The following is a 144,179-nucleotide window of genomic DNA, read 5'->3' as shown; positions in this document are numbered from 1 at the left end:
GGGTTAAGATTATGATTTTATGTGGAAGAAGATGATAGATGATTAGGATTAAAAATGATTAGATGATTCTGCTAATGAGGGTTATGAATATTATGATAATCACGAGATGATTTGGTAATGGTACATAAATGAATGAATTATGATGAGTTGTTGATGTTGATAAGAGCATGATGATAATAATGATTGATAATTCTAGGATGATGATATACGACTGTTCGAATGATGATGGTAAAGTCTAATGGGTCTTGAACTTATAAGAAGAAGATAACAGAGTTAACGGTTTAAATATATATAGGTTTCTAATAATATTAGAAAATCATAGACAGCGTGATGGTTAGAAGGGGTGGTGTTAACTGAGAGGTCTTGGGTTCGAATCCGGGCAACATCGTTTTATTTTTAAAGCTTGTCTTCAAAGGTTGTATTCTATTATTATAAGTATTATTATAATTACTATGATTATGTATTATTATTATTATTATTAAGATTATAGTTAAATTATTATTATTATTATTATTATTATTATTATTATTATTATTATTATTATTATTATTATTATTATTATTATTATTACTATTATAAAAATAATACATTTTATTATTATTATCATTAACATAGTTTACATTATTATCATTAAAATAAGTATTATGAGTATTGTTAAAAACTATTAACTTTATCATCATTTTTACAAAAATTATCATTTTTAATATTATTATTAAAATTATTATTATTATTATCATTTCTATTAAAAGTATCATTATAACTAAAATTATCAAAGTATCATTTTTATTAAACCTATCATTTTATCAAAATTTAACATTATTAGTAAAGTTATTATCTTTGTTCTTATTAAAATTTACATTTTATTATTATTATTATTATTATTATTATTATTACTATTATTACTATCATTAATAAAATTTTTATATATGTTAGTATTATTAGCATTTTTATTATCAATATTAACATTTTTATTAGTATTACCATATTTATTATAAGTATCATTATTATTAATACTAATCCTATTAGTAATATTACAACAAATAAATATAAATTATATTAAAATATATTTAATGCATATAACATAACTATATAATATTTTTAAAAGTATATATAAAATAAATATACTTGGTTAATTAATAAAACCTATAAAATATTAAATATAACAATTATATCACTAATAATACATATACATTCGTTCGAATACAATTATATGTGTTAATATATATATATATATATATATATATATATATATATATATATATATATATATATATATATATATATATATATATATATATATATATATATATATATATATATATATATATATATATATATATATATATATATATATATATATTAATATAGGTTCATGAATCCGAGGCTAACCCTATACTTGTTCAATGTCGTCATATGTATTTTTACTACAAAATACAGTATGGTGAGTTTCATTTGCCTTTTTACCCTTTATATTTTTGGGCTGAGAATACATGCGCAATTTTTATAAATGTTTTACGAAATAGACACAAGTAATTGAAACTACATTATATGGGTGAATGATTGAAGCCGAATATGCCCCTTTTTGCTTGGTAACCTAAGAATTAGTAAACCGATCTACTAATTGACGCGAATCCTAAAGATAGATCTATTGGGCCTAACGAACCCCATCCAAAGTACCGGATGCTTTAGTACTTCAAATTCGTTTTTATCATGTCCGAAGGATTTCCCTGAATGATAGGGGATATTCTTATATGCATCTTGTTAATGTCGGTTACCAGGTGTTCAATCCATACGAATGATATTTTTGTCTCTATGCATGGGACGTATATTTATGAGAACTGAAAATGAAAATCTTGTGGTCTATTAAAATGATGGAAATGATTATTTATGTTAAACTAATGAACTCACCAACCTTTTGGTTGACACTTGAAAGCATGTTTATTCTCAAGTATGAAAGAAATCTTCCGCTGTGCATTTGCTCATATTAGAGATATTACTTGGAGTCATTCATGACATATTTCAAAAGACGTTGCATTCGAGTCATCGAGTTCATCAAGATTATTATTAAGTCAATTATAGTTGGATATATTATGAAATGGTATGCATGCCGTCAACTTTTGATGTAATGAAAGTTTGTCTTTTAAAAATGAATGCAATGTTTGTAAAATGTATCATATAGAGGTCAAGTACCTCGCGATGTAACCAAGTGTAATGTACTCGTCCTGATGGATTAGGATGGGTCCTTTCATGAGTCTTCAGCATGTTCGTATCCGAATAGTGTGTGTTGGAGTTGTCACAAACCAGGGCATCGTGCAGTTAGTTGTCCGTCGAAGAGTGGTAGTTCCGGGGCAGGGTCAGGGGCGCGTTAGGCAGCCGTAGGGTCAACTGCCTCGAGTGGGCAGGAGATGAAGAACCCTCCAACAGCAGAGGCTAGAGCTTTTCAGATGACGGTTGAGAATGTTGTGGCAAGCGACGAAGTGATCACTGGTATGTTTCTAATCAACTCAATACATGCTCGCGTATTGTTTGATTGTGGTACCAATAGGTGTTTTATGTCCCTAGATTTCTGTGCTAAGTTGAATTTACCAGCTACTGTGTTACCCAAGCCGGTTAGTATAGAAGTAGCAGATGGTAAGACCACACCCGTCACAACATATGGGCCTGGGGTTTGTATAGAGATCGAAGGGAAGTCTTTCCCGGTGACTTGTTTAGTGTGACCTTGTAACGACCCGGATTTTTCCGTTAATATATAGAAGATTAATATTTACATAATTAATGTTTCTAACATGTTAAGCAATCAAACTCATTAAGACTTGGTTATTTGAAATGAATTTTATACAAACATTTGGCCACCCCGTCTGTCTGACGATTCACGAACATCATAATTCGTAATAATTATTTAATGATGTATATATGAATATAAATATATAATCATGATTGTTAAATGATATTTAAGTATCTCATTACATTTATTAACAATTGGTTATATACATAAAATGAGATTACTAACTTAAAGACTTCAAGACTATATACATATATATAACGATTAACGTTGTAATAACTTCTAAATTAAAATGTATGTATATGTATTGTATTAATATGTATTAATACACTTTTTAAGGACTTAAACATATATACTAACATACTTATACTCAACAAAGATAGCTATACTCATAATCTCATTTAATTCCATCAAGAATTCTATTCGTATTCATTCGGTATTTACACTCGTATCATACCCAGCTTCCATACTTAAATACTATGAGTATATACCAATATGAAATACCAATTATAGCCTCCTTAGCAACCCTATGACTCACAAGACAAGGATAAACATGATGGAGACTTGTGGGAACCAACATTTAACTTCTAGTTTGCATTATTATGCTATATTCCAAATTTTGATAAAGTCTCTTAACAATATACATGAACCATGACATTTAATACTCTTTTTACTCATTCATATCAGCTATTTAACTTACCTTCACTCTCATAATACTCACACACAAGAACTCCAAGTATTCTCTCCATTTCTTACTCTTTAAACACTCTTTAAACACACATACTTCAAGTACTAGAAAATCTTCATTCACTTTGATCATAAACTAGCTTCAAGAACACTTTGTTAACTCATCCACTCCTCTTTATCATGGTAAGAATCATATATAAGCTTTGGTTCAATTCATATACTTATAACTATCTTAATTCAAGATAGAAATCTTATTCGAACTTTTGTTCATTCTATGATTCTACTCCAAGGATTACAAGCCATCAAGGATATCTTTGATCACAATATTATCATCTTATTTTATCAGAAACTTTGTTCATTTAATTTGAGGTAGTCACCTTATTCATAATCTTTTTCGATTCATATCCATATAGCTATCTTATTATGAGTTTATAACTTACAACAACAAGAACATAGTTTAGATTAATTCTAAACTTGTTCACAAACAAAATTAATCCTTCTAACTTGACTTTTAAAATACTTCAATACATGTATTATGACAGTATGTCAAGCTAACATAAGGATATAAAACTTGTAAACACGAAGAACACCTTAAAACTGAACATACGCCGTCATAGATCATCGGGGGCTGTTTTGGGTTTGATTTTAAAAACCTATCTTAAACTTTGAATTAAAATATTTCCTTTGGTGAAAAATCTTATTTTATATGGATATGAAATATATCCAAAATCCATGGTTAAACTCTAATTGGAAGTATGTTTTTCAAAAGAGTCATCAAGATGTCGTTCTTACGACGGATATGACTATCTTCTTGTATTTGACACCTAAGCTATATTTTCGACAATAAACATATACTTTTTATATTTAGATTAATAAATAACGGTTCGATACAAAACTATGGAAAGTCGAATCACTCAAAACAGATTTGTAACGAAGAAATTATGGGTAAAACAAAATTGGATATTTTTGTTTGTTTTTAGCTACGGTTTTGATTAATAAAAATGGATGCTAACCTTATCTTAGCTAACTTACCTTGTATCCTACATGTATTTATACATGTCTTGTTCCCGAACTTATGGAAATTCAATTTATAATAGTCGTGATTAAGTTCTACGACAATATATTATAGTCTTAATAAAGATCGTAAGGCACCATATATATATATGACATGATCACCGTGGATTCGTATACAAAGTTTTGACATATCATTTTGACTTCTTCTATATATATTATTGGAATGAACTATAAGATACCATTAGCAGTAATCTCGAGTTAGCTGTGGGTCGAAGTGGATTCCAACATAATATATATACTTTGAGTTGTGATCGAGCCTGAGACATGTATACAATGGGTCGCGGATTGCTTCAGACAATATACATATTATGTGTCATATTATATTAAGACAATATATTATAGTGTTAGTAAATTCTAACACAATATACGCATTTATATTTATATATATATTTATACTGTTGGACTATCGGACTATTGGACTACGAACATTGGACTACTAACAATGGACAATTAAAATTATCACAAGTATCATAAGTATAGAATATTAACTATATATATATATATATATATATATATATATATATATATATATATATATATATATATATATATATATATATATATCTTGACACAAGAATATTATTATTAGGTTCGTGAATTTGTCAAAGGCCAAGTCTTATTACCATCTATTCGGAAATCATCACAAGTGAGTTATAGTCCCATTTTTACTATCTAAATTATTTTGGGATGAGAATACATGCAAATTTATAAATGTTTTACAAAATAAGCACAAGTTCATGAAACTACATTCTACGATTGTTTTGTTATACCGGATATCTGTACTTATTATTATTATTATGCTTGGTAACCTAAGAATTAGTGAAAAATACTAATTGACGCGAATCCTAAAGGTAGATGTACGGGCACCAACCACCCCCATTTTCGAATAGTGGAAATGCTGTAGTACTTCGAAGGGTTCTTGTCATACATTTAAATAGTGTAATGTATGATGCCAGATATCTTAAGCGCTCTATGTTAAGGTCGGTTACCAGGCGACTCATCGTATGAATGATTTTTGCAGTTGTAATGATCCTGCGCATTTAATTAAATGAAATCTTGTGGCTTATTAAATGTTATGATTATTATATAGAAACTAAACCTATGACTCACCAACAATTTTGTTAACTTTTTTAGCATGTTTATTCTCAAGTGATTATTAGAAAGCTTCTGCTGTTGCATGTTTACTCAACGTCAAGATTTGGAGTCATCATGCTTTTTTAAATAAATAAACTTGCATTCGGGAATTGTATTTGTAATATATTGTTGACAAGTATGTAATGGTGTGTGTAAAATACATGTATTTTAAGGAGATTGTCTTTGATCGACAATCAAAACTTATGCTTTTAAACCTTTATTCAATAATAAAGGTTATGGTTATTTTAAAATGAATGCAAGCTTTGAAAACGTCTCATATAGAGGTCAAAACCTCGCAAAGAAATCAATTAATATGAAACGTTTATAATTAATATGAACCGGGCATTTCAGTTGGTATCCGAGCGTTGGTCTTAGAGAATCAGAAAATTTTTTATTAGTGTGTCTAACTGATTTTTGATGCATTAGTGAGTCTGGACTTCGACCGTAATTGTTTTAAAAATGATTGCTAAATATAATTGTTGGAAACATAAGATTATTAACATATAAATATTATAAGATATATCATTCTCTTAACGTGCCTGCTATTATGTGATAGATGACTTCATCCGATCATATAAGCATCTCTTGTGATTCAGATTTCATTTACTTATCAAGTAATTCGGATGTTGAGTCAAAGCATACGACTTATGAACCAACGGAAAAGTTAACTTTTGGTACTACCATTAAAGAGGAAAATTGTTGGGAAAATTGGGAAGATTCACAATTGCCAGAAGAGGTTCCGGAAGAGGATCCGGAAGAAGATCCAGAGGAGGAACCCGAAGAAGAGGATCCTGAAGAAGTTGTGGAAATTACCAAACCACAACGTGATTTGGGAAAATCTTTGGCTGTTATACCCAATCCCAAACCCGATGAACCTATTATGACCCAAAATGTTTGTGACCATCCACATGAACCATCTAAGAAAGCAGTTTACAAAATGACCGCTCGTATAACGACGGGTGGTTTTGTTCCTAAGCAATTAGCCGAAAGAACCAATTGGGAGGAATTGGAAAAAGAACTATCCAAACGAAGATCCAAACGTTTGACTGAGAAAGAAACAACGTCAACATCTAAGAAACCTCGTCATTCTTAAACTATCGACGACTACCCTATATTCCATGCATTGTATAATATGTATTATATTGTGTGTTTAAGTTTGTAAGAAAATCCGCAATGTAATTTTCCTTATGATTGTATAATAATAAGAATAAGAATGGAAGGTTTATTATTATTATTACAACTTATTATTACGTAGTAACGTAATAACTTACCATAGTTTTTCATATTAGAATTTTAGTAGTTAATTTGTATGTTAGCTGCTAAGTATGAACATTATTATAGTTATAAAACGCTAATATGAAGAAAAGGCTTTTATAATAATAAGTTCATATTAAGCTACAAAATACTTTTTGGCTACTTCTAAAATTTTATATGATTAACTCAGTCGGCTATTTTTGAAGGAAATGGCTCCTCCAGCTACTAGACAACAACAATTGAACAAAGAAGAACTTCAAGCTTTCGCTGCAAATATGGCTGCAGTGGTGAATGCAATGAACAACAATAACCAATCGGGTTCCAGCAGTGGAGGAAACAATGGCAACCGGGTAGGATGTTCCTACAAAGCTTTTATGGCCTGCAAACCCAATGAGTTTGAAGGAACCGAAGGACCCGTTGGACTAAAGCGGTGGACAGAGAAGGTTGAAGCCGTGTTTGCAATCAGCAACTGCGCAGAAGAGGATAAAGTTAAGTATGCCACACATACTTTCAGGGGTACTGTAACGACCCGGATTTTTCCGATCATTTTATACCTATGAGATTAATATTTACATAAATTAAACCTTACCAACATGATAAGTAATCTAAATTGTTGAGATTTATGTTTTTGAAAAGAGTTTTACACAACGTTTGACCGTCCAATTTGACCGATGATATCACGAACTATATAACATACGATAATTATACGTTTGTGTATATATATGTATTTTTATATATTTAACATGATCTAAGAATGTTTTAACATCTCATTGTGTACTAATAACAATGAGTTATAAGTATATTTTGAGACTACTAACTTAAGTTTTCAAAATGATAACTATATGTAACGTTCTTTGACATATATACTTACAATCTATAATGTGTTGTGATTTATGTCACCAATATGATATAAGTGTAATGGGATTAATTTGTAACCAAAATAATCTTGATAAATATCGAACAAGTTTGGGGAAGTGTGGAGTGCACACTTGTTTGAATTTATCTTGATTGTGACGGGGGTTCGGGGGCAGCGCCCCCGATAAGAGGGGTCCAAGGGGTGGCAACCCCTGGCAGGGTCCAAGGGGCAGAGCCCGATTAAAAATGTCTTAAAATTTTATTTTTGGCCCGGTTGGACCCAAAATAAAAGCCCGATTTTGAGCTTATTTTACCGTATCATACCCATCATCTATACGTATTTACTATTGGTAAATACACATCAAATCAATATCCTTATCAGCCTTAGATCTGCCCTAGATAAGAGGGAATCTTATTTGTAAGCTAGCGTACATTATTACTCAAAAATTCAACACAATAATTTGTCCTTGTTCCCTCAACAACCAGACTGTCCTATAAGTATCACCATCACCTTGGTTTTTCATTTCATTCTTACAACCATCTTTCTCTAACCAAAAACACACTCTTAGGAACTCTAAGTGTTCTTCACAATCTCAGCAAATACTCATGAAGAACTAGCTTCATGAACAACCTATAATCATCATAAGAAAGTTTGATCAAGATTATTTTCTATCTTTTCCAGTAGCTTTATCCAAGTAACTTGAGGTAGTAACCTTATTCATAATCTTATTCGATTCATATTTATATAGCTATCTTATTTTGTGTTATAAAATTTTTAACAACAAGAACATAGTTTGAATGATTTCAAACTTGTTCGCAAACTAAATAGATCCTTCTAATTTGATTTTTAAAACACTTCAAAACCTGTAATATATCATATTATGACAAAATCAGATTAATCATATCTTGGCTAATTAACATAATATTTAATATATATTTACTTATGATTTAATTTTATATATTTCAGGACCACCCGTAAACAACACAAGAAGATTAATCATAAGACCTCATGATTGTACGCAACACGTCATCTGACAACACGGTACTTTATGTACGCAACACGTCATTTGACAACATGGTACCATGGGTCGAGATTAATTCTGATCAATACGAATACGATGGGGTCTTTATTTATTTTATTGAGCAACTAATTGTGGACCATTAACAACAGACTGCTAACTACGGACTAAGAAAATATTAAAAGTATTATAAGTATATATATATGTAACGATTACTTGAAAAGAAAATATGTTGATATATTATATATATGGTTAGGTTCGTGATATCTATCGGAGACCAAGTCGAGTTAAATACCTTCAAGGAAAAGGTGAGTATATAGTCCCACTTTTAAACTCTAAATATTTCGGGATGAGAATACATGCATTTTATGATTTACGTTATAGACACAAGTACTTAAAAATATATTCTACGTTGAGTTGTACCACTGGCATATCTCCCTGTAACTTGGTAACTACTATTTACATGCGGTATTGTAAACGCGAATCCTGTTGATAGATCTATCGGGCCTGACAACCCCAACCGGACTGGACGACCAGTATTCAACGGTTGTACAGTACTTCGTTTCGATGACTACACTTGGTACGGTGTAGTAAGATTTCATAATAAAGGGAATATGCGACGTTGATTAAATGTTAAGTATGGTTATCAAGTGCTCAACAACTTAGAATATTTTTATTAAAACGTTTATATATGAAATCTTGTGGTCTATATTCATAACGCTGCTGGCATTAAACCTATATCTCACCAACTTTATGTTGACGTTTTAAGCATGTTTATTCTCAGGTGATAACTAAAAGCTTCCGCTGCAACATGTTGAATTTAAGCAAGATCTTGAGTATGCATATTTGTGTCAAAAATAAAACTGCATATCGGAGGATTTGTAATGTAAAATATGTTGGAAGTCGTATTGTTATTATCACATGTAAAGTTTGTAAGTCTAAGATTATCGCTAAACGATAATCATTATTATCTTGTTTAAACCTTGTATTTGTAATAAAAGTTATGGTTTGTATTGTAAAAACGAATGCAGTTTTTGAAAAATGTCGCATATAGAGGTCAATACCTCGCGATGAAATCATATGTTATTGTATTCGTCCTTATGGTTAAGGTCGGGTTTTGACAGGTACTGCTTTGACATGGTGGAATACCTACATGGATTACGTAGGACAGAATACCGCCTACGCACTTCCATGGTCCGCCTTCAAGCACATGATGAAGGAAGAGTACCGTCCCAGAACTGAAATCAACAAGCTCAAGGAAGAGCTTAAAGCACTGACAACCCAAGGGTTAGACGTCATTACCTACGAGCGACATTTCAACGAACTGGTTTTAATGTGTCCTGGAGTATTTGAGGATGAAGAGGCAAAAATTGAAGCGTTCATAAAAGGGTTGCCGGAACGAATCCAAGAGCATGTAGGTGCTAACGACCCTGCAACAATGCAGAAAGCAAGTCGTATAGCCCACAAATTGATAGGCCAAATTACAGGAAGGATAAAGAAAGAGGCGGCCGAGGAGGCCATAATGAAACAGGGAAAGAGAAAGTGGGAGGAAAGCAGTGATCAGGGTCACCAGTCCAACAACAACAATCAAAATAACAACTACAACAACAATCGCAACCACCCCAACAACAACAATAATCGCAACCACCCCAACAACAACAATAATCGCAACAACAACCGCAACAATAACCGTAACAACCATTCCAATAACAATTACAACAACAACAACCGCAACTAAAACAACAACAACAAGAACCCCAATCCTAACAATAACAACAACAACTGTCTCAACAACAATAACCCTAACAACAACAACAACAACAACGACAACAAAAAGCAAAGAACTATATGCCCAAGGTGTGATACGTTTCATTCGGAGTGGTTTTATAGAGAGTTATGTACCAGGTGCAACAGGAATGGCCATATTGCGACAAAGTGTGAAGTCTACGGACCAAATAGAAACAAAGGAGCAAATAATGCCGGAACAAATAATAACGGCGTTGTTTGCTATGGATGTGGAAAACCGGGCAATACCATAAACCAGTGCCAGAATGGAAATAGGCAAGGCCGTGGGAGAGCCTTCAACATTAATGGGGAGAAAGCACAGGAAGACCTGGAGCTTGTTACGGGTACGTTTCTTATCAACAATACACCTGCTTATGTTTTATTTGATTCGGGTGCCGATAGAAGATATATGAGTAGAGAATTTTGTGCCAAATTAAATTGCCCATTAACGCCTTTGGATAAAAAGTGTATAGTTGAAGTAGCAAACGGTAAACTAATTAAGGTTGATAAAATTTGCCGAAATTGAAAAATTAGTTTAGTTAGCGAAACATTTGCAATTGATTTAATACCGGTGGAATTGGAAAGTTTCGACGTAATTATTGGAATGGACTGGATGTCCTGGGTAAAATCCGAAGTTGTTTGTCATGAGAAGGCGATTCGCATTCCGAGGGAAGACGGGTTACCCTTAATGGTGTACGGAGAAAAGGGTAATGCCAAATTAAATCTTATCAGTAGTTTGAAGGCGCACAAACTAACAAGAAAAGGTTGTTATGCCGTACTAGCACACGTCGAGATGGTTGAAAAAGAAGAAAAGAAAATCGATGATGTTTCCGTTGCAAGAGAATTTCCTGAGGTGTTTCCGAACGAATTACCGGGACTACCTCCACACTGATCCGTTGAATTCCAAATAGATCTTGTACCGGGAGCCGCACCAATAGCTCGTGCTCCATATAGACTTGCGCCCACCGAAATGAAAGAATTACAAAGTCAGCTACAAGAATTATTAGAACGTGGTTTCATCCGACCGAGTACGTTACCATGGGGAGCTCCAATTTTGTTCGTTAAAAAGAAAGATGGGTTTTTTCGCATGTGTATCGATTACCGTGAGCTGAACAAAGTCCATTAAAAACCGATACCCTTTACCCCGAATCGATGACCTATTCAATCAACTCCAAAGTTCGAGCGTATACTCCAAAATCGACCTAAGGTCGGGTTATCATCAACTAAGGGTTAAAGAAGCCGATATACCGAAAACAGCTTTCAGAACTTGTTATGGCCACTACGAATTCATGGTTATGCCATTCGGTTTAACCAATGCACCCGCAGTTTTCATGGACTTCATGCACCGAGTATGTAGTCCATATTTAGATAATTTTGTTATTGTCTTTATTGATGACATCCTTATCTATTCGAAGAATAACCAAGAACACGAACAACACTTGAGACTTGTGTTAGAGTTGTTAAGAAAAGAACAACTTTATGCTAAGTTCTCTAAATGTGCTTTTTGGTTAAATGAAGTACAATTTCTTGGCCACGTAGTCAGTAGTAATGGAATCAAAGTTGATCCCGCCAAGATTGAAGCCATCAAAAATTGGGAGACCCCGAAAACTCCAATGCAAATACGTCAATTTTTGGGTTTAGCCGGTTACTATAGGAGGTTTATTCAAGATTTCTCCCGAGTAGCCAAACCTTTAACCGCATTGACACATAAGGGGAAGAAGTATGAATGGACTTCCGAACAAGAGAGTGCCTTCCAATTGTTGAAAAAGAAGTTGACTACGGCACCTATTTTATCATTACCTGATAGAATGGAAGATTTTGTTATCTACTGCGACGCATCAAGAATGGGTTTTGGGTGAGTACTTATGCAACGGAAGAAGGTGATTGCATATGCTTCTCGACAACTCAAAATTCATGAACAAAACTACACCACACACTATCTGGAATTGGGCGCCGTTGTTTTTGCATTAAAGATGTAGAGACATTATCTATATGGGGTCAAGTTCATCATATACACTGACCACAAAAGTCTCCAACATATTTTAAATCAAAAGCAACTAAATATGAGGCAGCGTAGGTGGGTTGAGCTGATAAATGATTATGATTGTGAAATTCGTTACCACCCGGGGAAAGCAAATGTGGTAGCCGATGCCTTGAGTCGAAAGGAAAGAGAACATATTCGAGTAAAAGCTATGAACATGATTATTCATACTAATCTTACTACTCGAATAAAAGAGGCACAACAGGAGGTTTTGAAGGAAGGAATTTTTGGAAGGGAAATACTCAAAGGATTCAAAAAACAGCTTAATATTTGGGAAGACGGAACCAGGTATTTAGCTGAAAGAATTTGGGTACCAAGGAATGGGGATTTGAGGAAAGTGGTACTAAATGAAGCACATAAAACCAGATATTCAATACATCCCAGAGTGAGGAAAATGTACCAAGATCTCAAGAGAAACTTTTGGTGGCCAGGAATGAAGGTCGATATAGCCATATATGTAGGAGCATGTTTGAATTGTTCTAAAGTCAAAGCTGAGCATCAGAAACCATCGGGTCTACTCCAACAACCTGAAATTCCAGAATGGAAATGGGAAAACATTACCATGGATTTCATTGCTAAGTTACCGATAACCGTAAGTGGTTATGATATGATTTGGGTAATAGTCGATCGTCTTACTAAGTCAGCACACTTTCTGCCAATAAAAGAAGGGGATGGTATAGAGAAAGTAGCACGATTATATCTGAAAGAAGTTGTTTCTAGACATGGTATACCAATCTCTATTATCTCTGATCGTGATAGCAGATTTACTTCTAGATTCTGGCAGGCATTACACGAAGCGTTGGGAACTCGTCTAGATTTAAGTACTGCCTATCATCCACAAACTGATGGGCAGAGTCAAAGGATGATTCAGACACTCGAAGACATGCTACGAGCGTGTGTTATTGATTTTGGAAGCAGTTGGGGTCGACATCTACCGTTAGCTGAGTTTTCCTACAACAACAGCTATAATTCTAGTGTTGAGACGGCACCATTCGAGGCACTTTATGGGAGGAAGTGCAGGTATCCGATTTGTTGGAGTGATGTGGGGGAAAAATAGATTACAGGTCCGGAAATTATCCAGGAAACTGCCGACAAGGTCATTCAGATTCAGCAACGATTCAAAATAGCCCGGAGTCGGCAAAAGAGCTACGCGGATGTTAGAAGGAAACCTTTAGAGTTTGAGGAGGGTGATATGGTTATGCTTAAGGTATCACCTTGAAAAGGTGTTATTCGTTTTGGAAAGCGAGGGAAATTGAGCCCAAGATACATTGGGCCATTCAAGATCGAAAAACGAATTGGGCCGGTGGCCTATCGACTTGAACTACCTCCACAATTAGAAAAGATTCACAACACCTTTCATGTTTCGAACCTGAAGAAATGCCTAGCTACCAAAGATCTCATTATCCCTTTAGACGAAATTAAGATTGATGAGAAACTAAATTTCGTCGAAGAACCCGTCAAAATTATGGATCGTGAGGTCAAACCACTCAAACAAAGTAAGATACCAATCGTTAAGGTTCGGTGGAATGCTCGTAGAGGACCTGAATTCACTTGGGAATGAGAAGACCAAATGAAGCTGAAGTACCCACATTTGTTTTCTGATATCGCACATTAACTAGGTACTATTCTAAATTTCGGGACGAAATTTAATTTAACGGGTGTGTAATGTAACGACCCGGATTTTTTCGTTAATATATAGAAGATTAATATTTACATAATTAATGTTTATAACATGTTAAGCAATCAAACTCATTAAGACTTGGTTATTTAAAATGAATTTTATACAAACATTTGGCCACCCCGTCTGTCTGACGATTCACTAACGTCATAATTCGTAATAATTATTTAATGACGTATATATGAATATAAATATATACTCATGATTGTTAAATGATATTTAAGTATCTCATTACATATATTAACAATTGGTTATATACATAAAATGAGATTACTAACTTAAAGACTTCAAGACTATATACATATATATAACGATTAACGTTGTAATAACTTCTAAATTAAAATGTATGTATATGTATTGTATTAATATGTATTAATACACTTTTGAAAGACTTAAACATATATACTAACATACTTATACTCAAAAAATATAGCTATACTCATAACCTCATTCAATTCCATCAAGAATTCTATTCGTATTCATTCGGTATTTACACTCGTATCATACCCAGCTTCCATACTTAAATACTATGAGTATATACCAATATGAAATACCAATTATAGCCTCCTTAGCAACCCTATGACTCACAAGACAAGGATAAACATGATGGAGACTTGTGGGAACCAACATTTAACTTCTAGTTTGCATTATTATGCTATATTCCAAATTTTGATAAAGTCTCTTAACAATATACATGAACCATGACATTTAATACTCTTTTTACTCATTCATATCAGCTATTTAACTTACCTTCACTCTCATAATACTCACACACAAGAACTCCAAGTATTCTCTCCATTTCTTACTCTTTAAACACTCTTTAAACACACATACTTCAAGTACTAGAAAATCTTCATTCACTTTGATCATAAACTAGCTTCAAGAACACTTTGTTAACTCATCCACTCCTCTTTATCATGGTAAGAATCATATATAAGCTTTGGTTCAATTCATATACTTATAACTATCTTAATTCAAGATAGAAATCTTATTCGAACTTTTGTTCATTCTATGATTCTACTCCAAGGATTACAAGCCATCAAGGATATCTTTGATCACAATATTATCATCTTATTTTATCAGAAACTTTGTTCATTTAATTTGAGGTAGTCACCTTATTCATAATCTTTTTCAATTCATATCCATATAGCTATCTTATTATGAGTTTATAACTTACAACAACAAGAACATAGTTTAGATTAATTCTAAACTTGTTCACAAACAAACTTAATCCTTCTAACTTGAATTTTAAAATACTTCAACACATGTATTATGACAGTATGTCAAGCTAACATAAGGATATAAAACTTGTAAACACGAAGAACACCTTAAAACTGAACATACGCCGTCATAGATCATCGGGGGCTGTTTTGGGTTTGATTTTAAAAACCTATCTTAAACTTTGAATTAAAAGATTTCTTTTGGTGAAAAATCTTATTTTATATGGATATGAAATATATCCAAAATCCATGGTTAAACTCTAATTGGAAGTATGTTTTTCAAAAGAGTCATCAAGATGTCGTTCTTACGACGGATATGACTATCGTCTTGTATTTGACACCTAAGCTGTATTTTTGACTATAAACATATACTTTCTCTGTTTAGATTAATAAATAACGGTTCGATACAAAACTAAGGCAAGTCGAATCACTCAAAACGGATTTGTAACGAAGAAATTATGGGTAAAACAAAATTGGATATTTTTGTTTGTTTTTAGCTACGGTTTTGATTAATAAAAATGGATGCTAACCTTATCCTAGCTAACTTACCTTGTATCCTACATGTATTTATACATGTCTTGTTCCCGAACTTATGGAAATATAATTTATAATAGTCGTGATTAAGTTCTACGACAATATATTATAGTCTTAATAAAGATCGTAAGGCACCATATATATATATATAAATATATATATATATATATATATATATATATATATATATATATATATATATATATATATATATATATATATATATATATATATGACTTGATCACCGTGGATTCGTATACAAAGTTTTGACATATCCTTTTTGACTTCTTCTATATATATTATTGGAACGAACTATAAGATACCATTGTTAGTAATCTCGAGTTAGCTGTGGGTCGAAGTGGATTCCAACATAATATATATACTTTGAGTTGTGATCGAGCCTGAGACATGTATACAATGGGTCGCGGATTGCTTCAGACAATATACATATTATGTGTCTTATTATATTAAAACAATATATTATAGTGTTAGTAAATTCTAACACAATATACGCATTTATATTTATATATATATTTATACTGTTGGACTATCGGACTATTGGACTACGAACATTGGACTACTAATAATGGACAATTAAAATTATCACAAGTATCATAAGTATGGAATATTAATTATATATATATATATCTTGACACAAGAATATTATTATTAGGTTCGTGAATTTTTCAAAGGCCAAGTCTTATTACCATCTATTCGAAAATCATCACAAGTGAGTTGTAGTCCCATTTTTACTATCTAAATTATTTTGGGATGAGAATACATGCAAATTTATAAATGTTTTACAAAATAAGCACAAGTTCATGAAACTACATTCTACGATTGTTTTGTTATACCGGATATCTGTACTTATTATTATTATTATGCTTGGTAACCTAAGAATTAGTGAAAAACACTAATTAACGCGAATCATAAAGGTAGATCTACGGGCACCAACCACCCCCATTTTCGACTAGTGGAAATGCTTTAGTACTTCGAAGGGTTCTTGTCATACATTTAAATAGTGGAATGTATGATGCCAGATATCTTAAGCGCTCTATGTTAAGGTCGGTTACTAGGCGACTCATCGTATGAATAATTTTTGTAGTTGTAATGATCCTGCGCATTTAATTAAATGAAATCTTGTGGCTTATTAAATGTTATGATCATTATATAGAAACTAAACCTATGACTCACCAACAATTTTGTTGACTTTTTTAGCATGTTTATTCTCAGGTGATTATTAGAAAGCTTCCGCTGTTGCATGTTTACTCAACGTCAAGATTTGGAGTCATCATGCTTTTCTAAATAAATAAACTTGCATTCGGGAATTGTATTTGTAATATATTGTTGACAAGTATGTAATGGTGTGTGTAAAATACATGTATTTTGAGGAGATTGTCTTTGATCGACAATCAAAACTTATGCTTTTAAACCTTTATTCAATAATAAAGGTTATGGTTATTTTAAAATGAATGCAAGCTTTGAAAACGTCTCATATAGAGGTCAAAATCTCGCAAAGAAATCAATTAATATGAAACATTTATAATTAATATGAACGGGGCATTTCATACATATTCCTAGCTTTGATATAGTATTAGGAATGGATTGGCTGAGCTCGCTTAGGGCTAATATTAAATGTGATAGGAAAATGATTACCTTTCGTTCGACCGATGGAACCCGTGTTGTGGCCCGAGGGGAGCGGGGCGGGTATAATTTTCCGTTGATAACCATGATGAAAGCGAAAAAGTCGATGGCAAAGGGTTGTGAATCGTTTCTTGCATATGTGATTGATGTAAATAAAGAAAAGAAAACAGTGGTCGATATTCTGGTAGTATCAGAATTTCCCGAAGTGTTCCCAGATGAGTTACCAGGTCTGCCACCGATAAGGGAAGTCGAATATAAGATTGAGTTGGTTCCTGGAACAACTCCAGTTGCAAAAGCTCCATACCGATTAGCGCCGTCTGAAATCCGTAAAATGATGTCACATATTCAAGAGTTATTAGATCGTGGGTTTATCCGACCGAGTTCTTCACCGTGGGGTGCTCCGGTATTGTTTGTTAAAAAGAAAGATGGGTCAATGCGTATGTGTATTGATTATCTTGAATTGAACAAAAGAACAGTGAAGAATAAGTATCCATTACCTCGAATAGACGATTTGTTCGATCAGTTACAGGGTGCTTCATTCTTTTCTAAGATAGACTTACGATCCGGGTATCATCAGGTTCTTGTTGCTGAATCAGATATACCGAAAACAGCGTTCAGAACAAGGTATTGTCATTATGAATTTCTTGTCATGCCGTTTGGGTTGACGAATGCATTAGCAGTCTTCATGGATCTAATGAATAAAGTGTGTCACCCGTTCTTAGATAAGTTTGTGATTGTGTTCATAGAAGATATACTAGTGTATTCAAAGACAGAAAGTGAACATGCTGAACATCTGAGACAGGTTTTAAACTTGTTGAAACGTGATCAACTATTTGCAAAATTTTCAAAATGTGAATTTTGGTTACGTGAAGTGCAGTTCTTGGGTCATGTGATTTGTGCTGAAGGTATAAAGGTTGATCCGATAAAGATAGAAGCGGTAATGAATTGGAATTCTCCGAAGACTCTGATAGAGATTAAGAGTTTTATGGGATTAGCCTGTTATTATCGCAGATTTATCAAGGATTTCTTGAAAATAGCGGGTCCATTGACTAAGTTGACTCGTAAAGATGTAGCCTTTCGATGGACTGATGAACAGGAAAAGGCTTTTCAGATTTTGAAACAGCTACTGTGTCAGGCACTAGTGTTAGCTTTACGAGAAGGTTCAGACGACTTTGTGGTATACTGTGATGCGTCATATGCTGGGCTAGGTTGTGTATTAATGCAAAGAGATAAAGTAATCGCTTACGCCTCGCGAAAGTTGAAAGTTCATGAGAAGAATTATCCAGTGCATGATCTTGAAATGGCTGCAGTAGTGTTTGCTTTGAAACTGTGGAGACATTATTTGTATGGAACTCATTGTGTTATTTGTACAGATCACAAGAGTTTGCAGTATATCTTCTCACAGAAAGAATTGAATATGCGACAGAGACGGTGGCAAGAGTTGATCAAAGACTATGATTGTCAAATTAAATATCATTCGGGTAAGGCAAATGTGGTTGCAGATGCACTAAGTAGTAAAAAGTCAAGTGAAAATGTGAAATTCCTTCGTTTGAATATAACTTCAAATTTGATTAAGAGTTTAAGAACCATTCAGACCTGTGCTTTAGAGGATGAACATATTAAATCTGAACAAATGACCAAACGAAAAGTGAACTTAATTGATGATTCACATGGACTAAAGACCTTAAACAATCATGTTTGGGTACCTAAGCTTGGAGATTTGAGAGATTTAATCATGACAGAAGCTCACAAATCCAGATTAACAGTACATACTGGTAGTAATAAGATGTATCATGATTTGAAAACAGTGTATTGGTGGCCGACAATGAAAACAGATATCGCTCAGTATATTGAAAAGTGTCATATTTGTGCTCAAGTAAAGGTAGAACATCAGAAACCTTATGGTTCGTTACGTCAGTTACAGATTCCAGAGTGGAAGTGGGAGCATATAACGATGGATTTTGTGACAAAATTACCTCGAACTCAGAAAAGACATGATATGATTTGGGTAATAGTGGATCGTCTAACTAAAGGTGCTCATTTTCTTGCTACTCATGAAACAGCTTCGTTAAGTGAGTTAGCCGAATTGTATGTTAAAGAAATAGTTAGTCGACATGGTGTGTCGTTATTGATCGTTTCAGACAGAGATTCTAGATTTGTGTCGAATATTTGGAATAGTCTACAACAGAATCTGGGTACACGTGTGAATTTAAGTACAGCTTACCATCCTCAGACCGACGGTCAGAGTGAAAGAACGATACAGACTTTGGAGGATATGTTAAGGGCTTGTGTGTTAGAATACGGTGGTCCGTGGGATACACATTTACCATTGGTCGAATTCGCGTATAATAATTCATATCATTCAAGTATAAGGATGTCGCCTTATGAAATGTTGTACGGTCGTCATTGCAGAACTCCGACTTGTTGGTTAGAAGTTGGGGAGAAAAAGTTTGCAGGTCCCAAAATTGTTCAAATGACAGCTGAAAAAGTTGAAAGTCGCTAGAGATAGGCAGAAAATGTATGCTGATCCGCGTAGACGTCCGGTAACCTTTAATGTTAGTAAACGAGTGTATCTGAAAGTTTTACCGTGGAAAGGGGTTATCAGATTCGGTAAACGTGGTAAGTTAGCACCGAAATTTATTGGTCCGTTTCTGATCAGTGAAGTGTTGAATGATCAGACTGTGGTGTTAGATCTTCCGCTAGAGTTAGCTGGCATTCATAATACATTCAACGTGTGTTATCTTCGTAAGTGTAAAGTCGACGATGAAACGCAACTTCTTCCTTTAGAAGATTTAAAGGTCGATTTGAGTAAGAAATTGGTAGAAGAGTCGGTCCGTATAGTTGACCGAAAGGTAACTAAGCTGAAAAAGAAAGAAATTCCGATGGTGTTGATTGAATGGAAACATAGTTTGGGTTCTAACCTTACGTGGGAGACAGAAGAGTTGATGAGAAATCGCTACCCTTGTTTGTTTGATCAAGACCAGATTCCGAGGATGGAATCTTCTTAAGGGGGTGGATTTGTAACAGACTGAAACCCAGGCTAGTTGTAAGTTGTCTATTTTGCCCTTAGGGTTTGTGCTTAGTCTTAAGTGCTTTTATTTTAATTATTTTATTAGTGTTTTATTATAATTATGTTGTGACCAGTTTGTGACAAGGGTCCCAGAACAGGTTTGTTTATTTTAATTAGACCTCGTTTGGGTTACCTAATCTTGTGCAAAAGATATCAGATAACTGGTAAATACCCGTGTGTGATGGGGTATTGTGTTTTAACACAAATAAAAGCTAGTGACCAGCTCTTTTCTTGAGGTTTCCTGAACCTTCCTCTCACTCACACATTCACCTAACTTAAACTTCACCATCTTCATCTCAACCCTAAATCATTTGATCTCGAATTAAAGCTTGATTTTGGTGTCAAAACGTTCCTTGTGTCATTGTGATTCTAACAAGGTAAGGTTTGTAAGATTTCATGATCAAATCTGTGATTAAATGGGTTTTTAAGTTAGTTTTTGTTAAAATGGGGTTTTGTGTCAAATTGGTAGAAATTGATGTTGTTTGTGTTTGAATGTTGTGGGTTTATGTTCCAAAAAGTTTAGTGTACGAGTTGTGTTCTTCTTTGAGGTCAAAAACGTGTCCAAAGTCGAGATTTGGTGATTTTGGGTTGAAACCCGTCACTTTGCTGCTGTTGTAGCTGATGAACTACCTTTGGCCATGTGACGATCGCTCCAAATACATATGGATGTACACGTCATTCATCGATTTCATTGCGAGGTATTTGACCTCTATATGATACGTTTTGTAAACATTGCATTCTTTTGAAAAGGCACACCATAAATGAATATTTAAATCAAAGGTTTTCGACATCTGATGATTTTTCTACATATAGACAATCATCGTAATATAATAATTTACAATAATACTTCCGTTGATAATGCAGTCAAAATAAGATACATGGTGATGATTTGGTGAATGCAACGTTTCCTTGAAAAATATGCCATGTATGACTCCATGCACATAGCTTGTCTAACATATAAGCAAACAGCGGAAGACTTCTAGGGAACCTGAGAATAAACATGCTAACAAGTGTCAACACAAAGGTTGGTGAGTTCATAGTTTTAATGTTGCGCATAATCTGTATATAAAGGTGGATCACAAGATTTCAGTTGTTCAATCCAGAAACGTTTATCAAAATATTCTACGAAATTGAGCACCCTGGTAACTAAACTTAACGTATATATAATTTGTACCCTTTGTATAATCATCTTAATAATACACGCAAACCAATGTGTACGCTTCTCAAATAGCATACGTCCATTAAAAGGCTAGTGCTCTAGCTCGGACAGGGATATCAAGCCTTATGGATCCATATATAACTACTCGCGCCCACCAGTTCTTATAACCGGCAGTTACTAGTTACCAAAGCTAAGGGATTTTCGGTTCAAACTCGGTGTAGAATTTAGTATGTACTTGTATCCATTGCGTTTAAAATAAAGTGCATGTATTCTCAGCCCAAAAATATAGATTTCAAAAGCAATTAAAAAAGGAGCAAATGAAACTCACCTTAGCAGCATATAAAGTCGTTCACCAAAATGTGATCGAAACTCGGATTACCAAATAACCGTAGATCTCAACCTAGAGAACATATGTTGGTCAATAAATGTCTATCAAGCTAGGTCAGGTCATAGTGTATAACAATCCTAATGCTCGAGATCGACATACAAAAGTTATCCAAAGTCGTTTCAAAAAGTCAATTTTGACAATAATTCAACAAAACGAGACGTGCCTTATATATGGATTCATTTACTTGGCTGGTAATATTCTAAAATCCAATTTATCATTCTTACAAACAAGTTTCAAAAGCAATTTCAATCATAATTCAGTTGATCATATCTTTTAATTCGTTCACCGAAATTACGCGATTTCTAAATGAAAAGTTATTGATTTTTCGCCAGCTTTCCAAAAACATGCATATCATATACCTTTTATCAGTAATATATGTATTTACTTCGTGATTCATCATAACTGTTTAACGACAAAATTTAGCATACAAGCATGCATAAATATATATACTCCAGCACTAGACATGGATATACAATTAATGTATAAAAGATAAAATATGAGTGCTTACGTATCAATATTGAGATTTAATATTGTAGGAAAGTACGTAGACGCAACAGAGATGATAAACACTATATTTGATTCACAAATATACCCTCAAACATTACCCATAACCTCCTTGGCGATAACCCATAATTTCCTTAGCTCTATCCCGCTCAAAAACCCATTTTGAAGGTGACACGCTCATAACCTCGTCGTCGTATTTTAGGTATATATACTACTGATAATAATATTATAATAAGATTAATAATAATAATAATAATAATAATAATAATAATAATAATAATAATAATAATAATAATAATAATAATAATAATAATAATAATAATAATAATAAAATAATAATACGGAGGAATGAATCGAGCTTTTATAGTATGTGGCCTGCTATAGTACCTCATGCGATCGCATGAGTTTTCAGTGTTTTTGCCATGCGATCGCATGGCCGCCTTATCCGTTTTTGTTTGCTAGTTCATCGACATCAAATAGTGTTTTACTGTAGCAAATAGTGTTTACTGTAGCAAATAGTGTTTTACTGTAGCAAATAGTGTTTTACTGTGGTAAATAGTGTTTTACTGTAGGAAAGTCGTTTTTACCTGTACATATATATATACATACATATAATTGTTCATGAATCGTCGAGAGCAGTCAAATGTAATGAAACAGTTCTAAAATTTTTAGATTCAACTTCATAGACTTTGCTTATCATGTCGGAAACTTTAAATCATTTAAAGATAAAGTTTAAATTTGGTCAAAAATTTCCGGGTTGTCACAGGCAAAGTGTTAAGTAGACCTTTTTGTGGCGCTTTTTGTGACTAATTTTCTGTACTGTGCTGTTTTCTGTTAACGGACATAAACTAACTTGATTTGCCTTATGTTCAGGTGATAAGGATAAGGAAGCCGCTCAGTGATAGATTATCTGAGCTAGTTGCTGGTATTCGGTGAGTGGGTCTATCTCCGGATAGAGTTTAAGTAGCATATCATGCTACTGTGGTTGACTCTTTTACCATACATAATGTAGAAATTGCCATGATAGAATAATAGCATATGCCTGCTGTTGTATGTGAATTATGTGTACACTGTGTGAATGGCACCAGTCGGGCCTAGGGAGACTGGGGACTCGAGACCGTGCCTAGGAGAGGTTAGAGTCCATATGAGGTCAACCGTGCCTAGGGGAGGTTGGGTCCATAGGCTACTAATTATGGAGTATAGTGTGAACGATGCACCCCCTACATCTGGATAACTATACTGTGAATTGAGTAGCAGGGACTATCGGTAGACTCAGGCCCGATCAGCTGGGAGTCGTGTGCTCGTACAAGCCGTCGATCCTCGTATTGTCTTATTGTATGCTAGTTGGTAGTTAGCAGGTGTTGTTGTTAGTATATAGCTTGTGTGTGGCTTAAGCTATATCTGTTAGATAGATTCCATTCACTTAGCGGTGCGCTAATCCCCCACATATTCTCCCCTTGCAGGTTTAGGTACTGCTAGTCGGGATGGGTGCTGTTGCAGAAGACATGTTTGACAACCCAACTCTGATGTGGACTTTTGTATAAATAATGTTTTGTAATAACGTAACACTGCTGTGTAAGCTTAAACTTAATTATACGATTTAATGTAATGACTTGACTTATATTGTGTTTTTTATTAAAGTCTTCCGCTGTGTATAAAAAAAAATGGTCGGTGTTACAGTAGTGCCTAATTACGTGCTTACGATATGTCTTACTGACATGGAAAAAGTTATTTTTCCTTGTTCAGATGTCAGACATGCTGCCGATGACCTTTGACTTTGAGAGTGACGCAGAGACGACTGTTGCATCGCCTACGATTATTGCTGAATCACATATCCCCTCACCGCTACCCGTCGACAACTCTGGCGATTCACCTTCCAGTGGACTCATGCTTGACCTTATGGATGTCTCAGACGGAGACGAGGATCCAGAGGAGATTCCGGCTTCACCTAGTGTAATGACCCGGACTTTTTCGATCGATCTATACTTATAAGATTAATATTTACATAAATTAAACCTTACCAACATGATAAGCAACCCAAATTGTTGAGATTTATGTTTTTGAAAAGAGTTTTACACAACGTTTGACCGTCTAGTTTGACCGATGATATCACGAACTATATAATATATGATAATTATACGTTTGTGTATATATATGTATATATACATATTTAACATGATCTAAGGATGTTTTAAAATCTCATTTTGTATTAATAACAATAAGTTATAAGTATATTTTGAAACTACTAATTTAAGTTTTCAAAATAATAACCATACGTAACGTTATTTGACATAAAAACTTATGACCTATAATGTTTATACATATATCGTATATGTAATGTATTTAATCACTTTTTAAGGACTTAAATACATAAAACAATATAAGTATATTCACAAAATATAACTATATTTGAATCCTCTTTCCGTTTTCACAAGATTTCTATACGTATATTTAGAGTATATGTACTCGTATCATACCTAGCTTCTATATGTATTTACTATTAGTATATACACATCAAATCACCACCAACCAGCCCTTGTTCATGCCTTATGTATAAGGTAATTACTTTGTATGATTGTATGACTAATTACACAAGATTACAAGCTTGGAAATTTGTCCTTGTTCCCCCCTTGCTCACGTTTTAAATGGCCATCACCAAGCCATGTTTAGCTCACCATTTCTACTCCTAAACTACTCTCTAATTCACCTACTTACAAGTCATAAGAAACCCATAACCATTCAGCTAGTATCCATGAAGATCTAGCCATAAAAACAACACTTAATCACCATAGGAAAACCCTTACAAAAACACTTCAAGAATCCTTCCAAGAACACAAGTTTACTTCCAATCTTTCATCCAACTCCACCACTCTTTTGGTTCTAGGTTTTTACTTCTCTTTTACAGCAATCTTGTCCAAGTAACTTGAGGTAGTAACTTTGTTCATAACCTTATTCGATTCATATATATATAGCTATCTTATTTTATGGTATACAATTTTAACAACAAGAACATAGTTTGAATGATTTCAAACTTGTTTGCAAACTAAATAGATCCTTCTAACTTAACTTTTAAAATACTTCAAGACCTGTAATATATCATAAATATATGCTAATTTAACAAGGTATAACTTGGTTTTTCAAAGAACACCTTAAAAAAAACTGTTTTTACGACGTCGGAGTGCAACCGGGGGCGGTTTTGGGTTGGATAATTAAAAACTATTTTGAACCTTGAATTGGAGGTTTATTTTCTGGAAAAATGATATTTACTATGAATATGATAACACATAAAAATTTCATGATTTAACTCAAAGTATAAGTATTTTTAGAAAAATAATCATTTAATGCTGTTTACATAAGGGAAAATGATTAACTTCATAAGTTTCACCAAAGTTTGACCTATGACCTGTGATTTCGAATACAAACTAAGGTATTTACAGTTCATAGTCTTAAAGAAGAACTCGATCCAAGGAAGTGGCAAGTTGAACCAACGAAAACGGAGTTGTAACGAAGAAACTATGACCAAAACAAGATCGGATATCCAAAACTAGTTTAGCCACGAAAATAATTGGAGAAAAATTAAATGAATCACATCTTTCTAAAATAACATGATATTTTATATATATGTACTCATAATTTAATTTTATATATTTCAGGACCACCCGTAAACAATACGAGAAGATTAATCACAAGATCCCATGATTGTACGCAACACGTCATTTGACAACACCGGAACTTTATGTACGCAACACGTCATTTGACAACACCGGTACCGTGGGTCAAGATTAATCCCGACCAATACAAATACGATGGGGTTTTATTTATTTCGATGGGGGTTTTATTTATTAAACACCTAAATATGAACCATTAAAATTGAATTACTAACATCGGACTGCTAACTACGGACTAAGAAATTATTAAAACTATTAAAAGTATAATAAGTATATATATGTGACGATTGTTTAAAATGGAAATATATTGATAAACTATATATGGATAGGTTCGTGATATCAACCGGAGACCAAGTCAAAATATATATATCTTCAAGGCAAAAGTGAGTATATAGTCCCACTTTTAAACTCTAAACATTTCGGGATGAGAATACATGTATTTTATGTTTTACGATATGGACACAAGTAACTGAAAAATATATTCTACGTTGAGTTGTACCACTGGCATACTTCCCTGTAGCTTGGTAACTACTATTTACAGCGGTATTGTAAACGCGAATCCTGTTGATAGATCTATCGGGCCTGACAACCCCAACCGGACTGGACGACCAGTATTCAACGGTTGCACAGTACTTCGTTTCGTGACTATACTTGGTACGGTGTAGTAAGATTTCATAATAAAGGGAATATGCGACGTGATTAAATGTTAAGTATGGTTACCAAGTGCTCAACCACTTAGAATATTTTTATTAAAATGTTTATATATGAAATCTTGTGGTCTATATATATATATATATATTGCTGCCGGCATTAAACCTATATCTCACCAACTTTATGTTGACGTTTTAAGCATGTTTATTCTCAGGTGATAACTAAAAGCTTCCGCTGCAACATGTTGAATTTAAGCAAGATCTTGAGTATGCATATTTGTGTCAAAAATAAAACTGCATATCCGAGGAATTGTAATGTAAAATATGCTAGAAATCATATTGTTATCATCACATGTAAAGTTTGTAAGTCTAAGATTATCGCTAAACGATAATCATCTTTATATTGTCTAAAGCTTGTATTAAAATAAGAGTTATGGTTTGTAATGTAAAATAAATGCAGTTGTTCTTTTAAAAATGTCGCATATAGAGGTCAATACCTTGCAATGAAATCATACGTTATCTAACTAGTTCTTATGGTTAAGGACGGGTTATGACACCTAGCCCTAGACTCCCAGGACCACAACACCATCCTAGTGGTACTGTGATTCCTGGGGGAAATGGGGACGGTCATTTCCGTAATGAGCGAGGACATTGGGTCAGACGCCTGGCTGATGGACATTTTGTGCCGATCCCGCCTAGCGGATATCGACTTATGACCACCGGCCAGGCACATCCACCTTCAAATGATTCAGACGATTCGTCATCCGACGAATCCAGCGAGGAGGATCCCGAGGAGGATTCTGAGGAGGACCCTGAGGAGGAGCCTGTGCAGCCACCCTCTACCCCGCCGAAGAAGCGGTATCGTTTTGATGGTACTATTATCCCAGGGATTAATGGAGGAAGACCGTTCATGGATGTACATGGACAGTTAGTTAGGGTCACAGCCCGTAAAAGGGTCGTACCGTATCCCGCCGATCCATTCGTGCGTAAGACCACCCGCACTGTGCCATCTACATCTACACCACCTGCACCATCTACACCACCTGCCCCACCAACATCCCCCGTCGTTGAGGAACTGACGAGGGAAGTGCATACCCTCCTTGCTCGGGTAACTGAGCTCGAGGATCAGATGTCCTACCTGATGGACATCATTTACCCTCCATCATCGTAGGATTATTGTATTAGATTTCCTTATGTAACTCTGTTAGTAGTTTCATGTTTTACTTATGTGTTGTACGAACCTTATGCGGATGTATGCAACTTTCTTATTAATGAATAGAACTTAATGTTGTTTAAATTTTGTACGGTGTTCTATTTACGCTACTGTATGATGATTTTATGGTATCTGTATCTGGTTGCTTTACTTAATTGTGTGTTGTGTTCCATTCTGGGTGCCTTATGCTATAATATTATTGAATGCAAAATTTTGACGTAAGTCGAAACTTTTGTTCAGAGGAACAATGGCAAATGGAAGAGTCCCAAGGGAAACGCCCACCGCGGTACAGATTGAGGAAATGATAGCTGCTCGGGTAGCCGCAGCTATGGCGAATGCCAACCCTGCTCCAGCTCCACCGGTCAACCCAGCTGTTCAGAACGGGTGTACCTATAAGGAATTCCAGAGTTGCAAGTCCCATAATTTCAATGGTATAGAAGGGCCAGTTGGACTGACGAGATGGTTTGAGAAGTTGGAAGCTGTGTTCCGTGTGAGCAACTGCTTGGAAGTGAACAAACCTAAGTACACCTCATCTACTCTGTTGGACGGCGCTTTAACCTGGTGGAACCCGCTTGCTCAGGATAAAGGAATTGACGAGGCTTATGCTACCCCGTGGGAGGAATTCAAAGGGGCTATGATCGAGGAGTATTGCCCCCGAACCGAAATTCAGAAAATGGAAGCTGAGTTTTGGGAGCTGAAGGTTGTGGGAATCGACCTTGATGGATATAACCGAAGGTATTTGGAGTTAGCTTTGATGTGCCCCACGATGGTTACCCCTGAATTTAAGTGAATGAAACGATACTTGTGGGGACTTCCTAAGACCATTCAGGGAAATGTTACCTCTTCGAAACCAGCAGATGTCCCGGAAGCTATGCGCATGGCGCACACCCTGATAAACCAGATCGTCCGCAAGGAACCAGAGAAAGCAAAATCATAATCAGGAGCTAGTTATGAGAAGCGTAAGTGGGAGAGCAACAAAGGGAAGGTCTTTGATCAGAACCCAGCTAAGAGGCATGAGGGTTTCAAGGGAAACAACGACTGGAGGAACCCCAACCCGAACCCTAGCTCGAACCCTAACTACAAAAGTAGTCTTCTGCAGTGCAAGAGATGCTACAAGCATCATACAGGGTACTGCAACGTGGTCTGTAAAAAGTGTAAAAGGACTGGACACATTGGCAGGGACTGCAAGATTACCACCCAGCTGTGAAGACAAACCCTACTGGACCAAGAAAGTGTTTTGAGTGCGGTCAATAGGGCCACTTCAAGAATGATTGCCCGAACAAGAAGAAGGATGCCGGACCAGCACGTGGGAGAGTTTTCAACATGAACGCTTGAGATGCCCGTGAGGATCCGAATTTGGTCACATGTATATTCACTATTAACAACCTATTAGCTTCTGTTATGTTTGACACCGGTGCCGATAGGAGTTATGTAGATAGACACTTTTGCTCTAAGATAGATTGGTCGTTAGTACCTTTGGAGGAGAGTATGCTTGTTGAAGTAGCCAATGGAAAACTTGAGAAAGTCGACCAAATTGGCCGAGGAGGTATAATAAACTTAGCTGGTGAAGATTTTGAGATTGAATTGATACCCATCAAGTTGGGAAGTTTTGATATAATTGTCAGTATGGACTGGTTGTCCAAGGTAAGAGCCGAAGTTATCTGTGGTGAGAAGATTCTTCGGATACCTTGTAAAGACCCGTCCTTATCCACCTGGATGAAGTCATCAACATTTGGTCCCATTGCGATGATCGACTCCAAATAATGTCCTTAAAATTAGCAAATGCATAGCGGAAGACTTAATTCATACCTGAGAATAAACATGCTTAAAAGTGTCAACCAAAAGGTTGGTGAGTTCATAGGTTTATCATGATAATCATCTCAATATATTAATAGACCACAAGATTTCCGTTATCATAAACATAATACACTCGCAAGTGTATATAAAAGTGTTCTATAAGTTGTAGGCACCCGGTAACAAGCCTTAACATTCATGTTTTACCCTCTGAAGTACACCAGATCAGGTGTGTTTAAAATAACCTCGAAGTACTAAAGCATCCCATAGTCAGGATGGGGTTTGTCAGGCCTAATAGATCTATCTTTAGGATTCGCGCCTACCGTACATAGACAAGTAGTTTAATGTTACCAAGCTAAGAGTATATTTCTGGTTTAATCCCACATAGAATTAGTTTTAGTACTTGTGCCTATTTCGTAAAACATTTATAAAACAGCGCATGTATTCTCAGCCCAAAATATATATATAAAAAGGGAGTAATGAAACTCACCATACTGTATTTTGTAGTAAAAATACATATGTCATTTATTAAATTTAGGTTTGGCCTCGGATTCACGAACCTATATCATTTATATATATTAACACATATATTTGTAATCTAACAAATTAATTATATCTTAAATTACATGTTATATATAGTTATTCGTTAAAATGATAGTTTTGATAATAATGATTTACTAATAATAATAATAATAACTTTATTGATAATGATAATACTAATAAAAATGATAATGATAATCTTTAATAATAATAAGTTATTTTATTTTTATAATGAAAACAATAATATTGATAGTAATACTTAATAATAATAATAATAATAATAATAATAATAATAATAATAATAATAATAATAATAATAATAATAATAATAATAATAATAATAATAATATTGAGTAATAAGTAAACTACCTCAAAGAAGTAGTCCTTAAAAAAATGCTCAAGTCCGGGTTTGAACTTGCGACCTCCCACTAACCCTATAACAACCTAAACGTTTACGGTTCATCATCATAAATCATAACCCTTATTACCATTATCACATCATTATCTTAAAATCATCATCATCTATCATTATAATCATCTTCATCAATCATTTAACATAATCGTATTTATCACCATTTTGTGCACCTCATCATCATCTTAATAGCATCTAACTAGCCACTCGATTTTCTTATGATACATGTTATTTATTCGTCTCAAGATGATCTCAGCCCAAACTAGGAAACCAAACAACTAACTCGTTTTATTTTCCATTGTGTATTCAAAATTACTCTCTTCACAGTTATCATCTCAATCATTCTAAAATCATTCCATAATCAATACCATCATCGTCATAATTAGTATCTATACATTTATCTTTATCACCACACCGAATCATCATTCGTTCGTAACTATAATTCATTTATCATTATCATAACCTCATAACCTGAAAGGACCCGTTCATATATATTATAAACGATTCATAATAGTTGATTACATCGCGAGGTATTTGACCTCTATATGATACATTTTACAAACATTGCATTCGTTTTTAAAAGACAAACTTTCTTTACAATGAAAGTTGACGGCATGCACACCATTTGATAATACATCCAACTATAATTGACATAATAATAATCTTGATGAACTCAATGACTCGAATGCAACGTCTTTCAAAATATGCCATGAATGACTCCAAGTAATATCCTTAAAATGAGCTAATGCACAGCGGAAGATTTCTTTAATACCTGAGAATAAACATGCTTTAAAGTGTCAACCAAAAGGTTGGTGAGTTCATAGGTTTATCATAACAATCATTTCAATATATTAATAGACCACAAGATTTTCGTTTATAAATATATGTACACTCGCAAGTGTATAAAAATATTCTATAAGTTGTAGGCACCCGGTAACAAGCCTTAACGTTCATGTTTTACCCTCTAAAGTACACCAGATCAGGTGTGTTTAAAATAACCTCGAAGTACTAAAGCATCCCATAGTCAGGATGGGGTTTGTCAGGCCCAATAGATCTATCTTTAGGATTCGCGCCTACCGTACATAGACAAGTAGTTTAATGTTACCAAGCTAAGGGTATATTTCTGATTTAAACCCACGTAGAATTAGTTTTAGTACTTGTGCCTATTTCGTAAAACATTTATAAAACAGCGCATGTATTCTCAGCCCAAAAATATATTGCAAAAGCAAAATAAAAAGAGAGCAAATGAAACTCACAATACTGTATTTCGTAGCAATTATGTATATGACGGCACTGAACAAGTGCAGTGTTTGTCTCGGATTCATGAACCTATATTAAGTATATATATTTATATGTTGGTCAATATCTGTCTAACAATTTAGGTCAAGTCGTAGTGTATCACAATCCTAATGCTCGAGACCGACATGCAAAAGTCAACAAAAGTCAACTTGACCCAAAATGACTTCCAAAATCTATACATGTTTATTATATAACTTATATATAGTAGTTTTATATATTTAAATATATTTATCAGATCTTATTATACTAAATAATACAAGTCATTTATTAATAAATAAAAATTTATATTAAAATTCATATATGATAAAAATATACTTTTATATATCTCAAATAATAAAATTTATAAAATTCACTTAATATCATAAAAATATAGTGGTATGTATTATTAATGTAATTACATTACGTGTGGTAAAAATATCTTTGTACGCATATTTATTTGATAAAATAATATTGATAATAATAATAATGATAAAAATAATAAAATGATAGTTTCAATAAAAATATTAATTTTTAGTAATAAAGATAATTTTAGTAATAACATCAACTGATAACAGTTATAATAATCGTTTTAATAATAATATTAAAATTAATGATAATTCAGTTGACCATATCTTTTAATCCGTTCATCGAAACCACACGATTTCTAAATGAAAAGTTATTAATTTTTTCTTCAGATTTTCAACGACATGCATATCATATAACTTATCTCAGTAGCATATGTATCAAATTCGTGATTTATCTTAAACTATTTAACGACAAAACTAAGCATACAAACATGCATAATCATATATACTCGAGCACTAGTCAGTGATACACTATTAATATATAAAAGATAAGATATGAATGCTCACGTATCAATATTGTGATTCAATATTGTAGGAAAGTACGTAGACGCAACGAAAATGATAAACGTTAGGTTGACCTCACGAGCAATACCCTCGATCAATACCCATAACCTTCATAGCTATAACCCATAATTTCCTTAGCTCTATCCCATTTGAAAACTTATTTTGAAATCGTCTGAATATAACTCCGTCGTAGTATTTTATGTATACTAATAATATCTTGAAATAATACTAAGTAAATATATATATATATATATATATATATATATATATATATATATATATATATATATATATATATATATATATATATATATATATATATATATATATATATATATATATATATATATATATATATATATATATATATATATATATATATAATTCGATTGAGAGAGTTTAGAGAAATATATTTTCAAGTTTCTATGAAATAATGAAACCTATTGAATTCTATTTATAATAGATTTTTGAATTATTAAAGTGAATTATTAAAGTACGAATTATTAAAGTGAATTATTAAAGTATGAATTATTAAAGTGAATTATTAAAGTATGAATTATTAAAGTGAATTATTAAAGTATGAATTATTAAAGTGAATTATTAAAGTATGAATTATTAAAGTGAATTATTAAAGTATGAATTATTAAAGTTAAAGTAAAGTAAAAATAAAGTAAAGGTAAAGTTAAAGTATAGTAAAGTATAAAACTATGTACGTATAATACGCGTATAAAATATATATATAATATTAATTTAAATCGTTATATATATATATATATATATATATATATATATATATATATATATATATATATATATATATATATATATATATATATATATATATATATATATATATATATATATATATATATATATATATATATATATTTAATAAAATAAAATATAAAAATCGTTATCTTTATCATACTGGTTAAGTAATGAGTTGTTAAAAAAATAGATTTCTTAAATCACAGTGGACCTCATAACATAGGCCCGTAATCATATCATAATGTATCTGATAATTCAATCATTTGATATTATCTCTTAATTCTGTCGATAAATATATCGAAACAAATATGTTTATGTAAAGTATCATATATCTAATACTTTGTTAATGTTTTCAGTTAATATTATATATTATATATACATATCTATATACACATAATTGTTCGTGAATCGTCGAACACGGTCAAAGGGTAATTGATTACATGAATGTAGTTCCAAACTTTTTGAGATTCAACATTACAAATTCTGCTTATCGTGTCAGAAACATATAAAGGTTAAGTTTAAATTTGGTCGGAAATTTCTGGGTCGTCACAGTACCTACCCGTTAAAGAAATTTTGTCCCGAAATTTGATCTAGGTCGTCATGGCTAACTATAAAAATGTTTTCATGACGAATATGAGTTGATAAATAGAGTTTTATCATCATTGAGTAATATAGATAAAACAATTTGATTACGCGAAGAGTATAAGTGAAGTTATCGCAAGAGAGTGAAATGAGTAAACGTATGTTCGTTTTAACCGATGACGTAGTTATGATTGATTTCCGGAATTCATGGGATTTAAAGAAAATCTTTGCAATAAGATTTGGTTCTTCGGCGATTAAGGAAATCAGGATCTTCTTTGATTAAATGCGATAATCTGTCTCGATTTCTCTGTCTGATATTTTACTATAATTCCACCCCCTTCGTTTCTTTATTTCCACAGCTCACACCTTCTAGTCTTTCTCCCCAATTCATACTTTAAAGTATTCGTTAATATGCTTCATCCAGTATTGATTCTTGATATACTTTTAACTTTCATATCTGTCATTCTTTTTTTTCATCTACCACCGAAGGAAGTTATTTTCTTCTACCATTACCTTGGGGTTATTGTGTTTTTCATTCTCCCGTGTCTTTATATTGCTATACGCATTTATATACACGGTTTGTAATTTCGGGGTTGTTATCGGGCTTTATATTCTCCATTATATTTCGGAGCTTCATGCTTTCGTTTTCTCTTCCCGATCTTAAGTCAAGCGGATAATAGTCCAGAATTCGTAGATATGAATTTTTGGATGAACATAGTTAATGTTCCAAGAAGAAAATCGTAATTGCACGATCTTGATTTGGCAAATTACCAGAATATCCAAAAATATAGAGCTATCAAGATGATATGTTCTTAATATGTTTGAAAATTGGGTAGAATGTAAGATTCGTGTAAACAGTACATGATGACGGTATGTTCTGTGAATCATCACGTTCCATTAGAAACTCAGCATGACTTACTGTAATATAATCACGTTGATCAAGTGTCATTATATTATACTAACTCATGCTTCAGTTCCCAACACTACTTCAAAAACATTCCTATTTTAAATTCAAATTTGTTTTTTTTAAATTTAGAAACTAACACAGTTTCTTTTTATGTTGTAACGCAGATATTGCGAAGAGATAAAAGATATCGGATAAGAATAGTTGTGAAAATATCTTCAGGAATATCGAAGATATTATAATAAAAGATACGATAATATGGATGATGAAGAAGATTTGTCTGTGAAGGTTTAGAATAAGAAGTAAGGTGTTTGCTAACGATTTCAATAGACACTGAATCATTTGGATCCTTTGAAGGCAGGTTTAGTCTTTGTGATTTGTCCACAGCCTCCTTCATGGTCTGCTCAATCCGTTTTCTAGTTTCAAACCTTCTCTTTTTCTCAGCTTTACCACCATACTATTCTTTATCATTAAACTTTTGACTGTTAAAGTCGTTTACAGTTTTTGCTGCTTCATCAGCATTTTTCCAATTTTGGAGAACTAGTTCATAGTTTGGGATGTTTTTCAGAAAATTCACATTCGAAGTATGTAAGTCTAGGAGATAGACGTTATATGTATAACTTTTGACGTAAAATTGTCGCGAAATTCAAAATACTGATTGCTAATTCCCAGTAGTTGGTGTGACAATTATTGTTACAGGATGTAGGTGAGTACATGATGGAGTTTTAATGAATAAGTATAGTGGCTTTTCGGAGAGGCTTAAGTCGAAGGTTAATGAAGTTGTTGATAAGTTTACTGCTAATGTGGCGAGATATGAAAGGTTCCCCGGTAACAATGATGAAGGGGTAATTGTTATAATAAGGTTTATTCGTATAAACAAATGAAGGTGATTTGCTGGAGCTGTGACAAAACTGTCTATTTTGGAAAGAGATTGAAAAATTATATTTGGTAATAAATATCAAAGGATCTGACACGGATACGTGTTAAACTATAACTTTGGTTTCGAGAGCTTTTCAGATGCATGACAGTGGGTAATATGTGGTTGGATCATCATCTCGCATGTCTTTAGGAATTTCGAAGTGTTTGAACACATATTGTAATTGTTAATATACATATGATGTTCTAAGATTTTGAATGATACAAATATTTTTGTGAGTTCCATGAATAGAAATGAGGTTCTAGGACAGTTTTGAAGTCAAAGTATAGTTTTGAAAGATGTAGAAATCTAAGAGTGATGATTTCGGTTATATCTTGAATCGAATTCTAAGATTTCAAAATCAGAATATGTAATTAGATTTTGAATGAGTATGGTTGTTTTGATTTCTATAAAAGAATGTATATTGTTGTGAAAGTAGGGAGAATAATGGATGATTTGCTGAATCAGATTCGAAGAATGTAACATATTAATTGTGAATTTATATATCTCTCGGGTATTACCTACCCGTTAAAAAAAATTTCACAATTAATATTTTGTACAAAATAATTTTATTACAGTCTTTATGAAAATATATATGTGTATATTTCTTCAGATGTAATATTGATTTAATGAGTTAATATTAAATTAAACTCATTTGATTTATGGTTAAGGCTAGGATAGATAATTTCTAAACTTTAGAAATTACATAATCGCCGTAGAATGTTTCCCCAATGAAGTTATGAATCAATACTTCATCGTTGTGGTATTCCTTGGTATCTACATGGCGTATGACGTCGATGCTCGTGGGACAGATTGTGAAGTTGAGGTTTGCGATGCGGTTGTTGTTGGTGGTGGTAATGGTACTGTTGATGTTGTTGATGGTGGAACTGGTTATGCTGCTGGTGCTACTGCTGGTGTTTGTAACCTTTGCACCATATTCTCCAAAGCCACTACCCGAGCGCGAAGCTCGTTGACTTCTTCTATTACACCGGGGTGATTGTCGGTTCGGACGAGCGGATAAATAAGATCTAGAATTTGGTGTAGTATATAATCATGACGAGATACTCTGGAAATGAGAGAGAAAATGGTGTTTCGGACAGGTTCGCCGGTAAGTGCTTCAGGTTCATTGCCAAGAGGGCAATGTGGTGGATGAAAGGGATCGCCTTCTTCTTGTCTCCAATGGTTAAGTAGATTATGAACCCACCCCTAATTCATCCAGAATAGATGATGGCTAATTGGTTAATCCATTCCGATCACGCTGCTTTCGGAGCTCATGTGGAAATCCATATCGGCATAGCTGTCGGAATTCGAGGAACTCGAACTGGTTGAGGGATCCATCTTGTATGATCAGGGAAAGAATTTTTTTTTGGTATGAAATAGATTGTAGAATTTAGATTTGGTATTCTTCAATATATAATTTACATATGTATATATAATACCAAAATCCCATAAATTACGGAGGAATCTTTGAAAGATGTCAGTCAAAGTTCACAGTAACAGATATGCTAAGATAAGAATTTGTCTATACACTATTATACAATAAATGTAGGAAAACGCGTCTAGACTTAAGAATGATAAGCAGGTAATTTCCTAAGGATGGTAAGTAGATGATTTCCGACTAAAAATGATAAGCAAAACTTTTGACATGCAGACACGGTCGAAGTCCAGACTCACTAATGCATCTTAACAACTATCAGTTAGACACACTAATGCAAGACCTGGTTCGCTAAGACCACCGCTCTGATACCAACTGAAAGGACCCGTTCATATATATTATAAACGATTCATAATAGTTGATTACATCGCGAGGTATTTGACCTCTATATGATACATTTTACAAACATTGCATTCGTTTTTAAAAGACAAACTTTCTTTACAATGAAAGTTGACGGCATGCACACCATTTGATAATACATCCAACTATAATTGACATAATAATAATCTTGATGAACTCAATGACTCAAATGCAACGTCTTTCAAAATATGCCATGAATGACTCCAAGTAATATCCTTAAAATGAGCTAATGCACAGTGGAAGATTTCTTTAATACCTGAGAATAAACATGCTTTAAAGTGTCAACCAAAAGGTTGGTGAGTTCATAGGTTTATCATAACAATCATTTCAATATATTAATAGACCACAAGATTTTCGTTTATAAATATATGTACACTCGCAAGTGTATAAAAATATTCTATAAGTTGTAGGCACCCGGTAACAAGCCTTAACGTTCATGTTTTACCCTCTAAAGTACACCAGATCAGGTGTGTTTAAAATAACCTCGAAGTACTAAAGCATCCCATAGTCAGGATGGGGTTTGTCAGGCCCAATAGATCTATCTTTAGGATTCGCGCCTACCGTACATAGACAAGTAGTTTAATGTTACCAAGCTAAGGGTATATTTCTGGTTTAAACCCACGTAGAATTAGTTTTAGTACTTGTGCCTATTTCGTAAAACATTTATAAAATAGCGCATGTATTCTCAGCCCAAAAATATATTGCAAAAGTAAATAAAAAGGGAGCAAATGAAACTCACAATACTGTATTTCGTAGCAATTATGTATATGACGGCACTGAACAAGTGCAGTGTTTGTCTCGGATTCATGAACCTATATTAAGTATATATATTTATATGTTGGTCAATATCTGTCTAACAATTTAGGTCAAGTCGTAGTGTATCACAATCCTAATGCTCGAGACCGACATGCAAAAGTCAACCAAAGTCAACTTAACCCAAAATGACTTCCAAAATCGATACATGTTTATTATATAACTTATATATAGTAGTTTTATATATTTAAATATATTTATCAGATCTTATTATACTAAATAATACAAGTCATTTATTAATAAATAAAAATTTATATTAAAATTCATATATGATAAAAATATACTTTTATATATCTCAAATAATAAAATTTATAAAATTCACTTAATATCATAAAAATATAGTGGTATGTATTATTAATGTAATTACATTACGTGTGGTAAAAATATCTTTGTACGCATATTTATTTGATAAAATAATATTGATAATAATAATAATGATAAAAATAATAAAATGATAGTTTCAATAAAAATATTAATTTTTAGTAATAAAGATAATTTTAGTAATAACATCAACTGATAACAGTTATAATAATCGTTTTAATAATAATATTAAAATTAATGATAATTCAGTTAACCATATCTTTTAATCCGTTCATCGAAACCACACGATTTCTAAATGAAAAGTTATTAATTTTTTCTTCAGATTTTCAACGACATTCATATCATATAACTTATCTCAGTAGCATATGTATCAAATTCGTGATTTATCTTAAACTATTTAACGACAAAACTAAACATACAAACATGCATAATCATATATACTCGAGCACTAGTCAGGGATACACTATTAATATATAAAAGATAAGATATGAATGCTCACGTATCAATATTGTGATTCAATATTGTAGGAAAGTACGTAGACGCAACGAAAATGATAAACGTTAGGTTGACCTCACGAGCAATACCCTCGATCAATACCCATAACCTTCATAGCTATAACCCATAATTTCCTTAGCTCTATCCCATTTGAAAACTTATTTTGAAATCGTCTGAATATAACTCCGTCGTAGTATTTTATGTATACTAATAATATCTTGAAATAATACTAAGTAAATATATATATATATATATATATATATGTAATTCGATTGAGAGAGTTTAGAGAAATATATTTTCAAGTTTCTATGAAATAATGAAACCTATTGAATTCTATTTATAATAGATTTTTAAATTATTAAAGTGAATTATTAAAGTATGAATTATTAAAGTGAATTATTAAAGTATGAATTATTAAAGTGAATTATTAAAGTATGAATTATTAAAGTGAATTATTAAAGTATGAATTATTAAAGTGAATTATTAAAGTATGAATTATTAAAGTGAATTATTAAAGTATGAATTATTAAAGTAAAAGTAAAGTAAAGGTAAAGTTAAAGTATAGTAAAAGTATAAAACTATGTACGTATAATACGCGTATAAAATATATATATAATATTAATTTAAATCATTATATATATATATATATATATATATATATATATATATATATATATATATATATTTAATAAAATAAAATAAAATATCGTTATCTTTATCATACTGGTTAAGTAATGAGTTGTCAAAAAAATAGATTTCTTAAATCACAGTGGACCTCATAACATAGGCCCGTAATCATATCATAATGTATCTGATAATTCAATCATTTGATATTATCTCTTAATTCTGTCGATAAATATATCGAAACAAATATGTTTATGTAAAGTATCATATATCTAATACTTTGTTAATGTTTTCAGTTAATATTATATATTATATATACATATCTATATACACATAATTGTTCGTGAATCGTCGAACACGGTCAAAGGGTAATTGATTACATGTATGTAGTTCCAAACTTTTTGAGATTCAACATTACAAATTCTGCTTATCGTGTCAGAAACATATAAAGGTTAAGTTTAAATTTGGTCGGAAATTTCCGGGTCGTCACATAACCCCATCATCATTATTAACTCTGTTGGGTCTCGGCCTAGTAACATTAATAAAAACACGACCCAAGTCTAATGAGCAGGCCCAGTTTCTTTAACAGCCCAATATGATCACACATTATAGTTTTTGGCCCATCTATACTAACCACGACCCAAATAGTAATTAATTAAGTCCCCATATTTAATTAGATCTCGGCCCAAGATGTTATGCGGTGGTCTAATAGTTAAAAAAATAAAATCCCGTGACATATATGATTAATAGGGATTGTGGGGTTCACTGGAAGAATAAAATCAATAAACACATCCTTATCTTCTTGTAAAGTTCATCATCCACTATCAACTTTCATTATCATTCAACATATATTTTTTTGTGGATTTGACAGAAACAGAAACGGAACAGCACTACAGTAGCAGCTCTATTAAACCAGAAACAGAAGTATACAGCTACAGTTTTCGAGTGTGTGTATAGGTCTGTTGAACGAAACAGTAACCGGTGAGTATACAGTAACAATTTCAGGTTTGGTGATGGTTTATGGTTTGTTTCAATGGTTGTGAGGTGCACGACAGAAAAGAAGGAAAAATGGATGTTGGTTCAAATAGGAATAGAAAACTAAAGTAATTGCAAGTATGTTTTGTTAGTGTTCATGGTGATCACGAGAAAAAAAATATATACATACAGAGAGAGTAGAGAGAGACTAAACTTAGTTCGATGAGGGTATTGGTAGTGGTTGCAGGTGTGGTGTTGGTTGGGTTCCTGGGTTATAATCGAAAACAATTGCGGCTGCAACCAATAAGTCGAATGATAATGATTTGGTGTGATAATTATGTTCTTGAACCGAAAGTAACCCTAGTTGGACCATGGTTCAATTAGTAGTATTGAACAATAAAAGTTATGGTTTGGTTCCATTATAACCGAACAGAAAACCAAGAATTGTAGCAGTGATACACGAGTAACAGGATATTTGATGACTGTTGTTGGTGGAGAGCAAAAGAAAGATGATGAGGTGTTGGTTTTAGAAGGCTGGAAAACAGAAACCAGGTGGTGTTAAGGTTGAAGATGATGGTAGTTTTGCACGTAGCAGCATCCTGGTTCCATCTTGTAATTTGTAGACTAAAAAGCAGCAGACCCAAACAATAACAATTTGCAAATTATTGGTGTTGTGGTGTTCGTTGATGATGCGTGGCTGTTGAGCAGAAAAGCAGAAGCAATAGCGTGATTGATCGATGAAGATAGTAGTTGGGTTTACGATGAATGTTTGCAGGTGCGTACAGCAGTAGCAGAAAATGGATAAAGCAGGAAGATTATACGATCCCAAGTAGAAGAAACGACATAGGATGAGATGGTGTCGCCTAAGATATCTATCTGTTAGTGAATCTGTGATTTTTGTGAGAGAAAAACTGAATTAAAATGTAATAAAGAGGTGAGTGAGATAGTTTAGATATTAATAATGCATGTGGGGTGATCATCACGTGAATAAGCACTCAAATGGGTTCCATTTGAAAAGTTGTCAATTTAAATTCATATTACACCCGTGAACTTCTTTGTTTTGTTTAGTGACTCAAAAGGCAAAAGAAAGAAGCAAATATAATATAAAAATAATTATAATAATATAATAAACTCAATTGCATTCAAAACGTGCACAGAGACTAGTAGCCGAAACAAGTAGGATATTTATAGGGTGATTGATGGTGATCTTTGTCAAACAAGAAGTGTGGTATTTGCTTAGGTTGGTTCTCAACACACAACAAGTCACGTAGCATCTATAGCACTTATGATAGGTGATCGAACAAAGGTTTGAGTTGCGAAACAGAAATATAATAATAGTATCGAATAGTTGATCGATCATGGTGGTTGTTTTGATGTGTTAATGATCAAGGTGATTAAACCAAATCATAGGTAGTTGTAATGTTGGCGATGATAACTGAAAATGGTAGCGGTTTTAAGGGGTGTTTTAAATGGTGGTTTGATGGACCTAGATGGTGGCCATTAATATAGTAATTGAATAAGTAACAAACTCTAATTTAAGGTGGCGATTGTCAAAAGAGAAATATGGAAGATGTGAGAATGGTAGAGTCAATAAATAAATAAATAAAAATTATAGATTCACTCTTAGTCGAGTTATGCATAAGTATATATATATGTATCTATTTACAAATAGTGGTTCGTGAATCGTCGAGAACAGTCGAAGGTTAAATGAATATCTGAAACAGTTCAAAATTTTCGAGACTCAATCTAACAGACTTTGCTTATCGTGTCGAAATCATATATAGTTTAAGTTTAAATTTGGTCGGAAATTTCTGGGTCGTCACAGTACCTACCCGTTAAAGAAATTTCGTCCCGAAATTTGAATGAGGTCGTCATGGTTAATGATAAGAATGTTTTCATGATGAATATGAGTTGATAAAATAGAGGTTTATCATTATTGACTAATATAGATAAAATATTCGATTATGTAAAGCGTATAAGTGAAGCTATCACAAAAGAGTGAAATGAATAAATGCAGGTTCGATTTAATCGGTAGCATAGTCAGGGTTGATTTTAGAAAATAAGGTGCATCTTGACTTTTGACGTTGTCTTGGTTGAATTCCGGTATTCAAGGGATTTAAAGAAATCATTGAAATCTATAAAAGCTTTGATTCTTCGGTAATTAAGGAAATTAGGATCTTCTTTGATTAAATGCGATAATCTGTGCCGATTGCTCTGTCAAATATTTCACTATAAATCCACTTCCTTCGTTTCTTTACAACTCACACCTTCTATTCTTTTTTCTCGATTCATACTTTTATAGCATTCGTCAATATGCTCCATCTCGTTCTGATCCTTGATATCCTCCTAACTTTTATATCTATCGTTCTCTTTTTTTTTTAATCTGCCATCGGAAGAATCTATTTACTTCTACTATACCTTAGGGTTTATAGTGTTTTTTTTAATTCTTCCAATATCTTTACGTTACTATATGTATCGATATATATACGGTTTGTAATTTCTGGGTTGTTGTTGAATTTTATATCTTCCCTTATATTTCGAATCTCTTTGCCTCTTTATTCTCCTCCCGATCTCTAGTAAAGCGAGTAATGGTCCAGAATTCGTATGTATGAAGTTTTGGATGAACATGGTTAATGTTCTAAGAAGAAAATGGTAATGGCACGATTTTGATTTGGCAAATTACCAGAATATCCCGGAAAAGACCGAATCATCAAGAAAAATTGTTTTCTTGATATGTTTAGAGATTAGATAGAATGTAAGAGTCGTGTAACATGCATATGATGAAAGTACTGTAAATCATCACATTCCATTAGAAACTCAGCATGACTTACTGTAATATAATCACGTTGATCAAGTGTCAATATATTATACTAACTCATGCTTCAGTCCCCAACACTACTTCAAAAACATTCATAGTTTAAACTCGAAAGATTACAGAATATAGAAACTAACAGTTTCTTATATGATGTAACACTGATAGCCCGGAGAGATAATTAATATTGGACGAGGATTTTTATGAAGATATTTTCAGAAATATAGGGGATATTTATCATGAAAGATACGATAATACCTTATAATTCTACAATCAAAATGTGATGAAGGAATTCATTTACAATGATTTAGAGCGATTAAGGAGCAAGGTATTCGCTAAGGGTTTCATCAAAAACAGAATCGTCAGAATTCTTTATGTACAAGTTTAGTCCTTGTGATTTGTTCAGAGACTCCTTCATGGTTTGTGAAATGTCCCGTTCTTATTGATTAAAAACGTTCCATATTAATTGATTTCGTTGCGAGGTTTTGACCTCTATATGAGACGTTTTTCAAAGACTGCATTCATTTTTAAAACAAACCATAACCTTTATTTCATAGATAAAGGTTTTAAAAAGCTTTATGTAGATTATCAAATAATGATAATCTAAAATATCCTGTTTACACACGACCATTACATAATGGTTTACAATACAAATATGTTACAACAAAATAAGTTTCTTGAATGCAGTTTTTACACAATATCATACAAGCATGGACTCCAAATCTCGTACTTATTTAAGTATGCGACAGCGGAAGCTCTTAATAATCACCTAAGAATAAACATGCTTAAAACGTCAACAAAAATGTTGGTGAGTTATAGGTTTAACCTATATATATCAAATTATAATAATAGACCACAAGATTTCATATTTCAATACACACCCCATACATAGAGATAAAAATCATTCATATGGTGAACACCTGGTAACCGACATTAACAAGATGCATATATAAGAATATCCCCATCATTTCGGGACACCCTTCGGATATGATATAAATTTCGAAGTACTAAAGCATCTGGTACTTTGGATGGGGTTTGTTAGGCCCAATAGATCTATCTTTAGGATTCACGTCAATTAGGGTGTCTGTTCCCTAATTCTTAGATTACCAGACTTAATAAAAAGGGGCATATTCGATTTCGATAATTCAACCATAGAATGTAGTTTCACGTACTTGTGTCTATTTTGTAAATCATTTATAAAACCTGCATGTATTCTCATCCCAAAAATATTAGATTTTAAAAGTGGGACTATAACTCACTTTCACAGATTTTTACTTCGTCGGGAAGTAAGACTTGGCCACTGGTTGATTCACGAACCTATAACAATATATACATATATATCAAAGTATGTTCAAAATATATTTACAACACTTTTAATATATTTTGATGTTTTAAGTTTATTAAGTCAGCTGTCCTCGTTAGTAACCTACAACTAGTTGTCCACAGTTAGATGTACAGAAATAAATCGATAAATATTATCTTGAATCAATCCACGACCCAGTGTATACGTATCTCAGTATTGATCACAACTCAAACTATATATATTTTGGAATCAACCTCAACCCTGTATAGCTAACTCCAACATTCACATATAGAGTGTCTATGGTTGTTCTGAAATATATATAGATGTGTCGACATGATAGGTCGAAACATTGTATACGTGTCTATGGTATCTCAAGATTACATAATATACAATACAAGTTGATTAAGTTATGGTTGGAATAGATTTGTTACCACTTTTCACGTAGCTAAAATGAGAAAAATTATCCAATCTTGTTTTACCCATAACTTCTTCATTTTAAATCCGTTTTGAGTGAATCAAATTGCTATGGTTTCATATTGAACTCTATTTTATGAATCTAAACAGAAAAAGTATAGGTTTTTAATCGGAAAAATAAGTTAAAAGTCATTTTTGTAAAGGTAGTCATTTCAGTCGAAAGAACGACGTCTAGATGACCATTTTAGAAAACATACTTCCACTTTGAGTTTAACCATAATTTTTGGATATAGTTTCATGTTCATAATAAAAATAATTTTCTCAGAATAACAACTTTTAAATTAAAGTTTATCATAGTTTTTAATTAACTAATCCAAAACAGCCCGCGGTGTTACTACGACGGCGTAAATCCGGTTTTACGGTGTTTTTCGTGTTTCCAGGTTTTAAATCATTAAGTTAGCATATCATATAGATATAGAACATGTGTTTAGTTGATTTTAAAAGTCAAGTTAGATGGATTAACTTTTGTTTGCGAACAAGTTTAGAATTAACTAAACTATGTTCTAGTGATTACAAGTTTAAACCTTCGAATAAGATAGCTTTATATGTATGAATCGAATGATGTTATGAACATCATTACTACCTTAAGTTCCTTGGATAAATATACTGGAAAAGAGAAAAATGGATCTAGCTTCAACGGATCCTTGGATGGCTCGAAGTTCTTGAAGTAGAATCATGACACGAAAACAAGTTCAAGTAAGATCATCACTTGAAATAAGATTGTTATAGTTATAGAAATTGAACCAAAGTTTGAATATGATTATTACCTTGTATTAGGATGATAACCTACTGTAAGAAACAAAGATTTCTTGACGTTGGATGATCACCTTACAAGATTGGAAGTGAGCTAGCAAACTTGAAAGTATTCTTGATTTTATGTAACTAGAACTTGTAGAATATATGAAGAACACTTAGAACTTGAAGATAGAACTTGAGAGAGATCAATTAGATGAAGAAAATTGAAGAATGAAAGTGTTTGTAGGTGTTTTTGGTCGTTGGTGTATGGATTAGATATAAAGGATATGTAATTTTGTTTTCATGTAAATAAGTCATGAATGATTACTCATATTTTTGTAATTTTATGAGATATTTCATGCTAGTTGCCAAATGATGGTTTCCACATGAGTTAGGTGACTCACATGGGCTGCTAAGAGCTGATCATTGGAGTGTATATACCAATAGTACATACATCTAAAAGCTGTGTATTGTACGAGTACGAATACGGGTGCATACGAGTAGAATTGTTGATGAAACTGAACGAGGATGTAATTGTAAGCATTTTTGTTAAGTAGAAGTATTTTGATAAGTGTCTTGAAGTCTTTCAAAAGTGTATAAATACATATTAAAACACTACATGTATATACATTTTAACTGAGTCGTTAAGTCATCGTTAGTCGTTACATGTAAGTGTTGTTTTGAAACCTTTAGGTTAACGATCTTGTTAAATGTTGTTAACTCAATGTTTATAATATCAAATGAGATTTTAAATTATTATATTATCATGATATTATCATGTATGAATATCTCTTAATATGATATATATACATTAAATGTCTTTACAACGATAATCGTTACATATATGTCTTGTTTAAAAATCATTAAGTTAGTAGTCTTGTTTTTACATATGTAGTTCATTGTTAATATACTTAATGATATGTTTACTTATCATAGTATCATGTTAACTATATATATATATCCATATATATGTCATCATATAGTTTTTACAAGTTTTAACGTTCGTGAATCACCGGTCAACTTGGGTGGTCAATTGTCTATATGAAACATATTTCAATTAATCAAGTCTTAACAAGTTTGATTGCTTAACATGTTGGAAACATTTAATCATGTAAATAACAATTTCATTTAATATATATATAAACATGGAAAAGTTCGGGTCACTACAGTACCTACCCGTTAAATAAATTTCGTCCCGAAATTTTAAGCAGTTGGAGGTGTTGACGTATCTTCTGGAAATAAATGCGGGTATTTCTTCTTCATCTGATCTTCTCATTCCCAGGTGAACTCGGGTCCTCTATGAGCATTCCATCGAACCTTAACAATTGGTATCTTGTTTTGCTTAAGTCTTTTAACCTCACGATCCATTATTTCGACGGGTTCTTCGATGAATTGAAGTTTTTCGTTGATTTGGATTTCATCTAACGGAATAGTGACATCTTCTTTAGCAAAACATTTCTTCAAATTCGAGACGTGGAAAGTGTTATGTACAGCTGCGAGTTGTTGAGGTAACTCAAGTCGGTAAGCTACTGGTCCGACACGATCAATAATCTTGAATGGTCCAATATACCTTGGATTTAATTTCCCTCGTTTACCAAATCGAACAACGCCTTTCCAAGGTGCAACTTTAAGCATGACCATCTCTCCAATTTCAAATTCTATATCTTTTCTTTTAATGTCAGCGTAGCTCTTTTGTTGACTTTGGGCGGTTTTCAACCGTTGTTGAATTTGGATGATCTTCTCGGTAGTTTCTTGTATAATCTCCGGACCCGTAATCTGTCTATCCCCCACTTCACCCCAACAAATCGGAGACCTGCACTTTCTACCATAAAGTGCTTCAAACGGCGCCATCTCAATGCTTGAATGGTAGCTGTTGTTGTAGGAAAATTCTGCTAACGGTAGATGTCGATCCCAACTGTTTCCGAAATCAATAACACATACTCGTAGCATGTCTTCAAGCGTTTGTATCGTCCTTTCGCTCTGCCCATCAGTTTGTGGATGATAGGCAGTACTCATGTCTAGACGAGTTCCTAATGCTTGCTGTAATGTCTGCCAGAATCTTGAAATAAATCTGCCATCCCTATCAGAGATAATAGAGATTGATATTCCATGTCTGGAGACGACTTCCTTCAAATACAGTCGTGCTAACTTCTCCATCTTGTCATCTTCTCTTATTGGTAGGAAGTGTGCTGATTTGGTGAGACGATCAACTATTACCCAAATAGTATCAAAACCACTTGTAGTCCTTGGCAATTTAGTGATAAAATCCATGGAAATGTTTTCCCAATTCCATTCCGGGATTTCAGGTTGTTGTAGTAGACCCGATGGTTTCTGATGTTCAGCTTTGACCTTAGAACACGTCAAACATTCTCCTACATATTTAGCAATATCGGCTTTCATACCTGGCCACCAAAAATGTTTCTTAAGATCCTTGTACATCTTCCCCGTTCCAGGATGTATTGAGTATCTGTTTTTATGAGCTTCTCTAAGTACCATTTCTCTCATATCTCCAAATTTTGGTACCCAAATTCTTTCAGCCCTATACCGGGTTCCGTCTTCCCAAATATTAAGATGCTTCTCCGATCCTTTGGGTATTTCATCCTTTAAATTTCCCTCTTTTAAAACTCCTTGTTGCGCCTCCTTTATTTGAGTAGTAAGGTTAGGGTGAATCATTATATTCATAGATTTTACTCGAATGGGTTCTCTGTCCTTTCTGTTCAAGGCGTCAGCTACCACATTTGCCTTCCCCGGGTGGTAACGAATCTCAAAGTCGTAATCATTCAACAATTCAATCCACCTACGCTGCCTCATATTCAGTTGTTTCTGATTAAATATGTATTGAAGACTTTTATGGTCGGTATATATAATACTTTTGACCCCATATAAGTAGTGCCTCCAAGTCTTTAATGCAAAAACAACCGCGCCTAATTCCAAATCATGCGTCGTATAATTTTGCTCGTGAATCTTCAATTGTCTAGACTCATAAGCAATCACCTTCGTCCGTTGCATTAATACACAACCGAGACCTTGCTTTGATGCGTCACAATAAATCACAAAATCATCATTCCCTTCAGGCAATGACAATATAGGTGTCGTAGTTAGCTTTTTCTTCAATAATTGAAACGCCTTCTCTTGTTCATCCTTACATTCAAATTTCTTCCCTTTATGCGTTAATTCAGTCAAGGGTTTTGCTATTCTGGAAAAGTCTTGGATGAACCTTCTGTAGTAACCAGCTAGTCCTAAAAATTGACGTATATGCTTCGGAGTTTTTGGGGTTTCCCACTTTTCAACGGTTTCGATCTTTACCGGATCCACCTTAATACCTTCTTTGTTCACTATGTGACCGAGGAATTGAACTTCTTCCAACCAAAATGCACACTTTGAAAACTTAGCGTACAATTCTTCCTTCCTCAATACTTCTAACACCTTTCTCAAATGTTCACCGTGTTCTTGGTCATTCTTTGAGTAAATAAGTATGTCATCAATGAAAACAATGACAAACTTGTCAAGGTATGGTCCACACACTTGGTTCATAAGGTCCATGAACACAGCTGGTGCATTAGTTAAACCAAACGGCATGACCATAAACTCGTAATGACCGTAACGTGTTCTGAAAGCAGTCTTTGGAATATCATCTTCTTTTACCCGCATTTGATGATACCCGGAACGTAAGTCAATCTTTGAATAAACAGACGAGCCTTGTAGTTGATCAAATAAGTCGTCGATTCTCAGTACTGGGTAGTAGTTCTTGATGGTAAGTTTGTTCAACTCTCGGTAGTCGATACACAACCTGAATGTACCATCTTTCTTCTTGACAAACAAAATAGGAGCTCCCCACGGTGATGTGCTTGGTCGAATGAAACCACGCTCTAAAAGTTCTTGTAATTGGCTTTGCAGTTCTTTCATCTCGCTGGGTGCGAGTCTGTAAGGAGCACGAGCTATTGGTGCAGCTCCTGGTACAAGATCTATTTGAAATTCAATGGATCGATGTGGGGGTAATCCCGGTAATTCTTTCGGAAATACATCGGGAAATTCTTTTGCGACGGGAACATCATTGATGCTCTTTTCTTCAGTTTGTACTTTCTCGACGTGTGCTAGAACAGTAGAGCAACCTTTTCTTATTAGTTTTTGTGCCTTCAAATTACTAATAAGATGTAGCTTCGTGTTGCCCTTTTCTCCGTACACCATTAAGGGTTCTCCTTCTTCTCGTACAATGCGAATTGCATTTTTATAACATACGATCTCTGCTTTCACCTTCTTCAGCCAGTCCATGCCAACTATTACATCAAAACTCCCTAACTCTACTGGTATCAAATCAATCTTAAATATTTCGCTACCCAGTTTAATTTCTCGATTCCGGCATATATTATCTGCTGAAATTAATTTACCGTTTGCTAATTCGAGTAAAAATTTACTATCCAACGGTGTCAATGGACAACTTAATTTAGCACAAAAATCTCTACTCATATAGCTTCTATCCGCACCCGAATTAAATAAAACGTAAGCAGATTTATTGTCAATAAGAAACGTACCCGTAACAAGCTCCGGGTCTTCCTGTGCCTCTGCCGCATTAATATTGAAAACTCTTCCGCGGCCTTGTCCATTCGTGTTCTCCTGGTTCGGGCAATTTCTAATAATGTGGCCCATTTTTCCAAATTTATAACAAACTACATTGGCATAACTTGCTCCGACACTACTTGCTCCACCATTACTCGTTCCGACACCATTTGTTCCTTTCGTTCTGTTAACCCCTGGTCCGTAGACCTCACATTTCACCGCGCTATGACCATTTCTTTTACACTTGTTGCAAAATTTGGTGCAGAACCCCGAGTGATACTTTTCACACCTTTGGCATAGCTACTTCTGATTGTTGTTGTTGTTGCGGCTGTTATTGTTGTTGGGATGATTGTTGTAGTTGCTGTTGTTGTTGTTATTGTTGTTGTTGTTGTTGTTGTTGTTAGGCCGTTTGTTGTAGTTGTGATTGATGTTGCGATTGTTGGGATAATTGTTGCGATTATTATTGTAATTGCTGTTGTTGTATTGGTGATTCTTATCACCGTTTTCCTCCCACTTTCTTTTGACTTGCTTCACATTGGCCTCTTCAGCCGTCTGTTCTTTAATTCTTTCCTCAATCTAGTTCACTAGTTTGTGAGCCATTCTACATGCCTGTTGTATGGAGGCGGGCTCGTGTGAACTTATATCTTCTTGGATTCTTTCCGATAATCCTTTCACAAACGCGTCGATCTTCTCTTCCTCATCTTCGAATGCTCCCGGACACAATAGGCACAATTCTGTGAATCGTCTTTCGTACATGGTAATATCAAATCCTTGGGTTCGTAACCCTCTAAGTTCTGTCTTGAGCTTATTGACCTCGGTTCTGGGACGGTACTTCTCGTTCATCAAGTGCTTGAATGCTGACCACGGTAGTGCGTACGCATCATCTTGTCCCACTTGCTCTAGATAGGTATTCCACCATGTTAACGCAGAACCTGTGAAGGTATGCGTAGCGTACTTCACTTTGTCCTATTCAGTACACTTACTTATGGCAAACACCGATTCGACCTTCTCGGTCCACCGTTTCAATCCGATCGGTCCTTCGGTTCCATCAAATTCCAAAGGTTTGCAGGCAGTGAATTCTTTGTAGGTGCATCCTACACGATTTCCTGTACTGCTAGATCCAAGGTTATTGTTGGTATGTAGCGTAGCCTGTACTGCGGTTATGTATGAAGCTAGAAAAGTACGGAATTCCTCTTCATTCATATTCACGGTTTGTCGAGTAGTCGGTGCCATTTCCTTCAAAATAGTCAAATGGAACAAGTTAATCATACAGAATATTAAGAGTAGTTAATAGTATTTCGTAGCATAATATGAACTCATTTATAAAAGCTTTTTCTTCATATTAGCGTTTTATAAGTTTAAATTCGGGTAGTACCCACCCGTTAAGTTCATACTTAGTGGCGAATATACAATTCAACTACTACAATTCTATATAAAAAATTGATTATAATAATATTTCGCGTTCAAACTTTTATACAATATTTTACAAACTTACAATACTGCTTATTTTACATAAAGCATGAAATATAGCACACAATAACTTTGATACAAGATAGTTGTGAAGATAATTCTAGCTAGTACACAAGTCGTTCAGCAACGGCAATAAAGACACGTAATTCATACGTCCAGAAACAAGTCATGCATTCTAGTTTTACTAGGACTACTTCCCATCCTTGGTCTTGTGGAACATAACTGTTATGGCCGTTAATAAGACAGCGTGTTGTAACGTCGTCAAAGGGACGAGGGTTACGTAATGACCAACAGTCTCGTAATAACCTAAAAACCTCATTTCTTACCCCAATTACCGACTCCGTCACTTGTGGAAACGTTTTGTTTAATAGTTGTAGCCCGATGTTCTTGTTCTCACTTTGGTGAGAAGCGAACATTATTAATCCGTAAGCATAACATGCTTCTTTATGTTGCATGTTAGCCGCTTTTTCTAAATCACGAAGTCCAATATTCGGATATATTGAGTCAAAATAATTTCTTGACCCATTGCGTAAAATAGCATTTGGGTTCCCCACAATATATGCGTCAAAGTAAACACATCGTAACTTATGGATTTCCCAATGTGATATCCCCCATCTTTCGAACGAAAGCCTTTTATAAACCAAGGCATTCTTGGAACGTTCTTCGAATGTCTTACAAACTGATCTCGCCTTAAATAGTTGTGCCGAAGAATTTTGACCGACTCTAGACAAGATTTCATCAATCATGTCTCCGGGTAGGTCTCTTAAAATATTGGGTTGTCTATCCATTTTATGTTTTTATACTGTAAAATAAACAAGAGTTAGATTCATAAAAAAAAAATACTTATTAATACAAGCAATTTTTACATATATCATAAAGCATAAGCACACTATATTACATATATTACACCACACGAATACAACTATCTTATTCTGACTCGCTTGTTTCTTCTTCTTCGGTTTTGGTTCGTTTGGCCAAGTTTCTAGGGATATATGATGTTCCCCTAATACGAGCCGTCGTTTTCCACATTGGTTTAGAAAAACCTGGTGGTTTAGAGGTTCCCGGGTCATTGTTACAACTTAAGGACTTCAGGGGTTGACGATACATATAAAGTTCATCGGGGTTGGAATTAGATTTCTCTATTTTTATGCCCTTTCCCTTATTATTTTCTTTTGCCTTTTTAAATTTAGTTGGGGTAATTTCTATAACATCATCGGAATTCTCGTCGGAATCCGATTCATCGGAGAATTGGTAATCCTCCCAATATTTTGCTTCCTTGGCGGAAACACCATTGACCATAATTAACTTTGGTCGGTTGGTTGAGGATTTTCTTTTACTTAACCATTTTATTATTTCCCCCACCGGTTCTATTTCTTCATCCGGTTCCAATTCTTCTTCCGGTTCCGATTCTTCTTCCGGTTCGACTCTTCTTCCGGTTCCTCTTCGGGAACTTGTGAATCAGTCCACGAATCATTCCAATTTACATTTGACTCTTCATTATTATTAGGTGAGTCAATGGGACTTGTTCTAGAGGTAGACATCTATCACATAATATCAAACGCGTTAAGAGATTAATATATCACATAATATTCACATGTTAAAAATATATAGTTTCCAACAAAATTTGTTAAGCAATCATTTTTCAAGTAAACACGGTCGAAGTCCAGACTCACTAATGCATCCTAACAAACTCGATAAGACACACTAATGCAAAATTCTGGTTCTCTAAGACCAACGCTCTGATACCAACTGAAATGTCCCGTTCTTATTGATTAAAAACGTTCCATATTAATTGATTTCGTTGCGAGGTTTTGACCTCTATATGAGACGTTTTTCAAAGACTGCATTCATTTTTAATACAAACCATAACCTTTATTTCATAGATAAAGGTTTTAAAAAGCTTTACGTAGATTATCAATTAATGATAATCTAAAATATCCTGTTTACACACGACCATTACATAATGGTTTACAATACAAATATGTTACAACAAAATAAGTTTCTTGAATGCAGTTTTTACACAATATCATACAAGCATGGACTCCAAATCTCGTCCTTATTTAAGTATGCGACAGCGGAAGCTCTTAATAATCACCTGAGAATAAACATGCTTAAAACGTCAACAAAAATGTTGGTGAGTTATAGGTTTAACCTATATATATCAAATCATAATAATAGACCACAAGATTTCATATTTCAATACACATCCCATACATAGAGATAAAAATCATTTATATGGTGAACACCTGGTAACCGACATTAACAAGATGCATATATAAGAATATCCCCATCATTCCGGGACACCCTTCGGATATGATATAAATTTCGAAGTACTAAAGTATCCGGTACTTTGGATGGGGTTTGTTAGGCCCAATAGATCTATCTTTAGGATTCGCGTCAATTAGGGTGTCTGTTCCCTAATTCTTAGATTACCAGACTTAATAAAAAGGGGCATATTCGATTTCGATAATTCAACCATAGAATGTAGTTTCACGTACTTGTGTCTATTTTGTAAATCATTTATAAAACCTGCATGTATTCTCATCCCAAAAATATTAGATTTTAAAAGTGGGACTATAACTCACTTTCACAGATTTTTACTTCGTCGGGAAGTAAGACTTGGCCACTGGTTGATTCACGAACCTATAACAATATATACATATATATAAAAGTATGTTCAAAATATATTTACAACACTTTTAATATATTTTGATGTTTTAAGTTTATTAAGTCAGCTGTCCTCGTTAGTAACCTACAACTAGTTGTCCACAGTTAGATGTACAGAAATAAATCGATAAATATTATCTTGAATCAATCCACGACCCAGTGTATACGTATCTCAGTATTGATCACAACTCAAACTATATATATTTTGGAATCAACCTCAACCCTGTATAGCTAACTCCAACATTCACATATAGAGTGTCTATGGTTGTTCCGAAATATATATAGATGTGTCGACATGATAGGTCGAAACATTGTATACGTGTCTATGGTATCTCAAGATTACATAATATACAATACAAGTTGATTAAGTTATGGTTGGAATATATTTGTTACCAATTTTCACGTAGCTAAAATGAGAAAAATTATCCAATCTTGTTTTACCCATAACTTCTTCATTTTAAATCCGTTTTGAGTGAATCAAATTGCTATGGTTTCATATTGAACTCTATTATAGGTTTATAATCGGAAAAATAAGTTACAAGTCGTTTTTGTAAAGGTAGTCATTTCAGTCGAAAGAACGACGTCTAGATGACCATTTTAGAAAACATACTTCCACTTTGAGTTTAACCATAATTTTTGGATATAGTTTCATGTTCATAATAAAAATCATTTTCTCAGAATAACAACTTTTAAATCAAAGTTTATCATAGTTTTTAATTAACTAACCCAAAACAGCCCGCGGTGTTACTACGACGGCGTAAATCCGGTTTTACGGTGTTTTTCGTGTTTCAGGTTTTAAATCATTAAGTTAGCATATCATATAGATATAGAAAATGTGTTTAGTTGATTTTAAAAGTCAAGTTAGAAGGATTAACTTTTGTTTGCGAACAAGTTTAGAATTAACTAAACTATGTTCTAGTGATTACAAGTTTAAACCTTCGAATAAGATAGCTTTATATGTATGAATCGAATGATGTTATGAAAATCATTACTAACTTAAGTTCCTTGGATAAACCTACTGGAAAAGAGAAAAATGGATCTAGCTTCAACGGATCCTTGGATGGCTCGAAGTTCTTGAAGCAGAATCATGACACGAAAACAAGTTCAAGTAAGATCATCACTTGAAATAAGATTGTTATAGTTATAGAAATTGAACCAAAGTTTGAATATGATTATTACCTTATATTAGGATGATAACCTACTGTAAGAAACAAAGATTTCTTGAGGTTGGATGATCACCTTACAAGATTGGAAGTGAGCTAGCAAACTTGAAAGTATTCTTGATTTTATGTAACTAGAACTTGTAGAATATATGAAGAACACTTAGAACTTGAAGATAGAACTTGAGAGAGATCAATTAGATGAAGAAAATTGAAGAATGAAAGTGTTTGTAGGTGTTTTTGGTCGTTGGTGTATGGATTAGATATAAAGGATATGTAATTTTGTTTTCATGTAAATAAGTCATGAATGATTACTCATATTTTTGTAATTTTATGAGATATTTCATGCTAGTTGCCAAATGATGGTTCCCACATATGTTAGGTGACTCACATGGGCTGCTAAGAGCTGATCATTGGAGTGTATATACCAATAGTACATACATCTAAAAGCTGTGTATTGTACGAGTACGAATACGGGTGCATACGAGTAGAATTGTTGATGAAACTGAACGAGGATGTAATTGTAAGCATTTTTTTTAAGTAGAAGTATTTTGATAAGTGTCTTGAAGTCTTTAAAAAGTGTATAAATACATATTAAAACACTACATGTATATACATTTTAACTGAGTCGTTAAGTCATCGTTAGTCGTTACATGTAAGTGTTGTTTTGAAACCTTTAGGTTAACGATCTTGTTAAATGTTGTTAACCCAATGTTTATAATATCAAATGAGATTTTAAATTATTATATTATCATGATATTATCATGTATGAATATCTCTTAATATGATATATATACATTAAATGTCTTTACAACGATAATCGTTACATATATGTCTCGTTTAAAAATCATTAAGTTAGTAGTCTTGTTTTTACATATGTAGTTCATTGTTAATATACTTAATGATATGTTTACTTATCATAGTATCATGTTAACTATATATATATCCATATATATGTCATCATATAGTTTTTACAAGTTTTAACGTTCGTGTAACACCCGAATATTTTATACGCGAGAAATGGATATATACATATATATATATGTATATACATGGACATGGAGATATCAAAGTGTGTATAGATATACCTATATGGTTCGGGTTACGTATGTACACATGTGTGTATAGTTAGAACGAGAGTACGCAGAGTACGTTAGAGTACGTGGCATGGATGTATATGCATTTGTGTATATATAGGGTGATGGATACACATACATGCAAGGGTTGTTGGTTTAGGTCCACTTTGGGGTTTCCTAGAAGGGTTTACTTGCGTTAACAAGTCGGGATTGGAGCGTACGAGTGGATTTATGAGACAAGGGTTTGTTTAGATGAAAATGGGGCAAGTCGTGTGAAATGTCGCGCCGCGATAGGAAGGGTCGCGCCGCGGAGATGCAAGTGAAAAACGGGACAGAAGGAAGGTGTTTCGAGGTACCAGCTGCCGTTGTTTGTCGCGCCGTGGAGGGGCAGGTCGCGCAGCGGCCTGTCTGTATTCAGACTCGAATTTCAGCTCCAAGCGGGGCACGTTCAGGGGTAAATCCGTCATTTCGCACATGGATCAGATTGTGGGATTAAATCCCAGCCACTTATCACTTCTATTTCATTTTCTTTTCACTTTTCCTTCCATTTATCCTCTCAAACATAAAACCCCCAAAGATTAAAGTGGAGATTTGGAGTTCAAGACTTGTGATTCGATCTTTAGCGTAGTTGGAAAGTGTGTTCTCCTCGTTCTTAGCTACACGGTGATACTAGTGGTAAGCTCTAACTCCGAAACTCGTTTTTGTGTTCATCATTCAATTTTAGGGCTTTTGATTGTATGATTCTTAGAGGAAACCCATTTAATTGTTAATTGGAGATTAACACCAATACTCGGGTTTATTGTGATTATTGGCGGGTTTTGGGTTTGGTGTGCAAGTTGAGTTTGAAAGACTTGTTAAATGGTGATTAATCACTAGTGTTAGTGATTATTGAGGTTTTGGTGATAACTAGGGTTCTTGAAGGTTGGCTAATTTTGACTAGGGCCAAAATTAGGGTTGGTGGTGATTTTGACCCGATTGTTGATTTATTAAGGTTTATAAACTTAAAATGGATTAAGTTGAAGTATTAAACTGAGTTAAATGTGTTTTGGTGTCAAGACTTGTAAATGGTGAGATTTTGACTTAATGGGTCAAAATTAGGGTTTTGGTGTCAAAATGGGTGAGACATGTGTTTAACACTTGTGTTTGGGTTTACTTGGCATATTAGGACCATTTTCACCCGTGTTAGTAATTATTGGTTAGTTTGGGCGCGGTTTGTACTTGGAATTACATTTGGGTCGAATTTGCACTAAGTATCGAATTGGGTTGGTTTGTAAACCCAATCTAATTGTGTTGTGGTCTTTATGATAATGGAATAGGTACTTTCCATTGGCGTGTTGCGGATTACTTGGAAGCTTTTCTCAAGACTTCAAGGTGAGTGTTAATATCCTATGTGCATATGTATGTGTAGGATGGGTGCGGGTCGGGTGAAGTGATTCTCGGCTATAGAGCTCACTTCACATATAGGTGGATTTCATGGACTTTTGTATTGTTCCAATCGGCACGGTTGTGCGTTTTGATTGACCACCTTTTGACGAGGTGCACACTTGGTGTGTACGTTATCACATGGGCGTGTGATGTGGATTATATAACCCCAATGGCGAAGGGTTAACATTGTGAGTGGAATAATTATGCGTGTGCGTATATAACGTATTTGTTTGTGTGTACGAATGTGGAATTGTCGCGGTGTTTAAGACACCACATTCAAAGTAGCGAGTAGTATTGTCGCGGTGTATAAGACACTACTCATTGTTGGATCGACGAGTAGTATTGTCGCGGTGTATAAGACACTACTCATTGTTGGATCGACGAGTAGTATTGTCGCGGTGTATAAGACACTACTCATTGTATAATTGACGTGTGGTATTGTCGCGGTGTTTAAGACACCACATCGTCATGGGAGTGGAAATGTCGCGGTGTTCAAGACGCCACTCATTGTTTTTGATTGATGTGTGGATTCGTCGGGTGTTTAAGACGCCACATTGTCATGAGGGTGAGTTAGTCGCGGTGTTCAAGACATCACCCGGGGGATTAGTGATTACGCGGTGTGTAAGTAACACTAGTGGATGTTATGAACTCCAACGGACTTTCAAGTACCGTTCCCTTGTATGCTTGGTCGACCATGGTTATTGTGTTGTAAGCGTAAGCAATTATGTTAATCGTTATATATAAATTGTATCCGTATGATGTTGTATTGTCGTGATGTAGCTAACCCCCAGGGTGTAGCTTATTGGCATTGTTCACATCGTTGTTGGTGAACTTATATTTTGTTGATGTATCTTCAGCTCATTGCTTAGTGATCTTACGGTATGCTTAGACTAGCTTGCCTTTATGTTTGGATGCTCCGGTATGCAGTATTTGCTATTTTGTGGCGTGTCCATTTTATGCATATATATGTATGTAGTATATTCTCACTCACTAAGCGTTAGCTTACCCTCTCGTTGTTGATATTTTTATAGGTTCGCATGCTTGGCGGCTCGGGTAAGCTTGGGAATTAGAGATCTCGGCTAGGTTGCTTTAGAAGATCTTTCTTTTGGACTCGATTAGGATTTGGGTAGCGTAGTCCCAAATCACCATGCTCGGTTTTGTGTAAACGTAACTAGTCGGGTCATAATGATTATAAACGGTTTACGATTTAATTAATGAACCATTGTATTAAGGAGTTTAAATCATTAATGTATGTTTTAAGTTCGATGAACTTACTTTGATAACAAATACGGTTTGGAATATGTGTAACGGGACCTAAAGTATTATTTAACGCGTATTAAAAGGAAAAATTTTTATGGGCTGGTTTTAATACGGGTTGGGTTGTTTCAAGTGGTATCAGAGCATGGTCTAAGGGATTTAGGCGACTTGAGATAGGTGCCTAGACTTAGACTTTTGTATGTGCTTATTTGCTGCGGGATTTGTAGGAGAACGGGACGGACGGAAATTTGGTTAGTGCCTTAGCGTGTAGGTGAACTAACTAGGATATTGTGTTGCGTTGTGATGTTATTCCTTGCGTATGTTTATATGTGTAGGAATTTTGTTGTGTTGGTTATTATCATCGAGCGAGGCGGTCGTTGTACTAACGAGTCGATGCGGCGTGCGTGTGTAATAAGAACTTGCAGACCTTATTACGGGTGCAAATCGTGTCTAACAAGTGATGTACGGCGAGTGTTTAGCAAGATGGGGTGGTGTTGTACGTGTCGTTTTATACGTGCGTGGACTAATCGTTTTGCATTCTTTAGAATGACGACGCGAAACGAGATCGGGACGAACGACGCGGAGTTTAACGCTAGGGTTGCGGCCGCCGTTGCGGAGCAAATGGGAGCGTTTCGAGAAGAAATGGATAGGAAGTATTCCGAATTTCAAAGTAGGGGTGAAATGGAGCGTTGTCTTAAGAGCTTCATGAAGACTAAACCCCCGATGTATGATGGGAAACCGGATCCTTTGGTAAGCACAACTTGGATCTCGGATGTCGAAGGGTGTTTTCGTACTATTGAATGCCCTCCCGAGAGAAAGACGAGACTCGCTACTAGTTTGTTGCGGGGTAGGGCGAGGGATTGGTTGGATGGTAAGATTGATCTTGTCGGTGGTGAAACGTTTATGGCGTTATTGTAGTGACCCGAACTTTTCCATGTTTATATATATTAATTGAGATTGATATTTACATGATTAAATGTTTCCAACATGTTAAGCAATCAAACTTGTTAAGACTTGATTAATTGAAATATGTTTCATATAGACAATTGACCACCCAAGTTGATCGGTGATTCACGAACGTTAAAACTTGTAAAAACTATATGATGACATATATATGGATATATATATATAGTTAACATGATACTATGATAAGAAAACATATCATAAAGTATATTAACAATGAACTACATATGTAAAAACAAGACTACTAACTTAATGATTTTTAAACGAGACATATATGTAACGATTATCGTTGTAAAGACATTTAATGTATATATATCATATTAAGAGATATTCATAAATGATAATATCATGATAATATAATAATTTAAAATCTCATTTGATATTATAAACATTGGGTTAACAACATTTAACAAGATCGTTAACCTAAAGGTTTCAAAACAACACTTACATGTAACGACTAACGATGACTTAACGACTCAGTTAAAATGTATATACATGTAGTGTTTTAATATGTATTTATACACTTTTGAAAGACTTCAATACACTTATCAAAATACTTCTACTTAACAAAAATTCTTACAATTACATCCTCGTTCAGTTTCATCAACAATTCTACTCGTATGCACCCGTATTCGTACTCGTACAATACACAGCTTTTAGATGTATGTACTATTGGTATATACACTCCAATGATCAGCTCTTAGCAGCCCATGTGAGTCACCTAACACATGTGGGAACCATCATTTGGCAACTAGCATGAAATATCTCATAAAATTACAAAAATATGAGTAATCATTCATGACTTATTTACATGAAAACAAAATTACATATCCTTTATATCTAATCCATACACCAACGACCAAAAACACCTACAAACACTTTCATTCTTCAATTTTCTTCATCTAATTGATCTCTCTCAAGTTCTATCTTCAAGTTCTAAGTGTTCTTCATAAATTCCAAAAGTTCTAGTTTCATAAAATCAAGAATACTTTCAAGTTTGCTAGCTCACTTCCAATCTTGTAAGGTGATCATCCAACCTCAAGAAATCTTTGTTTCTTACAGTAGGTTATCATTCTAATACAAGGTAATAATCATATTCAAACTTTGGTTCAATTTCTATAACTATAACAATCTTATTTCAAGTGATGATCTTACTTGAACTTGTTTTCGTGTCATGATTCTGCTTCAAGAACTTCGAGCCATCCAAGGATCCATTGAAGCTAGATCCATTTTTCTCTTTTCCAGTAGGTTTATCCAAGGAAATTAAGGTAGTAATGATGTTCATAACATCATTCGATTCATACATATAAAGCTATCTTATTCGAAGGTTTAAACTTGTAATCACTAGAACATAGTTTAGTTAATTCTAAACTTGTTCGCAAACAAAAGTTAATCCTTCTAACTTGACTTTTAAAATCAACTAAACACATGTTCTATATCTATATGATATGCTAACTTAATGATTTAAAACCTGGAAACACGAAAAACACCGTAAAACCGGATTTACGCCGTCGTAGTAACACCGCGGGCTGTTTTGGGTTAGTTAATTAAAAACTATGATAAACTTTGATTTAAAAGTTGTTATTCTGAGAAAATGATTTTTATTATGATCATGAAACTATATCCAAAAATTATGGTTAAACTCAAAGTGGAAGTATGTTTTCTAAAATGGTCATCTAGACGTCGTTCTTTCGACTGAAATGACTACCTTTACAAAAACGACTTGTAACTTATTTTTCCGACTATAAACCTATACTTTTTCTGTTTAGATTCATAAAATAGAGTTCAATATGAAACCATAGCAATTTGATTCACTCAAAACGGATTTAAAATGAAGAAGTTATGGGTAAAACAAGATTGGATAATTTTTCTCATTTTAGCTACGTGAAAATTGGTAACAAATCTATTCCAACCATAACTTAATCAACTTGTATTGTATATTATGTAATCTTGAGATACCATAGACACGTATACAATGTTTCGACCTATCATGTCGACACATCTATATATATTTCGGAACAACCATAGACACTCTATATGTGAATGTTGGAGTTAGCTATACAGGGTTGAGGTTGATTCCAAAATATATATAGTTTGAGTTGTGATCAATACTGAGATACGTATACACTGGGTCGTGGATTGATTCAAGATAATATTTATCGATTTATTTCTGTACATCTAACTGTGGACAACTAGTTGTAGGTTACTAACGAGGACAGCTGACTTAATAAACTTAAAACATCAAAATATATTAAAAGTGTTGTAAATACATTTTTGAACATACTTTGATATATATGTATATATTGTTATAGGTTCGTGAATCAACAGTGGCCAAGTCTTACTTCCCGACGAAGTAAAAATCTGTGAAAGTGAGTTATAGTCCCACTTTTAAAATCTAATATTTTTGGGATGAGAATACATGCAGGTTTTATAAATGATTTACAAAATAGACACAAGTACGTGAAACTACATTCTATGGTTGAATTATCGAAATCGAATATGCCCCTTTTTATTAAGTCTGGTAATCTAAGAATTAGGGAACAGATACCCTAATTGACGCGAATCCTAAAGATAGATCTATTGGGCCTAACAAACCCCATCCAAAGTACCGGATGCTTTAGTACTTCGAAATTTATATCATATCCGAAGGGTGTCCCGGAATGATGGGGATATTCTTATATATGCATCTTGTTATTGTCGGTTACCAGGTGTTCACCATATGAATGATTTTTATCTCTATGTATGGGATGTGTATTGAAATATGAAATCTTGTGGTCTATTGTTACGATTTGATATATATAGGTTAAACCTATAACTCACCAACATTTTTGTTGACGTTTAAAGCATGTTTATTCTCAGGTGAATATTAAGAGCTTCCGCTGTTGCATACTAAAATAAGGACAAGATTTGGAGTCCATGTTTGTATGATATTGTGTAAAAACTGCATTCAAGAAACTGAATTCGATGTAACATATTTGTATTGTAAACCATTATGTAATGGTCGTGTGTAAACAGGATATTTTAGATTATCATTATTTGATAATCTACGTAAAGCTTTTTAAACCTTTATTTATGAAATAAAGGTTATGGTTTGTTTTAAAAATGAATGCAGTCTTTGAAAAACGTCTCATATAGAGGTCAAAACCTCGCAACGAAATCAATTAATATGGAACGTTTTTAATCAATAAGAACGGGACATTTCAGTTATCGTGGGACGAATTTAAGGAGGAATTCTTCGAGGAGTTCCGGACTTCGGTCGATTTGTGGGAATTGCGTAATGAGTTGCGAAATTTGCGAACAGGATCTATCGATTTAAATACTCTCAAGACGACCTTTATGGCGAAGGCTCGTTTTTGCCCGGAGTATTTAGGGAATGATCGTTTGTTAATGGGAGATTTCTATCGGACCTTGAATGATGACTTGAAGGGTAAAATTAGCCGGGGTCAAGCGAAATCGTTTTCGGAATTATTCGACCTGGCTAGAGGTTTCGAGTGGTATATACGATCGAAAAAGGGTGAACCTTCAAGAGAGAGAAGGGTTGTTTCGTATAGTGCTCCGAGTAAGAGGACTAAGGGTTCGAGTGTGAGCACGGGTGGTACGCGAACGGGAATATCGAATTCTAGCGCGTCTAGATGTTACAATTGTGGCATGAGGGGTCGCAAGTCTTGGGAATGTTCGGTGCCGTTTGAATTTAAGTTGATTAAATGCCTTGTGTTGTGCATTGTGTTGTTATGGGTGACGTTCCTAATGGAAGTACCCTATGGTGATACTTGATTATCGGGCGAAGGGCGTAAGACTTGGTGCAACCAAGCATTCCTTAGTATTGAGAAATGTTCTACCAAACCTTGGGAATGAGTTTTGGTGTTCGATTGTTAAGCGCGTGTTCGCTTTTGTGATGAAGTGATGAACCGTGGGGTTCGTCGGGTGATTGGAACCTTCGAGATCGATTGTTTAAAATCTCGATGCATGTTGGTAAAGGAGTCTTTATGACGCGACATTAGGTGCCTCTTTTATACCTACTAGCGTGGTGTCGACTCCGATTGTATTGCGGTACACTTTCGTTCAAAGTGTGTAAGGATTGGTTAAAATCCTTCGTGAGCTCGAGGTTGGAGCGAGATGTGGTGATGGGTCGTGTGTACCCAATGGTTGGTAAAGTCTACCTTTGGTAGCATTGTGCGGTTGTACGAATTGTGATATTGGAACGTAGTTCCAAGTGGGGGAGTTACACTTCCGCCCGAGGAAGTTCTAGTGTGAGATTTCGGATGACGTTTTGGCAGATCCGAAGCTTGTATTGGGACCTAGTTTCGGTCGGTTTGTGGTAGAGTACAATTTCGGTTAAATTGTACTTATGATTTTGGATGTAAATTATCACCGAGGTGATAATGTGGTAATCTCGTTGAGAGATAATGGACGTGTTTGGCGAACAAAGTGAAATCCCTCGGTTAAGGGATGTGTGTGAGTCGGGTTCTCTTTTGGAGAATTATTGCTTGGTACCTATGTTTGATATAGGTGTTTCTTGCTCGATTGTAGGAATGGTTAGTAGTATCCGTTAGGATTCACTATGGCGTAGCAGATCGCGATGTTACGCTACTCGATGCTCGAGGCCAAAAGTGCGTATTGTGATTGATGAAGCATGACCTTCGGGGTCCGCTGACTTCATCATGAGGTATTGTTGTAGTGGTGAAGCATGACCTTCGAGGTCCGCTGACTTCATCCGGTATTGTGTGATCTGTCGGGTGTTTTATACACCGATGGTGGGGTCGTATGGACCAAGTTGCGTGATCTATTGGTTGTCTGATACACCAATGGTTGGGTCGTAAGGACCATGTTGTGGGAACTATCGGTTGTTTTATACGCCGATGGTGGGGTCATGAGGACCATGTTGTGGAATTAGTGATGCGATAGCCGTGTTTCGCTCACATGTTGTTACGGGTGTGACGAAAGTCGATTTTGTACACCTTCGGGTTTAGCGTTGCCATAATCGTTTGGACGCTATCGGTTTTAGCCGCGTGATTTTGATGTTACGGTAGTTGCGTACTGGTCGTATTGCGCACTACAAAGGATGTTTAGTGATTGGTGTTGTCCGTAAGGATTCGTTGGGTTCGGTCTTCATCGTTTCGGATTGTTGACTTTAGGTTTGAGACTTGGTTGCTTTTAGCATTGTACTTGGTAATGGTACGTTCGAGGGTTGATAACTCGGTTCGAGATTGGTTGAGTTTCCCGGAGTGCGGGATTGAGCATGGCTTTAATGCTCGGATGGTAACTTGATAAATCGTGTGTGACGATTTTATTGCTAAAGGTGATTCATTGGGAAGAGTTGCCTAGGAAAGTCGGTTAGGACTTAAGTTGAGGACCGCAGAGTGTGATTCGTTTGGTTAAGTGACAAGGATCACGAGGACGTGATCAATTCTAAGTGGGGGAGAGTTGTAACACCCGAATATTTTATACGCGAGAAATGGATATATACATATATATATATGTATATACATGGACATGGAGATATCAAAGTGTGTATAGATATACCTATATGGTTCGGGTTACGTATGTACACATGTGTGTATAGTTAGAACGAGAGTACGCAGAGTACGTTAGAGTACGTGGCATGGATGTATATGCATTTGTGTATATATAGGGTGATGGATACACATGCATGCAAGGGTTGTTGGTTTAGGTCCACTTTGGGGTTTCCTAGAAGGGTTTACTTGCGTTAACAAGTCGAGATTGGAGCGTACGAGTGGATTTATGAGACAAGGGTTTGTTTAGATGAAAATGGGGCAAGTCGTGTGAAATGTCGCGCCGCGATAGGAAGGGTCGCGCCGCGGAGATGCAAGTGAAAAACGGGACAGAAGGAAGGTGTTTCGAGGTACCAGCTGCCGTTGTTTGTCGCGCCGCGGAGGGGCAGGTCGCGCCGCGGCCTGTCTGTATTCAGACTCGAATTTCAGCTCCAAGTGGGGCACGCTCAGGGGTAAATCCGTCATTTCGCACATGGATCAGATTGTGGGATTAAATCCCAGCCACTTATCACTTCTATTTCATTTTCTTTTCACTTTTCCTTCCATTTATCCTCTCAAACATAAAACCCCCAAAGATTAAAGTGGAGATTTGGAGTTCAAGACTTGTGATTCGATCTTTGGCGTAGTTAGAAAGTGTGTTCTCCTCGTTCTTAGCTACACGGTGATACTAGTGGTAAGCTCTAACTCTGAAACTCGTTTTTGTGTTCATCATTCAATTTTAGGGCTTTTGATTGTATGATTCTTAGAGGAAACCCATTTAATTGTTAATTGGAGATTAACACCAATACTCGGGTTTATTGTGATTATTGGCGGGTTTTGGGTTTGGTGTGCAAGTTGAGTTTGAAAGACTTGTTAAATGGTGATTAATCACTAGTGTTAGTGATTATTGAGGTTTTGGTGATAACTAGGGTTCTTGAAGGTTGGCTAATTTTGACTAGGGCCAAAATTAGGGTTGGTGGTGATTTTGACCCGATTGTTGATTTATTAAGGTTTATAAACTTAAAATGGATTAAGTTGAAGTATTAAACCGAGTTAAATGTGTTTTGGTGTCAAGACTTGTAAACGGTGAGATTTTGACTTAATGGGTCAAAATTAGGGTTTTGGTGTCAAAATGGGTGAGACATGTGTTTAACACTTGTGTTTGGGTTTACTTGGCATATTAGGACCATTTTCACCCGTGTTAGTAATTATTGGTTAGTTTGGGCGCGGTTTGTACTTGGAATTACATTTGGGTCGAATTTGCACTAAGTATCGAATTGGGTTGGTTTGTAAACCCAATCTAATTGTGTTGTGGTCTTTATGATAATGGAATAGGTACTTTCCATTGGCGTGTTGCGGATTACTTGGAAGCTTTTCTCAAGACTTCAAGGTGAGTGTTAATATCCTATGTGCATATGTATGTGTAGGATGGGTGCGGGTCGGGTGAAGTGATTCTCGGCTATAGAGCTCACTTCACATATAGGTGGATTTCATGGACTTTTGTATTGTTCCAATCGGCACGGTTGTGCGTTTTGATTGACCACCTTTTGACGAGGTGCACACTTGGTGTGTACGTTATCACATGGGCGTGTGATGTGGATTATATAACCCCAATGGCGAAGGGTTAACATTGTGAGTGGAATAATTATGCGTGTGCGTATATAACGTATTTGTTTGTGTGTACGAATGTGGAATTGTCGCGGTGTTTAAGACACCACATTCAAAGTAGCGAGTAGTATTGTCGCGGTGTATAAGACACTACTCATTTTTGGATCGACGAGTAGTATTGTCGCGGTGTATAAGACACTACTCATTGTTGGATCGACGAGTAGTATTGTCGCGGTGTATAAGACACTACTCATTGTATAATTGACGTGTGGTATTGTCGCGGTGTTTAAGACACCACATCGTCATGGGAGTGGAAATGTCGCGGTGTTCAAGACGCCACTCATTGTTTTTGATTGATGTGTGGATTCGTCGCGGTGTTTAAGACGCCACATTGTCATGAGGGTGAGTTAGTCGCGGTGTTCAAGACATCACCAGGGGGATTAGTGATTACGCGGTGTGTAAGTAACACTAGTGGATGTTATGAACTCCAACGGACTTTCAAGTACCGTTCCCTTGTATGCTTGGTCGACCATGGTTATTGTGTTGTAAGCGTAAGCAATTATGTTAATCGTTATATATAAATTGTATCCGTATGATGTTGTATTGTCGTGATGTAGCTAACCCCCAGGGTGTAGCTTATTGGCATTGTTCACATCGTTGTTGGTGAACTTATATTTTGTTGATGTATCTTCAGCTCATTGCTTAGTGATCTTACGGTATGCTTAGACTAGCTTGCCTTTATGTTTGGATGCTCCGGTATGCGGTATTTGCTATTTTGTGGCGTGTCCATTTTATGCATATATATGTATGTAGTATATTCTCACTCACTAAGCGTTAGCTTACCCTCTCATTGTGGATATTTTTATAGGTTCGCATGCTTGGCGGCTCGGGTAAGCTTGGGAATTAGAGATCTCGGCTAGGTTGCTTTAGAAGATCTTGCTTTTGGACTCGATTAGGATTTGGGTAGCGTAGTCCCAAATCACCATGCTCGGTTTTGTGTAAACGTAACTAGTCGGGTCATAATGATTATAATCGGTTTACGATTTAATTAATGAACCATTGTATTAAGGAGTTTAAATCATTAATGTATGTTTTAAGTTCGATGAACTTACTTTGATAACAAATAGGTTTTGGAATATGTGTAACGGGACCTAAAGTATTATTTAACGCGTATTAAAAGGAAAAATTTTTATGGGCCGGTTTTAATACGGGTTGGGTTGTTTCAGTTCGTGAATCACCGGTCAACTTGGGTGGTCAATTGTCTATATGAAACATATTTCAATTAATCAAGTCTTAACAAGTTTGATTGCTTAACATGTTGAAAACATTTAATCATGTAAATAACAATTTCATTTAATATATATATATAAACATGGAAAAGTTCAGGTCACTACAGTTTGCTCAATCCGTTTTTCAGTACCAAATTTTTTTTCTGAGCTTTTCCAACATACTATTCTTTATCATCAAACTTTCGACGGTTAAGATCGTTCACGGTTTTTGCTGCTTCATTCAGCTTTTTCAGAATTCAGAGGATTGATTCGTAGATTGGGTGGTTTTCAGACTTTCAGAATGGAAGATCATAATTCTAAGAGATAAATGTTATATGTATACCTCTAATTGTTGATGTAGAAACGTTGCGAGATTAAAAATACAGATTTGCTAATTTTCGGTAATTGACAAGACAATTCTTGTTGTCAGATACGGATGAGTACTTGATAGGGTTTCAATGAATATGTATAGTGATTTGTCAGAGGGACTTACACCAGAGAATACTGATGTTGCTGGTACGTTTACTGCTAATATGGTGGAACATAAAAGGTTCTCCGGTAACAATAAAAAAGCACACATATATATCAAGGTTATAATAAGGTTGTTTCGAACGAAAAGTCGAAGCTAACTTGCTGGAGCTGTGACAAAATTGGCTAATTTGAAAAGGAATCGTACGGTTGTTTTTGCTAATAAATGGTAAAGGTTTCAACACGGGTACGTGTTAAACTATAACTTTGGGTTTGAGAGTTATTCAGGTGCATAATTATATGCTTAAATCTTTCCTTCCGTAAATGAAGTGTGGTTGGTTCAACCTCTCGATTGAGATATTTTCAAGAACCATGAAAGGTTTGAACGTGGATTGTAATCGTCAAGGTACAAATGAGATTTAAGATGAAATCAAGTGACAAACTTGAAGAATTGTTTAGTTGCATATGTTATAATCAACATTTTAATTCATTTTAATTGTCCAAAATTGTAGTCCAATAGTCCAATAGTCCAATAGTCCAATATATAGTTTAATATATAATATTCGAATTAATTAATACGTATCGTAACCCGTGTACCGGTCTCAGTATTGATCACAACTCAAACTATATATATATTTTGGAATCAACCTCAACCCTGTATAGCTAACTCCGTCATTTGCATATAGAGTGTCTATGGTTGTTCCAAGATAGATATATAGATGGGTCAATATGATATGTCGAAACCTTGTATACGTGTCCCGTTATTTAAAGTGCGTAAAGTAAATACAGAAATTAAATAACGATAACCTAAATTGCAATAAATAAAATGTAATACGGATTTAACAGTTAGCTGGGAACAGTTAGCTAGGATTTTGTCAGCGTGGATTCTTAACAAAATTTCAATTAGTTAATTCGTTTGTCTCTAACAAATTTTATTTTGTCCAATGTTTTCTTCATTATGCCACTTGTTGAATTCTGATAGGTCAAAATCCAAATATGAAATTTGAATGAAAATGGTTATTCTGTGGTGAACGGATTCGTATATCGGTGGATGTAAGTAGGATAGTGAATGACTGTTGAATCAAATTCGAAGAATGTACAATGTAACTTAGTGAAATCTAAATATTCCTCGGGTATTACCTACCCGTTAAAATATTTTCACCATTAACAGTTTGTACGAGAGAATTTTTAATTACAATCTTTATAAAAATATACATACATATATATTTTCTTTAGATGTAATCATCGATTTAATGAGTCAATAAGATATTAAACTCATTTGATTTATCGTTAGTTCTAGATTACATAATCTCTAAAACTTTAGAAATTACATAATCACCATGTCGAGCGAAGATAATCGATGTAGAACAAAATGTAGAAAGATGATCATGCTTGAAGTACAGATGGTGATTTTGAGGCGTGTGATGTTGAAACTTAGGTTGTTGGTGGTAATGTTGGTGTTGCTGAAGCTGGTAAGTTCTGCACCATATTTTCCAAAGTTACATCTCGAGCGCGAAATTCGTTGACTTCTTCTATTATTCCGAGATGATTGTCGATCGGAACGAGCGGATGAATAAGGTTTAGAAATCAAGATAGTATATAATCATGACGATACTCTGGAAACGATAGAGAAAATGGTATTACAAACAGGTTCGCCGGTAAGTACTTCAGGTTCTTCGCCAAGAGGAAATGTGGTGGATTTAAGGAATCACCTTCTTCTTGTTTCCAATGATTAAGTCAACTACGAACACATCAGCTGAATTGAGGATGGATGACTGGGTGATTCATTCTGGTGACACTGCTTTAGGAGCTTAGGTGAAACTCCATATCGGAATTCGAGGGACTTGAACTAGTGGTGAGTTTCATTCGATACGGTTAGATAAAGGGCTTTTATATGTAATGATCTTCGAATATCAGATGATATTCTAATTACATAAAATATCTATGTATAGTACAGAAGATCCCATAGATTACGGAGGAAATTAAGGAAACGTGTCAGATAAGGTCAACAGTAACAGATACGCAATGATATGAGTTTTGTCTATACACTATTTATGCAATAAAGGTAGTAAGACGTGTCTAGACTTAGGAATGCCAAGCAGAAATTTTCCACTAGGCATGATATACAATACTTATAATATGCAGTTAAGGTCAAAGTCCAGACTCACTAATGCATCTTAACAACTATCAGTTAGACACACTAATGCAAGACCTGGTTCGCTAAGACCACCGCTCTGATACCACCTGTAAAGACCCGTCCTTATCCACCTGGACGAAGTCATCAACATTTGGTCCCATTGCGATGATCGACTCCAAATAATGTCCTTAAAATTAGCAAATGCACAGCGGAAGACTTAATTCGTACCTGAGAATAAACATGCTTAAAAGTGTCAACCAAAAGGTTGGTGAGTTGATAGGTTTATCATGATAATCATCTCAATATATTAATAGACCACAAGATTTCCGTTATCATAAACATAATACACTCGCAAGTGTATATAAAAGTATTCTATAAGTTGTAGGCACCCGGTAACAAGCCTTAACATTCATGTTTTACCCTCTGAAGTACACCAGATCAGGTGTGTTTAAAATAACCTCGAAGTACTAAAGCATCCCATAGTCAGGATGGGGTTTGTCAGGCCCAATAGATCTATCTTTAGGATTCGCGCCTACCGTACATAGACAAGTAGTTTAATGTTACCAAGTTAAGAATATATTTCTGGTTTAAACCCACATAGAATTAGTTTTAGTACTTGTGCCTATTTCGTAAAACATTTATAAAACAGCGTGTGAAGACCCGTCCTAATTCATCCGAACGAAGTCCATATCGATTATAAACGATTCACAACAGTTGATTACATCGCGAGGTACTCGACCTCTATATGATACATTTTACAAACATTGCATTCGTTTTTGAAAAGACAATCTTTCATTACATCAAAAGTTGACGGCATGCATACCATTTCATAACATATCTAACTATAATTGACTTAATAATAATCTTGATGAACTCGACGACTCGAATGCAACGTATTTTGAAATATGTCATGAATGACTCCAAGTAATATTTTGAAATTGAGCAAATGCACAGCGGAAGACTTCTTTCATGCCTGTGAATAAACATGCTTTCAAGTGTCAACCAAAAGGTTGGTGAGTTCATTAATTTAACATAAATAATCATTTCATAATTTTAATAGACCACAAGATTTCATATTTCCATTTCTCATAAACATACGTCCCATGCATAAAGACAAAAATATCATTCATATGGATTGAACACCTGGTAACCGACATTCACAATATGCATATAAGAATATCCCCATCATTCCGGGATCCTCCATCGGACATGATATAAATTTCAAAGTACTAAAGCATCCGGTACTTTGGATGGGGCTTGTTGGACCCGATAGATCTATCTTTAGGATTCGCGTCAATTAGGGTGTCTGTTCCCTAATTCTTAGATTACCAGACTAAAAAGGGGCATATTCGTTTTAATAATCCAGCCATAGAATGTAGTTTTAAGTACTTGTGTCTATTTCGTAAAACAGTTATAAAAGCAGCGCATGTATTCTCAGTCCCAAAAATATATATTGCAAAAGCATTTAAAAAGGGAGCAAATGAAACTCACACATATAAATATTGTAAAATAGTTAATAAAGCATTTGCATGTATTCGCAGTTCAAAATGTATTTCAAAAGCATTTAATAAAACAGTTGTAAAAATAGCGCATGTATTCTCAGTCCCAAAAATGTAAAGAGTAAAAGGGAGCAAATGAAACTCACCTAATGTATTTTGTAGTAAAAATACATATGACTATATTGAACAACGGAACAATGCAGGGTTGGCCTCGGATTCACGAACCTATATCATTTGTTTATTTATTAAGACATATAATCGTAATATAGTAACATTATATATTTTTAGTTATGTATTAAGTTCAATATTTATATATACTTTTATTAATACTTATAATATATTATTATGCTTATTTGATATATAATTTAGTTAGCGTTATATCAATATCAATAATATCATATCATAATATTAAGCAATATTAGTATAATTATGTAACAAATATATTTGTATATAAATTTCTTTTGTTTGTAAAGTAATAGTTATTGTAATAATAGTACTAATAATACTAATGATAATTATAATACTTTTAGATATAATCCCAATGATAATAATTATATTCTTTATAATAACAATAATACTAAAAGATCAATAATCTTGTATTAGTAGTAATAACAATAATAATAAGAATATTATAATACTAATAATAATAACAATGACAATAATAATAATAATCATATTTGTAATTTTAATTATGATAAATAATAAATGGTAACAAATAATAATAATAACTATACTACTTGTATTAATAACAATCACTAATAATAACAATAATTATGACGATAATAATAATGACAATAATAATAATGATAATAATAATAATAATAGAAATGTTAGATGACTACCTCATAATAATGGAGTTTAAAAAGAAATGCCACCAGTGGGTCTCAAACCCGAGACCTCCTACTCACACCCAATACACCTTAACCACTCAGCTATGCTTGTTTTCCTGAATTTGATCCCTTTCAATTAGTTATAACCCATATTATCTTTACTCCCTAATTCATCTTCTTCCTCCTCAATCCAAACCATCCCAACAATACAAATAACTAATATAACGAAATACTATATTTGTCTAATACTTGTAATCAACCATAGAAGAAAAAAAAATATGATCTTGATAGTAAAAAAAAAAAAAAAAAAAAAAAAAATCCAGCACAGTAGCTGTCGTCGCTGGGTTTAAAAAAAAAAATGATTTTCGATATCCATCACTTAATACTCTATGATCATAAGATAAAATAGTTTGATAATCGTATCTAGAAACTATTTAAATCATCAATCGAACTTGAAACGTAACAAATAGCTTGAATTCGTTCGAAGAACAAAAGTTGACTTTTTAGAAAAATTACCTTTGACTTCGAAATTGAAACTTGATACTTGGAATTGGAACTTGAAATTTTGCAGGTAGAATCACGACATGAATTAGATCCCTTCTGCATTTTTAGTTTTTGCAATATGATTTGAATTCGAATTATGAATAAAAAGTGAAACGTGAAGAGCAGTCTTCTTTTTTTTTTATTTTTTTTAATGAAGGTGAACAAACAAATGAATTCATTTCCAATATATGGCTGATCAAATAGTGATATGAATTGGAACTCGAAAGAATATTCTTGCCAAGAAGATGAGACAAAAAAATTAATAAAGCAGATGGGGAAAGCTAACAAATTTGTACCAAATATCTGTCCTTAATTTCTTTTGAGTTTTTGTTTTGTTCAGTAAAGGATTGACAACATGAGATGGCTAATCGATTTATAGAGAAAAAAATATATTCGACACTGGTTCACGAGTACACAGAAAACAGATTAATAAATATAACTGATTGTGATATATATATATATATATATATATATATATATATATATATATATCTTATACTTAACATAAGTAATTATTAAATATCTTAATAATAATAACACTTTTACTTATTAATAATAATAACAATAACTTTTATATTACCCTAACAATATTAATAACAACAGTGAAATTTCTTTTAAGTATAATGTTTTTAATAATATTAATAATAATAATAATTTTTATAGTAATGAGAGTAACAATATTGATATAAAGTTTTATTTTAACTAGTCATTAAAAATATTACATATTATTGTTTATGAAATTTTTATAATTATGTAACAACTCATATTAAGTAGTAACTTTTTATATGTATATATATATATCTAGGTACTTCAACGGCTATATATTTAATTACGTTTTTAAATACCAAGTAAATGAATGTATTAATTAAATATATTGAAACAATTAATCTCAGAGTATAACATTCAATACTTTATTAGTATTGACAAATTATGCACATTCAATCTACTCTCTATATTTAAATGAGCAATTTTAAATAACAAGTTTAAGTTTTATTTCGTAACAAACTAAATCGTATGATAGTTTATTAGTATATTTAGTTTATAATATATAATTTATTTACATGCATAGTTGTCTCTTTTTATTATTTATTGATTCGTGAATCGTTGGAATTGGTCGCGAGTTGAATGAATCCATATAAACAGTTCAAAATTTATGAGACTCAACATTTCAGACTTTGCTTATCGTGTCGAAATCAATAAAGATTAAATTTAAAATTTGGTCGGAAATTCCCGGGTCATCACAGTACCTACCCGTTAAAGAAATTTCGTCCCGAAATTTGAGTGAGGTGGTCATGGCTAACAATAAAAATGTTTTCATGACGAATATAAGTTGATAAATAGAGTTTTATCATCATTGAATAATTTGGATAAAACTATTCGGTTATTTGAAGCGTACGAATGAAGCTATCACAAAAGATTGAAATAGTGAAAGTAAAGATTCATCTTAACTTTTGACAGAGTCAGGGTTGAATTTAGAAAAATAAGGTGCGGCCTAACCTTTGACGTGGTCATGTTTGAATTTCAGAATTCAAGAGATTTAAAGGAAATCTTCGAAATCTAAAAGATTTGATTCTTCGACGAATAAGGGAATTAAGATCTCTATAATTAAATACAGTGATCTGTCTCGATTACTCTGTCTGATATTTCCATTATAAATTTACCTTTTTCGTTCCATTAGTTTCCACCACTTCTATGCCTTCTTTCTCAGTTCATATATCTAAAAGATTATAATAATGCTTAATCCGGTTCTGATCCTTGTCCTCATCCTTACTATCGCAACAATTATTCTTCTTTTCCAACTTCCACCAGAGAAATCTGCTTACTTCTACTTTGCCCTTGGGGTTATAGTACTTATAATTCTCCCGTGTCTTTATGTTGCGATAAACATTGATATACACGGTTTGTAATTTAGGTGTTGTTATCGGGTTTTATATCTTTCCTAATATTTCAATGTCCCTATATCTGTTTTCTATAATCATTGTCATCCACAGTTAATACTCCTTCCTATTTGCTGCGATTTATACTCCAATTTCTATTTCTTTTGGAGCTTTGTCCCTTCGTTTCTTTTTTTTACGATTGGACACCTCTTGTAATGGTCCAGAATTCGTAAGTATGGAGTTTCGAATGAATATAATGTTCTAAACAAGAAAGAACGTAATAACACGATTTGATTTGTCAGATTACCAGAGTCACTGAGAATAGAACTATCAAGAATATATTTTCTTAATATGTTCAGAAGTTAATCAGAATGAAAGAGTTATGCAACATGTCACATGATGTCGTTATAATCTGTGAATCATCATGTTCCATTTAGAAACTCAGCATGACTTACTGTAATATATTCACGTTGATCAAGTGTCATTATATTATACTAACTCATGCATCAGTTCCCAACGTTACTTCAATAACATTCATATTTTAAGCTCGAAAGTTTACAGAATATAGAAACTAACAGTTTCTATATAATGTAATACTGATAGCACAAAGAGATTAATGATTTCAGATAAGAATAGTTATAAAAATATCTCCAGAAATATGGAGGATATTTATAATGAAAGATAAGATAATATTTTGAAATATCTAAGATCAGAGGATGATAGAAACTATTATCTGCAAGAGTTTAGAGTAAGGAGTATGATATTCACTAAAGACTTTAGCAGACATTGAATTATTTGGATTCTTTGAAGTCAAACTTATTCTTTGTGATTTGTCCACGGATTTCTTCATAGTTTCGCATAATCTGCTTTTCGGTACTAAATTTTCTATTGAATGTTTCCAATATAATGATACACAGGAAGCACGAGGAGGTATATAATTTCGGACGAGAATATTTATGAAAATATCCTCAGAAATATCGAAGATATTGATGATGATATTTTGGAATTTCTAAGTTCGATGGTTGATGGGGAAAGATTTTCCGCAAGATTTTAACATGACTTCGGGACTAGATATTCTCTAAAGATTTCAACGTGTAACGACCCGGATTTTTCCGATCGTTTTACACTTATAAGATTAATATTTACATAAATTAAACCTTACCAACATGATAAGCAATCCAAATTGTTGAGACTTATGTTTTTGAAAAGAGTTTTACACAACGTTTGACCGTCTAGTTTGACCGATGATATCACGAACTATATAACATATGATAATTATACGTTTGTGTATATATAGGTATATATACATATTTAACATGATTTATGGATGTTTTAATATCTCATTTTGTATTAATAACAATAAGTTATAAGTATATTTTGAAACTACTAACTTAAGTTTTCAAAACGATAACCATACGTAACGTTATTTGACATAAATACTTATAACATATAATGTTTATACATATATCGTATATGTAATGTATTTAATCACTTTTAAGGACTTAAATACATAAAACAATATAAGTATATTCACAAAAGATAGCTATATTTGAATTCTCATTCCATTTTTCACAAGATTTCTATACGTATATCTAGAGTATATGTACTCGTATCATACCTAGCTTCTATACGTATTTACTATTGGTATATACACATCAAATCACCACCAACCAGCCCTTGTTCATGCCTTATGTATAAGGTAACTACTTTTGTTATCTAGTATGACAATTTCACATGATTAAAAGATTTTTTCACAAAATTACAAACTTATACACCTTTTACACCACCATTTATACTCCATTCCATTTTCATTTTACTACACATTTCCTTTAACTAAAACACACTCTTTTAAGAAAGAAAAAAATCCCTTAAACACTCCAGCAAATTTTCATCATGAACTAGCTTCAAAAACAACATTTAAACATCATAAGAAAATCCTTTCAAGAACACTTCAAAAATTCTTCCAACTATACAAGTTTACTTCCAATCTTTCATCCAATTTCATCACCCTTTTAGTTCTAGGTTTTCACTCCTCTTTTACAGCAATCTTGTCCAAGTAACTTGAGGTAGTAACTTTGTTCATAACCTTATTCGATTCATATATATATAGCTATCTTATTTTGTGGTATAAAATTTTAACAACAAGAACATAGTTTGAATGTTTTCAAACTTGTTTGCAAACTAAATAGATCCTTCTAACTTAACTTTTAAAATACTTCAAGACCTGTAATATAACATAAATATATGCTAATTTAACAAGGTATAACTTGGTTTTTCAAAGAACACCTTAAAAACTGTTTTTACGACGTCGGAGTGCAACCGGGGGCTGTTTTGGGTTGGATAATTAAAAACTATTTTGAACCTTGAATTGGAGGTTTATTTTCTGGAAAAATGATATTTCTTATGAATATGTTAATACATAAAAATTTCATGATTTAATTCAAAGTATAAGTATTTTTAGAAAAATAATCATTTAAGGTTGTTTACATAATGGAAAATGATTAACTTCATAAGTTTCACCAAAGTTTGACCTTTGACCTGTGATTTCGAATACAAACTAAGGTATTTACAGTTCATATTCTTAAAGAGGGACTCGAACCAAGGAAGTGGCAAGTTGAACCAACGAAAACGGAGTTGTAACGAAGAAACTATGACCAAAACAAAATCGGATATCCAAGACTAGTTTAGCCACGAAAATAATTGGAGAAAAATTAAATAAATCACATCTTTCTAAAATAACATGATATTTTATATATATGTACTCATAATTTAATTTTATATGGTTCAGGATCACCCGTAAACAATACGAGAAGATTAATCATAAGATCCCATGATTGTACGCAACACGTCATTTGACAACACCGGTACTTTATGTACGCAACACGTCATTTGACAACACCGGTACCGTGGGTCAAGATTAATCTTGACCAATACATATACGATGGGGGTTTTATTGATTTCATTGGGGGTTTATTAAACACCTAAAAATGAACCATTAAAATTGAATTACTAACATCGGACTGCTAACTACGGACTAAGGAATTATTAAAAGTATTAAAAGTATTATAAGTATATATATATGTGACGATTGTTTTAAAAAGAAAAAGTATTGATATATTATATATGGATAGGTTCGTGATATCAATCGGAGACCAAGTCGAAATTACATATCTTCAAGACAAAAGTGAGTATATAGTCCCACTTTTAAACTCTAAATATTTCGGGATGAGAATACATGTATTTTATGTTTTACGTTATGGACACAAGTAACTGAAAAATATATTCTACGTTGAGTTGTACCACTGGCATACTTCCCTGTAGCTTGGTAACTGTTATTTACAGCGGTATTGTAAACGCGAATCTTGTTGATAGATCTATCGGGCCTGACAACCCCAACCGGACTGGACGACCAGTATTCAACGGTTGCACAGTACTTCGTTTCGTGACTACACTTGGTACGGTGTAGTAAGATTTCATAATAAAGGGAATATGCGACGTGATTAAATGTTAAGTATGGTTACCAAGTGCTCAACCACTTAGAATATTTTTATTAAAATGTTTATATATGAAATCTTGTGTTCCATTGTTATAACGCTGCTAGCATCAAACCTATATATCTCACCAACTTTATGTTGACATTTTAAAGCATGTTATTCTCAGGTATGAATTAAGTCTTCCGCTGTGCATTAGCTCATGTTAAGGATACTACTTGGGACCTTTTAAGCCATGATACAAAGACGTTGCATTCGAGTCATTGGAGTTCAATAGAGAATATTAATAAGTAAATGACAGATTAGGTCATTTGGATATTATGAAATGTTAGACGAAAATGTCAAATATTGATGTAATGATAGTTTGCCTTTTAAGAATAAATGCAACGTTTGTAAAATGTATCATATAGAGGTCATGTACCTCGCAATGTTATCATATGTTATTGTATTCGTCCCTATGGATTGGGTCGGGTCGTCTCATGTGGTATCAGAGCGTTGGTCTTAGCGAACCAGGCATTGCATTAGTGTGTCTAACTGGTAGTTGTTAGGATGCATTAATGAGTCTGGACTTTGACCGTGTCTACATGTCAAAAGTTTTGCTTATCATATCTAGTCGAAAATCATCTACTTATCATCCTTAGGAATTGCCTGCTTAGTATTCTTAAGTCTAGACACGTCTTACTGCATTTAGTGCATCGATAGTGTATAGACAAAATTCGTATCCTAGCGTATCTGTTGCTATAGACATTGCCTGACGAATTTCAAAGATTCTCCGTAATTCACGGGATTTTGAGTATTATAAATACATATGTAAATTATGTATTGAAGAATACCAAACCCAACTCCTATAATCTATTCCAAACCAAAAATTCATTTCCCCGACTATACAAGATGAACTCCGCGTCCAGTTCGAATTCCTCCGACTCCGACAGCTACGCTGATATGGATTTCCATTCGGGCTCCGAAGGCAGCGTCACTGGAATAGATCAACCAATTTCTCATCATCTATTCTGGATGAATTGGGGATGGGTTCGTAGTATACTAAATTATTGGAGACAAGAAGAAGGTGATCCCTTTCACCCACCGAATTGCCCCATTGGCGACGAACCTGAAGCACTTACCGGCGAACCTGTTCGAGAAACCATTTTCTCTCTCATTTCTCGAGTATCTCGTCACGATTATATCCTATCCCATATTTCGGATCTTGTTCATTCGCTCACTCCAACCGCCAATCATCCTGGTGTACTAGCAGAAATTAACGAACTTCGCGCTCGTGTGACGGCTTTGGAGAACACGGTGCGAAGGTTACAAACACCAGCAGCAGCACCAGCAGCATAACCAGTACCGTTAACAACATCAACCTTGTAATCTTCAGTACCAGTAGCATCATCGACGTCAACAGCATCATCAGCATCAACACCAACCGTATCATTACCACCACCAACAATCACATCCGCACCACGTACCTCAACATCATCATCTGAACTTCGAATATGATCTTTGTTCTACATATCATTCTACACCGATTACCTCTTCTTTACGTATCGTTCTTCGTTCGACATGACGATTATGTAATCTCTAATGTTTTGGAGATTATGTAATCTAGTAATAACGATAAATCAAATGAGTTGAATATTTTATTGACTCATTAAATTCATAGTTACATCCGAAGAAAATATATATGCAAATATATTTTCATAAAGATTGTAATTAAAAATTTCTTTCGTACAAACGGTTAATGATGAAAATATTTTAACGGGTGGGTAGTACCCAAGGAATATTTAGAATTCACATTAACAAGTTACACTGTACATTCTTCGAATCTGATTCAACGATCATTTATTATCCTACTTACAATTACCGATATACGTATCCGTTCACCCCAGATTAACCATTTCCATTTAAATTTCATATTTGGATTTTTTACCTATCCGAATCTAACAAGTGGCATAATGAAGAAACATTGGCAAAATAAAAATTGTTAGAAACAGATGAATTAATTAATTGAAATTGTGATAGGATTACACGCTAACTGTTCCGGCTAACTGTTCCCAGCTAACTGATTAATATTTAATTTATCGCAATTTACATTCTTGTAATTTTAATTTCTGTACTTTACATACCGTCGGGACACATGTACAACAACACGTCGGATTAATTCTGAGACAACACGTTGTATAATGGGTCATGATATATATTTATTTATTTTACGCATTTTAAATAACGGGACACGTATACAAGGTTTCGACTTATCATATTGACCCATCTATATATATATTTCGGAACAACCATAGACACTCTATATGTGAAGGTGGGAGTTGACTATACAGGGTCGGAGTTGATTCCAAAATATATATATACTTTGAGTTGTGATCGACACCGAGACCGGTACACGGGTCACGATACGTATTAAGTAATTCGAATATTATATATTTAGTTCATATATGAATTTATTGAACCATTGGACAATCGGACTATTAGGACTGCTAACTTTGGACAATTAAAAATGAGTTAAAATGATGATTATTACATATGAAACTAAACAATCCTTCAAGTTTGCCACTTGATTCTATTTTAAACCTCATTTGTATCTTGACGATTACAATTCACATTCACAACTTTTCATGATTCTTGAAAACATCTCGATCGAGAAGTTGAACCAGTCGCACCTCGTCTACGGAAGAAAGATTTATGCATACAGTTATGCACCTGAAAATTTTCGAACTCGAAGTTATAGTTAAAACGTATCCGCATCGAATTCCTTATCATCCATTAGCAAAAACAATCACGCGATTCCTTTTCAATTAACTAATTTTGTCACAGCTCCACTTCGATATCTCAGTAAGACTACTCTTATTACAATCTCGATATATATATATACGTTGTTCTTTAGCCATCGTTACCGGAGAACCTTTTATATTCCATCATATTACCATCAGCGTTTAATCATCTAAAAATACAATTCTCCTTAAACCATCTTGGTTTGATAACCAAAGACCCAGATCCGATAACTTTGAAAATACTAACGAAGCAGCATGTTGTAGAAGGTCTTAATGACCAAAAGTTGATGATAAAAGAAGGAAGTGTTAGGAACGCTCGATAGAAAATTGGTACTGAAAACCGGATTGAGCAAACCATGAAGGAGACTCTGAACAAGTTACAAGGACTAAACTTGTACATAAAGAATTATGACGATTCTGTAGCAAACACCTTGCTTCTGAATCTAAACCCTTACGGGTCAATCTTCATCATCATCCTTCGACATTAGAAATTCCAAGATATTATCATATCTTTCATTATAAATATCCTCAATATTTCTGAATATATTTTCACCACTATCCTTATCTGAAATCATTTATCTCTCTGTAATATCTGCGTTACAATATAAAGGAAACCGTGTTAGTTTCTAAATCCTTCAAGTTTAAAATAGGAATGTTCTGAAGCAGTGTTGGGAACTGATGCATGAATTAGTATAATATAATGAAACTTGATCAACTTCATTATATTACAGTAAGCATGTTAAGTTTCTAATGGAATGTGATGATTCACAGTACCGTCATCATGTGCCATGTTACACGGCTTTTACATTCTATCCAATTCCGAAACGTATTAAGAACAAATCATCTTGATAGTTCTATTTTCCTGGATATTCTGGTAATTTGACAAATCAAAATCGTGCCATTACCATTCCTTTCTTAGAGCATTAGCTATGTTCATTCCGAATTTTACACCTACGAATTCCGAACTATTGATCGCTTTACTCAAGGACGGGAAGAAGAAACGAAGGGACAAAGTCCCAAAATAAAAATTGGGGTATAGATCACAGCAAATAGGAGAGAGTATTAACTATGGATGACAATGATTATGGAAAACAGAAGCAGGAGCATCGAAATATAAGGAAAGATATAAAACTCAATAACCACCCAGAAACTACAAACCGTGTATATCAATACGTATGGCGACGTAAAGACACGGGAGAATTAGAAACATTATAATTCCAAGAAAATCATAAAAGTGAATAGATTCTTCTAGCGGTAGATGAAAGAGAAGAATGAAAGATATGAAAGTTAGAAGTATAACAAAAATCAGAACGGGATGAAGCATTTTAAAGGATACCTTAAGGTATGAATTAGAGGAGGAAGAGTAAGAGATGTGAGGTATGGAAATAAGAAAGGGAAGGAGGTGGATTTATAGTGAAATATCCGACAAAGAAATCGAAACAGATTATCGCATTAAATCAAAGGAGATCCTGTTTTCTAAATCATCGAAGAACCAAATCTTATTACATAAGATTTTCTTTAAATCCCTTAAATTCTGGAAATCAATCCTAATCTCGACATCGGTTAAAGCAATTCCATATTCACTCATTTCATTCTTTTGTGATAGCTTCACTCGTACGCTTCACATGATCGAATCGTTTTATCCATATCTTCCAATAATGATAAAACTCTATTAATACCTCATATTCGTCATGAAAACATTCCTATTGTTATTTATGACAACCTCTACCAAATTTCGGGACGAAATTTCTTTAACGGGTGAGTACTGTAACGACCCGGATTTTTCCGATCGTTTTACACTTATAAGATTAATATTTACATAAATTAAACCTTACCAACATGATAAGCAATCCAAATTGTTGAGACTTATGTTTTTGAAAAGAGTTTTACACAACGTTTGACCGTCTAGTTTGACCGATGATATCACGAACTATATAACATATGATAATTATACGTTTGTGTATATATAGGTATATATACATATTTAACATGATTTATGGATGTTTTAATATCTCATTTTGTATTAATAACAATAAGTTATAAGTATATTTTGAAACTACTAACTTAAGTTTTCAAAACGATAACCATACGTAACGTTATTTGACATAAATACTTATAACATATAATGTTTATACATATATCGTATATGTAATGTATTTAATCACTTTTAAGGACTTAAATACATAAAACAATATAAGTATATTCACAAAAGATAGCTATATTTGAATTCTCATTCCATTTTTCACAAGATTTCTATACGTATATCTAGAGTATATGTACTCGTATCATACCTAGCTTCTATACGTATTTACTATTGGTATATACACATCAAATCACCACCAACCAGCCCTTGTTCATGCCTTATGTATAAGGTAACTACTTTTGTTATCTAGTATGACAATTTCACATGATTAAAAGATTTTTTCACAAAATTACAAACTTATACACCTTTTACACCACCATTTATACTCCATTCCATTTTCATTTTACTACACATTTCCTTTAACTAAAACACACTCTTTTAAGAAAGAAAAAAATCCCTTAAACACTCCAGCAAATTTTCATCATGAACTAGCTTCAAAAACAACATTTAAACATCATAAGAAAATCCTTTCAAGAACACTTCAAAAATTCTTCCAACTATACAAGTTTACTTCCAATCTTTCATCCAATTTCATCACCCTTTTAGTTCTAGGTTTTCACTCCTCTTTTACAGCAATCTTGTCCAAGTAACTTGAGGTAGTAACTTTGTTCATAACCTTATTCGATTCATATATATATAGCTATCTTATTTTGTGGTATAAAATTTTAACAACAAGAACATAGTTTGAATGTTTTCAAACTTGTTTGCAAACTAAATAGATCCTTCTAACTTAACTTTTAAAATACTTCAAGACCTGTAATATAACATAAGTATATGCTAATTTAACAAGGTATAACTTGGTTTTTCAAAGAACACCTTAAAAACTGTTTTTACGACGTCGGAGTGCAACCGGGGGCTGTTTTGGGTTGGATAATTAAAAACTATTTTGAACCTTGAATTGGAGGTTTATTTTCTGGAAAAATGATATTTCTTATGAATATGTTAATACATAAAAATTTCATGATTTAATTAAAAGTATAAGTATTTTTAGAAAAATAATCATTTAAGGTTGTTTACATAATGGAAAATGATTAACTTCATAAGTTTCACCAAAGTTTGACCTTTGACCTGTGATTTCGAATACAAACTAAGGTATTTATAGTTCATATTCTTAAAGAGGGACTCGAACCAAGGAAGTGGCAAGTTGAACCAATGAAAACGGAGTTGTAACGAAGAAACTATGACCAAAACAAAATCGGATATCCAAGACTAGTTTAGCCACGAAAATAATTGGAGAAAAATTAAATAAATCACATCTTTCTAAAATAACATGATATTTTATATATATGTACTCATAATTTAATTTTATATGGTTCAGGATCACCCGTAAACAATACGAGAAGATTAATCATAAGATCCCATGATTGTACGCAACACGTCATTTGACAACACCGGTACTTTATGTACGCAACACGTCATTTGACAACACCGGTACCGTGGGTCAGGATTAATCTTGACCAATACATATACGATGGGGGTTTTATTGATTTCATTGGGGGTTTATTAAACACCTAAAAATGAACCATTAAAATTGAATTACTAACATCGGACTGCTAACTACGGACTAAGGAATTATTAAAAGTATTAAAAGTATTATAAGTATATATATATGTGACGATTGTTTTAAAAAGAAAAAGTATTGATATATTATATATGGATAGGTTCGTGATATCAATCGGAGACCAAGTCGAAATTACATATCTTCAAGACAAAAGTGAGTATATAGTCCCACTTTTAAACTCTAAATATTTCGGGATGAGAATACATGTATTTTATGTTTTACGTTATGGACACAAGTAACTGAAAAATATATTCTACGTTGAGTTGTACCACTGGCATACTTCCCTGTAGCTTGGTAACTGTTATTTACAGCGGTATTGTAAACGCGAATCCTGTTGATAGATCTATCGGGCCTGACAACCCTAACCGGACTGGACGACCAGTATTCAACGGTTGCACAGTACTTCGTTTCGTGACTACACTTGGTACGGTGTAGTAAGATTTCATAATAAAGGGAATATGCGACGTGATTAAATGTTAAGTATGGTTACCAAGTGCTCAACCACTTAGAATATTTTTATTAAAATGTTTATATATGAAATCTTGTGTTCCATTGTTATAACGCTGCTAGCATCAAACCTATATATCTCACCAACTTTATGTTGACATTTTAAAGCATGTTATTCTCAGGTATGAATTAAGTCTTCCGCTGTGCATTAGCTCATGTTAAGGATACTACTTGGGACCTTTTAAGCCATGATACAAAGACGTTGCATTCGAGTCATTGGAGTTCAATAGAGAATATTAATAAGTAAATGACAGATTAGGTCATTTGGATATTATGAAATGTTAGACGAAAATGTCAAATATTGATGTAATGATAGTTTGCCTTTTAAGAATAAATGCAACGTTTGTAAAATGTATCATATAGAGGTCATGTACCTCGCAATGTTATCATATGTTATTGTATTCGTCCCTATGGATTGGGTCGGGTCGTCTCACAACGGATCCAGAATTATCTGGATTCATTGAATATAGGGTATGGTTCTTGTATTTGTCCTTGGTCTCCTTCATGATTAGCTCAATCCGCTTTCCAGTTCCAACTTTTCTGAGCTTTTCCAACATACTAATCTTTATCATCAAACTTTCGATGATTATGGTCGTTTACGGTTATCTACAGTTTCTGCTGCTTCATTCAGCTTTTTCAACATTCAGAGTATTAATTTGTGACTGAGTGCTTTTCAGAATTTCAGAATAAGAGATCATAATTCTAAAAGATAAATGTCATATATATAATTGTTGATGTAGATATGCTGTGAGTTTTCAAAGTACTGATTGCTGATTCCCGGTAATTGTTATGGCAGTTCTCGTTATAAGATGCGAATGAGTATATGATAGGGTTTCAATGAATAAATATAATGATTTGTCAGAGAGATTTAAGTCAAGAAGCAACGAGGTTGCTGGTACATCTGCTGGTAATATGGTGGAATATAAAAGAATTATCCGGTATTAAAAGGGTAATCGTATATATCAGGATTTATAGTAAGGTTACTTTGAATGAAAAGTTGAAGTTGAATTGTTGAAGCTGTGACAAAATTGGCTAATTTGGAAAGGAATTGCAAAGTTATTTTCGGTGATAACAACGCCAAAGGAGCTAGCACAGATACGTGTTAAACGTTTATACAGGTTCTGAGAATTTTTCAGGTGCATAACTATATGCGTAAATCTTTTCTTCCGTAGATGGAGCGCGGTTGATTCATCCTACCGATTGAGGTGTTTTCAAGAATCATGAAAGGTTTGAACGCAGATTGTAATCGTCAAGATATTAATGAAGTTTAGAATGAAATCAAGTGGCAAACTTGAAGAATTGTTTAGTTTCATATGTTATAATCAATATTTTAATTCATTTTAATTGTCCAATGTTGATAGTCCACATTTAGCAGTCCAATATTTCATATATAGCTTGATATATAATATTCGAATTAATTAATATATATCGTGACCCTGGACATGTCTCAGACTCGATCACAACTCAAAGTATATATATTATTTGAGAATCAATCCTCAACCCTGTATAGAGAACTCAATCATTACTGCATATAGAGTGTCTATGGTGATTCCAAATAATATATATAGATGCGTCGATATGATATGTCAAAACCTTGTATACGTGTCCCGATATTTAAAGTGCGTATAATAAATAACAGAAATTAAATGACGATAACTAAAACTGCGAGAATGTAAATTGCGATAATTAAATTCCGATAAATAAAGTGTAATTAGTTAACTGGGAACAATTAGCTCGGAACAGTTAGCGTGGATTCTTAACAAAATTTCTCATAGTTAATTTGTTTGTTTCTAACAAATTTTATTTTGTCAAATGTTTCCTTCATTATGCCACTTGATTTTTGATAAATCAAAATCTAAATATGAAATTGGATAAATATGGTTATTCTGTGGTGAATCAGATTCGTATATCTGTGATGTAAGTAGGATGGTAATTGACCGCTGAATCAGGTTCGAAGAATGTACAATGTAACTTATTAATGTGAAATCTGAATATCCCTCGGGTATTACCTAGCCGTTAAATATTTTCACAATTAACACTTTGTACGAAAGAAATTTTAATTACAATCTTTATGAAAATATATATACATATATATTTTCTTCAGATATAGTCGTGAATTTAATGAGTTAATGTGATATTAATCTCATTTGGTTTACCATTAGAACAAGAATATATAATTTCTAAAACATTAGAGATTACATAATCGTCATGTCGAACGAAAATAAAATAGATAGAACGATACGTAGAACAATGATTATACTCGAGGTACAGAATGAGATGTCGAAGCTGGTGATGCGGATGTTGTTGGTGGTGGCACTAATATTGTTGGTGCTAAGGTTGGTGATGTTACTGGTGTTGGTGATACTGTTGGTGCCTGCAAATTGTGTACCGTGCTCTCTAAAGTTAACACTCGAGCTCGAAGTTCTTTAACTTCTTCTACTAACCCTGGTTGGTTATCAGTGTGAGGTAGAGATCGGATATCTTCTCTAGTTCCGTTAATGGTAGTCTCAAGACGAAAAATTCTGGCAAAAAGGGTATAAACGGTGTTGCGAACAGGTTCGCCGGTGAGCGGGTCGAGTACTCCAAGGTTAGGTGGTAGATTCGATTCATGATATGGAGTACCTTCTTCCTTTCTCCATAGGGTGAGTATGTCGCGAACCCACCCCCATTTTCTCCAGTAATCACGGTAGTTGATTGGTTGGTGTGCTCCTATCACACTGTCTTCGGAGTCAGAGGAACTTTGTCGATTCGTAGAGGCCATCTTACACGATCTCAGGAAAGATTTTTTTTTTTTTTTTTTTTTTTTTGGTATGAAGAGTTTAGTGACAGCAATTGATAGTTGGATGGTATTCTCAATGCATAATTTGCATAGATATATATAGTACCAGGATCCCTTAAATTAAGGAGAAATTTACGAGAGATATCAGGCAAGGTCTACAGTAACAGATACGCTAAGATATGAATTGTCAGATACGCTAAGATATGAAATTTGTCTGTACACTATTCATGCAGTCAATGCAGTAACACGTGTCTAGACTATGAATAATGAGTAGGTAATTTTCCTAAGGATGATAAGCAGATGATTTCCGACAAAAATGATAAGCAAAACTTTTGACATGCAGACACGGTCGAAGTCCAGACTCACTAATGCATCCTAACGACTTCTCAGTCAGACACACTAATGCAGACCTAGTTCACTAAGACCACCGCTCTGATACCAACTTTGAAGACCCGTCCTAATTCATCCGAACGAAGTCCATATCGATTATAAACGATTCACAACAGTTGATTACATCGCGAGGTACTTGACCTCTATATGATACATTTTACAAACATTGCATTCGTTTTTGAAAAGACAATCTTTCATTACATCAAAAGTTGACGGCATGCATACCATTTCATAACATATCTAACTATAATTGACTTAATAATAATCTTGATGAACTCGACGACTCGAATGCAACGTATTTTGAAATATGTCATGAATGACTCCAAGTAATATTTTGAAATTGGGCAAATGCACAGCGGAAGACTTCTTTCATGCCTGAGAATAAACATGCTTTCAAGTGTCAACCAAAAGGTTGGTGAGTTCATTAATTTAACATAAATAATCATTTCATAATTTTAATAGACCACAAGATTTCATATTTCCATTTCTCATAAACATACGTCCCATGCATAGAGACAAAAATATCATTCATATGGATTGAACACCTGGTAACCGACATTCACAATATGCATATAAGAATATCCCCATCATTCCGGGATCCTCCATCGGACATGATATAAATTTCGAAGTACTAAAGCATCCGGTACTTTGGATGGGGCTTTTTGGACCCGATAGATCTATCTTTAGGATTCGCGTCAATTAGGGTGTCTGTTCCCTAATTCTTAGATTACCAGACTAAAAAGGGGCATATTCGGTTTAATAATCCAGCCATAGAATGTAGTTTTAAGTACTTGTGTCTATTTCGTAAAACAGTTATAAAAGCAGCGCATGTATTCTCAGTCCCAAAAATATATATTGCAAAAGCATTTAAAAAGGGAGCAAATGAAACTCACACATATAAATATTGTAAAACAGTTAATAAAGCATTTGCATGTATTCGCAGTTCAAAATGTATTTCAAAAGCATTTAATAAAACAGTTGTAAAAATAGCGCATGTATTCTCAGTCCCAAAAATGTAAAGAGTAAAAGGGAGCAAATGAAACTCACCTAATGTATTTTGTAGTAAAAATACATATGACTATATTGAACAACGGAACAATGCAGGGTTGGCCTCGGATTCACGAACCTATATCATTTGTTTATTTATTAAGACATATAATCGTAATATAGTAACATTATATATTTTTAGTTATGTATTAAGTTCAATATTTATATACACTTTTATTAATACTTATAATATATTATTATGCTTATTTGATATATAATTTAGTTAGCGTTATATCAATATCAATAATATCATATCATAATATTAAGCAATATTAGTATAATTATGTAACAAATATATTTGTATATAAATTTCTTTTGTTTGTAAAGTAATAGTTATTGTAATAATAGTACTAATAATACTAATGATAATTATAATACTTTTAGATATAATCCCAATGATAATAATTATATTCTTTATAATAACAATAATACTAAAAGATCAATAATCTTGTATTAGTAGTAATAACAATAATAATAAGAATATTATAATACTAATAATAATAACAATGACAATAATAATAATAATCATATTTGTAATTTTAATTATGATAAATAATAAATGGTAACTAATAATAATAATAACTATACTACTTGTATTAATAACAATCACTAATAATAACAATAATTATGACGATAATAATAATGACAATAATAATAATGATAATAATAATAGAAATGTTAGATGACTACCTCATAATAATGGAGTTTAAAAAGAAATGCCACCAGTGGGTCTCGAACCCGAGACCTCCTACTCACACCCAATACACCTTAACCACTCAGCTATGCTTGTTTTCCTGAATTTGATCCCTTTCAATTAGTTATAACCCATATTATCTTTACTCCCTAATTCATCTTCTTCCTCCTCAATCCAAACCATCCCAACAATACAAATAACTAATATAACGAAATACTATATTTGTCTAATACTTGTAATCAACCATAGAAGAAAAAAAAAATATGATCTTGATAGTAAAAAAAAAATTAAAAATATCCAGCACAGTAGCTGTCGTCGCTGGGTTTAAAAAAAAAAATGATTTTCGATATCCATCACTTAATACTCTATGATCATAAGATAAAATAGTTTGATAATCGTATCTAGAAACTATTTAAATCATCAATCGAATTTGAAACGTAACAAATAGCTTGAATTCATTCGAAGAACAAAAGTTGACTTTTTAGAAAAATTACCTTTGACTTCGAAATTGAAACTTGATACTTGGAATTGGAACTTGAAATTTTGCAGGTAGAATCACGACATGAATTAGATCCCTTCTGCATTTTTAGTTTTTGCAATATGATTTGAATTCGAATTATGAATAAAAAGTGAAACGTGCAGAGCAGTCTTCTTTTTTTTTTTTAATGAAGGTGGACAAACAAATGAATTCATTTCCAATATATGGCTGATCAAATAGTGATATGAATTGGAACTCGAAAGAATATTCTTGCCAAGAAGATGAGACAAAAAAATTAATAAAGCAGATGGGGAAAGCTAACAAATTTGTACCAAATATCTGTCCTTAATTTCTTTTGAGTTTTTGTTTTGTTCAGTAAAGGATTGACAACATGAGATGGCTAATCGATTTATAGAGAAAAAAATATATTCGACACTGGTTCACGAGTACACAGAAAACAGATTAATAAATATAACTGATTGTGATATGTATGTTTTATATACACGTGTGTATGGTATATATATATATATATATATATATATATATATATATATATATATATATATATATATATATATATTTATATATATATATCTTATACTTAACATAAGTAATTATTAAATATCTTAATAATAATAACACTTTTACTTATTAATAATAATAACAATAACTTTTATATTACCCTAAAAATATTAATAACAACAGTGAAATTTCTTTTAAGTATAATGTTTTTAATAATATTAATAATAATAATAATTTTTATAGTAATGAGAGTAACAATATTGATATAAAATTTTATTTTAACTAGTCATTAAAAATATTACATATTATTGTTTATGAAATTTTTATAATTATGTAACAACTCATATTAAGTAGTAACTTTTTATATGTATATATATATCTAGGTACTTCAACGGCTATATATTTAATTATGTTTTTAAATACCAAGTAAATGAATGTATTAATTAAATATATTGAAACAATTAATCTCAGAGTATAACATTCAATAGTTTATTAGTATTGACAAATTATGCACATTCAATCTACTCTCTATATTTAAATGAGCAATTTTAAATAACAAGTTTAAGTTTTATTTCGTAACAAACTAAATCGTATGATAGTTTATTAGTATATTTAGTTTATAATATATAATTTATTTACATGCATAGTTGTCTCTTTTTATTATTTATTGATTCGTGAATCGTTGGAATTGGTCGCGAGTTGAATGAATCCATATAAACAGTTCAAAATTTATGAGACTCAACATTTCAGACTTTGCTTATCGTGTCGAAATCAATAAAGATTAAGTTTAAAATTTGGTCGGAAATTCCCGGGTCATCACACAGCGCATGTATTCTCAGCCCAAAAATATATATAAAAAGGGAGTAATGAAACTCACCATACTGTATTTTGTAGTAAAAATACATATGTCATTTATTAAATTTAGGTTTGGCCTCGGATTCACGAACCTATATCATTTATATATATTAACACATATATTTGTAATCTAACAAATTGATTATATCTTAAATTACATGTTATATATAGTTATTCGTTAAAATGATAGTTTTGATAATAATGATTTACTAATAATAATAATAATAACTTTATTGATAATGATAATACTAATAAAAATGATAATGATAATCTTTAATAATAATAATAAGTTATTTTATTTTTATAATGAAAACAATAATATTGATAGTAATACTTAATAATAATAATAATAATAATAATAATAATAATAATAATAATAATAATAATAATAATAATAATAATAATAATAATAATAATAATAATAATAATAATAATAATAATAATATTGAGTAATAAGTAAACTACCTCAAAGAAGTAGTCCTTAAAAAAATGCTCAAGTCCGGGTTTGAACTTGCGACCTCCCGCTAACCCTATAACAACCTAAACGTTTACGGTTCATCATCATAAATCATAACCCCTTCTTACCATTATCACATCATTATCTTAAAATCATCATCATCTATCACTATAATCATCGTCATCAATCATTTAACATAATCGTATTTATCACCATTTTGTGCACCTCATCATCATCTTAATAGCATCTAACTAGCCTCTCGATTTTCTTATGATACATGTTATTTATTCGTCTCAAGATGATCTCGGCCCAAACTAGGAAACCAAACAACTAACTCGTTTTATTTTCCATTGTGTATTCAAAATTACTCTCTTCACAGTTATCATCTCAATCATCCTAAAATCATTCCATAATCAATACCGTCATCGTCATAATTAGTATCTATACATTTATCTTTATCACCACACCGAATCATCATTCGTTCGTAACTATAATTCATTTATCATTATCATAACCTCATAACCCCATCATCATTATTAACTCTGTTGGGTCTCGGCCTAGTAACATTAATAAAAACACGGCCCAAGTCTAATGAGCAGGCCCAGTTTCTTTAACAGCCCAATATGATCACACATTATAGTTTTCGGCCCATCTATACTAACCACGGCCCAAATAGTAATTAATTAAGTCCCCATATTTAATTAGATCTCGGCCCAAGATGTTATGCGGTGGTCTAATAGTTAAAAAAAAAAATCCCGTGACATATATGATTAATAGGGATTGTGGGGTTCACTGGAAGAATAAAATCAATAAACACATCCTTATCTTCTTGTAAAGTTCATCATCCACTATCAACTTTCATTATCATTCAACATATATTTTTTTGTGGATTTGACAGAAATAGAAATGGAACAGCACTGCAGTAGCAGCTCTATTAAACCAGAAACAGAAGTATACAGCTACAGTTTTCGAGTGTGTGTATAGGTCTGTTGAACGGAACAGTAACCGGTGAGTATACAGTAACAATTTCAGGTTTGGTGATAGTTTATGGTTTGTTTCAATGGTTGTGAGGTGCACGACAGAAAAGAAGGAAAAATGGATGTTGGTTCGAATAGGAATAGAAAACTGAAGTAATTGCAAGTATGTTTTGTTAGTGTTCATGGTGATCACGAGAAAAAAAATATATATACATGGAGAGAGAGTAGAGAGAGACTAAACTTAGTTCGATGAGGGTATTGGTAGTGGTTGTAGGTGTGGTGTTGGTTGGGTTCATGGGTTATAATCGAAAACAATTGCGGCTGCAACCAATAAGTCGAATGATAATGATTTGGTGTGATAATTATGTTCTTGAACCGAAAGCAACCCTAGTTGGACCATGGTTCAATTAGTAGTATTGAACAATAAAAGTTATGGTTTGGTTCCATTATAACCGAACAGAAAACCAAGAATTGTAGCAGTGATACACGAGTAACAGGATATTTGATGACTGTTGTTGGTGGAGAGCAAAAGAAAGATGATGAGGTGTTGGTTTTAGAAGGCTGGAAAATAGAAACCAGGTGGTGTTAAGGTTGAAGATGATGGTAGTTTTGCACGTAGCAGCAGCCTGGTTCCATCTTGTAATTTGTAGACTAAAAAGCAGCAGACCCAAACAATAACAATTTGCAAATTATTGGTGTTGTGGTGTTCGTTGATGATGCGTGGCTGTTGAGCAGAAAAGCAGAAGCAATAGCGTGATTGATCGATGAAGATAGTAGTTGGGTTTACGATGAATGTTTGCAGGTGCGTACAGCAGTAGCAGAAAATGGATAAAGCAGGAAGATTATACGATCCCAAGTAGAAGAAACGACATAGGATGAGATGGTGTCGCCTAAGATATCTATCTGTTAGTGAATCTGTGATTTTTGTGAGAGAAAAACTGAATTAAAATGTAATAAAGAGGTGAGTGAGATAGTTTAGATATTAATAATGCATGTGGGGTGATCATCACGTGAATAAGCACTCAAATGGGTTCCATTTGAAAAGTTGTCAATTTAAATTCATATTACACCCGTGAACTTCTTTGTTTTGTTTAGTGACTCAAAAGGCAAAAGAAAGAAACAAATATAATATAAAAATAATTATAATAATATAATAAACTCAATTGCATTCAAAACGTGCACAGAGACTAGTAGCCGAAACAAGTAGGATATTTATAGGGTGATTGATGGTGATCTTTGTCAAACAAGAAGTGTGGTATTTGCTTAGGTTGGTTCTCAACACACAACAAGTCACGTAGCATCTATAGTGCTTATGATAGGTGATCGAACAAAGGTTTGAGTTGCGAAACAGAAATATAATAATAGTATCGAATAGTTGATCGATCATGGTGGTTGTTTTGATGTGTTAATGATCAAGGTGATTAAACGAAATCATAGGTAGTTGTAATGTTGGTGATGATAACTGAAAATGGTAGCGGTTTTAAGGGGTGTTTTAAATGGTGGTTTGATGGACCTAGATGGTGGCCATTAATATAGTAATTGAATAAGTAACAAACTCTAATTTAAGGTGGCGATTGTCAAAAGAGAAATATGGAAGATGTGAGAATGGTAGAGTCAATAAATAAATAAATAAAAATTATAGATTCACTCTTAGTCGAGTTATGCATAAGTATATATATATATATATATATATATATATATATATATATATATATATATATATATATATATATATATATATATATATATATATGTATGTATCTATTTACAAATAGTGGTTCGTGAATCGTCGAGAACAGTCGAAGGTTAAATGAATATCTGAAACAGTTCAAAATTTTTGAGACTCAATCTAACAGACTTTGCTTATCGTGTCGAAATCATATATAGTTTAAGTTTAAATTTGGTCGGAAATTTCCGGGCCGTCACATACCTCGCGACGATGGTGAGCCTCTGATTATTTACGGAGATAGATGTAGTCCGAAGTTGAACCTTATTAGTTGCTTGAAGGCACAAAAGGTTATGAAGAAGGGACGTTTTGCTATTCTGGTGCATGTGAAGAAGTTAGAAACCGAGGAGAAGAGCGTTGATGATGTACGAATTGTGAACGAATTTTCCGACATCTTTCTAGAAGAGTTGCCTGGATTACCGCCGCTGAGATCAGTATAGTTTCAGATCGATCTAGTGCCAGGAGCTGCATCCATAGCTCGCGCACCTTATCGACTCACACCTTCCGAACTGCAAGAGTTGCAGAGTCAACTGCAGGAATTGCTAGACCGTGGATTTATCCAACCGAGTTCATCGCCTTGGGGCGCACCTATTTTTTTTATGAAGAAGAAGGACGGATCTTTCCGCATATGTATCGATTATCGTGAGCTGAATAAGCTGACGATTAAGAATCGATATCCTCTTCCCAGAACTGACGATCTTTTCGATCAGCTGCAAGGATCAAGCGTTTACTCTAAGATCGATTTGCGATCATGATATCACCAGTTGAGGGTGAAGGAGAGCGACATGACGAAGACTGCGTTCAGAACACGTTATGGTCATTATGAGTTTCTCGTGATGCCATTCGGTTTAACCAACGCACCTACTGTATTCATGGATCTCATGAATCGTGTATGCAAACCCTACCTGGACAAGTTCATTATCGTCTTCATAGATGATATCCTCATCTATTCCAAAAGCGAAGAAGAACATGAGCAACATCTTCGACTAGTGTTGGAACTTTTGAGACAAAAGCAACTCTATGCCAAATTCTCCAAGTGTGAATTTTGGTTGAAGGAAGTTCAATTTCTTGGACATATCCTGAGCGATCAGGTTATCAAAGTTGACCCTGCAAAGATCGAAGCTATCAGCAAATGGGAAACTCCCACTACTCCTACTCATATCCGCAAATTTTTAGGCCTCACCAGTTATTACCAAAGATTCATTGAAGGTTTCTCTCTGATTGCACGTCCTTTGACTGCATTAACTCATAAGGGGAAGAAGTTCGTTTGGGAAGCTGAGCAAGAGTCGGCATTTCAAACCCTGAAGCAGAAGTTAACCACCGCACATATCTTATCACTTCCCGAAGGCAGTGATGATTTTGTTGTGTACTGTGATGCCTCGAAAAATGGTTTTGGTGGCGTATTGATGCAAAGAACGAAGGTTATTGCTTACGCCTCTCGACAACTGAAGATTCACGAGCGAAATTACACAACGCATGATCTTGAACTTGGAGCCGTTATCTTTGCACTAAAACTGTGGAGATACTATCTTTATGGAACCAAGAGTACTATCTTCACTGATCACAAAACCCTCCAACACATTTTCGACCAGAAGCAGCTGAATATGAGATAGCGACGATGGGTCGAGTCGTTGAACTACTATGATTGTGAACTACGTTATCATCCCAGAAGGGAAATGTTGTAGCTGATGCCTTGAGCCGAAAGGAGAGAACGGTACCTCTTCGTGTCCGTGCCTTGAACATCACCATTCAGACGAATCTCAATAACCAGATCCGCGTAGCCCAAGAAGAAGCTCTCAAGGAGGGGAATATTTCTCAAGAGCACTTGAACATTCTCGTTTCTCGATTCTAGATCAAGGAGACTGGACTCTGATACTTTGCCGAAAGAATTTGGGTGCCTAGTTATGGGGATTTACGAAGCTTTATTCTAGATGAAGCCCACTAGTCAAGGTATTGAATTCATCCAGGAGCTGGTAAGACGTACCACGACCTCAAGGTTCAATATTGGTGGCCGAACCTCAAAAGGGATGTTACAGCTTATGTTGGAAAGTGTTTGACTTGTTCCAAGATCAAAGCCGAACTTCAGAAGCCGTCTGGATTACTCCAACAACCCGAAATCCCGCAATGGAAGTGGGAAGGAATAACAATGGATTTCATCACGAAGCTACCGAAGACGGTAGGAGGTTATGATACCATCTGGGTTATCGTTGACCGTCTTACCAAATCTGCTCACTTCCTAGCCATGAAGGAAACCGATACGATGGAAAGACTGGTGCAGCTATACATAAAGGAAGTTGTATCTCGCCACGGTGTACCCTTATCAATTATCTCAGATCGTGATACCCGTTTCGCTTCTAGATTTTAGCATTCTTTGCAAGAAGCCTTGGGAACTCGTCTCGACATGAGCACTGAATATCACCCGCAAACTGACGGACAAAGCGAACGAACGATTCAGACTTTGCGTTATTGATTTCGGAAAAGCTTGGGAAAAGCATTTGCCGCTAGCCGAATTCTCTTACAACAACAGTTATCATTCGAGTATTAATGCCGCACCTTTCAAAGCGTTGTATGGCCGCAAATGCCGTTCTCCTATTTGTTGGGCCGAAGTAGGTGAAAAACAACTCACCGGTCCCGAACTCGTCCATGAAACCACCGAGAAGATTGTCCAAATTCAAGCGAGACTCAAGACGACCCGTGATCGTCAGAAGAGCTATGCCGACCTTAAACGTAGAGATCGCGAATTTCAAATCGGCGACCGTGTTATTTTGAAAGTCACACCTTGGAAAGGTGTAATCCGTTTCGGAAAGCATGGGAAGTTGAACCCGCGATACATTGGTCCTTTTGAAGTTTTGGAACATATTGGACCCGTTGCTTACCATTTGGATCTTCCGACTCAATTGAGCTCCGTTCATCCTACCTTCCATGTATCGAATCTGAAGAAGTGTCTTGCGGAACCAGAACTTGTCATACCACTTGGGGAGCTTACGATTGATGACAAACTTCATTTCGTGGAAGAACCTATCGAGATTATGGACCGTGAGGTCAAAACCTTGAAACGCAACAAGATTTCGATCGTCCGAGTACGATGGAATGAAAAACGAGGACCTGAGTTTACTTGGAAACGAGAGGATCAAATGATGCAGAAGTATCCTCACCTCTTCCCGACTCTACCGTCTACCTCATCCTAAAATTTCGGGATGAAATTTTCATTAACAGGTGGGTAATGTAACGACCCGACTTTTTCGACTTGCTTTTGTGCTTTGTGTTTTCACGAAACTGCGTATTTGTGTGTACTGAGCTATATTATACTCTGGGGACTTCCTACATGTTTATTACTTTCATTTATATGTTAAAACGTATCATTTAGTACGTAGGATACTTAACTCAACCACCGGAAGCCTTTATGACCGTTAGTGTCACTTGACATTTTTAACGAACTGTGTACTGCGTACACGTTTAACTTTTATCGTAATCGGAATATTATGACTACGAAATACTAATTGTTATTTTATAATAACAATTACTTGGGTTTTTGGATGCTTATTTACGCAGATGTAATTTACTAGAGCACACTAGTTAGTCTTGTTGGACTTTCTACCTTGTTGGACCTTAGCCCACCCTACACTAGTTAGTGGACTATTTAATTAGCCCAATTATAAGTAACTAGTGATCCATTAATATGTAAGACAAATTCCCATTTATTAAAGGGAACATGCTAGCATTTTTGTCAAGTATTATCCTTAATGTTGCATGGGATCCTAACATAAGCACCAACTTTAGACAACCATTAACCAAAAAGCAAAAAGTTGTCCCCCTTATCCCCTCAATACAACCCATGGCCACCACACCCCCTCCCTCACCTCACCACCTATAAATACAAGCCTTATTCCATCCATTTACACTTGCTTTCATTTGTAATTTACACGCACTCACTCTCTAATTCTTTCTCTAGTTCTTTTTCTCTCTAAAAAGTGTAAGTATTTGATTTTTCTTCTTCTTCTTCCTCTCTCTCTCTCATGAATTCATCATCATCATCAAAGGGTCTAGCTTTTTAGCTTTTGACCTTGATTACATCTTGTAGATTCAAACATGGATTTGAATCCTTCAAGAACATGGAAGATTCAAGCTTTCTAGCTTTGAATCTTCACCTACTTTGTAGATCTAAATCTTTTAGCTTTAATCTTGTTATTTTGTTATAAAGATTCAAACTTGTGTTTGTAATCTTCATGTATCTTAAAGATCCAAGCTTTATGCTTCAAGATATTCAAGAACACTAAAGATCCAAGCTTTTTAGCTTAGGGTCTCATTATTATGTTAAAGATCTTAGCTTTTTAGCTTATGGTCTCATTGCTTTCATTATTTCATCAAAGATCTTAGCTTTATAGCTTATGGTCTCATTAATCTTGTAAAGGTTCAAGCTTTCTAGCTTTGTAATCTTATAACTTTTGTGAAAAGGATCCAAGCTCTCTAGCTTAGGGTTCCATCACTTTATTTGATTTAGATTATGTTCATACTTGTTTGATTGAAGTAAAGTTTGTAGCTTTCATTGTAAATAGAACTTGTAATTGAGTTAAGACTAAGGATATGATGTAACCTTGGTTCATCATCCATCTAAGACTCTTAAATGAGTTGTGTTCTTACTTGGTCTTAACATATTGTGTGTTGATGGTAGAATCTTAGTCAAGGTAATGCTAAGACATCAATGAGTTGTACACTTGAAGCTACAAGCATCAAGGATGAGAACCGTGATGAGCATCAAGCACCAAGAACCCCACCGGAGCACTTGTTTATTGTTTTTCTGGATCTGATAAGATTCCTGGAATTCTGTAAAATTGATTTTCAGTTATTTCATTTCGATTAGATGACTTTTCGTTTAGGTCTCGTCTTAATCCGATATACGGTTTAGGATTTATAGCCCTCCGAAAGTCACTACGCCTTTGTAACGTTGTGCTGAAATTTCTGACCTACTCGAACTTAAACCGTCGCCACAGTCAAAAAAAGATGAGTTAGGTTCTGAAAATTGGTCAGCGGTTAGAGGACTCACATACGGAGCCATAGCCAATGACTACGCATCTTTTCGTTTTGTATAGAGGTCGTAGCAGCTGACCGAAATCAGCCTATTGTTTCGATCTCTATTCTTGTCAAACTTACTTAGCTTTTATGATGATGAATGATGATGATGATGACACTTAAACTTAATTTATTCACTTTTACACTTATTGGGACAACATACTGACCTAGTGACCTTTGACTTAGGTTGACGACCTTTCGGACCGACTTACTACCTGCATACGTTTCGTATCGTCTTTTACTGCTTATTCACTGTGAGCTATAGCATCCCTTACTACTTTTTACTATTTTTGGGACTGAGAATACATGCGCTTTTTATGTTTTACTTACTTTACACGAGTACTTAAACTTTACATATGTGTGGGTTATATAACGGCATAAACATTCCCCTTAGCACGGTAACGTTTAATCATTGGTTTTGAACCGATGAACGCGAATATTAGATATGGATCCATAGAGTTTGACATCCCCACTCGGGCTAGTTGCGCTAGCATTTAACAGGTGTTTGATACTTTGAGGACATACGCACTCGTTAAGTGTACTTTTAGGGGGTATTACTATTACGTTAAGTTAGTTACCGGGTGCCCACGGACAAGCATATACTTTTCATACTATTTTGAATACGATAACTCGTGGTCTACATTACTTTACTGTTTACAAACTATAGCTCACCAACATTCGTGTTGACTTTCAAGCGTGTATTTCTCAGGTGCTTAGACGATGTTGCTTCCGCTGTTAGACTTGCTATCTTGGTATTTTAGACTTGCTGTTATGGACCTGCTGTGTTAGATTTCCGCTGCATTACTTAGAGATGTCTGATGTGCGTAGAGGTGTATACAAAATAGTAGTAATTTTTACAAGGAAATACTATTAAATACGATACAATTTTACACAAGTTATTTATTTATTTATAGAATGGATATACCTAAACCTTGCTACAACACTTATAGGCAGTGTACCTAATCATACAGTAGTGTAGTTTTTAGTAAGTCCGGTTCGTTCCACAGGGATCTTAGCCAAGTTTAACGCTATATTTTTTAAAACTATATTTGTATAAATATAAATATAAATATAAGTAGTATTATTATTATAAAAAGGGGGTTTTTACCGTTTAATGACCGGTTTGTCGATTTTAAAACTTAAGTCGCAGTTAAAACCTAATGTAAAATATTAAAAATAAATACAACTTAATTTAAAGCGTAAAGTAAATAACGATAATTAAAGTGAGATAAATAAAATTGCGATAATTAAAAAGTACGATAATTAAAAGTTCAATTAAATAAAATGACAGTAAATAAAAGTGCGATAATTAAAATTGCAATTAAATATGAAATAAAAGAATTATGCTTATTTAAACTTCCGTAATCATGATGTTTGACGTGTTGATTTTAGTTTATTACCATGGGTTAATTGTCATTTGTCCTGGATTATTCAATATGTCCATACGGATTTGTCCATAATAGTCCATCAGTCATAATCATAAAATGCAGAAGTCTTCGTCAAATTATTCTTATTCCCGAAGTCAAATATTCTAACTAATTGGGGATTCGAATTGTAACAAGGTCTTAATACTTTGTTTAATGAATACACCAGGTTATCGACTGCGTGTAGTCTAAGGTTTTACTACTTTGTTAATAATTACACCAATTACCCTTGAATGTAATCCACCCCTATTTCAACAAGTCTATTGATTATTAATCCATCCCCGTGTCCGGTCAAATGAATAATTATTGGTATTTATAGATATCCTGCCCACCGTACCCAGTCAAGCGTATGTGGTTATATATAAATACGTCAAATTATAAGTCTATATATTAAATTAACGAGGTATCATTTAGTTAATATAAAGCCCATTAATAGTCCATAGTCTAATTTCCACAAGTGTCGTTCTTTTATCCAAACCCTAATTATGGTCCAAAGCCCAATTACCTAATTTTAATATTTAGCCCAACATCACGATTACTTCGGCTTAAATAAGCATAATAATAACTTAGCTACGAGACATTAATTTAAAAAGGTTGAACATAACTTACAATGATTAAAAATAGCGTAGCGTTACACGGATAGAATTTTGACTTACACCCTTACAACATTCGCTAACATACCCTTATTATTAGAATTTAAAATTAAAATTAAAATTAAAATATATATAATATATATATACGAGTGAGAGATAGATAAAGAAAAAGATGTGTTAAGTTGATCACCAAACTGCGAAATTTATAGGAGTGTGGCCAGCTACTGTTCACCATGCGATCGCATGGTATTATAACTGCCAGGCCATGCGATCGCATGGCCTCTTTTTCCAGCTCACATGAGTTTGTTTCTTCTTTCCGACGGTTTTATAAATATAATATATATATATATATATATATATATATATATATATATATATATATATATATATATATATATATATATATATATATAATTTTAAGAATTAATTATATATTATATTATATTCATGTGCATAGTTGACTTGTAATTTTTAGTCCGTTGCGTCGAGCGTTGAGAGTTGACTTTGGTCCCGGTTTCGGATTTTCGAACGTCCTTTCGTACAATTTAATATCTTGTATTTTGCGTTTTGCGTCTTGTACTTTTGTAATTTCGAGACGTTTCTCACCAATAATTTGAACCACTTTGATTGTTCTTTGTACTTTTGAGCTTTTTGGTCGTTTGCATCTTCAATTCGTCGAATCTGTCTTTTGTCTTCACCTTTTATTATTTAAATGAATATCACTTGTAAATAGAACAATTGCAACTAAAAGCTTGTCTTTCTTGAGGGATAATGCTATGAAAGATATGTTCGTTTTTAGCATTATCAAATATTCCCACACTTGAGCGTTGCTTGTCCTCAAGCAATATAGTCTTGAAATAAAAATACTAGAATCACTTCTTTATTCTTCACACTTTGTACATCAGTGATTTCTATACGGCGGTATGAACAATGATAGTAACGATGTGGTTTACAGTCCCACATGACTATAAAAATTTAGGTCCTTCAGGAAATTGGATCTTTATGAAAACATTTGATCTTTTGAAAATTCAATCTAGCTTTTACCCTAGATAATTTTTCAGGAATAACCCTTCACCGGTGTTTGCAAAATCTTTTTGTGGGTTTGTTGAGTTTCAGATTTGAAAATTTTAGCTCAAAACTTGCGGTTTTGTGTCACCCACTTGCTAACCTTTGTATTGGGAAAGCAACACGTCCAGTTTACTTGCTCCGTATATTACCTTTCGGTAAACTACCGTCCGGTTGTAAAGGAAAGCGTTGAACAAGCAACTGTTAAGGCAATGTCTCGTGACATGCTTTTAATTATGGTCTATAATGTGTCGGATACAATTACTATCCTTGGAAGGAGCAATAGTAAAGCTCACCCTATAGTTTTTCGGTCTGGCACAAAGTCCTGTCTTTAACCATGCTATGCAACCACCGTTCTTATGGTTGACACCCAATTTGGTTCAGGTGACCTAATGAATTCCAGGTGAATTCCTAGGATTTTACGTTCAATGGTAATGAACGCATTAAAAATGGGTTTTCAGAAAACAAATCGGTTTGTAATTTTGATCAAAATATTTTCTCGTTCAAGCTCGAGTTTAGATATCATTGAATTCCATGAGTTTGTAATTCTCAATCTTTAAAAGTCAATCTCAAGGATTGAGTAATATCAGTCTTAAAAGCTGATTTTCGATCTATAAGGAGATTATCCTTTCTGGGGATCTGATTCATTAGTCTTATCAAGCTAATTTGCACGATGCCCTCCCCATTTTACGAGACAGATCCTCTCATGGTTAGGATAAGTCTGACCACTTGGCGACCCTGTTTGATGCTGAGGTCCGTGGATTTCCAGTTGATTTTCGTGAAAACTTTTCAAGTTTTTTCGTAGACTCTACAACTGGTCTGGACGACAACTTCCTGACCTAAATCAAGAAGCGCGTGTCTTTTTCGGAAGACTTTACTTCCTTTTAATGGTGGAATTGATTCATCGTGTAGATCCATCTTTCTTTCAAATATCTTACAATTTACCGGGTAAAACGGTTAATTTTGTACAAAACAAAAGTATCTTCAATTATTTGTACAAAAATATGTGATATATGTTTTAAATAACTTGGTAAATTTTTCCCACACTTGGCTTTTATTTTCCTTTCTTTGCCTTTTTATTGTCCTCTATTCCATTTTAAATGAATTCTAACATTTTGGGTTGTTTCTCAATTTATGTCCTTTCCGAGGTAACAATAATTTCGGTGTTAACACCTAGTTTTATCGTTCATAAATATGTATAAACATGATTTTGAATTCATTTAATTGAAAATTTTGAAAATTTTACTAGAATTGGGTAGTTAGTATATAAGACTAGAGCTGTTCTTTATTATCAGAGAGCACTAGATTCTAATACAACTACTGCGTTACTAGTATTTTTAATGGTAACCAAGTGTATAAGTTAAAATTTTAAAAATCCGAAAGAATTTAACCCCTTCCCACACTTAAGATCTTGCAATGCCCTCATTTGCAAGAAATCAGTAATAATTTAAATTATTAAGGGTGATTAGCATAGAAAAATGATTAAATTTTACCAAAGTTTCCAAACATATTGGCGTTTATTTGCTGAATGATAAATGGTGCACATCATTTGTTCATTCCGTCTTGTTGTTACATCACATTTGTTTTTCATTTTGTCGTCAAAATTAGTAGCTTTTGCTGAACTTAATGCCAATCTTTGAAAATGCGCTATTTTACCCTGTTGTGTACAATTGACAATATACATACATACAAATATAAACATGCATGGTAATTTGAAATGGGACTTAAAATCCCACTTTCAAATCAAATATGAAATATTAGTACAACATAATAAAAATATTAAACATTACAATAAAAGTATCACAATATTATATGTTTAAACATAAACAAATAGAAATAATAAAAAGATAAAAATCATAAAAATCACCAATGGAACTATATCAATCTGGATAGGGGTTCCAGTTCATGTCGTCGGTCGGGTTCCATGGTTGGTGATAGGTGTACTGGTAGGCCTGGTTAGGGTCGTAGAGAGTATATGGTGGTCTCATCTCGGGCTGGTGTGGAGGATAGTAAGCGGGTCGGGTCGGTACATAGTGATCCTGAGGTGATAGCCGACTCATGATCTGACGCTGATGATAGTCCCATCTATCATGTTGTCATTGTCTGGAATGCTCGTAATCATTTCGGGCTTGCCACTGCTCGTACCGTCTATGTCTCTCCTCGTTTGTCATTTCTACTTCATCTACACGCTGGTAGATGTCAGTCATAGCCTCCCTAATGACATCCCTAATGTCATCCGCTTCCTCCATTTCCTCATCTGAACCTCTCTCTACCTGTGGATAATGACCAACATAGGGTATTGCCTGATTGCGTCTGCTCTTCAATACCTTAGCACCCTGATAGACCCACAATCCTAAACGCTCAACCTGTTCCCTACATACCATAAGTGGACCCCCTTGATAACTATCTACACTCAAATACTCTCCAATGAGAGTAACAAAAATACCTCCTCCTATTATTCCCCCTTCCTGTATTCCTTCCACCATCTTAGACAAATAAAAACCAACACAGTAAGGGATATTAACAAAGCCTCTTGGGTCTCGAATACACTTAAGGTAAAATAAATCATGTAAGGTCATTTTCTCCTTGTTGTGACCTCTCTGTTTAATCGAGTTAGCCAGAAATCTATGAATTATACGAAGCTCAGCTTTGTTAATATGTAAGTAGGTATGTGCTCCTGCCCGCCCAAAAACATAAAAATCTGACATACGCCTCCAGACGGCGTTAGCATCAAAATTCCTATCTACCCTTTCACCATGATAAATCAAATTCATACAATCGGGTAGTAGCAAATCAGGGGGCGTATATATCTGTAAAGCCCTAGCCATGTCCAGCATGGACATCCTGTACATCCTACGGCCAAGTATAAATCTAAGAAAACTTCTATCATCTAACCTATCTACATCCGCATTTAACGCTATAGTACTCATAAGCTCAATGCACCATTCCTTATATACAGGCCTACAAATAGTGAATAAACGTTCCCAATCGGGAAAATAAGAGCTGCCATACCTTTAGATCAAATGCTGTCTAACTGAGTTAACTAATTGGACCCTTTCCAAAGGCTCCCAATCGATTACCCTTGGCACTTCTACATTTTTCGGTATCAGTTTGAATTTGTTACTTTGATATGTTGGGTAATCTTTCTAGCTTCGATCAAATCTTAGATTAGGATGCAACTGTTCTTCATGAATCGTTGGGTGAGCTACTATCGGATTCTTCGGAAATACTACGTAAGCATCAACATATTCTTGATGCGGATCATAATAAGGTACATGTTGATCAGGTTGTTGTTGTTGTTCTTGTTGTTGTTCCGGTTCATATTGCATTTCTGGTTCAGGTTCTGGAGCAGGTTGTCTAGATGATGATGATGCACCATCAGTATTAGTAAATCTCTGCAAAACACATTAAACACAAATTTTGGGCATCCAAATATGCATTAGTGTTAGCAAAATAACAAATTAACATAATTACAATAACATGTTAAATCAAAATTAAACTTATACGCATTTTCACAATTTTAACAATTCTACACTTTTTCAAATAAGCATTTATGAAAATGGTTACAAAGTTCATAAGCATTTAACACAAATAACATGTTAAAATAACCATTACTAGCAATTAAACAAGTTTCCAATGACATTTACATCAATTTAATCAAGTTCATGAATTATAGACCTAAAAAGTCCACTTTAATTCTCAAAAATCATGTTTAGGATCAAAGTTTGGATTATTTAGCTACCTAAACATGTTACACTACTTAATTTAGCAATAATTCATGACAAAAATCAGCCATAACCTGTTTATATCAAAAAGCCCCAAATTGCTCAAGAACACAAACCCTAGATTCCTAAAAATTTTGAAGTTTTTGGCTTCAAATCATGTTAAATAGCATCAATCTAGGTTATACATGCATAAAATACTAACAATTTAACTCTAATTACACTAGAAATTAACAAAATCAAATTAGGAAAATTTTAGCTCAAGAACACTAAAAATCAAATTTAAAGAGGTTTATGGGTGAAATTGTTACCCTTCTTGATAAACTTCTTATCAAATTCATGATTAGAGCGAGAAATTTGACGAATTATGGTGAAAAATTGCGAATTTTAGAGGTGATTTGGGAGAAGTTTCAGGTGTGTTGTGTGTGGTGGTGTGAAGAGCAGAGAGCTCGTGGCCTTTTTGATCTGCCCAGTATTTTCCTCCCATGCGATCGCATGGATTTTAAGGGGAAACCCCATGCGATCGCATGGGGTCTGTTTTTTTTTTTTATAAAAACCTTATACTTTTGAAACATAAATTAATAAAATTTTAAAAATTTGTTTCTTTTTGGGAGTGAGGGCGTTTCGGATCGTTGTCCTAGTCCGTCTCTCAACAAAGTTTTAAAATTTGTTACTTTTTAAGCGTCGTTTTAAAAGCAAAGATTTTTGGGTTTTTTTAAATGTTTTTGGCATACTTTAATTCAATAAGATTAAAAATAATGATAATAAAAGTTCTCGTCCCTCCCTTGGGTAGAGCAATTTCGGTTCAATGACCTAGTTTTCAACTCACGACGAATTTTAAAAGTCAAAATTTTAATTTAGTGAAATAAAGTAAATTTTTGTTTTTAAATTCACACCAAACTTAAATTTAAAATGTATAAAATTCAAAATTCATATTATTAAAATTCAAAATTCACACCAAACTTATATTATATTTTTATTTTTATACATACAAACTTATTTTAAAAATATTAATTTTTCAAATAGGTACAAACTTAAATATATTGATTTTAAAAAGTTTACAATATTAATTTAATATTTATATATTAATTTTAAAAAACATGGTAAAAATTAAAAATTAAAATTTTTTTGGTCTTTTATCCCACTTTAATCAATCAAATATTATCAAAAATATACGCCCCTCTTTTCGGTAAAGTAATTTCGGTTCAATGACCTAGTTTTACTCCTAACGAATTTCTGAAATATTTTGGGTTGATTGATTAAAGATATTTATACCTTAAGAATAAACGGTAAATTTCGCAGTGATGTAATAAATTTTTGTATGATATCAATAATTTCGGTTACGCATACCTAATTTTATTGAATACCAATTTAATACTTTATAGCAAACGATTAAGCGTTTATTATCAAAAGGTTAAAAGCAATAAAAAAAACTGTACATACATACCTGTGAGAAAGAATTCTCAGAGACCTGCTTTAGCCGACTCATAGGAGAGTCGTGTGATTTGGTTCTCCATAGCTACGTAAGCATAACCTCGAATCTTCAATATTTTTTCTTCTAAACATATGAATGGTCCTTCTCTGCATAGAGTAACAAATTCGGTGTTTGAATATGTTTGATTATTTGAACATTTACCTTCGTGTGACCATTTTCCGCATTTGTAACATCTTTCAAGGTGTCGTGCTCTTCTTTTTGTTGCGGATTTTGATTTTCCTTTACCAAAATGTATCTTATGATGATCTTTTCTGAGTTCTTTTCTCACTCAGTCCATTTTTTCTCTTATGAATGATACCAGTTCACTCGGAAGTGTGTCATTATTACGTTTAGTAATCATAGCATGTAGCATTAGACCATGGTTCAGATCAAATGAATTCTTCATCTCGTAAAACCTAAAAAAAATAAAAATTCAGAATGGGGGGAGAAGACTAGTTCTTTAGGGTCTGCTAGGGAAAGACCATTCGGATTCCATTCTCGAGAACTACACGAAAACAGAATATCTAACTCTAACAGAAATACATATTACCCTAAAAAGATTCGAACCTCCCCGTACTTAGTTAGATGTGGTGTTGAAATTGTGATTAACATTATTTTCAATTGGATCATCAACAACTTGTACATCTCTGACTTTTGCTTCAATCCATTTGTTGATTTCCTCCGTAACTTTCACAAATTCAACTAACATCGCCTTTTCTTTTGGTGATAAATTGGATACTAATTGGTTACATAACTTAAAGTTTCCCTTAATCCTAGCATCATGAATCCATTTATAAAGTTTCTTCGTTGAACTGTTAAAAACGGGTTCATCTTATTTCGTATCATCAACGGGGTTCTTTGTGATCGGATCATCATTAAGTGTTTCTTCATCTTCCCTACACTTATGTATTTTTATTGGTCTAACAGTTTTGGTTGGTGGAGATCTAAACTTTCGGTTCACAAAGGTGATTGATTTATCACCATCCCTAAGTGTCATTCTACCTTCTCTTACATCAATGAACGTCTTGGTGGTTGCTAAAAATGGGCGACCTAAAATTAGAGGAATATCAAGGTTTTCCTCCATATTAATTACTATGAAGTTTGCAACAAAGGTCAAACTTCCCACGTTAACAAGTAAATTATTTGCTATTCCAACCGGGTGTTTAATGGTTAGGTCAAATGATTGAACACCTATTTTGGTTGGTTTTAATTTACCCATACCTAATCTTTTGTATAAGGAAATAGGCATAATATTTGCACTTGCTCCTAAATCTGCGAGTCCATTATATATAGCACCATCATTAAGCAAGCAAGAAATGATAAATTCACCCGGGTCTCCTACTTTAGTAAGTCGAGTTGGTTTGTAAACCTTTTTCGGGTGTTCTTTTCTTGGTTCTTTCACTTCTATTTGAACTTCTTGTTCACATTTTTCTTCGTTTCTTGGAATGGGAGGTTTGTATAGAAATTCTTCTTCATCACTCCAATTTGAATCCTCCCCATTTTTCAATTTTGATTTTTCATATGTTGTTAATAACATATTTATGTTTTCATTTAAAAGGTTTTCTTGGGTGGTGAAATTATGATTGACTTCATTGTCAACTTTCATCGGACCATGTATGTAATGTTTGACTCTGTGACCATTAACTTTAAATTCAATCCCATTTGAATTTATTAACTCTATTGTTCCGTATGGGAAAACTCTTTTGACTATAAATGGTCCAGACCATCTTGATTTCAATTTTCCAGGAAATAGCTTGAATCGTGAATTGAAAAGAAGAACTTTATCTCCTTCCTTAAATTCTTTTGAACTTCTGATTCTTTTATCATGCCATTTCTTCGTTCTTTCCTTATAGATTAAGGAATTTTCATATGCTTCACGTCTCAATTCTTCTAATTCGTTTAATTGACTTAATCGTAGACGTCCGGCTTCATGCAAATCAAGATTACATGTCTTCAAAGCCCAAAATGCTTTGTGTTCAATTTCTACTGGAAGATGACATGCTTTTTTCGTAAACGAGTCTAAAAGGTGTGGTTCCAATTGGAGTTTTGTAGGCTGTTCTAAAAGCCCAAAGTGCATCCTCCAATTTCATGGACCATTCCTTCGGATTTGATCCTACGTTTTTCTCTAGAATACGTTTTAAAGCTCGGTTGGTATTTTCAACTTGTCCACTTGTTTGTGGATGATAAGCAGTTGAGATTTTATGAGTTACTCCGTATCTTTTGAGAACTTTCTCAAGTTGATTGTTACAAAAATCAGTACCCCGATCACTTATTAAAGCTTTCGGTGTTCCGAACCTTGCAAAAAGACGTTTTAAAAAGTTGACTACAACTCGTGCATCGTTAGTTGGGAGAGCTTGTGCTTCCGCCCATTTAGATACATAATCAATGGCAACGAGAATGTAGAGATTATTATGAGATTTTGGAAATGGACCCATAAAGTCAATACCCCAAACGTCAAATACTTCACATACTTGAATGACATTTTGTGGCATTTCATCACGTTGACTTATTTTTCCGGCCCTTTGAAAAGCATCACCGGATTTGCAAAGAAGGTGTGCGTCTTTGAAAATTGTAGGCCAATAGAATCCAGCATCATAAACTTTTCTTGCGGTGAGTTGAGGCCCATAATGCCCTTCTGTTGGTCCTGTATGACAATGGTTTAAGATTTGACTAGCTTCATCTCCGAATACACATCGGCGTATTATTCCATCGGGACAACTTTTGAATAAATGTGGATCTTCCCAGAAATAGTGTTTTATATCACTAAAGAATTTCTTTCGTTTTTGGTACGATAATCCTTTTTCAAGGAATCCACATACTAAGTAATTTGCATAGTCTGCAAACATTGGAATTTCATTATAATCTATCTTTAATAGATATTCATCAGGAAAGTTGTCTTGCATAGCCGATTCATTTAGAACTTCTAATTCAGGATTTTCAAGACGAGAAAAATGATCAGCGGCGAGATTTTATGCTCCCTTTTTGTCTCGGATTTCAATATTGAATCCTTGTAAGAGTAAGATCCAACGGATTAATCGTGGTTTGGCATAGTGTTTCGAAAATAGATATCTAAGAGCAGAATGGTCGGTATAGACCACCGTTTTAGCTAGAACGAGATATGAACGAAATTTGTCAAAATCAAAGACAATAGCAAGGAGTTCTTTTTCAGTAGTTGTGTAATTTGTTTGTGCTCCTTGTAACGTCTTACTAGCATAATATATAGGTTGAAATCGTTTTTCAATCCTTTGTCCTAAAACGGCTCCCATTGCAAAATCACTTGCATCGCACATAAGTTCAAATGGTAGATTCCAATTTGGAGTTATCATGATCGGCTCATTAGTGAGTTTCTCTTTAAGAATATTAAAAGATTTTATGCATTCATCTGAAAAGATGAATGGAGCATCCTTTTCTAGGAGTTTATTCATAGGAGTGGCAATTTTAGAAAAATCTTTTATGAAACGTCGGTAAAAACTGGCATGCCCTAGAAAACTCCTAACTCCTCTAACATTGGTGGGATGTGGAAGTTTAGCAATTACATCTACTTTAGCTCTATCCACTTCAATTCCTTCCTTTGAAATTTTATGACCAAGAACGATGCCTTCTTTAACCATGAAATGGCATTTCTCCCAATTAAGTAATAGATTTGATTGTTCGCATCTAATAAGCATTCGTTCAAGATTAACTAGACATGATTCAAAAGTATCACCGAAAACTGAAAAGTCATCCATGAAAACTTCCATGCATTCTTCTATCATGTCGTGAAAAATCGCCATCATGCACCTTTGAAAGGTTGCAGGGGCGTTGCAAAGTCCAAATGGCATGCGTTTATAAGCAAAAGTACCATATGGGCACGTGAATGTGGTTTTCTCTTGATCTTCGGGTGCGATTGGAATTTGAAAATATCCGGAAAAACCGTCAAGAAAACAATAGTAACTATTTCCGGCTAATCTTTTCAACATTTGATCAATGAAAGGTAAAGGAAAGTGATCTTTTCTGGTGGCGTCATTTAATTTTCTATAATCAATACAAACACGCCATCTTGTTACAATCCTAGTAGGAATAAGCTCATTTTTTTCATTTGAGATGACAGTCATGCCACCCTTCTTAGGTACACATTGAACTGGGCTTACCCATGGACTATCAGAGATTGGATAAATTAAACCTGCATCAAGCAATTTAATAATTTATTTCTTAACAACATTTTGCATATTAGGATTTAGTCTTCGTTGGCGTTGCACATACGTTTTATGACCTTCTTCCATAAAGATTTTATGTGTGCAATACGAAGGACTTATGCCTTTAATATCATGAATCTTCCATGCAATAGCTGGTTTATGAGCTTTTAACACAGAAATGAGTTGAGATTTTTCATTTTTAGTAAGAGAAGATGATATTATTACAGGTAATTCAGATTCACCATGTAAATAAGCATATTCCAAATGGTTTGGAAGTGGCTTTAACTCTAATGTCGGTGGTTCTTCTATCGATGATTTATATCGATATCTGTCTTCCTCTTTTAGCATTTGAATTTCTTCTGTTGTTGGTTCATATCCATTAACCATAAGTGTAGCTAACATTTCAATTTCATCAATTGGTTCAGTTCCTTCCCCTAAAGAACATTCTCCTGTTCCTTGTAATTCTGGAAATTCTTCTAACAATTCTGCATGTGAATCTATAGTTTGAATATAATAACATGTATCATCTGCAGATTGCGGTTGTTGCATTGCTCTATCAACTGAAAAGGTAACACTCTCGTCCTCTATACTTAGGGTCAGTTTCTTACCAAACACGTCTATTATTGCTTTAGCCATGTTTAAGAATGGTCTTCCTAATATGAGAGGAACTCGAGAATCTTCTTCCATGTCCAGAATAAAAAAATCTACTGGAAATACTAAAGTACCAACTTTAACTAGCATATTCTCCATTATCCCTCTAGGATATTTTACTGATCGATCGGCTAGTTGTATGCTTATTCGTGTTGGTTTCAATTCTCCAAGGTCTAGTTTAGCGTATAGTGAATACGGCATTAAATTTATACTAGCACCTAAGTCTGCCAATGCTTCTATTGAACTAAGACTACCCAGAAAACATGGAATCCTGAAACTTCCTGGATCTGATAATTTTTCTGGTATCTTATTCAACAGTACTGCAGAACAATTAGCATTCATAGTAACAGCCGAGAGTTCTTCCATTTTCTTTCTATTTGTGATTAAATCTTTCAAGAATTTGGCATACCTTGGCATTCCTGAAATCACATCAATGAAAGGAAGATTGACATTTATTTGTTTAAACATATCCAAGAATTTGGATTGCTCGGCTTCAAGTCTTTCTTTTCTTATTTTACTCGGGTAAGGAAGTGGTGGTTGGTATGGTTTAACATAAGGTTTAGCCTTAACTGTGTTATCTTCATTAACCTTTTCAACTACCGGTTCTGTTTCCTTATCTTGCTCAGATTGTGGTTCTTGTGGAGTAGAAATAGCTTCATCAGAAATTACAGGCATTTCAGGTGGTTTAAGTGTAATACCACTTCTTATGGTAATGGCTTTAGCTATTTCATTCCGGGGGTTAGCATTTGTATCGCTAGGTAGACTTCCCGGTTTTCTTTCACCTATTAACCTTGCTAGGTTACTTACTTCTTGTTCCAGATTTTGAATAGAAGCTTGTTGATTTCTAAATGCTTGAGCATTTTATTCATTGGTTTGTTTCTGAGATGTGAAAAACTGCGCGATTCAACTAGTTTCGACATCATATCTTCTAAATTTGGCTTTTTATCATCGGTTCATATACATTATAAACGATTCTCAATAGTTGATTACATCGCGAGGTATTTGACCTCTATATGATACATTTTTCAGACATTGCATTCTTTTTTAAAAGATAAACTTTCTTTACATCGAAAATTGACAGGCATGCATACCATTTCATAATATCCATCTATAAATGACCTAATCTGTCATTTACTTAATAAAAATCTCTATTGAACTCAACAACTTGAATGCAACGTCTTTTGAAATATGTCATGAATGTAGTGACCCGAACTTTTCCATGTTTATATATATTAATTGAGATTGATATTTACATGATTAAATGTTTCCAACATGTTAAGCAATCAAACTTGTTAAGACTTGATTAATTGAAATATGTTTCATATAGACAATTGACCACCCAAGTTGACCGGTGATTCACGAACGTTAAAACTTGTAAAAACTATATGATGACATATATATGGATATATATATAGTTAACATGATACTATGATAATTAAACATATCATTAAGTATATTAACAATGAACTACATATGTAAAAACAAGACTACTAACTTAATGATTTTTAAACGAGACATATATGTAACGATTATCGTTGTAAAGACATTTAATGTATATATATCATATTAAGAGATATTCATACATGATAATATCATGATAATATAATAATTTAAAATCTCATTTGATATTATAAACATTGGGTTAACAACATTTAACAAGATCGTTAACCTAAAGGTTTCAAAACAACACTTACATGTAACGACTAACGATGACTTAATGACTCAGTTAAAATGTATATACATGTAGTGTTTTAATATGTATTTATACACTTTTGAAAGACTTCAATACACTTATCAAAATACTTCTACTTAACAAAAATGCTTACAATTACATCCTCGTTCAGTTTCATCAACAATTCTACTCGTATGCACCCGTATTCGTACTAGTACAATACACAGCTTTTAGATGTATGTACTATTGGTATATACACTCCAATTATCAGCTCTTAGCAGCCCATGTGAGTCACCTAACACATGTGGGAACCATAATTTGGCAACTAGCATGAAATATCTCATAAAATTACAAAAATATGAGTAATCATTCATGACTTATTTACATGAAAACAAAATTACATATCCTTTATATCTAATCCATACACCAACGACCAAAAACACCTACAAACACTTTCATTCTTCAATTTTCTTCATCTAATTGATCTCTCTCAAGTTCTATCTTCAAGTTCTAAGTGTTCTTCATAAATTCCAAAAGTTCTAGTTTCATAAAATCAAGAATACTTTCAAGTTTGCTTGCTCACTTCCAATCTTGTAAGGTGATCATCCAACCTCAAGAAATCTTTGTTTCTTACAGTAGGTTATCATTCTAATACAAGATAATAATCATATTTAAACTTTGGTTCAATTTCTATAACTATAACAATCTTATTTCAAGTGATGATCTTACTTGAACTTGTTTTCGTGTCATGATTCTGCTTCAAGAACTTCGAGCCATCCAAGGATCCATTGAAGCTAGATCCACTTTTCTCTTTTCCAGTAGGTTTATCCAAGGAACTTAAGGTAGTAATGATGTTCATAACATCATTCGATTCATACATATAAAGCTATCTTATTCGAAGGTTTAAACTTGTAATCACTAGAACATAGTTTAGTTAATTCTAAACTTGTTCGCAAATAAAAGTTAATCCTTCTAACTTGAGTTTTAAAATCAACTAAACACATGTTCTATATCTATATGATATGCTAACTTAATGATTTAAAACCTGGAAACACGAAAAACACCTTAAAACCGGATTTACGCCGTCGTAGTAACACCGCGGGCTGTTTTGGGTTAGTTAATTAAAAACTATGATAAAATTTGATTTAAAAGTTGTTATTCTGAGAAAATGATTTTTATTATGAACATGAAACTATATCCAAAAATTATGGTTAAACTCAAAGTGAAAGTATGTTTTCTAAAATGGTCATCTAGACGTCGTTCTTTCGACTGAAATGACTACCTTTACAAAAATGACTTGTAACTTATTTTTCCGACTATAAACCTATACTTTTTCTGTTTAGGTTCATAAAATAGAGTTCAATATGAAACCATAGCAATTTGATTCACTCAAAACGGATTTAAAATGAAGAAGTTATGGGTAAAACAAGATTGGATAATTTTTCTCATTTTAGCTACGTGAAAATTGATAACAAATCTATTCCAACCATAACTTAATCAACTTGTATTGTATATTATGTAATCTTGAGATACCATAGACACGTATACAATGTTTCGACCTATCATGTCGACACATCTATATATATTTCGGAACAACCATAGACACTCTATATGTGAATGTTGGAGTTAGCTATACAGGGTTGAGGTTGATTCCAAAATATATATAGTTTGAGTTGTGATCAATACTGAGATACGTATACACTGGGTCGTGGATTGATTCAAGATAATATTTATCGATTTATTTCTGTACATCTAACTGTGGACAACTAGTTGTAGGTTACTAATGAGGACAGCTGACTTAATAAACTTAAAACATCAAAATATATTAAAAGTGTTGTAAATATATTTTGAACATACTTTGATATATATGTATATATTGTTATAGGTTCGTGAATCAACCAGTGGCCAAGTCTTACTTCCCGACGAAGTAAAAATCTGTGAAAGTGAGTTATAGTCCCACTTTTAAAATCTAATATTTTTGGGATGAGAATACATGCAGGTTTTATAAATGATTTACAAAATAGACACAAGTACGTGAAACTACATTCTATGGTTGAATTATCGAAATCGAATATGCCCCTTTTTATTAAGTCTGGTAATCTAAGAATTAGGGAACAGACACCCTAATTGACGCGAATCCTAAAGATAGATCTATTGGGCCTAACAAACCCCATCCAAAGTACCGGATGCTTTAGTACTTCGAAATTTATATCATATCCGAAGGGTGTCCCGGAATGATGGGGATATTCTTATATATGCATCTTGTTAATGTCGGTTACCAGGTGTTCACCATATGAATGATTTTTATCTCTATGTATGGGATGTGTATTGAAATATAAAATCTTGTGGTCTATTATTATGATTTGATATATATAGGTTAAACCTATAACTCACCAACATTTTTGTTGACATTTTAAGCATGTTTATTCTCAGGTGATTATTAAGAGCTTCCGCTGTCGCATACTTAAATAAGGACAAGATTTGGAGTCCATGCTTGTATGATATTGTGTAAAAACTGCATTCAAGAAACTTATTTTGTTGTAACATATTTGTATTGTAAACCATTATGTAATGGTCGTGTGTAAACAGGATATTTTAGATTATCATTATTTGATAATCTACGTAAAGCTTTTTAAACCTTTATTGATGAAATAAAGGTTATGGTTTATTTTAAAATGAATGCAGTCTTTGAAAAACGTCTCATATAGAGGTCAAAACCTCGCAACGAAATCAATTAATATGGAACGTTTTTAATCAATAAGAACGGGACATTTCAGTTGGTATCCGAGCGTTGGTCTTAGAGAACCAGAATTTTGCATTAGTGTGTCTTATCGAGTTTATTAGGATGCATTAGTGAGTCTGGACTTCGACCGTGTTTACTTGAAAAAATGATTGCTTAACAAATTTTGTTGGAAACTATATATTTTTAACATGTGAATATTATGTGATATATTAATCTCTTAACGCGTTTGATATTATGTGATAGATGTCTACCTCTAGAACAAGTCCCATTGACTCACCTAATAATAATGAAGAGTCAAATGTAAATTGGAATGATTCGTGGACTGATTCACAAGTTCCCGAAGAGGAACCGGAAGAAGAATCAGAACCGGAAGAAGAATCGGAACCGGAAGAAGAATCGGAACTGGAAGAAGAATCGGAACCGGATGAACAAATAGAACCGGTGGGGGAAATAATAAAACGGTTAAGTAAAAGAAAATCCTCAACCAACCGACCAAGGTTAATTATGGTCAATGGTGTTTCCACCAAGGAAGCAAAATATTGGGAGGATTACCAATTCTCCGATGAATCGGATTCCGAAGAGAATTCCGATGATGTTATAGAAATTACCCCAACTGAATTTAAAAAGGCAAAAGAAAATAATAAGGGAAAGGGCATAAAAATAGAGAAATCTAATTCCAACCCCGATGAACTTTATATGTATCGTCAACCCCCGAAGTCCTTAAGTTGTAACAATGACCCGGGAACCTCTAAACCACCAGGTTTTTCTAAACCAATGTGGAAAATAACGGCTCGTATTAGGGGAACATCATATATCCCTAGAAACTTGGCAAAACGAACCAAAACCGAAGAAGAAGAAATGAGTGAGTCGGAATAAGATAGTTGTATTCGTGTGGTGTAATATATGTAATATAGTGTGCTTATGCTTTATGATATATGTAAAAATTGCTTGTATTAATAAGTATTTTTTTTATGAATCTAACTCTTGTCTATTTTACAGTTTAAAAACACAAAATGGATAGACAACCCAATATTTTAAGAGACCTACCCGGAGACATGATTGATGAAATCCTGTCTAGAGTCGGTCAGAATTCCTCGGCACAACTATTTAAGGCGAGATCAGTTTGTAAGACATTCGAAGAACGTTCCAAGAATGTCTTGATTTATAAGAGACTTTCGTTTGAAAGATGGGGGATATCACATTGGGAAACCCATAAGTTAGGATATGTTTACTTTGACGCATATATTGCGGGGAACCCAAATGCTATTTTACGCAACGGGTTAAGAAATTATTTTGACTCAATGTATCCGAATATTGGACTTCGTGATTTAGAAAAAGCGGCTAACATGCAACATAAAGAAGCATGTTATGCTTACGGATTAGTAATGTTCGCTTCTCACAAAAGTGAGAACAAGAACATCGGGCTACAACTATTAAACAAAACGTTCCCACAAGTGACGGAGTCGGTAATTGGGGTAAGAAATGAGGTTTTTAGATTGTTACGGGACTGTTGGACATTACGTAACCCTCGTCCCTTTGACAACGTTACAACACGCTGTCTTATCAACGGCCATAACGGTTATGTTCCACAAGACCAAGGATGGGAAGTAATCCTAGTAAAACCAGAATGCATGACTTGTTTCTGGACGTATGAATTACGTGTCTTTATTGCCTTTGCTGAACGACTTGTGTACTAGCTAGAATTGTCTTCACAACCATCTTGTATCAAATTTATTGTGTGCTATATTTCATGCTATATGTAAAATAAGCGGTATTGTAAGTTTGTAAAATATTGTGTAAAAGTTTGAACGCGAAATATTATTATAATCAGTTTTTCATATAGAATTATAGTAGTTGAATTGTATATTAGCTACTAAGTATGAACTTAACGGGTAGGTACTACCCGAATTTAAACTTATAAAACGCTAATATGAAGAAAAAGCTTTTATAAATGAGTTCATATTATGCTACGAAATACTATTAACTACTCTTAATATTCTGTATGATTAACTTGTTACGATTTGACTATTTTGAAGGAAATGGCACCGACTACTCGACACACCGTGAATATGAATGAAGAGGAATTCCGTACTTTTCTAGCTTCAAACATAGCCGCAGTACAGGCTGCGCTACATACCAACAATAACCTTGGATCTAGCAGTACAGGAAATCGTGTAGGATGCACCTACAAAGAATTCACTGCCTGCAAACCTTTGGAATTTGATGGAACCGAAGGACCGATCGGATTAAAACGGTGGACCGAGAAGGTCGAATCGGTGTTTGCCATAAGTAAGTGTACTGAAGAGGACAAAGTAAAGTACGCTACGCATACCTTCACAGGTTCTGCGTTAACATGGTGGAATACCTATCTAGAGCAAGTGGGACAAGACGATGCGTACGCACTACCGTGGTCAGCATTCAAGCACTTGATGAACGAGAAGTACCGTCCCAGAACCGAGGTCAATAAGCTCAAGACAGAACTTAGAGGGTTACGAACCCAAGGATTTGATATTACCACGTACGAAAGACGATTCACAGAATTGTGCCTATTGTGTCCGGGAGCATTCGAAGATGAGGAAGAGAAGATCGACGCGTTTGTGAAAGGATTACCGGAAAGAATCCAAGAAGATATAAGTTCACACGAGCCCGCCTCCATACAACAGGCATGTAGAATGGCTCACAAACTCGTGAACCAAATTGAAGAAAGAATTAAAGAACAGACTACTGAAGAGGCCAATGTGAATCAAGTCAAAAGAAAGTGGGAGGAAAACGGTGATAAGAATCACCAATACAACAACAACAACAATTACAACAATAATCGCAACAATTATCCCAACAATCGCAACATCAATCGCAACTACAACAAACGGCCCAACAACAACAACAACAACAACAGCAACTACAACAATCATCCCAACAACAATAATAACTGCAACAACAACAACAATCAGAACCAGCTATGCCAAAGGTGTGAAAAGAATCACTCGGGGTTCTGCACCAAATTTTGCAACAAGTGTAAAAGAAATGGTCATAGCGCGGCGAAGTGTGAGGTCTACGGACCAGGGGTTAATAGAACGAAAGGAACAAATGGTGTCGGAACGAGTAATGGCGGAGCAAGTAGTGTCGGAGCAAGTTATGCCAATGTAGTTTGTTATAAATGTGGAAAACCAGGCCACATTATTAGAAATTGCCCGAACCAGGAGAACACGAATGGACAAGGCCGTGGAAGAGTTTTCAATATTAATGCGGCAGAGGCACAGGAAGACCCGGAGCTTGTTACGGGTACGTTTCTTATTGACAATAAACCTGCTTACGTTTTATTTGATTCGGGTGCGGATAGAAGCTATATGAGTAGAGATTTTTGTGCTAAATTAAGTTGTCCATTGACGCCTTTGGATAGTAAATTTTTACTCGAATTAGCAAATGGTAAATTAATTTCAGCAGATAATATATGTCGGAATCGAGAAATTAAACTGGTTAGCGAAACATTTAAGATTGATTTAATACCAGTAGAGTTAGGGAGTTTTGATGTGATAATCGGTATGGACTGGTTGAAAGAAGTGAAAGCAGAGATCATTTGTTACAAAAATGCAATTCGCATTATACGAGAAAAAGGAAAACCCTTAATGGTGTACGGAGAAAAGGGCAACACGAAGCTACATCTTATTAGTAATTTGAAGGCACAAAAACTAATAAGAAAAGGTTGCTATGCTGTTCTAGCACACGTCGAAAAAGTACAAACTGAAGAAAAGAGCATCAATGATGTTCCCATTGCAAAAGAATTTCCCGATGTATTTCTGAAAGAATTACCGGGATTACCCCCACATCGATCCGTTGAATTTCAAATAGATCTTATACCAGGAGCTGCACCAATAGCTCGTGCTCCTTACAGACTCGCACCCAGCGAGATGAAAGAACTACAAAGCCAATTACAAGAACTTTTAGAGCGTGGTTTCATTCGACCAAGCACATCACCGTGGGGAGCTCCTGTTTTGTTTGTCAAGAAGAAAGATGGTACATTCAGGTTGTGTATCGACTACCGAGAGTTGAACAAACTTACCATCAAGAACCGCTACCCACTACCGAGAATCGATGACTTATTTGATCAACTACAAGGCTCGTCTGTTTATTCAAAGATTGACTTACGTTCCGGGTATCATCAAATGCGGGTGAAAGAAGATGATATTCCAAAGACTGCTTTCAGAACACGTTACGGTCATTACGAGTTTATGGTCATGCCGTTTGGTTTAACTAATGCACCAGCTGTGTTCATGGACCTTATGAACCGAGGGTGTGGACCATACCTTGACAAGTTTGTCATTGTTTTCATTGATGACATACTTATTTACTCAAAGAATGACCAAGAACACGGTGAACATTTGAGAAAGGTGTTAGAAGTATTGAGGAAGGAAGAATTGTACGCTAAGTTTTCAAAGTGTGCATTTTGGTTGGAAGAAGTTCAATTCCTCGGTCACATAGTGAACAAAGAAGGTATTAAGGTGGATCCGGCAAAGATAGAAACTTTTGAAAAGTGGGAAACCCCGAAAACTCCGAAACACATACGCCAGTTTTTAGGACTAGCTGGTTACTACAGAAGGTTCATCCAAGACTTTTCCAGAATAGCAAAACCCTTGACTGCATTAAAGCATAAAGGGAAGAAATTTGAATGGAATGATGAACAAGAGAAAGCGTTTCAGTTATTGAAGAAAAAGCTAACTACGGCACCTATATTGTCATTGCCTGAAGGGAATGATGATTTTGTGATTTATTGTGACGCATCAAAGCAAGGTCTCGGTTGTGTATTAATGCAACGAATGAAGGTGATTGCTTATGCGTCTAGACAATTGAAGATTCACGAACAAAATTATACGACGCATGATTTGGAATTAGGCGCGGTTGTTTTTGCATTAAAGACTTGGAGGAACTACTTATATGGGGTCAAAAGTATTATATATACCGACCACAAAAGTCTTCAACACATATTTAATCAGAAACAACTGAATATGAGGCAGCGTAGGTGGATTGAATTATTGAATGATTACGACTTTGAGATTCGTTACCACCCGGGGAAGGCAAATGTGGTAGCCGATGCCTTGAGCAGGAAGGACAGAGAACCCATTCGAGTAAAATCTATGAATATAATGATTCATAATAACCTTACTACTCAAATAAAGGAGGCGCAACAAGGAGTTTTAAAAGAGGGAAATTTAAAGGATGAAATACCCAAAGGATCAGAGAAGCATCTTAATATTCGGGAAGACGGAACCCGGTATAGGGCTGAAAGGATTTGGGTACCAAAATTTGGAGATATGAGAGAAATGGTACTTAGAGAAGCTCATAAAACCAGATACTCAATACATCCTGGAACGGGGAAGATGTACAAGGATCTCAAGAAACATTTTTGGTGGCCGGGTATGAAAGCCGATGTTGCTAAATACGTAGGAGAATGTTTGACGTGTTCTAAGGTCAAAGCTGAGCATCAGAAACCATCAGGTCTACTTCAACAACCCGAAATCCCAGAATGGAAATGGGAAAACATTACCATGGATTTCATCACTAAATTGCCAAGGAGTGCAAGTGGTTTTGATACTATTTGGGTAATAGTTGATCGTCTCACCAAATCAGCACACTTCCTGCCAATAAGAGAAGATGACAAGATGGAGAAGTTAGCACGACTGTATTTGAAGGAAGTCGTCTCCAGACATGGAATACCAATCTCTATTATCTCTGATAGGGATGGCAGATTTATTTCAAGATTCTGGCAGACATTACAGCAAGCATTAGGAACTCGTCTAGACATGAGTACTGCCTATCATCCACAAACTGATGGGCAGAGTGAAAGGACGATACAAACGCTTGAAGACATGCTACGAACATGTGTTATTGATTTCGGAAACAGTTGGGATCGACACCTACCGTTAGCAGAATTTTCCTACAACAACAGCTACCATTCAAGCATTGAGATGGCGCCGTTTGAAGCACTTTATGGTAGAAAGTGCAGGTCTCCAATTTGTTGGAGTGAAGTGGGGGATAGACAGATTACGGGTCCGGAGATTATACAAGAAACTACCGAGAAGATCATCCAAATTCAACAACGGTTGAAAACCGCCCAAAGTCGACAAAAGAGCTACGCTGACATTAAAAGAAAAGATATAGAATTTGAAATTGGAGAGATGGTCATGCTTAAAGTTGCACCTTGGAAAGGCGTTGTTCGATTTGGTAAACGAGGGAAATTAAATCCAAGGTATATTGGACCATTCAAGATTATTGATCGTGTCGGACCAGTAGCTTACCGACTTGAGTTACCTCAATAACTCGCGGCTGTACATAACACTTTCCACGTCTCGAATTTGAAGAAATGTTTTGCTAAAGAAGATCTCACTATTCCGTTAGATGAAATCCAAATCAACGAAAAACTTCAATTCATCGAAGAACCCGTCGAAATAATGGATCGTGAGGTTAAAAGACTTAAGCAAAACAAGATACCAATTGTTAAGGTTCGATGGAATGCTCGTAGAGGACCCGAGTTCACCTGGGAGTGTGAAGATCAGATGAAGAAGAAATACCCGCATCTATTTCCAGAAGATTCGTCAACACCTTCAACAGCTTAAAATTTCGGGACGAAATTTATTTAACGGGTAGGTACTGTAGTGACCCGAACTTTTCCATGTTTATATATATTAATTGAGATTGATATTTACATGATTAAATGTTTCCAACATGTTAAGCAATCAAACTTGTTAAGACTTGATTAATTGAAATATGTTTCATATAGACAATTGACCACCCAAGTTGACCGGTGATTCACGAACGTTAAAACTTGTAAAAACTATATGATGACATATATATGGATATATATATAGTTAACATGATACTATGATAAGTAAACATATCATTAAGTATATTAACAATGAACTACATATGTAAAAACAAGACTACTAACTTAATGATTTTTAAACGAGACATATATGTAACGATTATCGTTGTAAAGACATTTAATGTATATATATCATATTAAGAGATATTCATACATGATAATATCATGATAATATAATAATTTAAAATCTCATTTGATATTATAAACATTGGGTTAACAACATTTAACAAGATCGTTAACCTAAAGGTTTCAAAACAACACTTACATGTAACGACTAACGATGACTTAACGACTCAGTTAAAATGTATATACATGTAGTGTTTTAATATGTATTTATACACTTTTGAAAGACTTCAATACACTTATCAAAATACTTCTACTTAACAAAAATGCTTACAATTACATCCTCATTCAGTTTCATCAACAATTCTACTCGTATGCACCCGTATTCGTACTCGTACAATACACAGCTTTTAGATGTATGTACTATTGGTATATACACTCCAATGATCAGCTCTTAGCAGCCCATGTGAGTCACTTAACACATGTGGGAACCATCATTTGGCAACTAGCATGAAATATCTCATAAAATTACAAAAATATGAGTAATCATTCATGACTTATTTACATGAAAACAAAATTACATATCCTTTATATCTAATCCATACACCAACGACCAAAAACACCTACAAACACTTTCATTCTTCAATTTTCTTCATCTAATTGATCTCTCTCAAGTTCTATCTTCAAGTTCTAAGTGTTCTTCATAAATTCCAAAAGTTCTAGTTTCATAAAATCAAGAATACTTTCAAGTTTGCTTGCTCACTTCCAATCTTGTAAGGTGATCATCCAACCTCAAGAAATCTTTGTTTCTTACAGTAGGTTATCATTCTAATACAAGGTAATAATCATATTCAAACTTTGGTTCAATTTCTATAACTATAACAATCTTATTTCAAGTGATGATCTTACTTGAACTTGTTTTCGTGTCATGATTCTGCTTCAAGAACTTCGAGCCATCCAAGGATCCATTGAAGCTAGATCCACTTTTCTCTTTTCCAGTAGGTTTATCCAAGGAACTTAAGGTAGTAATGATGTTCATAACATCATTCGATTCATACATATAAAGCTATCTTATTCGAAGGTTTAAACTTGTAATCACTAGAACATAGTTTAGTTAATTCTAAACTTGTTCGCAAATAAAAGTTAATCCTTCTAACTTGAGTTTTAAAATCAACTAAACACATGTTCTATATCTATATGATATGCTAACTTAATGATTTAAAACCTGGAAACACGAAAAACACCTTAAAACCGGATTTACGCCGTCGTAGTAACACCGCGGGCTGTTTTGGGTTAGTTAATTAAAAACTATGATAAAATTTGATTTAAAAGTTGTTATTCTGAGAAAATGATTTTTATTATGAACATGAAACTATATCCAAAAATTATGGTTAAACTCAAAGTGAAAGTATGTTTTCTAAAATGGTCATCTAGACGTCGTTCTTTCGACTGAAATGACTACCTTTACAAAAATGACTTGTAACTTATTTTTCCGACTATAAACCTATACTTTTTCTGTTTAGGTTCATAAAATAGAGTTCAATATGAAACCATAGCAATTTGATTCACTCAAAACGGATTTAAAATGAAGAAGTTATGGGTAAAACAAGATTGGATAATTTTTCTCATTTTAGCTACGTGAAAATTGATAACAAATCTATTCCAACCATAACTTAATCAACTTGTATTGTATATTATGTAATCTTGAGATACCATAGACACGTATACAATGTTTCGACCTATCATGTCGACACATCTATATATATTTCGGAACAACCATAGACACTCTATATGTGAATGTTGGAGTTAGCTATACAGGGTTGAGGTTGATTCCAAAATATATATAGTTTGAGTTGTGATCAATACTGAGATACGTATACACTGGGTGGTGGATTGATTCAAGATAATATTTATCGATTTATTTCTGTACATCTAACTGTGGACAACTAGTTGTAGGTTACTAATGAGGACAGCTGACTTAATAAACTTAAAACATCAAAATATATTAAAAGTGTTGTAAATATATTTTGAACATACTTTGATATATATGTATATATTGTTATAGGTTCGTGAATCAACCAGTGGCCAAGTCTTACTTCCCGACGAAGTAAAAATCTGTGAAAGTGAGTTATAGTCCCACTTTTAAAATCTAATATTTTTGGGATGAGAATACATGCAGGTTTTATAAATGATTTACAAAATAGACACAAGTACGTGAAACTACATTCTATGGTTGAATTATCGAAATCGAATATGCCCCTTTTTATTAAGTCTGGTAATCTAAGAATTAGGGAACAGACACCCTAATTGACGCGAATCCTAAAGATAGATCTATTGGGCCTAACAAACCCCATCCAAAGTACCGGATGCTTTAGTACTTCGAAATTTATATCATATCCGAAGGGTGTCCCGGAATGATGGGGATATTCTTATATATGCATCTTGTTAATGTCGGTTACCAGGTGTTCACCATATGAATGATTTTTATCTCTATGTATGGGATGTGTATTGAAATATAAAATCTTGTGGTCTATTATTATGATTTGATATATATAGGTTAAACCTATAACTCACCAACATTTTTGTTGACGTTTTAAGCATGTTTATTCTCAGGTGATTATTAAGAGCTTCCGCTGTCGCATACTTAAATAAGGACAAGATTTGGAGTCCATGCTTGTATGATATTGTGTAAAAACTGCATTCAAGAAACTTATTTTGTTGTAACATATTTGTATTGTAAACCATTATGTAATGGTCGTGTGTAAACAGGATATTTTAGATTATCATTATTTGATAATCTACGTAAAGCTTTTTAAACCTTTATTGATGAAATAAAGGTTATGGTTTATTTTAAAATGAATGCAGTCTTTGAAAAACGTCTCATATAGAGGTCAAAACCTCGCAACGAAATCAATTAATATGGAACGTTTTTAATCAATAAGAACGGGACATTTCAATGAATGACTCAAAGTAATATCTTTAAAATGAGCAAATGCACAGCGGAAGATTTCTTTAACACCTGAGAATAAACATGCTTTAAAGTGTCAACCAAAAGGTTGGTGAGTTCATTAGTTTATCATAATCGATCATTTTCATCATTTTAATAGACCACAAGATTTTCATTTCCATTTCTCATAATATACGTCCCATGCATAGAGACAAAAATTATTCATATGGATTGAACACCTGGTAACCGACATTAACAAGATGCATATAAGAATATCCCCATCATTCCGGGACATCCATCGGACATGATATAAAAACTCAAAGTACTAAAGCATCCGCAACAATGGATGGGGTTTGTTAGGCCCAATAGATCTATCTTTAGGATTCGCGTCAATTAGTAGATCGGTTTACTAATTCTTAGGCTACCAAGCAAAAGGGGCATATTCGGCTTCGATCATTCAACCATAGAATGTAGTTTCAATTACTTGTGTCTATTTCATTAAACATTTATAAAATTTGCGCATGTATTCTCAGCCCAAAAATGTAAAGGGTAAAAGGGCAAATGAAACTCACCATACTGTATTTCGTAGTAAAAATACATATAATGTCATTGAACAAGTGCAAGGTTGGCCTCGGGTTCACGAACCTAAATTAAGTATATATATTTATATGTTGGTCAATATTTGTTTAACAATTTAAGTCAAACTGTAGTGTATCACAATCCTAATGCTCGAGACTAATATGCTGAAGTCAACAAAAGTCAATTTGACTCAAAAATAATTTCCAAAATTTATACATGATTATTATATAGTTTAGATATCGTCGTTTTATATTTTTAAATATTTTTAAAAGATTTATTAGAGTAAATAATATAATTCATTTATTAATAAATAAAATTTTATATAAAAATATACTTTTATATATCTTAAGTAATAAAATTTATAAAGTTCATTTAATATCATAAAAATATTATGATAGGTTTTATTAAGGTAATTATATTATTTGTATTACATATTTATTTGATAAAATAACATTGATAATAATAATAAGTAAAAGTTGTATTATTTAGTAATAATAATTATTATTATTCTATTAATAAAAATCTCAATATTTATGTTTAATAGAAAATGATATTATGATAAAATGATAATTCTAATTATGATAACTTTAATATTTACAATTTTTTTTAATATTAACTTTAAAACAATAATTCTATTTAAAATGGTAATAATAATGATATTTTATAATAACAATGACATTTCTATTAAAATGATAATTTTCGTTAAAATGATAGTTTTAATACTAACGATACTTTTAATAGTAATAATAAAAATAAGAACGGTAATTTTATCTAAATCAATATCTTACAATATTTTGATTTCATCATGATACTCATACTCATTATTTCCTAATCGATTCGTTTAATAGTTTTTAATCGTCTTTTATAACGTGTTCATAATAATAATAGTAATCATGCTAGTTAGGTGTTACTAATATTAGTTTTAATTATAATAATACTAATGATAATAAATGTTATGATAATATTAATAACTATTTTAATGATAATAATAATAATAATAATACAAATTTTAACTTTAACGATAACAACGATAGTAATAATAATAAAAATAACAATTTTTAATGATAATATCTTTTATTGATAAAGATAATAATAATAATAATAATTATAATTATAATAATAATTATAATTATAATAATAATAATAATAATAATAATAATAATAATAATAATAATAATAATAATAATAATAATAATAATAATAATAATAATAATAATAACAACTATAACGACGATAATAACGATGATAATAATAATCATTTTTAATAATAATACAAAAATTCAATTGACTATAACTTCTAATCCGTTCATCGAAACCATTCGATATCTAAATGAAAAGTTCTTAATTTTTCGCTAGCTTTCCAACGACATGCATATCTTATACCTTATCTCAACTGCATATGTAACTAATTCAGGATTCAACATAACCTATCTAAGGGCGATATCAAAAGTATAAGCATGCATAATCCTATATACTCGAGCACTAGTCAGGGATACACTATTAATATATAAAAGTTAAGTTATGAGTTCTCACGTATCAATATTGAGATTCAATATTGCAGGAAAGGTACGTAGACGCAACAGAGATGATAAACACTAAATTGATCTCACGAGCATACCCATGAATCATACCCATCGCCTCCATAGCTATAACCCATAATTTCCTTAGCCCTTTTCTACTCGAAAAAACTTATTTTGAAATCACGCGAGCAGAACCTCGTTGTAGTATTTTATGTATAATACTAGTAATATCCCTCTTGATAATAATAACACTAATAATAATAAGATTACTAATCTTAATAATAATATTAATAATAATAATATATATATAAATATAGAGAGGATACGAGAGAGATATAAGAGAAAATGAATCAGAAAAATGAATACGTGCGAGCTTTATGGACTTGGCCTCCCTCTACCCTCCATGCGATCACATGGTTAATGTGAGGGGCTTCCTTGCGATCGCATGGCCCAATCTTACAGCTCATATACACAATTGTTTGGTGCACCGACGGTTTATATTAATATTTAATATATAATATATTTAATTTATATAATTACTTATATATTATATTATATTTACGTTCATGGTAAAAGTATAATTTTTACTTAAATGACTTGGACGTTGTCACTCGACTCATGTACCACTTTCGGTTTTTCAGGCGCACTTTCGTACGTTTAAAGAACTAGCCTTTTAAGTTACGCGACATGTACACTTATTAATAATTTGACTTTACTCATCAAAAATTTACCTTATAATAAATGTAACCTATAAAATTGAGCGTTGTAGTCATTTGCTTCTATAAATCAGAGTCTCGTAGTTTATCAAAATGTATCATTTTAAATCATCTGTTAAAATATTATATTTTGTCACTTGTTTAATATATATATATATATATATATATATATATATATATATATATATATATATATATATATATATATATATATATATATATATATATATATATGTATATCTTTATTTAAAATATATATTTGTTCATATTGAAATATGTAATAATACAATATTTAGTTTTTCAAAACTAATTATATTTTTAAAGTTTATTTTGGAATCGTTTAGATAGTAGAAAAATATTATATCAATCACATTAACATTTTTGAAACGCTTTATAATATAAGCTTTATTTAAATTCTTCAAAAGGCATATACAAATTATCTTATAAAACGTCCTAATTAATAAAGTTTTTTTTAAACTGAAACGTTTTTATACATTTAAATCAAATATGACAACTTTGTTTTTCTAAAACTAAATATATAAAATAATCATTTTATTAAAAGGTTAAAATAGAAGAAGTTGTTATATCATAAAAAATGTCTTAGAAAAGTAAGATTAAATATACTTTTAATAGATTTCAAGTTTTTAACGTTTGTTGGTGCAACGTGATATAACGTCTAAAGGTTAGATAAACATATAAAATCATTTTAATGTAAAACGTTAATTTACTTAACTTGTCGATATCCATCTTATAATTTATCTATATTCTACAATTTTACTTCCACGTTAAATAATATACAAGTTTAATAGTTTAACTTATCAAAAGTCACGAGACAATTATTGTAAAGCATAAATTGAAAATCAAATGAGAGTCTCCACTAACCCTTGTCTAGTTCCCATTAATTGACACTTTTGTTCTTTCTAATAAATCACATTACCAATTATTCCGAATACCGTTAAAAGAAATGATTTCCAAATCAAAGTGGACCTCCTAACAGAGACTCGTAATCATAATTCAATGTATCTAATAATTCATTCATTTGATATCATCTTTTAATTCCATTGATAACTATTAGAATATATTTAGAAACAAATACGTTTATATAAAGTATTATACGTCTAATACTTTGTTAATGTTTTCAAGTTATAATATATACACATATACATATATAATCATGTTCGTTCATATAATGGTTCGTGAATCATTGGAATTTGGTCGAGGTTAAATGAGTGTATGAACACAGTTTAAAATTCTTGAGATTCAACTTACAAACTTTGCTTATCGTGTCGGTAATATATAAAGATTAAAGTTTAAATTTGGTCGGAAATTTTCGGGTTGTCACAGTTTCAGATCGATCTAGTGCCAGGAGCTGCACCAGTAGCTCGCGCACCTTATCGACTCGCACCTTCCGAACTGCAAGAGTTGCAGAGTCAACTACAGGAATTGCTAGACTTTGGATTTATCCAACCGAGTTCATCGCCTTGGGACGCACCTTTTTTGTTTGTGAAGAATAAGGACGGATCTTTCCGCATGTGTATCGATTATCGTGAGCTGAACAAGCTGACAATTAAGAATCGATATCCTCTTCCCAGAATTGACGATCTTTTCGATCAGCCGCAAGCATCAAGCGTTTATTCTAAGATCGATTTGTGATCAGGATATCACCAGTTGAGGGTGAAGGAGAGCGACGTGATGAAGACTGCGTTCAGAACCCGTTATGGTCATTATGAGTTTCTCGTGATGCCATTCGGTTTAACCAACGCACCTGCTGTATTCATGGATCTCATGAATCGTGTATGCAAACCCTACCTGGACAAGTTCGTTATCGTCTTCATAGATGATATCCTCATCTATTCCAAAAGCGAAGAAGAACATGAGCAACATCTTCGACTAGTGTTGGAAATTTTGAGACAAGAGCAACTCTATGCCAAATTCTCCAAGTGTGAATTTTGGTTGAAGGAAGTTCAATTTCTTGGTCATATCGTGAGCGATCAGGGTATCAAAGTTGACCCCACAAAGATTGAAGCTATCAGCAAATGGGAAACTCCCACTACTCCTACTCATATCCGCTAATTTTGAGGCCTCGCCGGTTATTACCGAAGATTCATTGAAGGTTTCTCTCTGATTGCACATCCTTTGACTGCATTAACTCATAAGGGGAAGAAGTTCGTTTGGGAAGCCGAGCAAGAGTCGGCATTTCAAACCCTGAAGCAGAAGTTAACCACCGCACCTATCTTATCACTTCCCGAAGGCAGTGATGATTTTGTTGTGAACTGTGATGCCTCGAAAAATGGTTTTGGTTGCGTATTGATGCAAAGAACGAAGGTTATTGCTTACGCCTCTCGACAACTGAAGATTCACGAGCGAAATTACACAACACACGATCTTGAAGTTGGAGCCGTTGTCTTTGCACTAAAACTGTGGAGACACTATCTTTATAGAACCAAGAGTACTATCTTCAACGATCACAAAAGCCTCCAACACATTTTCGACCAGAAGCAGCTGAATATGTGACAGCGACGATGGGTCGAGACGTTGAACGACTATGATTGTGAACTACGTTATCATCCCGGAAGGGCAAATGTTGTAGCTGATGCCTTGAGCCGAAAGGAGAGAACGGTACCTCTTCGTGTCCGTGCCTTGAACATCACCATTCAGACGAATCTCAATAACCAGATCCGCGTAGCCCAAGAAAAAGCTCTCAAGGAGGGGAATATTTCTCAAGAGCACTTGAACATTCTCGTTTCTCGATTCGAGGTCAAGGAGACTGGACTCCGATACTTTGCCGGAAGAATTTGGGTGCCTAGTTATGGGAATTTACGGAGCCTTATTCTAGACGAAGCCCATAAGTCAAGGTATTCAATTCATCCAGGAGCTGGTAAGACGTACCACGACCTCAAGGTTCAATATTGGTGGCCGAACCTCAAAAGGGACGTTGCAGCTTATGTTGGAAAGTGTTTGACTTGTTCCAAGATCAAAGCCGAACTTCAGAATCCGTCTGGATTACTCCAACAACCCGAAATCCCGCAATGGGAATGGGAAGGAAAAACAATGGATTTCATCACGAAGCTACCGAAGACGGTAGGAGGTTATGATGCCATATGGGTTATCGTTAACCATCTTACCAAATCTGCTCACTTCCTAGCTATGAAGGAAACCGATACGATGGAAAGAATGGTGCAGCTATACATAAAGGAAGTTGTATCTCACCACGGTGTACCATTATCGATTATCTCAGATCGTGATACCCGTTTCGCTTCTAGATTTTGGCATTATTTGCAAGAAGCCTTGGGAACTCGTCTCGACATGAGCACTACAAAACACCCCTAAACTGACAGACAAAGCGAACGAACGATTCAGACTTTGGAGGACATGTTGCGTGCTTGCGTTATTGATTTCGGAAAAGCTTGGGAAAAGCATTTGCCACTAGCCGAATTCTCTTACAACAACAGTTATCATTCAAGCATTAATGCCGCACCTTTCGAAGCGTTATATGGCCGTAAATTTCGTTCTCCTATTTGTTGGGCCGAAGTAGGTGAAAAACAACTCACCAGTCCCGAACTCATCCATGAAACCACCGAGAAGATTGTCCAAATTCAAGCGAGACTCAAGACGGCCCGTGATCATCAGAAGAGCTATGCCGACCTTAAACGTAGAGATCGCGAATTTTAAATCGGCGACCGTGTTATGTTGAAAGTCGCACCTTAGAAAGGTGTAATCCATTTCGGAAAGCGTGGGAAGTTGAACCCGCGATACATTGGTCCTTTTGAAGTTTTGGAACGTGTTGGACCCGTTGCTTACCGTTTGGATCTTCCGACTCAATTGAGCTCCGTTCATCCTACCTTACATGTATCGAATCTGAAGAAGTGTCTTGCGGAACCAGAACTTGTCATACCACTTGAGGAGCTTACGATTGATGACAAACTTCATTTCGTGAAAGAACCTGTCGAGATTATGGACCGTGAGGTCAAAACCTTGAAACGCAACAAGATTTCGATCGTCCGAGTATGATGGAATGCAAAATGAGGACCTGAGTTTACTTGGGAACGAGAGGATCAAATGATGCAGAAGTATCCTCACCTCTTCCCGACTCTACCGTCTACCTCATCCTAAAATTTCGGGATGAAATTTTCATTAACAAGTGGGTAATATAACGAACCGACTTTTTCGACTTGCTTTTGTGCTTTGTGTTTTCACGAAACTGCGTATTTGTGCGTACTAAGCTATATTATACTCTGGGGACTCCCTACATGTTGATTACTTTCATTTATATATTAAAACGTATCATTAAGTACGTAGGATACTTAACTCAAACACCGGAAGCCTTTATGACCGTTAGTGTCACTTGACATTTTTAACGAACTGCGTACTGCGTACACGTTTAACTTTTGTCGTAATCGGAATATTATGACTATGAAATACTAATTGTTATTTTATAATAATAATTACTTGGGTTTTTGGATGCTTAATTACGCTTAGTAATTTACTAGAGCACACTAGTTAGTCTTGTTGGACATTCTACCTCGTTGGACCTTAGCCCAACCTACACTAGTTAGTGGACTATTTAATTAGCTCAATTATAAGTAACTAGTGACCCATTAATATGTAAGACAAATACCCATTTATTAGAGGGAACATGCTAGCATTTTTGTCAAGTATTATCCTTAATGTTGCATGGGATCCTAACATAAGCACCAACTTTAGACAACCATTAACCAAAAAGTAAAAAGTTGTCCCCCTTATCCCCCTATACAACCCACGGCCACCACACCCCCTCCCTCACCTCACCACCTATAATTATAAGCCTTATTCCATCCATTTACACTTACTTTCATTTGTAATTTACACACACTCACTCTCTAATTCTTTCTCTAGTTCTTTCTCTCTCTAAAAAGTATAAGTATTTGATTTTTCTTCTTCTTCTTCCTCTCTCTCTCACGAATTCATCATCATCATCAAAGGGTCTAGTTTTTTAGCTTTTGATCTTGATTACATCTTGTAGATTCAAACATGGATTTGAATCCTTCAAGAACATGGAAGATTCAAGCTTTCTAGCTTTGAATCTTCACCTACTTTGTAGATCTAAATCTTTTAGCTTTAATCTTGTTATTTTGTTATAAAGATTCAAACTTGTGTTTGTAATCTTCATGTATCTTAAAGATCCAAGCTTTATGCTTCAAGATCTTCAAGAACACTAAAGATCCAAGCTTTTTAGCTTAGGGTCTCATTATTATGTTAAAGATCTTAGCTTTTTAGCTTATGGTCTCATTACTTTCATTACTTTCATTATTTTGTTAAAGATCTTAGCTTTATAGCTTATGGTCTCATTAATCTTGTAAAGGTTCAAGCTTTCTAGCTTTGTAATCTTATAACTTGTGTGAAAAGGATCCAAGCTCTCTAGCTTAGGGTTCCATCACTTTATTTGATTTAGATTATGTTCATACTTTTTTGATTGAAGTAAAGTTTGTAGCTTTCATTGTAAATAGAACTTGTAATTGAGTTAATACTAAGGATATGATGTAACTTTGGTTCATCATCCATCTAAGACTCTTAAATGAGTTGTGTTCTTACTTGGTCTTAAAATATTGTGTGTTTATGGTACAATCTTGGTCAAGTTGATGCTAACCCATCAATGAGTTGTACACTTGAAGCTACAAGCATCAAGGATGAGAACCGTGATGAGCATCAAGCACCAAGAACCCTACTCGCACTTAAACCATCGCCACAGTCATACGAAGACGTGTTAGGTTCTGAAAATTGGTCAGAGGTTAGAGGACTCACATACGGAGCCATAGCCACTGACTACGCATCTTTTCGTTTTGTATAGAGGTCGTAGTAGCTGACCGAAATCAGCCTATTGTTTCGATCTCAATTCTTGTCAAACTTAGCTTTTATGATGATGAATGATGATGATGATGACACTTAAACTTAATTTATTCACTTTTACACTTATTGGGACAATATACTGACCTAGTGACCTTTGACATAGGTTGATGACCTTTCGGACCGACTTACTACCTGCATACGTTTCGTATCGACTTTTACTGCTTATTCACTATGAGTTATAGCATCTCTTACTACTTTTTACTATTTTTGGGACTGAGAATACATGCACTTTTTATGTTTTACTTACTTTACACGAGTACTTAAACTTTACATATATGTGGGTTATATAACGGTATAAACATTCCCCTTAGCACGGTAATGTTTAATCATTGGTTTTGAACCGGTGAACGCGAATATTAGATATGGATCCATAGGGTTTGACATCCCCACTCGGGCTAGTCGTGCTAGCATTTAATGGGTGTTTGATACTTCGAGGACATACGCACTCGCCAAGTGTACTTTTAGGGGTTATTACTATTACGTTAAGTTAGTTACTGGGTGCCCACGGACAAGCATATACTTTTCATACTATTTTGAATACGATAACTTGTGGTCTACATTACTTTACTGTTTACAAACTATAGCTCACCAACATTCGTGTTGACTTTTAAGCGTGTATTTCTCAGGTGCTTAGACGATGTTGCTTCCGCTATTAGACTTGCTATCTTGGTGTTTTAGACTTGATGTTATGGACCTTCTGTGTTAGATTTCCGCTGCATTACTTAGAGATGTCTCAATCATGAAACTTTTATCTTGCATTCGTAACTTATGTTATTTTCAAATAATGACTTTGTAATGACCTTTGTGTCATGTTATCTTTTGTAAACGCTATCTTTTTATGAATGCAAAACTGGTTTTCAAACAGCATGTAGTATTTGACCGTGTAAAGATCCTGTTGTTGACGAATCGTACACGATGGTTTTGTACAGGGCGTTACACTATTTCTCGTAAAAATAGTATTGTCGAAAAGAAGATTGTAATTATAGCAATGTCTACAAAATTTGAAATTGAAAAGCTCAATGAGAGTAACTTCTCGTTATGGAAACTAAAGATGAAAGCTATCCTGAGAAAGGATAAGTGTTTGGCGGCCATCAGTAGACGGTTCGCCGAAGTCACTGATGAAAAATGGGAAGAGATGGATGGCCAGGCTATCGCAAATCTTCATCTGGCACTAGCAAGTGGCATTTTGTCTAGCATTGAAGAAAAGAAGACGGCGAAAGAGATTTGGGATCACCTCGTAAAATTGTACGAGACCAAATCACTCCACAACAAGATATTCCTTAAGAGGAAATTTTATGTGATACGCATGAATGAATCTACTTCAGTTAATGAGCACATTAATTCTTTGAATACTCTATTTTCTCAACTCGCTTCATTAAGTTGCAATATAGATCCAAAAGAACGTGCTGAACTTTTACTTCAGAGTCTACCTGACTCGTATGATCAACTCATTATTAACTTAACCAATAATGTTCTCTCGGGGTATCTAGTCTATGATGAAGTTGTGGCTGCTATTCTAGAAGAAGAAAATTGGCGCAATAACAAGGAGGACAAACAGGCCGGTTCACGATAAATGGAGGCCTTGGTGGTGTCAGGAGGGAGATCAACAGAACGTGGCCCAAGTGGGAGTCACAATCATGGTAAACCGAAGTCTAAAAAGAAGAATACCTATACATGCTACAATTGTGGCAAGAAAGGTCACCTGAAGAAGGATTGTCGGAGTTTAAATAACTCAAATCCTCAAGGAAATATTGCAAGCACTTCAGATGATGGGATTACTTTGGTTAGTGAGGCAGTGATAGCAAATGAAGGAAGAAAGACATTTGTTGATGTCTGGTTATTTGACTCGGGAGCTACTTTTCACATGACCTCTAGAAGAGAATTGTTCAAACAATATGAACGTATCTCAGGAGGATCTGTATACAGTTGCAATGATCATGAACTAAAGATCATTGGAATTGGAGATATCATTCTGAAGATGCACGATAGTACAGTTCGTACTATTCAAGGTATACGACACGTGGAGGGTTTAAAGAAGAACTTATAGTCTTTAGGACAATTAGATGATCTTGGTTGTAAGATGGAGATGCAAGACAAGATCATGAAAATCATGAAAGGCGCAGTTGTACTTATGAAAGGAGAAAAGGTGGGTGCTAATCTATACATTCTAAAAGGCGAGACGGTACAGGAAGCGCAAGCATCCATTGCTTCGAATAGTTCAAGTGATAAAGTTGCTATGACATGGCATCAAAAGCTTGGACACATGTCTAAGAAAGGTATGAAGATTCTTGTTGAAAGAAATCTTATTCATGGTCTTACAAAGGTATCGCTACCTTTCTGTGAGCATTGTGTAATCAAGAAGCAGCATCGCCTGAAGATTAACACATCAAATTCTAGAAGTAAATTGAGTCTAGAATTGGTTCACTCTGATGTGTGGTAAGCACCACTTCAATCCCTAGGAGGAGCAAAGTATTTTGTATCATTTATTGATGATTATACTAAGAGATGTTGGGTGTACCCAATCAAGAGAAAGGCGGATGTGTTTGAAGTTTTCAAAGTTTACAAAGCGCGGGTTGAACTTGAATCTGGTAAAAAGATCAAGTGTTTAAGGACTGATAATGGAGGAGAATACACTGGTGATGAATTTGATAAGTTCTGCAAACAAGAAGGTATCAAAAGGCAGTTCACGATGGCATACACTACTCAACAAAACGAAGTGGCAGAGCGGATGAACAGAACCTAATTAGATAGAACAAGGGCGATGTTGGCAATTGCAAGCTTGGGGAAATCATTCTGGGCAGAAGCAGTAAGTAATGCATGTTACGTGATAATTCGGTCACCATCAACTGCAATTGAGTTGAAATCGCCGATGGAGATGTGGACTAGAAAACTAGTTGATTATTCTGACCTTCATGTATTTGGAAGTCCTGTGTACGCAATGTACAATTCTCAAGAAATGACAAAGTTGGATCCAAAGTCCAGAAAGTGTTTGTTCTTGGGGTATGCTGATGGAGTTAAGGAGTATCGTTTGTGGGACCCTACTGCCCACAAAGTAGTTATCAGCAGAGATGTTGTCTTTAAATAAGACAAAGATCTTGAAGATGTTAGCACTTCAAAAGAAACTATACCAATACAGGTGGGTAATGAATTTCATAAAGATTCTTCTGAAGCAGTACCAGAGCACGATGAAAATCAAGTAGTCATTGATGAAGCTCCAGCGACTCGTACTTCTAATCGGGAAAGGAAACATCCAGGGTGGCACTCAGATTATATTATGGAAAGCAATATTGCATATTGTCTTCTAACAGAGGAAGGAGAGCCAACAACTCTTCGCGAGGAACTGAATCATTCTGATGCATCTCAGTAGGTGACAGCTATGCAGGAAGAAATTGAAGCTCTTCATAAAAATAAAACATGGGAACTTGTGCCATTGCCGAAAGGTAGAAAACCTATTGGAAATAAATGGGAGTATAAGATCAAGCGAAATGGTGATGATCAAGTGGAGCGGTATCGTGCAAGACTGGTGGTTAAAGGATATGCTCAGAAAGAAGGTACGGACTTTAATGAAATATTTTCTCCTGTGGTTCGACTTACAACAATTCGAGTAGTTCTACCGATGTGTGCTACATTTGATTTGCATCTAGAGCAGCTAGATGTGAAAACTGCATTTCTTCATGGAAATCTTGAAGAAGAAATTTATATGCTTCAACTAGAAGGTTTTAAACTACAAGGAAAAAGAACTTGGTTTACAGGTTAGAGAAATCTCTGTATGGTCTTAAACAGGCGCCGATATGTTGGTACAAGAGATTTAATTCTTTCATAATGAGCCTTGAATATAAAAGACTTTATGCAGACCCTTGTGCATATTTCAAGAGGTTTGGGGACAATGATTTTGTCATTTTGCTGTTATATGTAGACGACATGTTGGTTGCAGGCCCCAACAAAAATCGTATTAATAAGCTGAAAGCTCAATTGGCTAGGAGTTTGATATGAAAGACTTGGGTGCCGCAAACAAGATTCTAGGGATGAAAATTCACCGAGACAGAGATAATAGGAAGATTTGGCTTTCTCAAAAGAATTATTAGAGGAAAATCTTGGAGCGTTTCAATATGCAAGATAGTAAGCCAATCTCAACCCCACTTCCTACTAATCTTAAGTTATCCTCCGTTATGTGTCCTAGCAATAACTACGAGAGGAAGGAGATGTCTCGTGTACCGTATGCATCAGCAGTGGGAAGTTTAATGTTCGCAATGATATGTACAAGACCAGACATTACACATGCAGTGGGAGTAGTTAGTCGGTACATGGCGAATCCTGGTAAAGAGCATTGGAATGCGGTAAAGAGGATCCTTAGATACATCAAGGGAACCTTAGATGTTGCATTATGTTATGGAGAACCGGAATTTATTGTCAAAGGGTATGTTGATTCAGATTATGCAGGTGATATCGATAAAAGTAAATCTACCACTGCATATGTTTTCACACTTTGTGGTGGAATAGTAAGCTGGGTTTCAAAACTGCAGTCAGTTGTGGCGACGTCAACAACAGAGGCAGAATATGTAGCTGTGATAACCCGTCCAAATCCATTTGGACGAATACATCATTCATTGATCTCATAGTGAGGTTTTGACCTCTATATGATACGTTTTGTAAACATTGCATTCTTTTGAAAAGGCGCACCATAAATGAATATATAAATCCAAGGTTTTCAACATCTGATGATTTCTACGTATAGAAAATCACCGTATATAATAGTTTTTAACAATACATTCGTTGACAATATAGTCAAATAAGATACATGGTGATGATTTTGTGAATGCAAAGTTTTCTCGAATAAAGCATGTATGACTCCATGCACATAGCTTGTATAACATATAAGCAAACAGCGGAAGACTTCTAGAAACCTGAGAATAAACATGCTTAAAAGTGTCAACACAAAGGTTGGTGAGTTCATAGTTTTATGTTGCGCATAATCTGTATTTAAAGGTGGATCACAAGATTTCAGTTGTTTCATCCAAAATGTTTATCAAAAGATTCTACGAAATTGAGCACCCTGGTAACTAAACTTAACGTATATATAATAAGTACCCCTATTTTAACATACATGCAACCAACATGTACAATACACGCAAACCAACCTGTACTAAACTCAAATAGCATACGTCCGCTTTATAGTTCAGGCTAGGGTCTCTATACCTGGAATGGACGGGGATGTAAAGCCCTATGGATCCATATACAACTATTCGCGCCCACCAGTTCTTATAACCGGCAGTTACTAGTTACCAAAGCTAAGGGATTTTCGTTTCAAACTCAGTGTAGAATTTAGTATGTACTTGTATCCATTGCATTTAAAATAAAGTGCATGTATTCTCAGCCTAAAAATATAGATTGCAAAAGCAATTAAAAAGGGAGCAAATGAAACTCACCTTAGCAGCACATAAATTCATTCACCGAAAGGTGATCGAAACTCGGAATGCAAAGTAACCGTAGATCTCGACCTAGAGAGCATATGTTGGTCAATAAATGTCT

The sequence above is a fragment of the Rutidosis leptorrhynchoides genome, chromosome 2, assembly GCF_046630445.1.
Source record: "Rutidosis leptorrhynchoides isolate AG116_Rl617_1_P2 chromosome 2, CSIRO_AGI_Rlap_v1, whole genome shotgun sequence".
NCBI classification, from domain to species: Eukaryota; Viridiplantae; Streptophyta; class Magnoliopsida; order Asterales; family Asteraceae; genus Rutidosis; species Rutidosis leptorrhynchoides.
The sequence above is the reverse complement of the archived record's forward strand: the minus strand, read 5'-3'. Positions refer to the sequence as shown.